Raw genomic sequence first — 136,586 nt, 5'->3', positions numbered from 1 at the left:
GGCCCCGCTGGGGAAGAGACAGAGAGGGTTAAGTGGCTGATGAGGCATTTCAGCCATTCTCAGAAGATAGCAAGTCTCCAAGGCTTTGATATAGGAAACCCAACAAAAAATACACACACACACACACACACACACACACACACAAACTACCCAACCAGACACACACACCCTACAGCAGAAGAGGAAAGAAAACCAGATAGACATCTTGGTTGCTTTTTAATTTTTTTAAAGATGTCATCCCCGCTTGGTAAGACAAGTAACCTAAAAACAAGCTAAATTCACAGTAGCCTTGAGCAGTTTGCTTCAACACCACTCCACTCCACCTTGATCCTTAAAGTGATTTTCTAGTATAATGAAAGGGGGCTTCAAAACACTCATGCAAAAATGGAATGAAAAGAGAACAGGCTTTTCCATGTACTTTTTGAAGCCCCCCACCCCGCACCCCCACTATCATAAACCTACTCAAGATGGGCACGTGGGTAGAGCAGGGGTGCCCAGCTGAGCGAGTTTGAAAGCAAATCTTGCACTGCCCCTGGAGAGAAGGTCGTTCTTTCAAAGTCAGGCCAGCGCGGCAGGTTCTTATCGTGTCCGCGGGTGTGTCTCCCTCATAAAGATCCTTTCCCGACTACGTGTTTTTAACATGCACCCTGGCTAGGTGTGCCAGGTTAGTGTCGAAGGTGAACCTCGCCTGCCTCTGGTTGAAACATGCACCTACTTATGAGAGAACGCATGAGGTGGAGTGTGCCCAGAGGCAGACGTTGTTACCACGAAGGAAGCAAGGGTGAAATGCCAGACCTGCCCCGCTCAGGCTGCTGCAGGTGCTGGGAGGGGCTGGGGAGGGGAAGCCAGTTTGCCTCAGCACGCATTTCCAAGAAGGCATTTCTGATCAGTTGCCTAAAGAGATCTCAGAAGAAAGGGATCTGAATTTCCCAGGCTCTGGTGATTCATAACTATTGCTTTTTTCCTTCCTCAAGAGATCCTAATTTTAAAAACTTAATTTTTTATATTCCCAATGCTGTACCCACGATTCCTCTTTTGCCTAAAGAGATCTCCTAAGTCTTACTATGTTGCAAGCCCACAAAACTCACGTGTAGATGCCATTATTGATCACTGGTCACTAGAAAGCAAATTGTCTTAGTCTAAGGCCTGCTCTTACCTAGTTTTACACTGTTTTTTGTACACACACCCCAAAGCCCCAACCCATCCAAACTTAAACCCATTACCATCAAGTTGATTCTGACTCACAGGACAGAAGAGAACAGAACAGCTCCATGGAGTTTCTAAGGTTGTAATTTTTAAGGAAGCCGCCTACACATCTATGTCCCTCCAATAAGCTGATTGGGGACCGGTTCAGTTTGTAGCTGAATGTAATCACTGTGACCCTAGGGTGTCTTAGGCTTGCTCACAGCAGGCTACAGACGTTTCTTGAATGAAGGTGGAAGAGTGACTCATGAGTTACCGAAAACTCAAGCGTGTGGGAGAGGCAGCGTGGAGTATGACAGGGTGTTGAAGCAAACGAACCACCTGTGCGGGGACATGAGGATAAGAAGATGACTTTTGGTGTGGGACAGGCAAGCCTAGAAGACCAGTCACGTTCCATTATCCTGTGAACCCTCAAGAATAATTCGTAGGGCTCTTCACTCCAGAGTCCCTGAGTGGTACACAAGATCAACATACTCAACTGCTAGCCAGAAGGTTAGAGGCTTGAGCCCACCCCAAGGCGTCTTGGAAGAAAGGTGTAGTGATTGCTTCCAGAAAATTGGCCACTGCAAACTGCATGCAAATAGGCAAATTGCTGTATTTGTGCGTTTTTACAACAACGAAAAGAAAACTCGATGGAGCACACCGTTCTAATTAGTCATCACTGGGGTCCCATGAGTTGGAATCAACTGGTAAAATCTCTCACTGTCAGTTTGAGCGGAAGATGAGCCCTGGACAGTGGGTGAGTCATTTTGTAGGCAAGGGTGGTTGGAAGGCACAGAGGTGTCGTGAGCCACACTGTTCTTTTCATTGGAAGAAAAACACAGCTGTCTTCTTGCAAAACAGAATCAACTCTAACCTGTTTACACAGAACAAACATTCATGATCTTTTTCTTCCAAAAAACTCTTTGGCCTTCAATGAATGCTTCTGGAACGATTCAAGATTCTTCATAGTCTGACAATTATGATTTGTATAGACCCCTTAGACATGAATTAAAAAAAATCAAACTCACTGCCATTGAGTTGAATCTATCTCATGGTGCCTCTATATAGGTGCCTCTAAATTTTTATTAAAAAAATTGGGTGAGGGGAGCAGACAGCCTCATCTTTTTCTTGAAGTGTCGCTGATGAGCTTGAACGCTCAACCTCTTGGTTAGCAGCCTACTGTCTAAGCCACTGCACCACCATGTTTCATCTGAGTGTTAAAAATTACATACCTTCACGAGGTGCCAAAGGGACCAGGTATAAGGCATCATGCAAAAAAAGAATATATATATGTATGTGTGTGTGTATATATATACCATATATATATATATATATACCATAGTGAATGAAGGTGGAAGTGCAGAGTGGAGACCTGAGGCCCAAGTGTCGACCACTGGAGATCCCCTCATAGAGGGGTTTAGGAGAGGAGATGGGTCAGTCAGGGTGCGAGGTAGTACCGATGAAGAACACAGCTTTCCCCCAGATCCTGGATGCTTCCTCCCCCCAACTACCATGATCCGAATTCTACCTTGCAGGACTGGATAGGGCAGAGGTTGTACACTGGTGCATATGGAAGCTGAAGGAACAGGGAATCCAGGGTGGACGATACCTTCAGGACCAGGGGTGTGAGGGGCGATGCTGGGAGAGTGGAGGGTGAGTGGGTTGGAAAGGGGGAACTGATTACAAGGATCCACATGTGACCTCCTCCCTGGGAGATGGACAGCAGAGAAGGGGGGGAAGGGAGACTCCGGATAGGACAAGATATGACAAAATAACAATCTGTGGATTATCAAAGGCTCATGAGGGAGGGGGGAGCGGGGAGGGAGGGGAAAAAAAAGAGGACCTGATGCAGAGGGCTTAAATGGAGAGCAAATGCTTTCAGAGTGATTAGGGCAAAGAATGTACGGATGTGCTTTATACTATTGATGTACGTATATGTGTGGATTGTGATAAGAGTTGTATGAGCCCCTAATAAAATGTAAAAAGAAGAAAAAGAAAAAAAAGAAAATGATGAGGGCAAAGGATGTACAGATGTGCTTTATACAATTGATGTATGTATATGTATGGATTGTGATAAGAGTTGTATGAGCCCCTAATAAAATGTTTTTAAAAAATTACATACCTAGCCCACCAAAACTCTTGTCTCCAAAGGCCTGGAAATTGCCACACAATGACAAAGCAAAAGCCCAGCGAGGTGTGGCAAGGGAAAAAGGGGAGAGCTCACAAGTTTCTGGGTGTCCTTGGTGTATGGAAGCAGCCTCTATGAGGGGCTTCAGAAGGCTTGTAAGAAACGGGAACTGAAAGACAAGGGAATTTTTACAGGGACTTTTGAAGTCCCTGGAATGTCAGTGTTTCCGCCAGTCCTCGGGCAGTCGGAGCAGTGGCTGCACTCAGCTGCTGATCCAGTGGGTCCGTGCAGAGGGATTTGGAAAGAAGGTCTGTCGGGCTACTTCTGGAAAAGCAGCCCATGAAAGCTGTGTGGCGGGGCACAGTTCCGTGGGCGTCCTTTCCCCAGAGTCCTCAAACACCCACGGTCAGGCCATGGCTATATTCTTCATAAAGATCCCAGGAGGTGGTGTTTCTGTTCACTCAGTAGTGGCTTTGGACAAGCCACCTGTTATTGCCTAATCTCAGTCTTCTCTTCTGCCTGCCTCTTGACAAACCTGCCCTCCAAAACCAACCAACCAACCAACCAACCAACCAACCAACCAACCAACCAACCAACCAACCAACCAATAAGCCTAACCCATTGCCATCGAGTCAATTCCATCTCACAGTGACAGAGGGATTCTGAGGCTGTACATCTTTACAGGACTTTAGAGCCTCATTTCGCCCCCATCGGGGATTTGAACTGTTAGGTTTTCGGTTACTAGTCCAATACAGCACCACCCAGAGATGTTGTGAAAGCGCTTTGGAGTGAAGAAACAAATCAGAGGGCTACCTGCTTGGTGAGATCAGATGCTCCCCGGCAGTACTTGAGGCCCATCATCTTGCAGCCTACTTGGAAAAATTTAAGTATATTTTCCAGGGTTCCTTCAAAGTCTATAGTTGGTACAAAGTCTAAAAAATAGCATAAATTATTTTATCTTAAAAACCCCTTCTGTACATTAGTTAGTAGACCGTTTGGGGGAGAATCACTTGAGATACCTGGTAACGTAGGGACATGTATAATCCTCGACGTGATACTTCCAGTCACTGCATTCCGCCCTCAGTCACCACCGTGAGTCAAGGAGCTTTCCTTCAGCTCAACCTCTAGCCTCGCAGAATTGTCCCTGAGATATGGAAGATGACACATATTCATCACCCATTCCATAGCTGACACGCATGCACAACGCTTAGAGAGGGGAGGCTGTTCCAGGTCACAGACCCAGGTCTCGCAGAGATAGGAAACGATGCAGTTAGGGACGTAGGCTGTGAGTGGGAGCAGTGATCGTGAGGATTATTGTTAGAGCCTGTTGAGTTGACCCCGTGTGGCACAGAACAAGATATTGCCCAGACCTACGTCATTGTCGTCGTGCTTGTTGGCATGTTTAAGAGTTCACTGTGTTCAAGTTGAGGTCATGTGTCAATCCATCTTGTTTACACTGACCCGCCACTTTACTGGCCATGAGTCCTTGACCTGCCACTTTACTGGCCATGAGTCTGGCTCTAGGGCTGGTCCCTCCTGATGACATGTGCAACATAAACTAGATGAAGTGCTGCCATCCTCAATCCCCAGGAGCATCCTGGCTAGCCTTCCTTAAGCCAGGCTTGTTTGCTCTTCTGGAAGTCCACGATGCAGTCAATATTCTTTGCCCAAAACGTATTTCAGATGCTTCCTTTACTCTTCCGTCTTCCTTCTCAACTTCTTCATTTTCTTGATGCACTTACTGCTGAAGGGATAAGCAACAGCCTCCGGTACGGATTCCCCCTCAACCATGAAGAAAATAAAAATCTTCGTGACTGGACCAATAAACAACACGATGGTAATTGGGCTGACCACCTCCAGAGCAGGGTCACAGGGCACACAATGTGCTTCACCTGAGGTTACGGTTTGGTGTGCACTGAAACCTCAGACGGGATGTTAACAGGATCACCTGGGTGGTCTTTCTAAATGGGTTTTCCTTTCCCATCCCAGTCGTCTCATAAGACTTTCAGGATCAAGAGATTCCTAGCCAAGAAACAGAAGCAGAATTGGCCCATTCCCCAATGGATTCGAATGAAAACCGGTAATAAAATCAGGTACAACTCCAAGAGAAGACATTGGAGAAGAACCAAGCTGGGGCTGTAAGGAGCCCCCTGAAGGGTGGCACGCATGGCTGCATTTTCCCAGGCTCAAAATTTGTCCCCATCTGATGACTTGAACTTCTATTGGCAAATAATCTGGTTTATTCCTTGGTTTTTTGCTTCCTAATCAAGTTTAACAATAAATGATGTAAGGCTGTTGGTGTGAAAAAACAAAACAAAACACGATGGTATGCGGAAAAAATAAGAATGGAAGTGGTTCAGGATTTCATCCTACTTAGATTAACGATGGATGCCCCTGACATCTGCAGGCAAGAAACCAAGCGACATATTACATCAGGCACATCTGCTGCAAAAGGCCTCTTTAAAGAATCTTTAAAACAGCGAAGATGTCACTTCGATGGGTGCTGGACCTAAGTCATGGTGTTTTTCCATTTTTTTTTCTTTCTATGTTTGAAATGAACTTGTAAGTCATTAAAGGCTCCAAGTCCACTTCAGTTGGACTTTTCCTACTTTTTGAGCCACTCAGACCAATACTGAGATTTGTGGGACAAGGAATTGAGGAGCGGCCACGGTGTTTTCAACAGCCTCACATGGGTGTGCAAGCGAGGCCTTGGAGAAGCCATGTAGATCAATAGGAACAACATTTAAAAAAATTATGAAGATGAAATAAAACTAATTTGAATCATATGGGGGAAAAAAGAAGATGCATTCTTACCCCTTCAGTGCTTTCCTTATTGATAGAAGAACATAAGCAAGAAAATTGTCCTGCTTTCTATTCAGATGTTCTGTGAGACCATGTCAGCTAAACAGCATCATAGACGCATGTTTCTTGTTCCTCACCCAGTTTCCTGGGGGCGATGGCTGGTGGCCAGATGGGTGAACGGTAGTCAAGGCACAGATGGCTCCCAGTGCTTTAGTGCGGTGGTTCTCAAAGGGTGTCCCTGAATGAGCTCAGCAGCAACAGCAGCAGCAGCAGCACATAGACCCCTCCCATCTCCTTCCAAATCAGCAGTTAAGGAGTGGGACCAGCAAATAGCAAATTGGGGTCTAACCAGCTCCCCAGGTGTTCCTGATACATGCTCAAGCTTGGGGGCCATTGCTTTGAGACACTTAGAGTTGCTCATCCCAGTGCTGAGTCAAAGGGGATTTTAGAATGGAGATGTCTGTGTTTGTACAGAGGATGGGTAGCGTAGACCCCTGGCTCAGCCCGTGTAGGTGGTATCTGATAAAAATGACTGCCCTGTCAGAACGGTTGTAAATTAGCCAGAAACCATCAAGTAGATTCTGACTGATGTGCCAGCCACAAGCTTTCAAAGCTTTTGTTTTTCAGAAATGGGTAGCAGGTCTTTTTCCCATGGTGCCTTTGGGTAGACTTGGATTGCTAACCTTTCTGTTAGTAGCAGAGTGTGTGAACCATTTGTATTACCCAGCAGCACCTGATTACCCAATACGCAAGGAAAGCACTGGCTCACTTGTGTTTCCATACTAGTCTACTGGAGCGAACAATGTCAAAATGTGCACAGCAAAGGTTGTTTTTGGGTCTGTTGACATCCATCTGTCTTTCTCAATTCCACCACAACACCTTCCTATAGAGTCAAAACTTCTTTTCAAATTTACAATCCCCAGCAGCGACAGAGTGCCTGGATTTAACTTATGCTTGCTTCCATAGCGAACAGTTCCACAGGTCTCACTAACGTGAAGTTATTCATTACAGGTTAGTAGTAAGCACAAGAAAGCCCGTGCGTACCTTACTTACTAGGTGGTCTGCCCCTGCCATCCCAGGACTTGTGCATTGTACATACCGAGACTGTATAAAAGATGACGAGAATAGAATTGGTGAAGGTGGTCAACGATAATCACTGATTTGCTAAAACTATGCAGGAGACACAGTGAATGCGATGAAAATCAGGTGCTACTATGCTTCAGAATGTGGAGTGTTTGCCCTTGTAGCATAATGAAAGACCTTTTCAATGAGAGGGGAGCCTTGCCGGGAAAAAAGGGTACGACCAACCCGAAGGAGAGCTGGGGACAGACGCCACGGAAGAGCAGCCACACACAGGCTGCCAAACTCCCCCCAAGATCTACTCCAGGCCAACGGCCAGCGTGAGGGAGAGGGCATATGGGGACCCAGATAATCTAATTACACTTTGAATTAGATATTGTGATGTGATAGCTAAGGTTCGGGGTCAACGTGGCCTGGTTTGGCACTCGTTGTTAAGTGCCATTGAGTCTGTTCTGACCCATAGCGACCCCATGTACAACAGAGCTAAATCCTGCCTGGTTCTCTGCCCTCATCACAATGATGCTTATGTTTGAGCCCGCTGCTGCAGCCACCCCCATCTTTGTGCAGGGCATTCATTTTCACTCCCGCTCCATGTTACCAGGCATGAGGTCCTTCCCCCAGAGACTGTTTTCTCCTGACGATACGGCCAAATCATGAAAGGCAAAGTCTCGCATCCTTGCCTCTAAGGAGCACTCCGGCTGCACTTCTTCCACGACAGATCTGTGTGTCCGATTGGCAGGCCATGCTACTTTCATTCTTTTGCTCCGTCCCCATAATCCAAATGTATCCATTCGTTGGACTTTCTTATTTAACGCCCAGTTTTCTGTTTCTTTTCTTTTTAAATCATTTTATTGGGGGCTCTTATCACAATCCATACAACTGCCCAGGTTTCACACGAGGCAATTGAAAATCCCATGGCTTGGGCCAGGCAGTTTCAACACTTGAAGGAGGTCTTGTGCAGTAGATTTACCCAGTGCAATGTGTCCTTTGATCTCTTGGCGGCTGCTTCCATGAGCATTGCTGGTGAGTGAGTGCAAGCAAGAGGACATCCTTGACAACATCAACCTTTTCTCCATTTATCATGATGTTACCCATTGATCCAGCTGTGAGGATTTTGGTCTTCTTGACATTGAGTCGTAATCCAAACCTCAGACGGCATCCCTGATCTTCATCGGCAAGTGCTTCAAGTCCTCCTCACTTTCAGCAAGCAGCGTTGTGTCATTATCAGGTTGTTAATAAGCCTTCTTCCAAGCCTGATGCCACATTCTTCTTCACATAAGCCAGCTTCTATGACATTTGGTCAGCATACATACTGCGTAAGTATGGCGAGAATACAACCCGGATGCACACCTTTGCTGGCTTTAAACCACGCAGCATGTCCTTGTTCTGCTTGCACAGCTGCCTCTTGACCCGTGTGCGAGTCCTGTGCGGACACAGGGAAACACTGTGGAATTCTCATTGCTCTCAAGGCTGTGCATAGTTTGCTACTATCCATGGCTTGACAGCTGAGACCTAGTAATCGTTCATGAAGACATCTCCTTAGGAGGTGTGACCTACTTTCAGTTAAGTAAATGCCCAGGAAAAAGTTTGCTTGCTAATTGCTGTGTTTGGTTTCTGTGTGTGGCTTGTTATCCAACCTCCGGTTCTATGGACTTGGGCCAACGGTCTATTGTATTCCTTGCTGATGAAGAGAATAATCAGAAGCCTGCTGTCATAGTTGATGACACCGGATTCATTTTTTGCTGGAACCAGACTCCTGCTGTCTTCCCTGTTGATCTTGAGAATTGTGAGCAGCTTGTGATCTTATCTGCTCACCTTGAATTCATTCACCTCTGCAGCCAGAAGCCTGCTGTCTGACCTACCAATGATCTTGGGTTCAGCAGCCCCTGCCGCTACACGAGTCAGGAAAAATCTCAAACCTGACATCTGACTTGGAACTTGCCAACCTTGATAAGACTGCGAGCCATTGTAGGGTTACTGGGAGTCGGAATCGACTGAATGGCAGTGCGTTTGATAAAGAGTTTCAATGCTTTTGTTTCTGTAGACAATTCAGTCGACAGCGGGTACTTACAAATTTAGATCTGGCCGTCTGCAAGGCCATGGTTTAGTCCTTAACCTGTACCAACACCACGATTCAAACACATCAGATCTTCCTTGGTCTTCCATATTCACTGTCCAGCTTTTGCATGCGTACGAGCTCATTGAAAAGTCTGGGGTGTCCCTTTGTCTTCCAGTGACACCTTTGATTTTTCACCCTTTAAAATAGGTCTTATGTAGCACATTGATTTCTTTGACTGCTCCTCGGACTGCCAGAAGAACCAACACAACTGTCTTAGAAGAAGTACAGCCAGAGTGCTCCTCAGAAATAAGGGTCTCAAACGTAACAACAGTGAGGCTGGCGCGGCACCGCTGTGTTTGGTCTGCTGTCCACAGGGTGGCTACGGGTCAGAGCCGACTCAACAGCAACAACACAGGTGGATGGAAGTGTGGCGCTACACGACAGAGAACCCAACACAATGGGGACTTAACGAAGATAAACTAAAAACCAAACCACACACACAACTCGCCACCCCCCCAGCGGAATTGCTGCCATTGATTCTGATTCATAGCGACACTGAGGGATAGAACAGGAGGGCTTCCGAGGCTGTAAAACTTGACCAGGACAGAAAGCTCTTTGGGCCACAGAGCTAAGCTAGTGGGTTTGAACTGCTGTCCTTGGGGTTAGCATCCCAAGGCACCACCTACTAAGCCAGTGGTTCTCAACCTTCCTCACGCCACCACCTTTCAAACAGTTCCTCATGTTGTGGGGACCCCCCAACCATAACATTATTTTCGCTGCTACTTCATCACTGTAATCTTGCTACTGTTATGGATCATAATGTAAACATCTGATATGCAGGATGTATTTACACTGTTACAAATTGAACATAATTAAACATAATTAAAGCATAGTGATTCATCACAAAACAATATGTGATTATGTACTGCGAAATATTTATGTGTTTTCTGATGGTCTTAGGCGACCCCTGTGAAAGGGACATACGACCTCCAAAGGGGTTGTGACCCACAGGTTGAGAACCACTGTGCTAACCTATCAGGGCTCCAGCCACAAATGAAAGACAAGGCAAAGAGAATGTTACGGAGCTCCCAATGTCTCCAGAAGAAAAGGCTTTGAAGAGAGGATTGAGCCTTTGCTGAATGAGGAGATGACGGTTTTTCTCCTCTCATCAGTGTCTTAGTCTCTCCCAGAGATATGAGTTACTCCCCTTGAGCTCACCGAGGAAGGCGCCCAGGTGGCATAGGGGTTAGGAACTGGAGTGCTAACCACAAGATCAGCAGTTTGAAACCACCAGTCACTTCACAGGAGAAAGACTGGGGCTTTCTGCTCCAGTAAAGCGTTAAGAGTCTGTTTTGAGAATGAGGATGGCAACAAATGTACCAAGGTGCTTGACATAATGGAGCTATGCATGGCTTGTGATAAGAGTTGTACGAGCCCCCAATAAAATAATTTTTTTAAAAAAGGGTCTGGGAAACTCACAGGGGCAATTCTACCTGTCCTTCCTATGACGTCACAAGTCAACATCGACTTTATGACAGTGAGGTGCTATTAAGGGTGTGTGTGGGGGGTGATGGGATGGGGTGGTGGTCACTGAGAGGCATGGAGGCACAGCAGTGAAAGCCTGGCTGCTAATGGAAAGGTCTGCTGGTGGCCCCCCACCAGCACCCCGTGGGAGAAAGCTATGACACCAGGGGTCTGTCTAGGGTACAGCAGGTGTAGCTTGGTCCCTGGGCACCACTGGGGTGGGGGTGGGGCACCAATGAGCACTTTCCATTCTCCTTTACATTTCTATCACCAGCTGGTGAGATCACCTCGTAACTGGATACTAAGGAGGCATCATCGAGCCGCCTCTGTGTGGCAGCTGGCTTCTAGGAAGACCCCTGGCCTTGGAAACTGGGCCGGGCAGTTCTACTCTGTGCGGCGGGCTCCCATGAATCAACTCAAGGTCAATGGGCTTGCAGGTCTTGCATAAGTTTGGTTTTAATTTTGAGGGGAGATAAAAAGAAAAGTAGACATGATAGATGGTCACCCACGTGTGTCATACAACTTTAAGAAGGCAGAATTCACTTCCCTGTCCACCCTCCACCTCCCACCCCCGACCCCCACCATATCATTTACACACTCAAAATTCTCCTCACTGTCATCTAGAACCCCCCACCCCCCATCATGTAGTCCTCCTCACTGTCATCTAGAACCCCCCACCCCCCACCATGTAGTCCTCCTGTCATCTAGCCCCACCCCCCCACTGTGTAGTCCTCCTCACTGTCCTCTACACCCCCACCCCCCACCATGTAGTCCTCCTCACTGTCATCTACCCCCACCATGTAGTCCTCCTCACTGTCATCTACAACCCCCACCCCATCATGTAGTCCTCCTCACTGTCATCTACAACCCCCACCCCACCATGTAGTCCTCCTCACTGTCATCTAGAACCCCCACCCCCCACCATGTAGTCCTCCTCACTGTCATCTAGAACCCCCCACCCCCCGCCATGTAGTCCTCCTCACTGTCATGGGGCCACTCCAACTCAGAAAGTTACAGTCTCAGAAACCCACAGGGGCAGTTCTAACCCAGTCCTATCCGGGCACTATGAGTCGGAATCAACTTGATGGCAGAGTTAAATCCTCCTTCTTGGTTTTCTTTGTTTTTAAACATCGCTGTGGCAATATACCAATACTGCAGGGACTGAACAATGCGGGTGTCTTGTGCTATGTGATGTCAATACTTTCATTCACTGACTTACCCTTCATCTATGAATGACCCATCAGGTGTTGGTCAGTCACAAACACACCAGCTCTCTTCCTGTATGGTGATTATTCCATGGCATGCCTGCAGAGAGCGGGGGTGCGGAGGGAGAAAGATCATGGTCAAATACATGAGCAGGACCTTTCAGGCCATGCTAAGGGATGCGACGGCCCAAGGTGGATGTGGCAGGCTGTGATTCAGAGGGAGGGGCTGCTTTAGAAGGGGACCTTTTCTTTGAGGTACCAGACATGAACTTGATACAAAGCTGTTGACAAGTGCAGTTTACAAAGTGCAAATACTACATGGGTGTGCGTTTCTAAAACAAACAAACCACTTTTAATTGTAAATGGATTTCTGTTCTACTACACAAAAGACAAAGATACAAATGTATTTAAATCAGGTATTGACAGCAACTAAGCTCCCTGCCCCACCTCTCCCTAAGCCCCGAACATCAGTTAAAGGCAACCGCTTCAGAGACACTAAAGACTTCCTGATCTGTAATGTGAAATTTACTGTGAAACAGAAAGAGCTCCCAGTTAGAGCACCTTCATAATAACATGATCCAGACACCCAAACCAAACCAAACCCACTGCCATCAAGCCACCACCAACACATGGTGACTCTACAGGAGAGGGTAGAATGCTTCATCTTTTTCCTGAGGATTGGTTGATAGTTTCAAACTGCTGACCTGTGGCTAGCAGCCCAACATGTGACAATTAAGTCACCAACAGAAAACCAATTGGCTCAATGCCATTGAGTCAATTCCAACTCATAGCAACCCTGTAGGACGGGGTAGAACTGTCTCTGTAGGTTTTTCAGATTGAAACTCTTTACAGGAGTGGAAAGCCTCATCTTTCTCCCTGGGAGTGGCTGGTGGTTTCAAACTGCTGACTTTGTGGTTAGCAGCCCAATGCATAAGTACTACACCACCAGGGCTCTTGGGCTCTTTAATTCAGGGCTCTTGCTTACTACCTTCAGGAAAGCAGGTACTTGAGGAAGTGCATTGGACAATTGCGATGTCATATAGCAGCAAACAAGCAAGAAAAGAACATGCAGGGGAATTCTGTTCTAAAAATGAATCTGTTCTCACTGTCCTTTGAAAAAAACCCGTTCTGTAATTATGATTTATGATCATGTAAAACTATGCATCTGCAGGAGGAACACAGGAGCAATGTAACTTTTACTAGGAGTTTCAGTGGCTGAAACCCCTTGCTCTCAGTGGATTTGAGTTTATAGTGACTAGTACCCCTTAGTCATTCCCGTGCTGAAATCGGCTTCCTCAGAACCATGTGTACTGCTCATCTGGTTACGTGAATCTCAAACATGACGTCAGCATGTATCCCTGAAGAACATAATCACATCACTCACTAAAGGCAACTTCGTTTGGCTCCCTTCAAAATATAGGAGAGGAAGAAGCCACACCAAGATGGTGGTGATGATCCAGAAGATGTGAGATGAATTTAGGAGCCTGGGAGCTTTTAGTAAATGGAATCATGGCACGAGGAATCAGAGTAGAATCTGAACTGAGACAGGAAATGGGGTGAAGCGTAAACAGAAGGAGGTGGGTGGAGGAATGAAAACTTTAGGGGGTGGGTGTTGGAACTTAATGGTCTCTGGGTCCCATCTGGAGCCCCTGGTTAAAGCAAGTGGCTAACACCCTCCACGGCTGGAAAGGCTGACAGTTCATGTCCATTCAGATGGTCTTTAGAAGAAAGGCCTGTTGGTCTACTGGGTTTGCTACGAGTCAGGGGAGGTAATTCACGGCAAAGGACACGGGGAACTTTTGCGGGTGTTCTACATCAGGATTGGAGTTCTGTTTATCAACATGTGTTTAAGTCTGGTCAATTACAGATGGACACTGGGTGAATTGTATTGTGTATGAAACGAAGCTGACCATCCCGCACCCCCCAAAACAAACAAACAAACAAAACAATCCAAACAGATGCGGCTTTTCAATTATTCCGTATGTCAGAAGCAAGGATGAATTTCTAAATTCAGTAAACAGGTATTTGTTATGTACCTACGAGGGTTAGGGTAATTTGTTAGGTGCTTGGAAACCGCCATGAAGAAGGCAGATGGCATCCCTACCCTTACGGAGAATACACTTTAAGCAAAGATTATACACTGATGTTTGCATTTTTAAAAGGGGGTTAATGTAGGGTGGCATGGGGAGTCTGAGTGGTTGGGCCAAGGCTTGGGAGAGTTGTATTAATATCCCCTGGTCTCTCTCTTTCTTCTGAGTTTGGTTCTGTTGTTGCTGAGAATGTACACAGCAAAACACTGACTAATTCAACACTCTACGTGTACATTCATTACATGCTTGGAGTTGTGCATGCTCACCCTTCTTTTGAGACTTTCCTCCCTCATTAAAACAAGCTCACTGCCCCTTAAGACTCTCAATGGGATTTTTTCCTGGTGAATTGCTCTTATCAACTTGATCCCACATCTCAAAAACCAAACCAAACTGACTGCCACCAATTCCGGCTCAGATAATCCCTGTCGGAAAGAGGAGAAGTGGTCCCTGTGGGTTCCAGGGCTTTACGGGAGCAGAAAGCCTTGTTTTCGTCTGTGGAGCCGCTGGTGATTTCAAACTGCCCACCATGCCGTTAGCAGCCCAACTGTAACCCACCAAGCCACCAGGGCTCTTTGTGGCCACGGAGAGACAGTTCTGCAAAGAGTATAATGCTCAAGGCAGACCCATTTTAGGTCGTTTTAAGATGGCTCCAGGAGATATTTTTTGCTTTAAGATAGAAAGATAATCTCAGAACAATAGTTTCAGAGTTCATCTACTCTCAATGGCTCCAGAAAGTCTGAAGTCCTTGATAATTTAAAGTTGTATTCTAGCCCCCTCCCCACTATGAGCTGGTTTGTTTTTTGTTTTCCTTTAAAAGAGTGTTTATTAAAGCCCTTTGCAGAGCAACATCCATGCCAGATCCAGTTGCCAAAGAGACCCTGTTAGGCAGTGGGGGCTGGCTGAGGCATGGCAGGCGGCTCTGGCTTCGGGCCCTTCTGCTCAGAGATGGGCGTGGTGGGCAGGATCTCTTCCTGGGGTTCCACCATGCTCACGTGGTCAGGCAGGGGCTTCGTAGGGCCAGTCTTACCACTTGGGTCGCAGGGCAGCATGATCTTCACTTTGATGCCCAGCACACCCTGCCTGAGCCGCACATGCGCACAGCTGTGTCCACGTGGTAGTTAACGGGGGTCCCCGTGTGGATCATGAGGCCGTCCACAACTTCATCGATTTGGCCCTCTGTCCTTGGAGTTTCCCGGACACCACGACCTTGCAGCCCGTGGCCCGCTCTCCATGATCGCAGGCCCTCCGCACGCCGCTCAGTTTGTAGCGTAGGGACTCTGCCTGGGCAGTGGTGCACAGGCCTCTGAAGGCCACCTTTTCAGCATAAATCTCCACACTGCTCCCAGGGAAGCCAAATCTCTTCTGAACGACAGCAGTCAACTCGGATCCTCCGACCCTTCTCACCAAGAACATCTGCGTCCTGGTGGCTAGGATCATGATTTCTGCCCTGGTTGCTGTAACGCAAACTTCAACTCCAGAGTCACCATCTTCAGCTAGCTCCCGGGTGAGAAATTCATTCAGTTCGGCTTTGCAGATGCCATCAGTGACAAACTTCCTCTTCCTGGAAATCTGCACTGCCATCTTGCCCGCGCGCCACTGAAAGGAAAGGCCAGCTGGATTGTTTTTAAGCGAATTTTTTAATCAAAATGTTCACCGTCCAGTTCTGGTCTCATAGCAAAGGTGGTAACTGGTATGGAGACAACTCCATATTCTCTACCTCTTCTTCCTATTCCAGGAGCTCTGGTGGTGGAGCCCTGGACTGCTAATCTCAAGGTCAGAGGTTTGAACACAACAGCTGCCCCTTGGGAGAAAGATGAAGCTATCTATTCCTGTGAAGATTAAAGTTTTGGAAACCTCAAGCAATAGTTCTCCTCTGTCTGACCCACAGGGTCACTATGAGCCAGAATGGACTGGATGGTCTGCCAGGTCAGCCCCAATCCCAACTATGTGGACCCCCACCCCCACCCAGAAGAATGCCCTTCAGAGGGCAGCACTGAAGCTACACTTTGGGGAGAGGGGCACATCTCATCAGAGCACCCAGGAGCAAAGGAAGAGGGAGGCAGAGTGAGTGGAGCACATCCTGGCCCACCAAGCCCCGAGGATGATATTCCTGCTCAGAGCAGCCAATGCACAGAGAGGACTACAGGGCTGGCCCCACTGAACCAAGTGTCCTCACTGAACCATAGCACTATGGGGGACAACAATGGAGACACTGTGCGGGAATTATGCCCAATCTGACCCCATCACACTGGGGTGAAACACGAAGGGCATGCAACAGAGCAGCAAGGGGAGCAAAGCAAGGAAGTCCCCAGGGAATACCAAAAATAGACTTTGGGGACATTGTCGCACCCTATCACACTCGACTGGAAAACACTCCTAAAGGTCAAACAACAGACCTGCAACTATTTATAGGCTTTCCCTTTTTGTTGTTGCTATTTATTTATTTATGTTGTTATTGTTGTTGGTTTTGTCTTCCTTTGTTGTTTTGTTTGACTTTGCATTGTTTTTGCACTTACTAATGTCTCTGCATGTCTATCTAGATAAGATAGGTGGGATAAACAATACAGAGAAGAAAACAACTGGACCAATGGTTCTGGAGGATAAGGGAGAAGGGGAGGTGGGAGAAAGGAAAGGGGGGTGGTGTCAACCAACTCAGGGACAAGAGAACAAGTGAACTAAAATCCATCGAGAGAAGGGCATAGAATGCCTAGTGAGGCTTAATCAAGGGCAATGTAACAGTGAGGAATTACTGAAACCTGAATGAAGGCTGAACATGATAGTGGGACAAGAGGAAAGCAAAAGGAAATAGAGGAAAGAGCTAGGAGGCAAAGGGCATTTATAGAGGTCTAAATACAGGCATGTACATATGTAAATATACTTATATATGACAATAAGAAAATCGATTTATGTACTTATATTTATATGTTAAGTATTAAGGTAGCAGATGAACACTGGGTCTCGACTCAAGTACTTCCTCAACACAAGGACTCTTTGTTCTAATAACCTGGCATTCCGTGATGTTTACTTTCCTGACATGACTGCTGAAGATAAAATGGGTGCATAAGCATACGTGGTGAAGAAAGCTGATGGTCCCCTACTATCAAAAGATACAGCATCTGGGGTTTTAAAGGCTTGAAGATAAACAAGCAGCCATCTAGCTGAGAAGCGACAAAGCCGACATGGAAGAAGCACACCAGCCTGTGTGATCATAAGGTGTCAATGGGATCAGGTATCAGGCATCTAAAACCCAGAACAAAAATCATCCCAATGTAAATAGGGGCTGGGGGAGTGACTGGGCACGGAGTGGAGAGCCAAAGTCCATCTGTAGACAACTAGACATCCCCTTACAGAAGGGTCACAAGGAAGAGATGAGCCATTCAGGGCACAGTATAGCACAGATGAAACATACAACCTTTCTCTAGTTTTTTAATGCCCCCCCCCCACTAGCATGACCCCAATTCTACCTTACAAATCCAGCTAGACCAGAGCATGTACATGGGTACAGATAAGAGCTGGAAACACAGGGAATCCAGGACAGATAAACCTCTCAGGACCAATAATGAGAGTAGTGATACCAGGAGGGTAAGGGGAAGGTGTGAGGAGAAGGGGGGAACTGATCACAATGATCTATATATAATCCCCTCCCAGGGGGATGGACAACAGAAAAGTGGGTGAAGGGAGACATCAGTCAGTGTAAGGCATGAAAAAAATTTATAAACTATCAAGGGTTCATGAGGGAGGAAGGGAGGATGGGGAAGAGAGGGGAAAAAATGAGGGGCTGATGCCAAGGGCTCAAGTAGAAAGAAAATGTTTTGAAAATAATGATGGCAACAAATGTATAAATGTGCTTGACACAATGGATGTATGTATGGATTGTGATGAGTTGTACAAGCCCCCAATAAAAGCATTAAAAAAACAGTTGTAAGAGCTCTCAGTAAAATGATTTATTTATAACTAAAAAAAGCTGTAAGAGCCCCAAATATAAGTATTTATTTTAAAAATTCCAGAAATTTATACTGCAGTGAAACAAGTATATATAAAAAGAATATAAATACGGGGGGGGGGGGGAAGAATAGGAGCTTTGGTTAGGCCAATACTTACTTTTTTGAAATTGATAATTTTTATAAAATCATTTTATTGGGGGCTTGTACAACGCTTATCCATACATACATCGTTGTGTCAAGCACATTTGCACATTTGTTGCCATCATCATTCTCAAAACAACTGCTTTCCACTCGAGCCTCTGGCATCAGCTCCTAATTTTTTCCCCTCCTTCCCCATTCCTCCTACCTCATGAACCCTTGGTAATTTACAAGTCATTATTATTTTGTCATATCTTACTCTGTCCAATGTCTCCCTTCACCACTTTTCTGTTGACCGACCTCCAGAGAGGCGGTTATATGTAGATCCTTGTAATCAGTTCCCCAACTGGACATCCCTTTACAGAAGGACCTTGGGGAGGAGATGAGCTGATCAGGGTGCAGTGTAGCAATAATGAAACATACACCTTTCCTCTAGTTCTTAAATGCTTCCTCCCCATCTTCCCCTATCATGATCCCAATTCTACCTTACAAATCCAGCTGGACCAGAGGATATATACTGGTACAGATAGGAACTGGAAACACAGGGAATCCAGGACAGATGAACCTCTCAGGTCCAGTGGTAAGAGTGGTGATACTGGGAGGATGCAGGGAAGGTGGGGTAGAAAGGCCAATACTTATTAAATAAATGTACAAAGTGTTAAAAAAAAGAATGAACTTAATGGCAGTTTTTGTGATACCCGTGGTCCTGGCTTTCCTCCTTCCTCTGTTGCTCCAGGCAGAGACCTTGCCTAGTTACTAGCAAGCTTTTCAGATCCTGTGCACTAGGCAGTGAAGGAGGAGGTGGAACAAAAAGCACTAAACATGTTAATTAGGTCCCTTAACTGGGATGTGGCAGGAAACCATTGCTCTAAACTTCCAAACCAAGGAGCCGAATCCCCTGAGGTGTTTCCTTATATAGCAATACAGCCTCCGTAGCTACTTTTCTTTCTGTTCTGTTTTCTTTTCCAAACACACCCAAGACATAACACAGCTGTCCTGTATCTGGAGACCATCAATGAAGACCATGACAGGCAGGTGGTGTAAGTGGGTGACTTGGTGACAGATGACAACCCGGTCCTCTGGTTTCACCGTCTGCAAAATATTGTGTCCACGTGGCAAGGGCAGGAGACTGGCACCGGTTCAAGGACCAGGAGGATACTTTGACCTTGGACTCGTCAGCCTCGCGGTCCCTTATTTCCAGGAGAGCCCTAGTCCTTCACTTGGTCCACAAAGTTGGGACCCTTATGGTTCCTTTTGGAGGTGCTAGGCAGGCTGGCGAAGACCCTGGCTGCTCTGTGACTCCGCCCCTAGACGACTCCACCCACGAGGACCACGCCCACACTGTGGCTCCACCCACGTGGATCCGAAGAGGGTGCCGGCTGGGGGCAGAAACGCATTCGGAGACGCTGGTTGGCTGCGCCGGCGTGGGGGCGGAGCTTAACCTGAGGGGCGTGGCTTGAGGCGGGCGGGCGGTCCGCTGGGGAAATGGATGTCTCGCCAGACCACGGGCGCCGGGGGCGGGGAGAGCGCCCGCGTAGCTGCGTGCCGGCCCCGCCTGGGACCCAGCGGGCGCCCGGGGCCGCCGCCTCCTTCCCTCCCTCGCGCTGGGCCGAGCCGCGAGCCCAGGAGCGCAGTCGGCGGTGAGCTCCCTGCCTGGCATTTGGCGGCAGCTGCCCGAGGAGGAACATGGCGCTCGTAGGCAACGGCGCGGAGCTGGAGGCGGACGAGGTACTGACCGGCGTGGTCCAGAGAGTTCGGGCCGGGGAGGGATGCGCGAGCCGGGCGGGGCGGTCCTGCCCGCTGGTGCCCAGCGGGGAGACCGGGCGGCTCGGCGGGAGTCCGAGCGGAGGCTGGTCCTCGGAGTGACCCGGGCTCGGCAGGGACCGCGTCCGAGGCCGGCTGGAGAGGTGCGCGGGGCGGGACCGTGGACCTGGCCAAAGTCTGAGCTCCCGGCTCTGGACGCCCCGGGCCATCTGAGCCCTCCCTCTGGATGCTCCCAGACGCCAGCAGGCGGGGAGCTGGGTCTGGGGACCAGAACCCAGGAAGCGGTGGTACTTCCCCAGCCCCACCCAAAGCGTCAGACGCTTGTCCTAGCGGTGTGGTTTGAGGGCTGACTCCTGCCAGTGCCCGCTGCCTTCAAGGCAAGCGCCGAGCCACTTCCTCCTGCGGCAGCGCGCGGGCAGGACCTGTTGCTTTCCTGCTGCACCCTCCTCAGCACCTGCAGGGGCGCCTAGGGCTGCTGCCATTTCATCGGATGGGGACTTTACCCGGCGCTGCTTGCCGGGGCTGTCCTGCACAGGCTGCACGAGGGGAGGTGGTTTTAGATCCCTCTTAGTGTCAGGAAACTCCCCAAGATGGATAGGTCCTAGGCTTCCAATGTGGGCCTCCACATAAGAACATACCCAAGCCCCACTAGCCCTCCAATGAGGCGAGCCTGGTTGGTTGCCCACACCCTTCGTTTACAGCCTGCCACTTCGAAAGGACACACAACCAGAGATCAACGGTCATGGACGAGGGCGGGTTCGGCTGCATCTGTTTCTGTTTCTGATCGACAATTTTAAACTACCCATAGAGGGAAATGATGACATGGTAGAGTCGCCCCTGTTTTCTTCGGTGACAACCTGTCTTTATGGCCTTAGGCTCGCTTTTTGGTTATGACCAGGAGCCAGCCCTTCATCGCGCTTGATCTAGTTCTCCAATGCCATCAAGGTAGTAATATCGTTACTCCCTTCTTCCAAAGCATTCATGGCTCCTTCAACTCCACCAACCCCACGACTATCGAGTCTATTCGAACTCACAGGGGCCCTATGTGGGATCCCCGCGGCGCACCACCAGGGTTCCTTGCTGTTTATTAAAACCGGGTTAAGCATTGGGCGGCTGACCTCAAGGTTGGTAGTTCAAACCCACCCACTGCTCTGAGGGAAAACGATGTGGTCGCTCCTCCCCTCAAGATGGAGCAGTTCTGCTCTTTCCTATAGGGTTGCTTTGACTCACAATCCACGCGAAGGCAATGGGTCACTATATTAAAGGTCCCTGGGTGGCATAAAACCCAGCGGTGTGATGGACGAAAGGCCTAACAAGCTGGTTTTTGTAAAGATTACAGCCTAGAAAACCCTGTGAAACTGTTTGACTCTTAACACGTGAGATCACTGTAAATCTGAATCTGGTAGTTGGCAACAAGTGTTAAGCACTTGGCTGTGAAAAATTTAATATCCATGTACTTTGTATTCAAGGCTAGCTACAGTAGGGTCTCAGAATGGTGGTTTAGTCTTCTCGTCACACGAGGAATTTCCCTAAATAGAACCATGTGGTGTGACTGATCCTATTATAAATGAGGGAACAAAACTGAGTACATAGTAAGTGGATCCAATTTTGAACTAGTTTGCTTGTCATAATTTTATATGCTTCCTGAAAACCAAATTTACTGCCAACGAGTCAATGCTGACTCATGGTGATGCTCTGTGGGTTTCTGAGACTGTTTATGGGAGTAGAAAACCCAGTCTTTCTCCCGAGGAGCTGCTGGTGGTTTTGAACTGTCCACCATGTGACTGTAGCCCAAGGAGTAACCACTATGTCACCAGGGTTCTATAGCATTTGCCATATCTTGTCTTTATTTATTCAGTAAGTATTAGGTTCCCAGGACCGTTTAGGAACCAGACTAGTCATTAGCGAACAAAGCAAAAAAGGAATATTTGGTTCATATCCAATTTAGTTTGGACTCTCATGGAAATAACCCTACTGGCGCTCCAATCCAGGAAGTGTGTTAGGAAGACGTAGTTTTGACTTGCTAAGCTTCTTCATCTGGACGAGAAGGTATGACACCGGAGAACGCCAGAAAGGCACTCAAGGCAGATAAGCAAGTGGGAAGTCGTGCAAGGGGGACTGGATATCCATGATGTATGCGTCTCACTTCCCTGACATGGCCTGAAGGGCCCCACCCAGGATTACACAAGGCGCTGCTCTCCATTTTTACCCAGGGTGTGAAGGAAGAATGGCTTATTTCCAGTGGGAAGCATTTCAGACACTTGAGTGTCTGGTAGTGTTTGTGGCCACTGTTTGATATTGTTGGGGAGGACGGAAGAGGTCCAAGTGGTGGTATGGAAAAGCAGGAGGTTGGGACTAAATGAACAGGCTTTCAGCTCTGTCACTGGCGTGCCCCATAGCTGTTTGTTCATTCATTCATTCATTCATGTGTGCAAATGTCTGGCTGGTTTCATAACCTAAGCCCTGGCCTAGCCTGGGGACACCACAGTGAACTAGACAGACAAGATCCTCTTCTGAGACTGTGACTGTGATTGAGCAAGTCTCTCAGCCTCTGAGGCATCTTTCAGTTTCCTCATCTGAAAAAGGCGTTGGGGCTTATGTGTCTGTTCTTCCAGCTCCAAACGCCTCTGCTTGTTTAAAGGAAGGCTGTCCCGGGAGGGAGAAGGGCTGAGAATAGGGGAATCCCCTTTCTTTCAAAGAGGCCCAGTTAGTAAGGGAGCTCCCAAAGCAGTGATGGGGTGGGATTTTGCCACAGGTAAACCTTTTCTTTTTCTTCTCAGGTGTGTGGTAGGCATACGTGAAAGCCCAGTGGTTAGGGTTTACACTTTTTAATAGTTCTTTGGGGGAGGGAGAAAATAATCTGAGATTTATAGTGGTCTGCGACCTTCCAAAATGAAATCATGAGTCTCTTTTCTTAGCATCTAACTTCCACGTAGGGTTTTCTTGGGCATTACATGAACCTTGACATTGTTCACAGAAGGCACACAGTGTGTGGTTATAAGGTTAGTTCTACAAACCATGGTTAATAGATGTCTGTGATTGGAGGACTTTTTCTTTCTTTTAAAAATTTAGTTTATGTTTATTTTTTGTTGAGAGAATTGTGTACACACCAGCTCACACATACACCAATCTGACAGGTTCTGCACGTACAATTCAGTGACACTGACGATGTTCTTCACCTTGTGCCACCCTCCAAAGCCCTCTTTTCTGAGCTGGTCCTCCCGCCAACATTAACCCCCAACCCTGATGTTTCCTGGATCATCCTTTGAGTTGCTGTGGGCCCTTTGGTCCTATCTAGATGGGTCTCAAAAGAGCATATGTTCAAGAGAGACATTCTTTACTAGTTAAGCCAAACTCTTGTTTGCTTTTAAGAAGACATCCAGTGATTATATGATTGAAGATTTAAAGATTATCTCAGAGCAATGCATTTGGCGTCTATCCAGCCTCCATGGCTCCACAAATTCTGGATTCCATGAGAATTTGAAATTGGAGGAGATTTTCATGATACCACTTGACCTTAAAGTCATATCTTGTTTGGCAATCTCCCCATCCTCATGGGCTGCCTGCCATTGGCTGTCTTGTGAGCATTGCTTTTGCTTGAGCCTCAGGGCTTTTGTGTGCAGTTTGGACTTTGTAATATGAATAGTTTGTATTAGATTCCTTTTTCCTACTAAATTTATTTAACCCACCAGTAATTATGTCTAATGATGGAAAGAGAAGATACTAACAGTATTAGTGAATGGCTAGCATCTAGGTTAATTAAAAGTAACTTTTCATATAAAACAAAAGTTATTTTCGCTACTTATAACTTAAGGAAAGACTTTTTGCCCCATTTCTTAACTTTTGATGAAGAAATAACAGCTTTGAATATTTTAAAGGAAAGCTTGATTAAGCCTGATGGCGAGGCATCGGTTCTAATTCCTGGCGATTGCGTGTGGGTGGGTCCAATTAGAACCGTGCTCCTTTGGTTTTCAGGCCGTTCTTCTGAGGTCCCTCTTGATGGACTCGAACTCCCAACCTTTGGCTGGCATCCAAGCTTGTTAACTATTTGTACCGCCATGGGACTCCAAAAAAGTCTCCTGGTGGCAGGTAGGGGGTGTGGAGAATGATAGAAAAGTTGAGGACTTACTCTTGTTAAGATGTCCATACTACTCAAAGTGATCTCTAGATGCAATGTGATCTCAATGAAAATTCCAACAGTCGTTTTATAGAAATAACTAAAAAACAATTGCAAACTCTATATGGAATGGTAAGAGGTCCCGCACGTAGCTTAAGCAGCATTGAAAGAGAGAAACAATCTATACAGCAGTAGGATTCAAAACAACCTGGTATGAGTATGACTAGAGATATACAACAGACCCATGGAATAGCATGGAGAGCCCCGAGATAAACCTCCACATCTCTGGTCAGCTGAGTTTTAAAAAGGGTGCTAAGTTCATTCAACGGGTGTAGAAGTCTCTGGGAAAATTGAATTTCCACGGACAGACACATGAGATGTGATCCAGGCGTCACACCATACAGAAAAACAAATTAAAAATGGGTAGAGGATCTAAATGTGTAAACCCAAACCATAGAATTCTTAAAAGAAAAAGCAGGGGCAATGCTGGCAGACTAGCTTTCAACAATGACTTATCTAATACAATAAAAAATAGAAAAACATAAACAGCAAAAGACTAAGTAAACAGGAGCTCATAAAAATTGAAAAACGTTTTTCACTAAAAGACGGCCAGAGAAAGCTAAAAGATAGCTACTGTCTGGGTGGGAGAGTATCTCCGGATGCTACATACCTGACAGGAATCTAATAACTAGACTATGTGGGGTGGTCAAAGAGTATGGTTCCAAGATCCATAGAAACCTTTACTGAACAAAAATTAAAATGTGAAGCTATTGTTTCTTGGCACATCTTGCATCTAGGCCTATGCACTTCTGAAGGCGGTCTCTTCACCTCTCTAACCCTTCCCCCCAAAATTATGTGCTCTTTCATTTATACCACATCAGAGTGGCAGTGTGAGCATTGTCGAGAGACTCCAATCGTGTTCTTTTTAAATGTCTTTTGAGTTTTTTGGGAAAAGTAACCATGAGATCCTCACAGGACAACTCTTGCTACCTTCAAAGAATGATCAGATACATGGCTGTAATGGAAAAAATGCCCATCAGTGCAACTTTCTTCGCCTTTATATCAATGTAATCAATATTAAAAATTCTTCCTCATCTCCCATGACTGTCCTGTGTCCGTCAAGAAATTCTATCAAGATGATACCTTCAGAATCCCAATAAACGTTTACAATAAAAGATGACCTGTCTTGAGTTTAACTGGCCCAGCAGATCCCCTCTGAAGCCACTGTTTTGATTGGATCATTTTTGGAAGACGCCCAGACAAGTGGATTACTGAGAGATGCCCACAGCCACCAGTTGATCTGAGAGATATTTGTGCACATTTGGTTTGGAATAAAATGCACCGGAAGCCTAAAAGTAATAGTTTTTTACCTGCCCTCATAGTAGTGCTTGCCATCAATAGGTTGGGCACCTGTGAAAAGCAGAACTGGCAAAAGTTACTTGAGAATGGTAAACAAGCGGCCATGTAGCTCAGAAGCAACAAAGCCCACATGGAAGAAGCACACCAGCCTGTGTGCCGAAGGGATCAGTTTTCAGGCATCAAAGAACAAAAAATCATATCATTGTGTGCTCACCTCCCCGATATGATCGCTGAAGACAAGTGGGTGCATAAGCAAATGTGGCGAAGAAAGCTGATGGTGCCCGGCTATCAAAAGATATAGCATCTGGGGTCTTCAAGGCTTGAAGGTAAACAAGTGGCCATCTAGCTCAGAAGCAACAAAGCCCACATGGAAGATGCACAACAGACTGTGTGACCACAAGGTGTCGAAGGGATGAGGTATCAGTTATCAAAGAACAAAAAAATCATATAATTGTGAATGAGGGGGAGTGAGGAGGGGGGACCCAAAGCCCATCTGTTGGCCACTGGACATCCCCTTACAGAAGGGTCACGGGGAGGAGACGAGCCAGTCAGGGTGCAGTGTAGCAATGATGAAACACATAACTTTCCTCTAGTTCCTAAATGCTTCCTCCTCCCCTACCCCCACTATCATGATCCCAATTCTGCCTTACAAATATGGCTAGACCAGAGGATGTACACTGGTACAGATAGGAACTGGAAACACAGGGAATCCAGGGTGGATGATCCCTTCAGGACCAGTGGTGAGAGCGGCTATACCGGGAGGGTGGGGTAGAGAGGGGGAACCAATTACAAGGATCTATATATAATCTCCCTGGGGGACGGACAATAGAAAAGTGGTTGAAGGGAGACGTCGGACAGTGTAAGATATGACAAAATAAAAGTTTATAAATTATCAAGGGTTCATGAAGGAAGGGGGAGTGAGGAGGGAGGGGAAAAACGAGGAGCTGATGCCAGGGGCTTATGTGGAGAACATATGTTTTGAGAATGATGAGGGTTACAATGTACAAATGTGCTTTATACAATCGATGTATGTATGGATTGTGACAAGAGTTGTATGAGCCCCTAATAAAATTATTTTAAAAAATGTTACTTGAGAACTATATTTACAACGACTTAAAAAAAAGTAGCTGCAGAGCTTACTCATGTACAATCAAACACCTCATGGGATTTCGTCTCTTGGATTGGGGACTTAGGGGCACCCTAAGTTTCATGGGACACCCTAGTTAATTGGCCTCATAATATGTTTAGTGCCTCTGTTCTGCCTCCTAGCTCAGGGTGCAGAGCCTGGGGTCTTAAAAGCTGCAAGCAGTCATCCAAAGCAGGACTGCTCTCCATTTGTAGGGAACCCCAGTGGAGGAAGGAGACGCGGAGTAGGAAGAGGAAATGAATGAGCTGTGGGGCTGGTTTCCTCCATGAGCAGCTGCCTCCCTTGCTGTGCACCTAGGAGGACTGGTGAGTGTCCAGCTACCATTACTGGACACTGTGATCAAAGTTTGCACAGAAAAATTCCATTTAGATGGACTCCGGACTTCCTTGGGCCATGGAAACTGAAATGATTGCTCTGAGATCATATTTCAGCCTTAATCTAAGGATGCCTCTGAAGTCTTAAACCCAAGCAGTAGTTTAGCTAAGCCAGTGAAGAATGGCTGCCTTGTAACATCACTATGGTACTCACCTGAAATCCACGCCAAAGTCACTGCCATTGTCTTGATTCTGACACATGACAACCTATAGGGCAGAGTAGAACTGCCCACCTGTGGATCTCAGAGGTTGTAAATCTTTATAGGAGCAGAAAGCTTCATCTTTCTCAGAATGCCTGGTGGGTTTGAACTGCTGACCTTGTGGTTAGCAACCTAATTCCTAACTCAATATGCCACCAAGCATCCTTTCAAACTGACAACAGCAACTTCAAGGATTAGATAGGCACTTTGGGGAGTAACGAGGTAAATGGGGGGGAAAAACAACTCAGAAAAGGAGGGTGAGAATTGTTATCAAGAAATATAGACAGAGACACTAAACGGTGGATGGAGAAACTATTGAATTGATGTGGGTATTCTCATTGCAACCACAAAATAAATAAAATCACATCAGATGGAAAATTTGAAGAGCACTCGGTTAAGGAAAGAAAGACGTTTCCAAGGCTTGCTTTTTGGCCCTGGAGTCCGAGCCAGTTCTGCTTTAGAAAATGCCTCTTCTGGAAGTTTAGATAAAATTGCTTGCCACATATTTTGGAATCAGATTCATTCTTTCAGCGCACGGGTGTTTACTGAGGACAGCAGGTGCTGACCCATGTCTAGATGCTGGAGATACACACTCCAGCAAGACAGAGCTATTGCCCTTGTGGAATGGCTAGCAGGAGACACAGTATACAATGAGCGAACTGTCCTTGGGTCCGACTTTAGGTATGGACTGAATTGTGTGTTGGAAACCCTTCCTTTATGCTTGTAGTTACCGTGCCATTTGGGGAGGGTCTGTCTTTGCTAATGCTCATGAGGCACGAGGTGAAATGAGCACAGTTAAGATGGGGGAGGAGAGACGCCAAACCACAAGGAGGTGGCCCAGGAGCTATAGCTCAGAAGAGACAGAGCTGGCCGGGAGAGAAAGCCTAGCCTAGAGCGAGCACACTGAATTCCCACGTCTGGCATCAACAGACATTTCGGTTTGTTCAAGCCACCCGCGGAGGTGGTTCTGTTCCTGCATCACTAGCTGCTGAGATGGACACCTGGTCCACGGCTGTGTCCCATGAGAGTCAATGGGTGCTTTTAGCAAGTACACTGGGACCGCAGTGTTTACAGGCACGGCTGGCCACTCTAGTTGAGAGGATACAAAGACTAACTGGGAGCTGGTATGTGGACTGAGTCCTCAGAAGGGGCAAGCAGCCGGATCGTGCTGGGCAGCCCAAGCGAGATTAAGCACAGGTCACACGGGAGCAGGGCTTGACATGAAGGAGAGCATGCCCTGCATTCGGCCTAGGACGCAGCCCAGGAGATGAGAGGGTTGAGGGCTGAGAATTGCAGAGGCGGGTTTCGCTCAGATGGTGCAAGGGTCTGGAAGGACATGCTAACGAGTTGTGGCTGTGGCGCCATTGAAAAGAAGGGAAAAAAAAGGGAAACAAAGGGAATCTAGAAATTTTCCAACTAGGTCAGCGTGGCAAGATTTGCTCATCTGGGTTAGTAAAATAAGCCTGCTGAAGTTGCTGCAGCTGGATTGTGGAGGTGGCAGCTGGCAGGCAAGAGGCTGCCTTTGTGGATGTGAGGAGGATGGAAGTCGGGCAGAGGTGGTGGGTGTGGGGAGAAGAGGGTGGAGTGGAGGCTCCGGAGGACAGGCCCGAGGACCTGTTCCCCAGAGTGAGGGTCTGTAGGGTGGGGAGGCGGGGGGGGGGGAGCTGCTGCATAGCCATTGCTGGGTTCCGCTCAGTGTTGGACCCTAGCGGTGGTAGGAGGAGAGGAAGGGGGTTCAGCCCTACCTGTCCAGGGGCGTGTGGAGGGCATCGAAGGCCAGAAGGAAAAACCAACTTGGGTGGCTTAGTGACTACTTATTGGCCCCTCGTTGATGAGTGCTCCTTTGTTTGCCCAGCTGGCTTAGTCATTTCTTTAGCTAGTTGGGTGAGGCTAAGGTCCGTGTCAGTGACTTGGTAATGTAGTGGGAGGAGGCAGACACAGTGTCGACTTACCATCAGCCTCCATGCCAGCTCAGACTCCCATACAGGCCGTTTTCCCAGAAACAGTCAATCTCTGAGCTCCTTTGAATCCCATCAGTTCTTGGAATTCTGCTTCCTCCATGAAACTTTCCCCTCCTTTTTCCTATTTCCCCTCCCCACCCCCAGTCCAGGTACCACTTGGCTGCTCTGGGCAGTTATCAGTGCTCCCTGCTTTAGCTGTTCGCCTCCTTTTCTGGGTTTGTCTGACACTGGGTGGGTCTGACACTGGGAATTCGGTGCGGCTCTTGGCTTCCTTCTGGCCACGTGTTGACAACCCCTTGTCCCTCAGTCTTGCATGTAGTGTCTCCTGGTGCTTGTGAGACTCTGGGGCAAGCTCTCCAGTGCCGACCTCCCTTTGTCACCAGCTCTGTATGGAATAGCCTCCTTTACCTCAGGCATGGATCCACGTGCAGATCTGCTGTGCCCGGTGGGTCCTGGCCTTGTCAGTGAGGTCAACACGCCTCTCAGGAAGTCTCCGGAAGTGGCCAGTGCCAGGCAGGTCCCAAGGCCACGATACATCTGGAGCTCTGTATTTGAAGACCCCAGCTGCGAGCTTTTTGCTGTGGCCTGTGGCCGTATGCCCCTGCCTCTGCTGACCGTACCAAGGGGGCTTCAAAAGTTGGTGGGAAAGTTCCACTGTCTTTCAGCACCCTCCTTAGCCGACATTTATGTAGGGCCTGAATGTTGTCAGATGCTGCAGTGGAGGATGCGTCATATTTGCTGGGCCCGTTCGGTTTCATGTAGTGTGTTTGCAAGGGCCCTGGATGGCTGCAGCGGTTTGTACCATCATGAACCTAAAGGTTGGTGCTTCGAACCCACCCAGCTGCACTACAGAAGACAGGACTGTTGATCGGCTTCTGTCAAGATGGCAGCTAACGTGGTGTTTCAGCTACAGCTGAATCAACGTGCTGGGTATTTGAGAGCAAACCCAGCTCCTGCCCTGGGTTGTGGTCCAGTGGGGGACAGGGACAGGTGCGGAAACCAATGGGCGCCCTAAGCTGCGTGGAGACCGTGGAGGAGAGATGCCCAGGGTGCCTCCTTGAGGGTCATGGGGTGTACAGGGCCATTTTTCTGAGTCGTGCAGGCCGAGTCATGTTAACCATGCCAAGGGACTTGGGCATGAGGGGAGCCCTCAGGGTGTGTCCCCGGGAGGGGCCCACAGACGCAGGAGCGGAGGGGAGGCAGAGCTTGTAGGTGCTCTGGAGTGGTGGGAATGAGACGGGAGCAGAAAGAAGGGCTGTCCTGAGTCTGGCATGTCAAGTCCTGGAGCCCACAGTGTGCGGGGAAGGGGGTAGGCGGGGTGAGGTCTGGCACTTCGGTGGTAACCAGGGCTCCTTGTGGGAAGACAGGTAGGTAGGTGGGCGGTGGTCTGGTGCTTTGTTGGCTGAATGAGCTGAAGGCCTACTGTGTGCAGGGGGCGCTAAGTCGGGTGGGGCGATAAAGCAGGGACAACATGGTTATAACCCTCCTGGGGCAGTCCGTCAGGCATGTGTGCACAGACAGACAGCTGACTGTTGAGAAGATGAGCCCCAGAGAGTGTGAGATGCCTGGGGGCTCTAGGAACACAAACCATGTTGGCACAAGACCTGGTTTCTAGATCACCGCCTCACTGAGTGGCATGGAGCAAGCCCCATCACGTGACCGGCCCTCGTGGGCAACATGAAGGAGTAGACACAGTTGCTCCTTCAGTGAGCTGCAGGGTGACATTGGATCTGAATGCCTGGGTGGAATTTCAGCCGCAGCACTGGTGGGACTCCTTCCCCGCGTGCCCGGGAGAGCGTTTGGGCGGCAGCCCTTGGGAGCAGGCTGCTGGCGAGCTGAAGGTCCAGGTTCCAGCAAGACTCTGAAGACCCGCTTCACCAAGGAGATCGGGCTGACTTTTTCATCGTTTCTCGGCCGTAGGGAGACGTAGGTGGCCCCTCCTCTCTGTCTGAGGAGTGCTTTTCTTCTCCCTCCACTTGTTGTCAACAAGAGAAGCCATGATGATCCAGTTTCTCTGGTTTCACTTTCCCCCTTGCAAATCCCGTTTTCGCAGTCTGGGTTTAAAGTGATGATAGCAACCTCTGGGGAGCCAGTTGAGGTCAGGCACGGAGGAGTAAATTCCATAGGCGCTGGGTGTTTCATCACATGGGCTCTTGCGCATGCTAGAGCTCCGTGGCCGAGAGGCTGGCGCTCTTTCAAGCACCATGTCCCATGGCCCCTGGGGCCCCTGGTCTGGCTCAGACCATGCATCACAGCCTTGGCTCTCAGCACCAGAGGCAACAAACCTCAGGTGCTCATGTGGATTCTCAGGCCACGTGGGCCGGCACCACCCAGGAGGACAGCGGGACAGGCCTGAGCCAAAGTGGTGGTTGGCCTTGAACCCTCCCCTAGAAGGGCTCCGTTCACATCGGAGCCTCCAGTCAAGTGCTTCTGGGTCCTGAGCAGCTACCCCGCCCCTCGTAGCAGTACCAGGCTTCCGAAGGAGCAGTCAGCTGGTCTCGAACTCAGGCTCCCCCTGTGCCGGGACCTGGGGCACACTATTTAACTCCTCTGACTCCAGATGGACAGAGTGGGGAAGCAGCTATCCCACAGCCCAACTCACTGCCAAGGTGAGGCGACTAACTCATAGCAGCCCTGCAGGGGAGTAGAGCTGAGCCTGCGTGCTTCCGTGGCGGCTGGCCGTTGGCATTGGAGCAGCCCGCCCTGGCTTTCTCCCATGGAGCGGCTTGTGAGTGCAAGCTGCTGCCCTTTTCTGTGACTAGCAGCCACACACTCAATCCCTGGTCCCCCTGTCCCCCCCCTCGAACACTCAGGTAGAGGTGGCACTCCACCAGGAAGCCTATGAGTCTATTTGGTGCAGGACGTGATGTGGTATGTGAGGTCTAGAGCCTGACAGAGGTGAGTTTGAGTGTTGGCTCCTCCATGGACAAGCTGTGTGGCCCCGGAGAGGGTGCGTCATCCTCCTACCTTTCCCTCTCCTCACCTGTGCAGTGGTGCTCATAGAACTTCTTTCCAGAGGTTCCAGTCAGGACTCAAGGGCTACAGAGGGTGCAGCTGATGGGGCTCAAAGGCTGGTGCTCTTCAGCGTGAGGATGGAGGCGTCAGTACTTGGCTCCTGGGAGTCCAATAGGGAGCCGGCATTCACGAAGACTTTCTATAGGCTCATTGCAATACTTTCTCAGGCTAAGTCCCCTGACTCCAGCTGGGAGAGCTCTCCATGTTCACAGCCCCCTCATCACCTTTGCCTCTCAGAGGAGGAGGAGGAGGGAAAACACTAAGCACAAAAGAGAGTGGTCAACGTCGGCTCAGAAGGCCATCTGTTCCCACTCTGTGTCCAACTGAAGTGTTCGTATTTGATAGCAAGGGAGGGGGCAGTGCCCAGCAGAGTACTTTCCGCCAGCATGTCAATGGGCTGTGTTGTAGCCTGGATCCCTCCCAGGATGCTGATCTCCAGACCTGATGCTCCCACCCGGTTTGCACCTAGCACCCGGATGTGAATGGGAAACCAGGACCTGTGAAACACATGGGTTGGTGTTGAGTTACCTAGTAGAGGATGCTAAAGGTGGCCAAGTGGTGGTGACAGGGGTGGGGTGGGGGTGGGGGTTGTGAGGATCATTCTGTTCTCTAGGCCCCTTCTGTCCTGACACCAGCTGCACATGTGGCACTTCTACCTGACCTAGCCACCACCCACACGTCACAAGGAAAAGGTGTTTAAGGAGAAGACCCTCAACCCGAAACACTCTAGATCACTGGTTCTCAACCTTCCTAATGCCGAGACCCTGTAGTAATACAGTTCCTCCTGTTGTGGTCCCCAACCATAAAGTTATTTTCGTTGCTACTTCATAACTGTAATTTTACTACTGTTATGAATCGTAATGTAAATATCCAATCTACAGGATGTATTAGGTGACCCCTGTGAAAGGGGTTGCGACCCACAGGTTGAGAACCACTGCTTTAGACAGACCATTGTGTTAAGCCTTGAACAGGACAGAGGCAAGACAAAGACAATCGTGTTGGAAGGAGGAAAACCTTAACTAGGTACATTGTACAGGGGCAGAAATGGAGTCTGCTGACTCACAGCCCTGGAAATGCTCATGTAGGCTTGAGGGACGAAGAATAATCACCAGATCATGATGGGAAAGTACCATGATTGGGATACATGAATGATTGCAGAATACAGACGCCTTCGGCCTGGTTCTGCACCTGGTTACACAGTGGTTGGGTTCTGACTCATGACCACGAGGCCCTGCGTCAGAGTCACCAGGACCCAGCTTTTAGATAGCATGTGGCTGTCAGGGAAATCATTAAAGGCAAGCCCAAGCAAGTGCCTTGGTTGTCCTGCAAACCTGAGAGCAAAACCACCTGCCTCTGGGCTCACCTGGGAGTTGGAATCTACTTTCAGACACGCTTTCCCCAAGGATAAGACTGCCACATTGCTGCTTAATGGCCAGAAAGAACTCAAGTGGAGTTTGCACATAGGACGCGGTCCCCAGGCTGCCACGTCTCTACCTAAGACCTCAGGCACCAGCCACAGCTTGGGGGTCTCTAGGGCACGCTCACTCCTAGCCAGCTGGTTTCAGATTTAGGAATCCCCACTACCTTCCAGACGCCAGCCTCAGGGTGCTCACTGCTCCCTCAGCTTCAGTCATTCACTGGAAAGAAGTCATGAAAAGCACTATCTTATGAGGAGCTGATACCAAGGGCTCAAGTAGACAGAAAGTGTTTTGAAAACTGTTGCCAACAACGGAATAAATGTGCTTGACACAATGGCTATATGTATGCTTTGTGATAAGAGCTGTATGAGCCCCCGATAAAAAGAAAAAAAAGCACTATTTTAGGATTACAGTTCTGTTCTAGCAAGAGGTGGATACACATGAAGAGCCCCATAGGGAGCTTTCCGAGCAGGCTCCCAACACAGAGCTTCCGTATACATCCCAGATGGAACGAGGCTCCCTTCCCCATGCACTGAAGTCTTTCATCAACCAGGAGACTCCTAGAAGCTCCGATCTCAATAGTCGACCTTCCCTGAGGTGCCTCTTCTGGCCTCGCCAGTGCCCATCCGAGCCGCCCCATTAGCATACGTCTCAGATGTGATCTGGAGGCTTATAGAGAGCAGAGGCACCTCAGTTACCCAGGATGTTCCAGGGGGTAGAGTTAGCTCTCTGGAACCAAGGACAAAGACCCAATTACTTTAGGCTGAGTTAATGTTCAACCCACTGAAAGTCACAGCCTGCTGCCCTCCTGGGCCTTGTTCTGCCCCAAAGCAGTGCCCTGTGCTGCACTGCTCTTTCTAAAATGCAAGTCCCTTCTCACCCTGCTTGAGATCTGCCCGCAGTTCCTCATTGTCTCAGAAACAAAACACAAACGCCTTCATAGAGTTGAGAAACCTCTCAGGATCTAGCTGAGTAGTCCTTACACTTTAGTGTGTGTGAGCATTACCTGGTGATCAGAGAGAGAGACTTGTGAAGAGGCACATTCCCCGGGGGAGTCTCAGGGACCTGTGGCCTCAGCCTCTGCAGTGCTGAAGCTCCCGTCCCATGCCCTGTCTCCCAATAGGCCAGTCCGTTCTCAGCCCTCAGCCTTTGCAAGTGCTCTCCGCTCTACTGACCAATTCCTTTTCATCAGTGAAGGCCTCGTTCAGGAAGTACTTTTGTGAGTGTGTGTGTGTGTGGGGAGGAGGGGAGGTGTTGGAGGGCTTATTATTTTTAAATTTTTGATCATTATTAAAAAAATTTTACTGGCTTTCTTACTGATGTTATATGTTATAACTTTTCACAGCTCAGTCCCATCAGGCAGTATTGTACCATGGCTGCCACTGTTTCAAAAACACTTTCTTCTTGCACCCCTTTTTCTCCCAGCCCCCCAGCAGCCCTGATTTATTTGTTTGTTTGTTTTTTGCCATATCTTACTCCATCTGCTATCTCCTTTCACATACCATTCTGTTGTTCACTCCCCTGAGTGGGCTTATACTGTCATCAACTCCCCCTCCCCGTACCCTCAGGACTGTAATTCTGATGTTTGGGCTTGGAAGGGGATGCGAGGAGGGCAGGCATTCGCCCTTGGTCACCTCGCTGTTTTCAGCTGAGCATGTCCCCGGAAGCTGACTCAGCTTGGTATCCACAGTCAGGAGCAGGGCTCTGCTTCCGAGTCTCCGATCTGCTCCGGATCTCCAGCTAGCAGCCAGATTCTCCCGATTTTCCAGTCTTCCGTTCTGCACTGTCCGCCATCTTCTGTCTGTCAGCACAAGCACACTAGACTCACCTCCCTGCTTTCTTATTTTGATAGAAAGCCCTGCTTGTTACAGAGCGGCCAGTGGAGAGATCGCCCAGGCGCCCGCCTGCAGCGCAGGACAGGAACTTTTTCTTATACCGATTTCCCCCCACCCCTTCAGGCAATCAGTAACGGTCTCTACAGGAAGAAGATTCATTCCCCTTGAATCTGTGGCACCAACAGCAAAGTAGGATTATAGGTGCTCTGGCATTCCAACCAAGGCTGGCCCTTCTCCACCACAGAATGCAGCCAAGGAGAGCCTTGCCATGCCATTCCCAGAGAGAAGGAAAGATGAGCATTCATCTTAAGCTGTGCTGTTAGCAACCCATGCACAATGGCATGAAACGCTGCCCGTGGTCCTGTTCCATTCCCACGGTCAAAAGTAAACCACCAGGCCTTTCTTCCTATCCTGTCTGAGTCCAGAGGCGTCACGGGAACCTATTCAACATCATAGCAACCCATGAGCCTCCACTGACAGGTGGTGGTGGCTGGACATGAGGTGCATTGTCTGAAAATGGCACTGCTCTCCGCTTTGGAAGGTGAAGAATCTCTCACTATAACACTATGGCCCCCGTAGCCATCATACAAGATGGGGGCACAGCAAAGGAGGTGCTGTACGTGTCATTGAGTGAATTTGGACTCACAGCAGCTCTGTACACCCCGGAATGAAACACTGCCCAGTCCTGCGCCTCCCTCCCAAATGCTGCCGTGTTGGAGCCCATTGTTGCAGCCATTGAGCCTTCCTCTGCTGTTGTCAATTTGATCTCATAAAGGTACTTCTTAAATCAGCATAGCGCTCCAGGCAGACTTTTTGTTTTACTAGCTAAGCTAATGTCTTTACTAGCTAAGCTAATGTCAGTTGTAAGGTAGTGACTTCAGAGAGTATTTTTGGCTTACAGCTTAAAGATGACCTCAGGGCCATAGTTTCAGCGGTTCATCGCCCTCCATCGCGCCAGGAAGTGGAGAATCCAGGAGAGTTTGAAATTCACTTCCACGTTTTCCCTTGTTTGATCTGGAGTCTTCTATGGCATCTTTGATGAGAATGTGCAGTAATGGTAGCTGGGTACCATCGAGTTCGTATTGTAGGCAGTTGTTTGGGGGTGGCAGTTAGCCACACGTTTCCCATCCTCCGAATCCTGGCTCCTCGTCTTCTTGAATAGAGGCTACCTCATTGTGCAGATGCCTTGATAGTTTCCTGGAAGCTTTATCATCCCAGGCATTCCACAGGGAACTAGAAGGTAGAACAGAAGCACCGGACACATTATTAGGACAGTTACCTGGGATGCGTCATGAAATCGTGACCCAGACCTCCAAACCACACACCAGATCCCCCAGTGTTTGGTTGTACGTAAGCAGCTTCCTGAAGGGCTTTTTTGGGGTCATTGTTGTCAATATTTCTATCACACAACTGTTGCTGATGTAACTTTTTATGGGCATGTGAATTATTGACAGTAATTACAATACTTGCCTGTGCAAATCCCACCCTTAATCAGTGTGATGTTCCCATCACTGTTAGTTCTCCCCTGGTAACTACGAATAAACCTTTGATCTTTGATCTCTGAATGTTTGCCTTTTCCTGTCTTTTTATATTTATGTGAAGTCATACAGCATTTGTCCTTTTGTGATTGGTGTATTTCAGTCAGCATAATGTCTTAGCGCTTCATCCATACTGTAGCATGAATCAAGGCTTCATTTCTCCCGTGGCTGAGTGAGTGGTGGTTCATCGTACGGATGCTAATCCATTCATCGATTGGTAGGCATGTAGGTGGTTTCTGCCCTGTGGCTATTGTGGGGAGTGCTGAATGAACTTTCCTGTACAAGTCCTGTACAAGTCTCCTGCTTTCAAGTCTTTTGAGTGTAGATAGACCTAGGAATGGAATTGTTGGCCATATGGTACTTCTATTTTCAGTTTTTGTAGGAACTGCCACTGTGTTGCACTGTGGCTGTATTATTTTGCATTCCCACCAACACTGGGAAGGGTCCTGAAACCTCACATCCTCCCCAACTTTGTTCTTCTCTGCTTTTGTTTTGTTTTTAACCGTGGGCACCCTGGTGGGGATGAAACGGTGTCTCCTTATGGCTTTGATTTGCATTCTTCTGATGGTTTCCTGTGATGAGCCTGATTTCATGTTTGGTGACCATTTGAATGTCCTCTATTCAAGTCCTGCACCCATTTTATCATTTGATTCTTTGACTTTTTGTTGTTAAGTGGTTGAAGTTTTGCTTACATTTTGGGTACTAGATTCTTGTTGGATATATGGTTTCCAAAGATATTCTCCTAGTTTCCCCCCATTCTTTTGGTAATGTCTTTTTTTTAAAAGTAATTTCAGTTTGTTTTTAATGTCATCTTTTTATTTATTTATTTATTAAATCATTTTATTGGGGGTTCATACAATGCTTATCACAATCCATCCATCCATCCATTGTATCAAGCACATTTGCACAGTTGTTGCCATCATCATTCCCCAAACACCTGTTTTCCACTTGAGCCCTTGGCATCAGCTCCCCACTCCCACCCCTCCTGACCCCCTCCTACCCCCATGAACCCTTGATAATTTATAAATTATTATTATTTTGTCATATCTTACTCTGTCTGACGTCTCCCTTCACCCACTTTTCTGTTCATCCCCCAGAGAGGAAGTTATATGTAGATCTTTGTAATTGGTTCCCCTTTTCTACCTCACCCTCACTCCACCCTCTTGGTATTGCCACTCTCAGGACTGGTCCTGAAGGGATCATCCGCCCTGGATTCCCTGTGTTTCCAGTTCCTATCTGTAACAGTGTACATCCTCTGGTCTAGCCGGATTTGTAAGGTAGAAATAGGATCTGATAGTGAGGGGAGGAAGCATTTAAGAACTACAGGAAAGTTGTATGTTTCATTTTTGCTACACTGTACCCTGACTGAGCCAGTCAGGTAATGTCTTTGGATGAAAAAAATTTCTAATTTGTATATGAGGTCCCATGTATTTATTTTGCTCTTTGTACTTTTGTTACCGTGTTAGAGATTCCATTGAAAGCTAGACCCAACAGCATTATCCCCCTTGCCTTTTCATCCAGGAATGTTGTGGCTTTAGCTCTTGTTGGTGTTAGGAGGCCTCCAATACCAGAGGGAGGGAGGCATCTTCCCTTTGATCTTCATCACTAAATGCTGCAAGCAAAAAGGGTTAGGCATCAAAACACAAGGCTGGAGACCAGAGTGAATTTGGGTCAGTGCTTGGACCTTCCCTGAGACATCCCGCAGGAGAGTGACTTGAGACCTACGTGAATTACCCCTGCCCTGCCCCATGGCAAGGAAGCTTAAGATGTAGTCTTTATGCAGGGTATAGTTATTCCTGATTTTGTACTTCATTCCCCAAGGCAGCTTGAGTTGCTGCCTCCTGGTTGGAGGGACAAGCAATTGCATTGCCAAACCTTTAACAGTTGACTCAAAGGGATTGCTGCCGTCCGGAAGGAGCTCTGTGGCGGAGTGGCTTACTTACTGTGCTGCTGACCTCAGGGTCTCGCTCTCTCCCTCTGCTCTCTCTACTGCAGATCCTCCGTCCCTGTTAGGGCAACTTGGAGGCTGTTGTCTTCTCCATAACCCTGTCGGGATCAAACACAGGTTTGCCGGGGAAAGATTTATGAGAACATTACCCACCCCCTGAAACACTTCCTAGACTTTGTCCTGAATTCTCCATGTGTGCTTCTATCTCCGTCCTCTACCCTGGCATTCCTGTCCTCCGCGTCTCTTGCTGGTCAGGTCCCCTGCTTCCACCGCCACCACCCACCGTCTGGTTTGGCCTGCGCTGCCTGCGCCCTCTCCGACCTCAGCAATCGCACCCCCACCCTCCAGTTGATGTGCATGCTGACACCGTCCAGTGACTTCTCAGAACACCTGGAATGAACGCCAGGCTCTGGCTCTCCTCCTCCAGCCCCACCCCCTTTTCCTTTGCTCCAGCCCTCACCCACCAGCCCCGTAGATTCCTTGAACAGCCATACGCTTTCCCACTGGGGCTCTCAAGTGGGGCTGGGATCACGGCACCCGGCTCTCCCTTGGACAGCTAACTCCTTCTCTGCTCTCCCAACTTCGCTTAATGGCCTGCATCAGAAGGGAGACTTTCCTTGGGCCCCATCCTCCGAGCACTCTTCCTGAGACCTGCATGCCATCTCTGCCTTATCCTGGGCAGTTTCTTCTCTGCGTCTGAGTGGTTTCCTGCGAGGGAGCAGATCCCACCCTGGGCATTTCAGGGGAATCAGTTGCTTCCACGTGACTGGCTCCGAGTGGTTCCACGTTCAGAAACTCAAACTCAAAGCCATGCCATGGAGTCCATCCTGACCATGCAGGACAGAGAAGACCATGTCCATCCATCCTGCAGGACAGAGAAGAACTGCCCCCATCAGGTTTCTGAGGCCATAAATCCATGTGGAGCAGAAAGCCTCGTCTTTACCACTCTGGAGGGCTGAAACCAGGGTTCCAGATGCCGTCGCTTCCAGAACCAGCCATCAGAGGATGCCCTTGTGCTCCGCGGCCCACCTTAGTGCTCAGCTGCCTCTTTATGTGTAGTGGCTGTGATTCAGGGATGGGGATGTGGTTCTCCCGAAGCTTCTCTTCCACTGCCTTTTCTCCACAGGAAGCTGGAGACTGGAGGGTGGGTCACTGCTGAAGCTACCCCAGTTTCCTCATCTTTCTTGGACAGCAGACAAAGTCAGAAGGGGTCAGGAAAATGGCCTTTGCCTCCTGCTGGGAGCTGGCACAGTGCCCCTGACTGGGTGGAACCTGTTCTCATGGAGCCAGTTCACAGCTCCTAGCCCTGCAAGGTTTATTGGGGCTCAAGTTTCTGCCTTGATTGACCTCATGTCTGATTCTCAGCTTAATGTCGGCAGTTCTTTATTTTTAGATTGACTGCACTAGTTTGCCTGAACTGTGAGTTAACATTCTCTGTGAAACAAACGAGTGAGACTGGGCTTTAGCTGTCTGCACCAATGCTCCTGGTCCTTTCTTCTCTCCTGCAGGCCCCAGAGCACTGAGTGGATGGGCCAACAGCCAACTCAGAAGGTCAGCCAGCTGCAATCGGGCTGACCCATCATCTTCTCTCTCTTTTTTAACCGTTTTATTAGAGGCTCATACAACTCTTATCACAATCCATACATACATCAGTTGTGTAAAACACAATTATTGCCCTCATCATTCTCAAAACATTTGCTCTCCACTTAAGCCCCTAGCATCAGGTCCTCATTTTTTCCCTTCCCTCCCTGCTACTCCTCCCTCATGAGCCCGTGATAATTTATAAATTATTATTTTGTCATATCTTTCCCTGTCTGATGTCTCCCTTCACCCCCTTTTCTGTTGTCCGTCCCCCAGGGAGGAGGTCACATGTAGATCCTTGTAATCGGTTTCCTCTTTCCATCCCACTCTCCCTGTACCCTCCCAGTATCGCCACTCACACCCCTGGTCCTGAAGGGATCATCCGCCCTGGATTCCCTGTGTTTCCAGTTCCTATCTGTACCAGTGTACATCCTCTGGTCTAGCCAGACTTGCAAGGTGGAATTCCAATCATGATAGTGGGGTGGGGGAGGAAGCATTTAGGAACTGGAGGAAAGTTGTATGTTTCATTGTTGCTACATCGTACCTTGACTGGTTCGTCTCGTCCCCTAGACCCCTCTGCAAGGGGATCTCCCGTGGCTGACAAATGGGCTTTGTGTCTCTACTCTGCATTCCCCCCCTCATTCACTGTGGTAAGATTTTTTTTTGTTCTGATGATGCCTGATACCCGATCCCTTTGACACCTCGTGATTGCACAGGCTGGTGTGCTTCTCCATGTGGGCTTTGTTGCTTCTGAACTAGATGGCCGTTTAAGACCCCAGACGCTATACCTTTTGATAGCCAGGCACCATCAGCTTTCTTTGCCACATTTGCTTATGCACCTATTTTTACATCTTCTCATTTTAACAGAGCCTGTCTCCAGTGAGTTTAGCAAACTCACCTCCCTCCGTTTTCATTTGGGGAATAGAAAAACTAATTGACTCTTACTGCTGAAGTTTAGGCATGTCTCAACACTATACAACTCCTTGGTCGGTTTACCTATAAGAACAGGTGATGGTGAGAATTTGAAGGAGGACTGGGCCAAATTTGGGGAGCATTTGAGCACCATCATAATTAAGGACTGAGTTATAGACCATTGCAAAGAGCAGAATCCCGTAAGTTCATACCTAGATAGAGAAGGGTGTGAGGGGCGAGGCAGGAGGAGATTGCGTCCAGTACAAAGCCCAGCAGGATGGAGGGGTCCTGGAGGTGTGGACAGTGATTGACAGGTAAGATCAAGGGAGGCAGGTACCATCATGGGCGCTGAACGAGGGGTGCATCTGGGCTGGAGAAAGGAGCTGTGCTGGCACCGTGCGTGCAAAGTCAGGGTGCCAACCACGTGACAGTTAGAACCTGTGAAGAGTTCCACAGGAGAAAGGTGAGGCATTCTACCTTGGAAAGGTTTACAGCCTCAGAAGCCCAAAGGGGCAGTTCTACTCTGTCTTTCAAAGGTCACTATGAGTTGGAATCAACTGAGGGCCATGTGTTTTGTGCTTGGGTCGGGAACATGCTGTTTACCTGGTCTGAGATGGTCTTACCACAGCCTGGTTATTTATTGCAAAGTTAAAAAGAGTAACTCTGCAGTGGAGACAGAGAGCACCTTCACCAGGTGCTAAAAGTTATCTCCAGTGGGGCGGGCCGATGAACACTAGGCTTCCAGTTAATTCCCCCACGCCTAGGTCGCCAGGACAGCGTGTTCCTTCGGTAGCGTTCTATCCTGATTCTAATCACAGCACCATCAGAGCCACGCTGAGAATGGAGGACCGTGCTCCTCAAACATGCCCCTGCTGTAAAGGACAAAGAGAGGCTGGGGAAATGTCCCAGGGAAAGGAAGCTCACTGCAGGAGCTGACCCTGGACAGACTCCTGTACCACGGTGGGGAGAGGGCGAGGCAGGACATGATCACGTCAGTTGACAGAATGGAAAGATGAAGAGTCCTGTCGAGTTGTTACATGTACTGAGCTGGATAACTGTAACGTCACCTAATAATTTAGGAAAAGCGCACTGAAATATTTTGAAGTAACGAACCATGGGATATGCAACTTTCAAGCGATTCAGAAGACAAATATATGTTCGCAGATACATACATACATACGTATGTGTGTTTATGGGAAGGTGGAGAAAGAATAGACTATCAAGCAGATGGGTCCAGAGCTAACTCTCGGTGTATCTGGATACAGGGTCCTCCGGTGTGCTTTGTGCTGTTCTAATTCTGGCAGCTTTTCGGTTCGTTTGCAAAGACTCCTGAATCAAATGTCCTGGCTGTCTAGCCACTGAAAGGAAGGCAGCGGTGGGCGCAAGGGATGGGAGCACAATCGTTGACGCAGACTGGGCGTGAGCGGATCAGGGTTCTGAACCGAATGTCCCTTGGCCTGACTGGGCTCGGGTCGCCCTCCAGGTGTGCTGGGTTGCGTTATCTTAAAGGAACAGCGCTTTGGCCATTCAGAGGGTGCTGCAGCTGCTAGGTGCCACTGAGATGTTTCTCTCCCAGTTACCCCGGGAGACAGAGGGGAACTGCTTCTTCAAGGCCACACTCCACCTCCTGCCGACGAATCAATGCTGGTGTTTCCTCCAGAGTGGCCTCGAGGACAGAGGAGAATTGCCCATGTGGGTTTCCGTGGCTGTAAATCTTGACGAGAGTAGAAAGCCTCCTTTTTCTTCCGGGGAGTGGCTGGTGGGTTTGAAGTGCTGACCTTGTGGCTAGCAGCCCAGCCTGTAGCCCAGTCTCTGTCCTTGGAACCGCTCCCTAGGGTTTCCAGTTACCGTAGAAGCCGACTGCGTCATCTTCCTCCCGCAGAGCCCTGGGTGGCTTTGAACCGCCAGTCTGTTGGTTTACAGCCAGGTGCTTAGCCACTGTGCCACCAGGGCTCCTTATCCGAGTCGAAGGACACACCCTGTTGAAATTGTTTAAAAATTCTAGTAAACAAGAAATGCAGAACACCATTCTTGCTGCAAAAGACTTTAGCCATTCAGAAGCTTTTCCAACCCCCCCCTTTTCCTTCTCAGAGGAAACCAGCATAGCCAATAAAACTATTTAAAACATAAATAAAATAGCATAAGAAAAGACGATGAAACCAGAATTAAGGGTTTGTTATAACCTCCTGTCTCCTCCATGTGTGTGCCACTTGTGTGTCTATGTATATGCAAGGCTGGTTTTATTGCAGTACATAACGTGCACCCTACAACTTTCCCAGAACTAGCTTTTTAATTTAACCCTTTCCTGACCACATCTTAGAGATACGTTCACTGGCAGTTTTATTTATGCATCTACCTGCTGAGGCTTCTGTAATATAATTGCCCCATTCCTTATTTAGCTGCTTCCCCACGGAAGATCACGCGGGCCACTTGTGATTGTTTCCCGTTCAGTGGGTACCACAGCAGCATCACGTCTGTCCTGGGGGTGTGGGTCCAAGCAGTGACCGTGCGGGCCAGTGCACATGTTCACATGTGTGATAGACGCTGCAAGGCTGGCTTGCGGTGAACCGTAGCGATACTTGATGTGCATCTCCTTGCATTGACGCCCACCCTGCGCATCCGCCTTTAACATTTCTGCCAATCATATGCGATGCAGCAACGCCGCTTTTCAGTGCACACCGCCAAGTTCATTGGCCGGTTGGATGTTTTCTTTAGTGCGCTGCCTCCTTACACTCTTGATTTCTTGTCAGTTTTGGTTGGTTGTCTATTTCTGACCTCTTAACTTTCCTATTGTGTTAGTCCAGGTAGACTAGAGAAACAGATTCTCAAACACGCATGTATGTATAAGGGAGAGGTTTATATACAAGAGCAATTGAACACTGAGAAAACATAACATCCCAGCCCAGTCCAGTCCAAGTCCATCAGTCTGATATTAGCCCGTATGTCCAATACCAATCTAGAAAGTCCTCTTCATATTATGTTGAACTGCATGCATTTTAGTTTTATCCTGTTAGGTACAGATATGGTTTCATTATTGTTTGTTTGAAAATGCTGTATCGTTACAGAGGTATGTGAAAGTGTCAAGTTGACAAGGGGTGGCCTGTGGTAGATATATAGTCGTTTGTCAATTTGAGGACTAAGATGTAGGGATGGAGTCTAGCTTGTCAATCAGATCATCGCCGATGAGGCCTGTGTGTGAGTATAGCCTTCTGAGAATTCTGGGAAATCTGGTACTTCCTTCTTGGAGGTGGGAGACGCTTATGTGGAGACTTCGCAGCTGACAAGACACATGGAACTACGCTAGTGCCCTAAGTTGGAGAAGCCACATGGACCTACCCTGATGCAACCAGACTCTGGAGTAGAGACCCCTGCCAGCACTGAGATGCTTACAACACCATTGGATCCAAAGACTTTCCCCCACTGGCCTGTGATCGTCCTGCATTTGGCATCATTGAATGTTTCTTGAGTCTGAAGAGGACTTTATAGATTGGTATCGGACATATGGGCTAGTATTGGATTTGTGGACTGTACTGAACTGGATTGGGATGCTTTCTCAATATTCAATTCCTCTTGTATATAAAACTCTTTCTTATACATATGCATGTTTATGAATGTGCTTCTCTAGTCTACCCAGACTAACTACCCAGACTAACACACCTGTGTTCTGAATAGATGCATTAAATATTTCCTCCTAGGTGGTTGAGGACCCTGGACGGTTTAAGTTTTAACTTTATATACCCAAACTGACTGCCTTTTTAAAAAGAAGTGACTTCTGGGTTTTGTCTTTCTCACAAAGGTTGTCTTATTTCAAGATTAGAAAAACCATTACACATACATTTAACCCTTGTATTTATATATATTTGTAGTTGTAACTTATTTTTATCAATCTAGTCTACCTGGAAGAAAGGAGCCCTGATGGTATCGTGGATTACATATTGGGCTGCCAACCACAAGGTCGGCAGTTCAAACTCATCAGGTGCAGCTTGGGAGAGAGATGAGGCTACCTACTCCTATGAAGATTTTCAGCCTGAGAAACCGTAGGGATCAGTTCTGCTCTTTCCTGTATGAGTCAGAATCGCCTCAATGGCAATGGGCTTTAGACTACTCTATCGGGAAACCTGTTTATGGGTTTCATTTGTTTTGCCCAAATCGATAGCCATTTTAAAAATAAAATAATTATCCTGATTCCCATTTAAAATCTGAGCAGAACAACCCCTTCCACCCTCAAAGATTCTTGCGAACACAAGACTGTCTGCCTCTTCCATTAGCTTGTATGTGCCTGTGCTCATTCGTAGTTCGATCTGCAGAACAAGTCCGGTAGTTTGTTTTCCCAGATCATGTCAGAACTGCTCCGTCGGGGTCCACGGTGATTCTGCTGGGATTTTGATTGCTCAGATGCTCTTTGGAAAACTTTGGCTAGGCACTCAGGCTGTGGAGTCAGATTGGCCTGGGGAAACACCATTGTCAATCTTTGGGATGATTATGGCACCCTTAGGAGCAAATCATCGTCAGCTAGATAGGTCGCTGTGTCTCAGCATGTGAAGCATACTGACTGCTGGATAGGTGAGCTGAAAATCTGTTTTACTTAGAGCTTACTAGCAAGAATAGTTTTTACATTCATTTAAGAAATGTGTATGTGTGACACACACACACACACATACATACACACACACACACACAAAACCCAAACCCACGACTGTCGTTTGGATCTCTGCTCGTAGAACCCCTATGGGGCAGAGAGGAACTATTGGGGGCTATGGATATTTTTGGGAGCAGGCTGCATCATCTTTTCCCCATGAATGAGATTTCTCTCTGAAATTATGCTTGATGTGTAAACAATTATATTATTGAATTCCAGGACCTGCCCACTCATTGGTTTCCCAATACTTCTGATGCAGCTGCTGTGTGTAGGGAGTGTTTGGGGATGGACAGGGACCCTATCTTCTACACCTTGTGACCTAGCTGAAGACAGACGGGAAGTGAATGACCACACACCTTGTTTCGTAATAGCTGACGATGTAGCCCAGAGGGAGGTGGGAGTAGCGCTGTAGCTTTTGTTTAGTTTGATGAAGTTTGTGCATATTGTTAAAAAGCTCGGGTTTGTGGATTTTTAGAACGTGTCTCCAAAAAAGTTCTTAATGGCTGTAACAGGAATGGGTGAAGGTCACCGATTCCAAAGTTGGCCTTTGTGGGTTCAGATACTGATTCTGCCCACTTGCTTTACGATGATGGACATGCACGCTCATGCACACCTGTCCTGATTTCGCACCATGCAGTGTCCCCTTGTTCTTTTTGATAGACTGCCTCTTGGCCTGAGTACCGGTTCCGCAAGAGCACAATGAAGTGTTCTGGAAGTTCCATCCTTTGCAGTGTTATTCACAGTTTGTTCTTCTCAGAGTCGAATGCATTTGCATAGTCAATAAAACACAATTAGACATCTTTCTCTGCTTTGAGCCAGGACCCATCTGATGTCAGCAAAGATGCCATTTGTTCCATGTTCTTTTCTGAATCTGGATGGAATTTCTGGCGGCTCCCTGTCATGTACTTCTGCAACTGCTTTTGAAACGGTTTTTGTACTTCAAGATAAAGCTTGAAAAAATACTTTTTGGATGATGGATGCGATGTGATTTCTCTTGACTCGTCGTCCGCTGCACATCAAACCCTATGATTTGCAGTGCGAGGTGGTTGATACCAGTCCATTTCAGCTCATTAATGCCTGACGTGCTGATCTCGATATACTCCCTTTTATTTCATTTCTGATTTTTCTAGGTTCATACTTCATTTAGTTCCCATTCCAATAATTAATAGACATGTGCGGCTATTTCTTCTCATTTTGAGTTCTGCCCCCATCAGCCGGCGAAGGTCCCAGAAGACGTAAAGGATTTCCTGGATCCACATCATTGAGCTCGACTCGACTTCAAGGAGGTAGCTCTCCCAGGCCTATTGTGAGTTTCTCCACGCCCGAGTGGCTCAGTGGCTCTCACGGTATCAACCGTGTTCTGCTGCTGTTCATACGGTGTTCAGCGGCTCGTTCCCCAGAGGTGGGCCACCTATCCCTTCTCTCTCTCTGCCGTCTGCCCTTAGTCGGGCAGCTCCGCTGACACCTGTTCACCACAGGTGCCCCTGCTGAGTGCCATCCGGGGGTGGCTTGCATGTCGCCCTGACGCTGGCTGCTGTGCTATCTCCAGTCATGGAAGCCCCTCAAGGAGTTGGCCATCGAGATTGCATACTGAGCGGCTGTTGTGCCAACTTTCTGCTGAGTGCATTGGCTAGATCAGTTACTGCTGAGATATTTGAATTTAGTACTATTAAACTTAGTGTCCTTCTTCCCTTTGTACACTTGGGAAACGAGATCAGATACGGGCTGCCGGGTAATTAAATCTCTTTAATTGTTCTTGATTTGCCATTTCCAGCATTGGATAATTAAACAGTTTCCTTATTTGGACATACTAGTCCTGCATAAGGAGTATGCAGGCTAAATGACTTGGGGATTTAGAGCAGTGATTGACAAGCATAATGCTACTTGCTGCTGTTATTATTGTTGTTAGTGTTAGGACACAGTGTAGTAGTACTCTAAATAAATAAACCACACTCAACCCCACTGCTATCTGGTTGCTACCGACTCACAGCAACTCTGCACTGGGCTTCCAGGACTGCCACTCGACAGGAGCGGGAAGCCTGGTCTTCCTCCCGTGGGGCACCGGTGGGTTTGCTCCACCAGCCTGGCTGTTAGCAGGCCAGTGCTTGTACCACCGCTTCCCCAGGCGCTTTAGAAATCCTATGGGTCGAGGAGAAATGCTCACTTTTTGTGATTGTGGTTTGGAATTACATATGTAAGTGTCCAACGTAGTGCGTGAGTGCTAATGAATGGGACCGATTATGCTTATTTATTCACAGGAAGACATTCTAATAGCTGCTCGTTCTAACTTTTAAACACCTCTACTACTAATGGTTTCTCGATGAAACACGCAGAAATGTCAAAGCTCGGTCTCGTGGGTCTCTTTTCTGTTGTCGTTACTGATACTTGTCACTAACTTAAGCTTTTGTGATTCCGGTAAAAGTTACCAGAGCAAATTGGTTTTCCATGCAGTGGTTCATAGACCTTTTGTTTTGTGACATCGATTGCATTCCTCACAGTGGGACAGCACTTCTCCCATTTCCTCCCGTGTTTCCTCCCAGTATTTTTTTTTAAGTTAACTAATTTTTTTTTTCCTCCCAGTATTTCTACTCTTCTTTCTTTCCACCTTCTGAGATTGATCCCTGAGCAAGTATTTTTCTGGTGGTAAAAGGAGCCTGGTGAATCAGTCAGATGTCCAGCCTAGCTGCCCTTGGGATCTTGGTGGGTTGTTCTAAGGTGGTGTTCATCATAGAGGTCTGCCTGTCGTTTGGTCGAGAATTGAGCCTTGGGGATGCCTTCTGTCATGTTTTTGACAATGTTTTTCTGCGGCACACTCTGATCCCTGAGGATCAGAATGGGTTGGCAGTCGATGACAGTGATGCTCGACATAGTGAGTGATTTCCAAGGTTCACTTTGCCACCGTCAAAGCAGGACCCGAGGAATATGTACCGGGAGTGAATTCATATGCTTGTTTACATTAGTCACAGCCAACCATATGCATCTGTAAAAATGCATTTTGAATACACTCTTTATGACAGCATAAACTGACGTATACATTTTATGTCAATTCATACCCATTAATAAATGGAATTATGTTAAAAACCATGTGTACTCTTACATAATGGCCATTTTAAGTATTGTCCAATGTCTATTTCAACTGGAGATTTCCCATTTAAGTACTGACCTCCGATCTGAACCCTTAAGCTACGATTCAATTCTACAATGACATGCTGAAAGGGAAGTTTTCTTCTTCTTCATAAAGGGAGCTGGAAAGTGGCTTGAAATGCTTTATCTACACGTGTGCGTGTCAGTAGAAAGATTATTTTGCACGAGCGACATCTGGTGGCCGCTGTCAGTTCTGGGGTTTCCCTGCATTTGGCTAGCTGCTGTTGGAAGATTCCGTTTGGTATACTGCGCTCACCCCAGCCAGACCCCCTGCCATCTAACTCATAGCGACCCTGTAGGACGGGAGAACTGCCCCGGTGGGTTCCAAGAGTAGAAAGTCCCGCCTCTCCCCCAAGGAGCGTCTGGTGGTTTTAGGTTGCTGACCTCGTAGTTAGCAGTCAACTTGTCTTGTGGATCCACTCAGCACCGCTGTTACTGCTCAGAACTTTTAACAGCCAGCCTCCCTAGCCATTCAGACCTCTGCTGTCAAGTTGACCCTGCCTCATAGTGACCTGCAGGACAGAATAGAACCTCCTGAGCTCCTGGAGGGGTTGAACAGCCGACCTTCTGATTAGCAACCTGAACCAAGCCACTGAACCACAGCCCTGGCAGAGTTCCCCCACTATTGATTCGGCCACCCTAAACTTCAGAGCTTGGATGTTAACCAAAAGCCCCAAGCTTGAGGATCATGTTCGTAGTCTGCTCTTTTTAAAAAATTTAAAAATAATTTTATTGGGGGCTCGTACAACTCTTACCCCAATCCATACATCCCTCCATTGTGTCAAGCACATTTGAACATTTGTTGCCCTCATCATTCTCAAAACATTTGTTTTCTACTTGAGCCCTTGGTATCAGCTCCTCATTTTTCCTCTTCCTCCCCGCTCCCTCCTCCCTCATGAAACCTTGATAATTTAGAAATTATTATTATTATTTTGATTTATGTAAGACATGTTTTATACTGTCTGATGTCTCCTTTCATCCACTTTTCTGTTGTCCGTCCCCCAGGGAGGGGGTTATATGTAGATCCTTGTCATCGGTTCTTGCTTTCTATCCCACCTTCCCTTCACCCTCTGGTATAGCCACTCTCACCACTGGTCCTGAAGGGGATCCCCTGTCCTGGGTTCCCTGTGTTTCCAGTTCCTATTTGTACCAGTGTACATCCATCCTCTGGTCTAGCTGGATTCGTAAGGTAGAATTGGGATCATGATAGTGGGGGGGGGAAGCATTTAAGAACTAGAGGGAAGTGGTCTGTTTCAGGAAGATCCCATTTTCTTCTATGTAGGGTCGAGAAACACGCCATTCCAGGTGGAGACCTGGGATGTGAGTGGTTGCTAGTGTCTAGGTTCCCTTTGCCCTTTTCTCTGCAAAGGTTCTGTGGGAGCAGTTAACCTTCCACAGAGAAATTGCTCTGGTGCAAACGGTCTACCCAGGTCAACACTGGGCTGTTAACCAAAGGGCTGCAGTTTGCACGGAGCAGCCCCACCGCAGGGGAAAGGGGTGGCAGCGTGCCTCTAGCAATTCCAGCCCTGGCACGCCTATGCCGGATTCGGTCAGTCTGTCCGTGGGGTTGCATGGAGTAATTACCCCGATGGCAGCGGGTTTGTGGGTGTTTGTGTGCCATGTTAAGGCCCCTGGGTGGTCAGTGACAAATGGGAAGACCCCCACCGAGATGGATTGACAACGGAGGCTGTCTCCAGCACTGGCTCAGACAGAACCACTGTGAGCGTGGCGCCGGACTAGTCAGGGTTTTGCTCTGTTGCACACTGGGTAGCCGGGGGCGGGAACTGCCTTGAAGGCAGAGGCAACAACTAACTTTAAAGTAGGTGGTTAGAGCTCGCTCTGTGGTCCCACAGAGGGAAGGCCTGGTGATCTGCTGTATCAAGATTAGCGCCAAGGAACCCCGTGGAGCAGGTCTACTCTGAGACACGCAGCATTGGCATTGCCTTGAGTCAGAATCAGACTCAATGAGTTTTCGAATGAGTGGTGGTAGTCCTTGGGTGCGTACTGCGTACATATGGGGCACCTCAGAAAAAAGGCATGGCAGTCTGCTTTCGAAGTCCATCCATTGAAAACCTGGTGAAGCACTGTTCTATGGGTACTCTGACACACAGGGGGTCTCCATAGGTCAGAACCCCCAAAACCAAATTCATTGCCCTTGACTCAATTCTGACTCATAGCAACCCTGTGTAGGGTTTCTAAGGCCATACATCCATCTCATCTGTGGGTTTGAGCCGCTTACCTTGTGGTTAGTAGTCCCGTGCTTACCCCAAAGGCAGTGTTGTTGTTGTTGTTTAAACATTCTGTTGTACTCTGGGTGGCGCTTGACAGAAAAAAATAGTTTCTTGGTCTATAATTTATACACATTCTGCTCTCTGACATTAATTGCTATCCCTTCAAGACAATAGCACCACCCCACTTTGTCTCCAGATTCCCTCCTTCTATCCATCCTCCTTTCCCACCCTTCCTGCCTTTGTTTCTGGGCAGACGCTGCCCTTTGGGTCTCACATGGTTATTCTGGGAAGCCCAGGCCCCATGGGGGCTATCGTTCACCTGGGAGGCCTGTCTAGTGTGGCCGGAAGGTGTCTCCATGGTCCCTCCAGTGGCTATCAGACCAGGGAGGCTGGTCCTGTTTATGATTTTGAATTGTGTCCTCCTCTGTCCAGGACCGTGTACTATTGTTCTGCTCAGAGTGGTTTTAAGTGGCAGCTAGGTACCATCTTAGTTTTTTGGTCTCAGGCCAGTGGAGGCTGTGGCTTGTGTGGTCCATTCATCCTTTTTGGCTAATTGTTCTCTTGCCTTTGGTCTTCTTCCCTGGACAGGGAGCGCCCAGTAGTTGCATGCTAGATGGCCGCTGAAAGGCTCATAAGGCTCCATTGAGTAACTTCCCAACGAAAAGCCTCGTCATTACATACTTTGTTACGCCTGTGGATGTAGATGCTCGGATGGGCCCGCCAGGACTGGGTTGGCAGTGAGTGAGAGTTGCTAGCGAACTTGAGCATCTCATAATATACTTGTCAACCACCACCTCAGTGTTCTCTGTGGTGAATTGCCTGTTTATGTCTTTTGCCATTTTTATACTGGATTGTCTGTCTGTTATTCAGGTATGAATGCTTTCTATACATTTTAGAGATTAGTCCCCGGTTGGCTATGTTGTTGCCAAATATATTTTTTCCCTTGATCTTTCGTGTATGGCTTTATGAATGATGTTTATACCCTTCAGATCCAATCATGTTGGACTTGTGTTTGCAGTTCTACAGACCCCCTCGCCTAGCTCTTAATCTCTGCTGTTGTCCAGGAAGAAGCTGGGGAATCCTCCTCATGGTCCCTCCTCCAGCTGTGCTTCGAAGCCAGGCTAGACTCGGTCACTTGTCAGAATTCGCACAGTTCTGGGGTTCCTTGAGGCATGGCGCCAGGCATTCAGTGTCATCAGCAGTAGAATGGAATGTTGGGTAGTCCCACCCCGGAAGAGGGCCTGGTGTCATTGAGAAGGGGGCTTCTCATGGAGGAGCATGTTGCCTTCAGATCCCTGTCAAGCCATGTCATCCCCTTATGAATAATGATCAAGTGAGACTATGGTAGCAGTGTCACTACACAGACTCAAAGAGTCATCCACATGGGATAGTGGGAGAAATGGAGATGGAGGAAGAGGAGCAGGAGGAGGAGGGAAGAGCAGAGAAGAGCAGAGAAGAGGAGGCTGGGCCCTACCGAAGAGATGCACCTCTTGGACTTAGGGAGGTGGTTCTGTGCCTTTGAGTCGGTTCTGACTCACAGGGACCCTATGGGACCCTTAACCACCCTATTGCCTGTCCTCGGCTGTCATTGCCAGGGGAGCAGACTACCAGTTGTTTCTTCTCCTAATGAGCAGCGTCTGGGCTCAGACCACCGACTTTGCTAGCAGCTGAGGGTGTCATGCTCCTGCAGGGCTCCTGTGCCTGTGTGGGACCCAGTTCTTTTAAATTTCATCCGATTACTTTTTACAGAGTCTTCTTCATTTTTAATTAGTTGGGATTTAATACATATAACACACCATTCATATTTCAATCATGTCAAGTCAAATTGTACAATTTTCTTTCTGCATGGACTCCTTGACATTGTCTCCCCTTTAGCCCCCCCACCCTCTAGCCCACTCCCCCCAAACCCCGTGTTCTACTTGCTGTCCCTATATGTTCATCAACCCTGGGTTTCATATACAGAAAAATGGAAAAGCACATAACACAACTGTGTTAGATTCTTCTTGATGTACTATTTGCCATGTATTCCTTTCATTGCCAAAAAGATGCATTAAAATCCATATGGGGAAGTCTGAAAAGTTTGTAAATGTATTTATTCTCTTCTAAAATTAACACAGAATTTGCAATTACTACTGTCAACAGCATATTTGTTAAAATCTTATTCTTGGTTCTTCCCACTTAGGGATACTAATGTAAAAATTTTCCTTCTTGCTTATTTTCATCCTTATTACCCTCATTACTTTGGGTTTGAAAATTAAATATTTTCTCAGAACTTATTGCTTGCATGTTCCTTTGTTTCATTGCTACCTAAAATATGACAAGTTACAGATTAAGAGCAGCCTGTTCAGCAAGGTGCTGGGAGACACCCAGGCCCTTTCCTCGCTTTGATGCCAGTTGCTGTGATCACAGGGAGGCTTCCGTCCATCTGAAGGTTCTAGGGAAGGGCTCGGCCCTGGTGCTCACAGGATAATGATCCAGCCTCTGATTCACACAGGCTGCCCGGAAACCGAAGCAGATGTGGGTCCCTGGGGAGCAGACTCTCCCCATGCTCCCCAGCTCCTAGCACAACATCCTGATTCAAAAAGACAACCCCTCTGATGCCAAGAGGTTCTTTAGACTCTTCAATTGGGAGGAGAACAAAGACTGTCTCTGATGGAAAACCATCCTGTTCTCCTCAGCTCTTTTGCCTCGCCCCCACCGCATTCCTCTTGCAGTAGCTGGCTTATGCGCTGCTGGATTTGCTTTGTAACTGATCTCTGGAGAGCGAGGCTGAGACAGAGGTGCACCAATCCTACCTCCCTTACTGGGGAAACCAAAACGGAACAGAAATATAGAAACAAACCCGAATCACTGTAGATTAGAGGGGTAAACAAAACAAAGGAGCCCCCCAGAAACCCAGCCCTGTGGTTCCGGATGTTATTGTGATCCGCTGTGGTCCTGCAAGGGAAGAGTAGAGCTACCTCACAGAACTCCAAGACTGGCGCTGCTGGAAGCCGATTGCTACCGTTCCTCCCCCTGGGCCCCAGCTGGCGGCCCTTTCAGTGCGCAGCCCAGTGCTTAACCACTGCTCCACCAGGCTGCTTCGCGTACAAGCTCGCTTTCTCTTTGAGAATTCTTACTTCTTGATTCACTCACTGTCATTTTTATCTCCCCCCCCCCCAGGATATCTTTGAAGATGCCTTGGAAGTCATCCCTACGTAAGTAGCACCGAAATAAGAAATGCACAGCACAGAAAAATGGAGGATTCCGCTACGTAAAACGTGTATATTTCATTCTTATTTTTTGAGCGTCATGCCTATTATATAAAAAAACCCGATTGCTCTGTGATTTAAGGCGTTGGGAGGTAATTAAGATTAAGGAAGCGGTCAGCTAAATTTACTATCAAATTATCTTTGTGAGTATGCTTTCTTTTAACACTAAAAAAAAGAAGAATGTTTACATCATTTATTTTTGTTTGTAGCTAACCTTCTAATCCTTAGCCATGCTTCTTGATATGATTGGCCTCCTAGGAGGGATTTTTTTGTTTTGTACAAAATTGCAAGCTTTTCTGACAAGCTTACGTAGTTTTTATTGTTACTCATTTGAACAAGTGGAACGTCACCATTTACTTACCCATTTCCTTGTTGTTGCAACCAGTTTAGAAAGTAAAAACTAAGTACTGAATATTTTCATGTGTACAGCTTTGTTATATTTTATAGTCGTTTCCAAGGGTTAATTCCATAGATGTTAAAATAGGATGAATTAAAAAACATGAATATTTTTATCACTCCTTATTAGAGTCTCAAATTGCCTTTCAAAAAAGGTCTTACCAGTTTCCAGGGCAACAGTACCTGTAAGGGAAGTGGTTTTAACTGTAGAACCACCATCCCCCAAACTCACTGCTATCGGGTCAGTTCTGACTCGTAGCGACCCTGTGTGGGACAAGGGTACACTCATCCCTGGGAGCTTCCGAGACTAAGCTCCGAGACTATAACTCTTTACACAAGTAGAAAGTCCTGTCTTGCTCCCAAGGTGCTGGTGGTGGTTTCGAATTGCTGACCTTGGTTTTAGCAGCCTAACACATAAACATTACATCACCCTGTCAGCAGCCCAACACATAAACATTACATCACCAGGGCTTCTCAGAATCACCATGACTGAGTATTTTTGGAAACGTTTTTTTTTCTACTTTAACCATTGAGTGATGCAGACTTGTTTTTCGCTTTAAATTTTTCTTTATTATTGCCATTTGATTATAAATTGCATCTCCTGTTATAAGAACTCTATTCTTTCACCTGTTTTACCCTTTTTCCCTGAAGGCTTTTGAGTGTATGTGCAAGACTTTAAATTATGTACACCATCTTCTTTTTTCATATTTGCTACAGACCTCACCCCCCAAATTTCATATTGTCCAAAAGTTTTAAGTGTTTCAGTTGTTGAATAGGATGTGATAATGATTTTTTAACCTTTGCATTTGAGAGCAGCCTTAGACTTGCAGGATGATAAAGTGCTGCCCACTCCGTGTCCCCTGCGATGATTGTCCTTCATTGCGATGGCACGTTTGTCACCGTGAACGACAGCACTGATGACGTGGTGGATCTGTTTTCCACACTCACTGCCACAATGGGAACAGCATTATTCCGTCGTGCCCACACTTAGTTCTGCTGTCGGTCGTTTTCACAGTGTCTCCCCTTTCCGTCCCGGGACCCCGTCCAGGGTCTTGTCTGGTCTGCCCAGGCTCTCCTTGTTTTTGATGACCTTGACGGCTCGGGGAGGAGTGGTCACTTATGCTGGTCAGGCCTTTTGTACACAGTCCCTCACCTTGGATCTGCCTGATGCTTTCTCACCGTCCAACAGAGGCCCTGTGATCTTAGGGCACCTGGAGGGCACACCTGATGTACAGTCAACTGCTAACCTGCAGGTGGCTGGTTTGAACCCCCTGGGGTCGGCTCCCATAAAGGAAGGTTACAGCCACAAAAATCCTTCAGAGCTCAGGGCTGCTCCGGAACACACAGGTTGCGGTGGGCTGGGGGTAGTTTTTCGAGGGAAGACCCCAGAGGTCACGGGCTGTTGGCAGCACACCGTAGGAAGGGTAACATGCGCTCAAGGGGGCTGGCTCTCACTGTAGGCCCCCTGAGGCAGGAAGTGCAGGTCAGTTTTTCCTCTCTGAAGCCACTCTTTATTTACTCTTGGAGTAAATCTGGGTATGTGAGTCCAAAAAACCACATCTTAGCAAGTGATCACCATCTGGAAATCTAGTAAGGATTTAGTTCTGCTGGCTGCTGCTGCTGTGTGCACTGGTTGGGCCTGGGCCCAGGTTGTCACCTGACTCTAAAGCCCAGGAGTTGGAACACTGATCAGCTCGGGGCTACCTGGAGCTCACCGGTGGCACTGCTGTTCCCCGGGGGGAAGCCAGGAAGCCAGAGGTTCACCAGTGGCCTGCCCCGGCCTCTCAGGTGAGGGCAGGTCTGACTGACAGAACTGATGACCAGCCTGTGTGTTTCTCTGAGCTGCCTTTGGCTGTGCCAGGGCAGCTGTGTCTGTGCCTTTGGGAGGGCTGAAAGGCGCCAACGATTCTAAAAGAAAAATCCACTGGTTTTTAAAAACTCAAATACTTGAATGAAGAAACCCTACCCAACTGAAGTGAAGTATATCCCTTACTCTCCCAGCCCAGTTGTTGGGAGCCGACTAGTCCAACACCATTTGCTCAGTCCAGGAAGATAAGAAAATTGCATATGATGCTATCATTTCCAAGTAATAAATTTGTTAACATAATTGCATTCCTCCCGCTCTGGTTCTTTGAACCCTATGTCTGTCCAGAGTGCCTGCGCGTTATAGGAAACTATGTTTCCTGCTTGTATTGCTGGCTCTCAGAACAGCAGCCTCCACACAGGAGGCCTGTGAGCCAGGAGGTGGTTTGACTGGTGACTCCCGGGAGCCCTCCGTGCGCTGTGAAAACGTGGACCGCAGAGACCCCTGCGTCTTGGCTTCTCCGTTCCACCATCAGCTGGGTTTCAGTGTTTTCATTCTGCAAGCAACAAACAGTCCTTCAGCTTGACTTTAAGTTCTGATTATCTAACCTTTTCCTTCATCACCTCACTACTGTTCGTTTTTTAAGCTGTGTTTACGTGCCGTTGACAGATTTTTCTCCTCCTTCTAAATTTAACTTCCCTGTCCAGCTAGGTCCGGTAAATCCAGAGGCTTGTTCATTCTAGGATGTCTTTGTTTTTCTGTTGAGCATTATTTCACGTGCCCCTTAGTGGGTCTCTCAAGTGCTTTGGCTTTTCCTTTTTGAGAAAGGCCAAACTCCTCTCATCTGGATTGTGTATGTTCATAAACACCTATCACCCAGAGACAGTTCTTTAATTTGTGGTTGGGTGTGAACTTTTGGTTTGTCCTAATGTCCTGGATTGCCGGTGTTTTCCCCACTTGTCCTTTCCTAGTTGAGATGCCGTGGTACTCCCTGCATGAGCCACCAACTGTGAAACTCAGTTGAGCCTTTTCCCTTGGCTCGATTAAGTCATACTTTTGGCTCTGTGTTAGGCAGGGTTCTCTAGAGAAAGAAAGCCAGACGCTTATGGTTATATAGATAGATAGTTTTATACAGTGAGAAGGAATATCACAGCTAATGAGTCCACACAGCAGGACAGAGGGCTCAGTTCAACTCACTTACGTGGAACAGTTAATATACTGGAAGTCCTTCAACTCACGTGAGCTGCCAGGTCCAAGGTCAAGGAAGCAGAGAGCGGAGTCCTCCCTCGGCAAGGCAAGCAGTCTGCCCTCAGGCAGCAAGTAACAAGGTGGTCACCAACAGCCAGTAGCTCTGGAGCAGTGGTTCTCAACCTGTGGGTCTCGACCCCTTGGGGGGGCATCAAACGACCCTTTCAGAGAGGTAGCCTGATGCACAACAGTAGCAAAATGACAGTGATGAAGTAGCAATGAAAATAATTTTATGGGTGGAGGGTCACCACAACATGAGGAATTGTATTAAAGGATCATGGCATTAGGAAGGCTGAGAACCACTGCTCGGAGCTTAGCGAAGTAGGCCTGGATGGGATATGGAACTCAAGCAATGCAAGGCGACAAGATCCACCAGCCTCAAATTCCAGCGATGTTCGTACCAGCAGCTTGATGAACCAGGCCACGGGTTGGCTTGGCCCACAGGTAGTGTAGCTTGCCGGTTGAGGCAGAGAACTCGCTAAAGCAGCAGCAGGCAGGTCTGATCACCAGGGAGTAAGAGAGATTGGTGGTGGGCCCTGCCACATGTTCCTATTGGCCAGGTTGGCTCAACCTAACTATCAGGCTGTGTGTTTTCACTGATAACGCTTCTGTTAACATCTCTGCTGTTGTCAGTCCGGCCCTCTTGCCCACCTGACGCGTCCTTGCTGCCTGCAAAGCTTCCTCTTGGCTTCCGTGGGAAGAGCGTAGACTAAGAGTTACTGAGGCCTTAAATGGTTTCCACGAAAGAAAACTGCTTCATGCTTTGCCTTTTCTGCATAATGGACTCACCACCGAGACGCTGAGTTTTCTAATTCTGGATCTTTGCGGTACCAACTGGGTTATTGTAATTGAGGAGCCGTTTTTGGAGGTAACTGGTTTTGCTGTTTGGTAGACCAACAAAAATCATGCCAGTTAGGACCAGAGGGAAAATAACAAGAGTACCTGGCCTGCTTGTTAAAATAATGGTACTTTGAACACGTCCTTCTTAAAAACATAAGCCGTTTATGAATTCTCTGGGAGCTTTACAAGGGGTAATTCTGTAGGAAGGGACTGCAAATGGTACCTGCCCCACTGTCCACAGCAGTTTGCTGTGCACACAGTACAGTTGTGGATAACGCTGACTTCCTGATTTGGACTGTTCCCTGGCTGGTTGGACGTCTTGGCTTCCAGCTCCCATGCCTGGCTATTGCTTTTCCAGGTGTTTGTGCGGTACTGTCATCTCTGACACAATCACGTCACGAGTAAATAAGGCCTATCCAGCAAGAAGCGGGACAGGACAAACCACCGTGTACCAGTTACCTCTCAGAGTGTTTGCTAGACTAGAGGTAGGCCCCGCACAGGCTTTTCAGTGCCTAGTATTTTGGAAGTAAGTTTTAGGAGGGCCTGTGGGTAGATTTGAACTGTCAACCTCCCGGTTTGCACCCCACAAGGACTAGTAAGCACTGTGTTTCTGAAGTTCCTGCCTTCTGGGTGGGATGGGTGGGTGGGGTTGCAGCTGGGGATGAGGTGGGAGTCTGCCATGTGGGGGGAGCACAGCAGGCGCAGCAGCCCCAGGTGCTGTCCAACAGCCCTGGGGACAGTGTGGCCAGAGGGCGGGGCACGGAGGCTGAGGGGCCACTAGGATGGCTGGAGCAGGCTGGCAGGAGTTTCGATCTTCCTCCTGCTCGTAAGCACTCCAGTGGTCTCATTACCTGGGTGAACTGTCTGGGTGCTGGTTACTGGCAGTCAAGACTTTCCTTTTAGTGTCGTTTAGAGCAGTTGTGCCAGCCAGAGGTCAGATTCATGTTTAAAGATGGTTAGAACAGATGTGTGCCTAATACGTTCTCAGCAGTGATCTTGTACACACTGCAGCAGCTTATTAAAGTTGTGGATTTATCCTTCCTTAGAAAATTGTGTGTGTGTGTGCCAGGCCCTTAGGCAGTGTGAATGCAGGGGGACGCGTGTGTTTGTGCACAAGACCTGCGTGGATCCACCGTCAACATTGCCGTTAAAGCAGGCAGCAGCCTGTGGCCATGGGAGGAGACGCTTCAAACGGGAATAAAGATATTTTATTGTATATCGTTTCTTAGGAGCTTTTTCCTCCCTCACATCTCTCTTTGGAGATTAAAATGTAGATTAGACCAGAGGAAGGCCTATGGGGTTGCCTCTCCATCCCCCCTCCCCCCATCACCCCATGAAATTAGATCATTTAATGGTGATGTAATCATTTGGCTTGTTTCGAAGTTAAGAGTAAAAATCAGTGATTGGTTGATGGGAAATATCTAGTTAGTACATGTCTTCATGGTGGTTAGATTACAAATAGTAAGGAGAAGCAGAATTGGATTTATTTCCATTTTTAAAATAATCTTTTCGTTTTAATCTTCTACCCCAAATACTCATGGGTTGGTTATCGTTTGCCATCCTAGGCCTGTTAAACTTTCACAGGTGAGGCCTGTATTTTCAGAATCTAAGTCACTAAAATAGTGCAATATGAAGATTCTTATTTAGATAATTCTGTATAAGTAAAAACAGTATTTGTAGCATATATCTCTAGCCTATGAAATAATGTATGTAAAAGCAATTTTTAAAACTACAGAGTATAAAGTAAATTTAAGGTAATATATATCCACCAGTCAAAGAAACCACACTCTGCATTGAGTTGCTTCTGACTCATAGCGACCCTGTGGGGCAGAGTAGAGCTGCCCCTCTGGGTTTGAGGCTGTCAATCTTTGTGGGAGAAGAAAGCCTTATTTTTTCCTGCAAGTGGCTGGTGGGTTCAACCAGTTAGCACCCCAAAGTGTAACACAGTTTGTTAGCGGGGTGCCAAGGTACAGTTACTGCAGATATCATGGTAAGAAGCGTGGCTGTTTTTGTAAAATGACTATCCTCCTATAATGCGAGGAATTATGATCTAGAGCTATTTGTATGCAGCCTCGCCTCAAGACCTAAAAGCACTTTATAAAGAATAAAAGAGAGAACATCACGTTAAGCATTACAGCTATGTAAGGAATCGTTATAACTCCCAGCCCACATAATTTCTCGACATCTGAGGCCCCTCCTGTCAGACCAGGGGTCATTTGCGCATACCTGCCTTGCATGACTCTCGCTTTTATTTATTTTTAATGCCAATTTTACGGGTTTATAGACAGTCCCAAGCTTAAAAAAGGGTTGCCCATGTTCCCCCACCAGGCATTGAGCTAGGCTGGGGTGGCAGACGTGCCACACAGGGTGTAGAGCGGAGTTTCCAGGCAGCCTCCCCTCCTTGGCTGCTCACGGTCAGGCTGTGTCTCCATTGATGTCCAGGTCTGGGCTGCAGGGCGCAGGGACATAGGTATGCCAACATGTGGCCACATATGTTGCCTGACCATGAACAGTGGGTGGTCTTGTTCAAACACTAAAAGCAAATCCAGGCAAATAATTTCATATTTTTCAGGCCCAGAAATGTGTTTTAAGCAAGAATAAAAGATGAGTGATGGTTATGACCTGTGGACAGAGCCCTATTTATACTAAGCCCAGTTATAAAAGAATTAACTGAGGGGGTAGAGGGGAGGTGAGCTCATTTGAAGGAGGATTAACATCAGAAACAGTTCCAGAAAGAGAAGAACTTTGGGAAGAAGTGGGGAAGAGGACTGGAGAGAGACAGGAAGGCCTGTAAGGCTGCCGCATTAGGCTCCTGTGGCTGCTCTGATACGTCACCGCACTCGGGCTAAAACAACACAGAACCATTCTCTCTCCGTTCTGGCGTCAGAAGTCTGAAATGGGTCTCACTGGGCCCATTCGAAGGCATTACTGTGTTCCCCTGGGCAGCTCCCGGGGAATCCATTTCCTTGCATTTTCCTAGCCTCCTGAACTGGATTCCTTGGCTCATGCCACCTCCCTCTGACTGCAAAATCCAACAGAGCATCCTCACAGTTCTCTCTGCCTCCATGGTCTCAAACCGTGGCCTTCTTGTTTAGTCTGCCTCTCTCTTAGGGAGACACACATGGGTGCATTTACAGTCCACTCAGACCATCTAGAATAATCTCCCCCTCTCAAGACCTTTACCTATAATTTAATCACATCTGTAAAGTCTCCTTGGTCATGTAAGGCAGCATTCCTAGGGTCCAGGGAGTCAGGCCTGGATATCTTTGTTGTGAATGGTTGCTGTGGAGTAGACAACCTGGCATAGGAAGAGGCCTTCAGGAAGCTTGTGGAAGAACAGAATGGGGTTTTCCATCTAACGATCTGAAGCCTGCTTGTATGCATGTGCCTGAAGCATGCACACATGCACAGTGTGTGTGGGATTGACTTACAGCCATGGGGTTCAATCACAGGATATTTATAATTTTCCACAAGTCCTTTTCATAACTTCATATTGGTAAAAATTTTAAAATACTTTACTAATGATTAGAAGAAACAAAGTTACTTTTATTTGGGAAAAGAGATTTAAAACAGAACTGTCTTTTTTAGAATAGTTTTAGATTTGTAGAGAAGTTGAGCAGACCAGTACCGAACTCCTATCCCTGACACATTAGCATTTTATTAGCATTTTATTATGCTGTTGCATTTGTTACAATGAATGGGTCAGCGTTAATGCATGGTCACTGACTAAAGTGCATACAAGGAGCACTGGTGGTGCAGTTGGTTAAGTGTTTGAGCTGCTAACTGAAAGGTCAGGAGTTCTAATCCACCTGCTAGTCCATGGGAGAGAGATGAGTCAGTCTGCTTCTGTAAAGATGTACAGCCTCAGAAGCCCCAGGGAGCAGGTGTCCTCCCTGTGCAAGGTCGCTGTAAGAATCCACTTACTGGCACTGAGCTCAGAACCCACACTCTGTTTAGATTTCCTTAGTTTTTACCTAGTATCCTTTTTGGATTCTGGGACATCATACTCATTTAGTTCACATATGAGAGGGTACCCTCACCCCCAAATGAGAGGGTACCCCCATCCCCAAAACACTTTTATAGTACACACAATTTTCCCGATAGGTCAGTATTGAGTAACGTGCTGTGAGTTAGTGCACCCAGTGGCATCACCTGGGAAAGTTCTCTCTGGTCACAGCGAACTTTTTGTAAAAGCAGTTTCACTCAAACCTCGTGTATTGTGATGGTTGATTTAAGAGAACAGCATGCCGCTGTGAAATTTTGTTTCCTGCTTGGGAAAAATGCTGGGGAAACGGTTGTGATGTTGAACAGAGATTACAAGGACAGCACTATAAGGAAATCTCTCGTTTCAGAAAAGGTGAAATCTTGATTGGCAAACCTCGTTTTGGATGTCTGTCAACTTCCTGAACAGATGAAAATGTCGACAAAATTAATGTGCTTGAGTTTAGAGAACAATGATGAACCATTGCAGAGGCAGGGAAATGATCTGGACCATCTTGGAGCTCGGTACAGTGAATGTTAATGGAAGATTTGGGAATGAGAAGGGTCGCTTTGAAATTTATGTCTCAGGTTCTGACTGACCAGCAAAAATAGAAAGAAAAATAATTAAACATGCTGTTCTTTGAAAGAATGGCTCCGAAGCGACTCAGACTTTTTCCCACGGCCATTACTGAAGATGAGACATAGTGCTATTCTTACAACCCCGAAAGCACACATCAGTCAAGCCAGTGGAAGACTCCATTGTCTCCTCACTCAAAAAAAGTCCGTCAAATGAAATAAAAGATCAAGATGATGCTCATTTGTTTTTTGATGTGAAGGGGATAGTGTATTTTAACTTTGTTCCACCAGGTCAGACTGTTAATCAAGCTTTCTATTTAGAGGTTCTGAAAAAATTGCATAACTGTGCAACAATAAAGGCCTGGTTTGTGGGAGCTGGGGGGCTGGTTTTGCCACCATGACAGTGCACCTGCTTACACAGCACCAGTTTGGGGCAAAACCCAGCATGCCTCTCTTGCCCCATGCACCTTACTCACTTGGCCTTGCTCTGTGCGACTTCGTTTTGCTTCCTTGAACGAAGAGGGACATGAAAGGACAGCGCTGTGATGACATAGAAGAGGTGAAGAAACAAATGAGGGAGGTGCTGTCCGCTATCCAAACAGATGAGTTTGAAAAATGTTTTCAAAACTGGAATCATAGTTTTGGCCAATGTATTAAGTGTAATGGAAACTACTTTGAAGGTGATAAGGTGGTTTTGTAAACAAAATGAAATGCATAGCTTGGGGTGGGGGGTGGGGATTCCAGAATTTTGGGGTGCCCCCTCGCATGTCCTTGGGTTCTTCTCACTGTGACCGTTTCACGGTCTACTTTTGTTTCATGACCTTGACAGTTTTTCTTTTTTGTTTGTTATTTTAATCATTTTATTGGGGGCTTGTACAACTCTTACCACAATCCACACATCCATCCACTGTGGACCTTGACAGGTGTGTCACAGAATGTCCCGCTGTTGACACGGGTTTGGTGTTTTTCTCACGGTGAGCATGTATCCGTGATGTGATGTACTGAGCGGAGGGGATGTGACAGTGCCATGACATCAGATCAGTGACCCAACCCTCAACATGCGTGCTCATTGTTGGTGTTGACCTTGGTCACTTGGTTGGGGTAGCGCATATCAGGTTTCCGCCTCGTGAAGCTGGTGTTCTGGTCTCCCCTTCCATACGAGAAAAGAAGCCACCATGTGCCGCTGACGTTTGCACAAGTTCGGTGACACTGGAGGAGCTATATCAGTTATTTGGATGTTTGGTGACGCCTCTTAGATTGCATCAAAATGTTCATAGGAAGCATTTTTGCCAAATTGTCATATTCCCACATTCTCAAAAGTGCCTTATTTTTAGCTTCTAAATTATTTTTAGGTTGGAGCTTGCTGAGTGGCCTACCTTTTATACTTCCCCCGAGGCTGTGTTCTAGTTAATACATTAATTAAATGCACCCCATCCTTACAAGCTAAGTGACCTGCCCTCTTCCACATTGCTGGACATAATGTTTCCTTTAATATAAGGAAAAAGAGAATGCAAGGGGGCTTCACAAACCTCATGGGATCATGGAGAGGTAGTGGAATTTCTTCTTGAACGTTTGGAAGCGCCCTTGAACACACTGGGTAAACTTTACATAGGTGTGTGCACTGTGCTGGTTATGTTGCCCTTGGCCTTGCCGCTCTCTCCATTCCTTGAGGAAGCCCGCCCTTGAGGGGCCAGGTTTCCTAGGCCTTCCCGAGCATGCTTTCCTTTCCCTGGGTAGCACGTTGGCTCTCATTAAGCGATTATCTGGCTTTCCTATTGGACTGGACCTGAGACCACGTGTGCTCTGCTCACTGTTGCGTTCCCATTGTTCCATCCACCAAGCACAGAATAGACACATCCAACATGAGCCACCGGAAGCCCTGTGGAGCACAGTCCTCCTGGGACCCACAGGGGCCACGAGGCGTCAGCTTCGACTCAGCAGCAACTGGGGTAACAGTAGGTTGCCCTTAGGGAAAGATCATTGTCATGCTGTGTAACCATAGACGGTACTGCCGAAACAATGTGGCACTCGGTTTCTTCCTGGTGAGATCTCAGCACCTGCCTGAGTGGTTACAAAAGGATGGAAGGTAACATTGACACTGACGTCAATGCTTTTGTAGCACTTCGGCTAGTTTAAAAAAGAAACCAAACACACACACAACACACAACACACACACCCCGCCCCATCCCAAATTAACAGTGGTTATTTCTGCATTATAAGTTTGTGGCTGGCTTTTATTTTCTCATTGCCTTTCCAGTTCTCTCTATGGAATTTGCTATTTTATAATAAAGAAATATCAGAATAAAAATCCTTGATATTTTTATAATCAGAAAAAAAATAGCCCCACAATAAAAACAGGCCAGTTTTAGTGTATACAGAGCACTTCAGTTAAGTCCAGAAAGTTTCCTAGTCGCTGACTGTCTTGACCTCCAGGAGCACTTCCGTCTGGTCACAGCAACCCTCTAGGACAGAGCAGAACGAGCCTTTGGGGTTACCCAGGCTGTAAGTCTTTATGGGACCAGAAAGCCTCCTCTTTAGCCTGTGGAGCAGTAGGTAGGTTTGAACTGCAGACTCTGGCATTAACAGCCCGATGTATAACTCGCTGCACCCTCAGGGCTCTTGTATAAAGGTAGTGACCTACATTCTATAGTATCAAGGTGTATTATGCTTATGTTCCATATTGGATATATTCTATTAAATGTATATTAGATAAGAACATCACTACTGCACTCACAGAGACCCTATCTAGGGCCTCCAGGGCCTGCTGCCCCATTTGTGTGCATATCTCTGTGCACATACATACACACATACACACACACGTGGACTCCACAGAGGATTTCCAAGGGTCTGCCACCGCCTTTAAAAAAATGAATGTTTTGAGAATAATGACGGCACCAAATGTACAAATGTGCTTGTACGAGCCCCCAATAAGATGATTAAAAAAAATTACTCTGCACTTTCCTGGCAATTACAAACTTCTACACTGTAGCCCATTATTCAAGATGAAGTCTAGGTGTCGGCTTCCCTCACTCCTCAGTGTTGTTGGTTTTGGAAAACACTGCTGGAAATCTGGTTGGGTGCAGGTAGCCGCATCTTTCTCCATTGAGAAGCAGCTGTTGGTTTTGAACCACTGACCTTACAGTGAGCATTTCCTAATGGGAATGTTTACCATTACAGCCACACCAGGGCTCCATATGTATGTGTGTGTGTATATATATATATTTACATGTACACACAGTTTCATCAAAGCCAGTCAAAATATTTTTTTTCTAATATTTATTATTAAAGTTCCTTTTTGGAATTGCCTGACTATATTGGTCTGACTGTCATGTCTTTTGTGTTTGATTCACTTTGGTAATTTCACTTTTCCTGCATTTAATCCGCCAGGGAAATTGCCGTTCCCTTTTTAGTGTTTTGGAAAGGTCTATGGGATATGTAATCCAAGTCTAACCAGGGAATGCCAGTCTGCTCTTAAATCTTCCTCGACACAAATGTTGCTCGTTAGAATCCCTGAGGTTAATGAAGAGATCATTCCCAGACCCAGGAGGTTTTGTAAATCCAGGTGATTTGTTTTCTACTTGCCCGCTTCCCTGGCATAATGAAGCAGTGATGGATTAGCCTGAGACTGCAGGAGAGACGGGAGGAAAATCTCCCGGCATCCCTTCCTGCTGCAGGTCTGCGCAGCACTAGCAGCCTGGGTAGCTGCCACTTTAAGTGACAGGTCTCAGACTGGAATCGGGGAAGCTCTGGGGTGCTGTCAGCTTATGCCTGCCTGATGGCCGGGAGCCTCGCTGACACCAAGGAACAAAGCAGACATTGAGAATTTTTTGTTGGCTTAAAAAAAGCTGGGAGAAGAGAGGGGACGACATCTTCACAGCGGGACCGTGTCTGCTCTTCCAAAGTTAACAGCCGCTTTGAATCTGTGAGTATGTGGTATTTATACAGCGGTTCTCCTGGGTCGGTTTATCGTGTTCTCTTGAAACCTGTGAAGATTTAACAGAAGGCACAAGCTAGGCTGATTTTTAAAATCAGCATACATTTTCATCGGGGATCTGCAGTTTTTGCTGTCTTCCTCAAAGGCTTCATTTCAGGCTTGCTAGGAAAGTACCCCCTCCCTCCTGGATTTATTTAACTTCCTACAGGCGAGTGCTGAACTCGCAGAAAACAGGTCTCTTACAGCTGCGGAGTTCCTGGTCCACCCTGATGCCACGCCGCTGCCACAGCTGCGGTGCCGCGCTGCCAGGTGTGTGGGGGGGGCGCAGGGGCTCTGCCGCAGAACAATGGCAGGATCCTGCTGGCTCACTTGGTACTTGCTGGGTCTGTCCAGGTCGTCCGCCGGCTTCCTGATAGGAACCATTGTTTTGCCAGGGGCATTAAAACCTTGCTGATTGCGTCAGGAGGCATGCTCAGAAATGCAGGTTGTTGACAGCATTGACCTTCACCTCCTGACGGCTGGGTGGGCCCCGCAGGTCTCTTTGTGGCAGAGGATGACAGTGCAGGGGCGCACAGTGACCTGGGCGTCCCCGCCCTTTTGGAATTGTGCATTTGTGATGGGGCCATTTTCTGCCTGACACACACCCTCAAGTCTCAATGTCTGCCCTTGGGCACTGTGCCCCACTTTCCCTCTTTGGGCTTCATTAGAGGCTAGAATTGTGTCCTTGCTGGATTTTTATTGAATCCACTCTGAACGTTTTGGAAAGATAGAGGTCTTTACAAAGACCTATCATAACACCCCCACTCCCATGTAGTTTCCCCCCTTTTTCCTGACAATTTAACTTTTTTACGATAAACGTACCACGTATTCGCAGCGATGGCAATAATGGGCTGTGCAGCCCCACCCTTTCTTGGTGTGACTTTCCTGCCACTCGAAGTCCTCCCACTGCCCTCTCCCCTCTTCCCTTGCTGACCGCTAATGAACTTTGGTGGCGGCACATCTGCCCTTCCCTGTCATTATATAAGGGAGGTCATACAGTAGTAGTCCTTTTGCAATTGGCTCATGGCACCCAGCACCATGTATTCAAGCTCTGCCCATATTGCCTCAAGCCTCCTGATGTCATTTCTCCCTCCGAGTGGGACTCCATGGTATGGAATGTGCATGTACACAGATACACGCGTTTGGTTTAGTCACCGCTGTTGGGTGTCTAGATTGTTCCCTTTAGCCTGGCTAATGTCAATATCAAGTCTCTATGGTCGAGTCTCTGCTTTCAACCCGTGTGAGTGTATACCCAGTCACATGGTCCCACTGATATCACGTAGATCCCGACTCATTGCGACCCTGCATGGGACAGTAAGGCTGTCAGTCTAGACAGGACAGGACAGCTTCCCGTTTCTCCTGAGGAGCAGCTGGTAGGTTTGAACTGACGACCTGTGCATAGCAGTTCACAGCGATTCCAGGGGGCTTCTGATAGTTCTGGGGTAAGTGATTTTAGGAACTGCCATGCTGCTTTTTCACAGTGGCTGTAGTTTTCCGCAGTGGGTCTGGGTTCCAGTTTCTCCACATCCTCACCAACATTTGTTATTTTCCTCTAAAATATATTTTTACTCCTGGGGGAGTACATGGTCTCTGATTCGGGTTTCGATGTCCAGTCTCTGAGAGCCAAGGATGCTGAGCAGCTTCTCCTGTGTCTGCCGGCCCCATGAGTATGCTCGTTGGTGATATGCCTCTCTGTCCAAGTCGTCTGCCCATTTTACCACAGGATCGAACTGCCCTCCCTTCGTTGTCAGGCGATCGAAATTTTAGATATATTTTGGTTATTTCTTGTAGGACAGGTCGTTTCTGAAGCGATTCCCCCAGTCAGGAGCTTGTCGCTTCACCCTTTTTGGAAAGCCTTTTGTGGAGCCGAAGTTTCCCCTTTTACTTAGGGTGCCTTCTGCTGGTTGCCCTCTCTCCGCATGTGTCCTCAGCTTGTCTGTCGATTCAAAGCCTTAGCCTTCAGCGAACTGATGCCATTGAGTTGCCGATCTCGTTCGTCCTTCATCTTAAAACCGTGTTCGCCAGAGAGAGTTCTAAAAGTTGGCGTGCTCCCACCCCTAGCGGCCCTCTTGTCGAGGCAGGGAAGTTTGATCAGGATGACTTAAACTGTGCGAGCTTTCCTGGGTGCCAGGATGATGGTTGGCTTCCCGAGTGTAAAAGAAGTCAAGGATTTTTTAAAAAGACGCTTTCTCCACCATCCGGAGACCAAACATCTGTTGCTTTTATTTTTAAAAGTATCATCATACCTAAATGCAGCAACTTTGAATTTAATGGGGAAAGATTCCTAAAAAATGTTAGAAAAATCCTGGTTTACCTTGAGTTTGTATGGAGGGCGCCAGTCACTCGTGTGTTCCATCTGGTCAGGAAAGGTTTGCGTTTGTCACCAAGCTCATGCCAGGTTTGGGGGATACGATGCGGAGCATGAGATGCTATCTGCCCTTCGGGAGACAGGATTTTAAGCAAACGAGGATGGCATTCAAAGACCAGTTGCCTGATAGCTCCGTTTGAATTGCAGTCATTTTTCAGTTCTAGGAGTAGACGCTTTTCGCTGGCAAACACGGACACATGCAGATGTGAGGAGTCCTGTTGGCATGGGGGTTACGCATTGGGTTGCTGCCTGCAGGAGCAGCAGTTTGAAACCACGAGCTGCTCCTCGGGAGAAAGACAAGGCTTTCTACTCCCGAAAAGAGTTCTAGGAAACCCGTCGAGGCAGTTCTACCCAGGTTTATAGGATCGAGACTCGATAGCAGTGAGTCTGGTTTGGTTGAGTTAATATTATCTACTATTGTGTTTTTCCCAGAGTGGGCGGGACTGCCCCCCTGGGGGATTAGGAATGATCCAGGAGATTACAAAAGCAGATGCCTACACTTTATCCTGGACGATGGGAATGTGGGTACATAAGTTTTAAATTGCCAAGGGGGTACCGAGCAGATTTTTTTCTCCCTGAACAGGAAGTGGTACACCAAATAAATTTGGGGACCCATGGTTGTGTGTGTGAGATACATGATTTAATATATGGATTTACTGTTTTCTCCCATGCATTACAACCTGTCAACTTCCTTAATAAACCCCGCAGGGCTTTGTCGTTTGACTGAGCCTATTGTGAACCTCGTTCTGCTCATCTGTAAGTGAAGAGCAGCTGACAAAGTCAGTGTAAAGAGACTGGCACGGAAGATATTTCTGTGGCTACTTATATATAGAGCCCTGGTGGCATAGTGGGCATCCTTTGGGCTTCTAACTTCAAGGGCACCAGGTTAAAAACTCCAGAAGTTTCACGGGGGAAAGACGGGGGGCTTTCAACTCCTGTGGAGATTAATCTTGGAAACTGGCAGGGTCAGTCCTACCCTGCCCTGGAGGGCTCCTGTGAGTCAGCACTGGTAACTTTTGGGTAACTTTCCCCCATATTTTTCAGATTTGAGTCCAGTGACTTGTAAGCACACTTTTGAACACAGCCGTTTTTATGTTCCATTTTTGCCTCAAATCACCCAATCTGGTTACCGAAGGCTGTGGCTGTCACGAGATAAGGCATTTTGGTGTTTGTGGAGCGAGGCGGCGAGGGAGGCATGTCTTCATTTTCATCTCTTAGTGGAGAAGACTGTGACCTATGACTTTAACAAATACCTTCTGTGCCGGTACATACACGGCCTTCTTAAAAGACAAACCACACATGAATACATGCTAGTACATTAAGACCCAGAGTTTCATTTTATTTTGTCCCTCAATTGTGGCTGTTTTCATGACCTTTAGTATCAAGCAGAAAAAGGGGGGGGTTGTGTGTGTGTATTTTAAACTAAGCTAATTATTAAGGGAGGGGCAGTGGCAAGGAAATGGCCTCTATTGGGCCTAGTTTACTGGGCCAAGGAAAGGCTCAAGTTCGCCCCCGCCCCACTTGCTAAGAAGGTAATGACTACTGACTGCCCCAACCTGTGAGAGAAATTCAAGTCTTGGCCCCCTTCTTCCTAGCTTCCTACAGCTATCACCTGCAGAGTCTTGAAACGAGATAGTCTAGAGTATAATACACTCTAAAAGAAATCCATTCATAACGCCCGAATGACCACTAAAGACCTACCACACCTGTGGGCTGATGAAATATCAAAGGAAACCATGAGTGAAATTCAAAGGAAACCAAACTCATGTTCTGTTGGGCCCTCTTCAACTGAGCACCTGCGTCTTTCTGGGCGGGTCAGGGAATGTGGGTAAAACCAAACTATCGGCCATTTCTTGCCTGGTTGAGTTATCAGAATCAAGTCTTGGTGATTGTCTTAATGTTAGTCTGGAGAAGGGTCTCTCATTATCACAGGACTGTCCTGGTCCAGCATGTTTATCAGGACACGGACACACACACACACACACACACACACGACGGTCTCTTTGATTTTCTTCTCTCTGCCTTGCTCATGATGGGCAGAGACCAACAGTTGTACCTTAGAAGGTTGCTCGTAGTTTTTAAGACCCCTGACTTGCTGAAGTTGAGTGTGTGGAACATTGTCTTAGTGGACTCTATTACTCCAGGTGAACTTGGGGTTTGAGGGGAAGAAAGAAAGAGACAGAAACATACAACTTTACCCCAACAGCGTGACTCTGCAAACCAGCATCTGCTGCATACGCTGAGCATAATGAAACCAGCCGAGGGCTGCCCGTGCGGCCTCTGTCCAGGCACTTCCAGAGATGCCCAGCAGCACTGCCGCGAAGCCTGAGGAATATAATGGTCTGTCCCAGGGCGGGTCCTGGGCTTAGTGGCTCACCTCTTGTAATAGCACCGGCATCGTGAACATTCTCTCACCTCTGTGTGGTGGCTCAGTTTCTGCAGTGACTTTATAAAACTGAGGGCACTCTTTCTTCACACGCCCTTGTTATCCGCCCCCTCCTCTCTACCCCCGTGTCTGCACAGGAAGACACCAAGAGGCGCGCGAGGTGACAGACTTATCCAGAGTCACCCTGCTCTCCAGTGAGAGGTGCCCTGGGGTGGGGGCCCAAGCATCCCTTTTAGTGTCCTCCTCAATCTAGGAGGAGTTGGGGAGGTGGAAGGGTTTTGTGTGGCCTGAGTGCCTTCCATCAGAGCGGGCAGGCCCGCGACCAGTAGCACAAAGCAGCAGCCGTCCGTCTCTGGCCATCCTCACATCCCACCGCTGGTCGGTGTAAACATTGGCTGCTCGGGCCGTGTGCTCTGGCTGCAGAGGGAACTTGAGCAGCTCTAGAGCCTGCTTTGGTTTCCCAGATCGCCAGCAGCAGGCTGCGGCGGGCCCAGGCACCGGCATCCGTTGAGGCAGTTTCTTCTGTCCTTCGTGTTATGAGAGCACTGTCAGCCTGGCCCTCCGTCTTCTTGGCAGGTGGGGTCTGAAGGTAGTCAGCAAACATGCAAGTCCATCCTTCAAGCTCTCACCTGGCACGGTAGCGCATCCCTATGGGGAGGGAAGAAACGATTGAGTTGCCAACCAGAGATGACATCATCTGCGCAAATGTCAGTCCCTACTGGGGAGACTCAGTGCCTGGTGTGTGTGCCCGCGCCCCCACTATGACTAAACCGCTCAGGCCAGTCAACTTGTAAGCTCTGCGGTGCTTACCTTCGAGCGCCCTGCTCCCCACTTCCATCTTCAACACTGCACATGCACTGTCCTCGTCCGCTCCAGCTCAGGCCAGCCCGTGTATGCCAGCGTGGAACTGTGTCATAGGGGGTTCTTGGTCCCTAGTGGCACAGTGGTTAAGCGCGCGCGGCGGGTATGGGACGGTTGGCAGGAGTAAGGCGTGGCCATCTGCACAGGTGTCTGAGAACCGGAAACCCCTCTGGGGCAAAGGGATTCTTTCCCTTGGGGATCTTTACAGGATCAGACCACTAGGTCTATTGTGGTGCCCCGGGGTGGGTCCAAACCAACGATCCAACGCTCAAAGGGCTACTGACACCCGGGACCACCCGCTCCTGTCTGTGTGGATGACCCTGTTTGGGGACGTTTCCTACCAGTGGAATCATAGAAGCTGTGGTCTTTCACGTCTGACGTTTTTCACGTGATAAAATAATGTCAGCAGACGGTCATTATCTGATACCTACCAAACAAAGTTTCACAAGTGAGCATGTAACTAACCACATGATGTAGGGCCCTCCATCAGCCCTGTCGGGCGTCGTCCATTACCATCCACCCCGTGGGTGCTGACACACAGCCCCAGCCACGTGTGCAGAGCGGAACCTCTGTGCAGCAGAGCTGCCTCCGAGGCCCCATCGGCCCAGCCTTTCAGCCATGGTTGAGCACTTCACCCTCTGAGCCACCCATGGCAGTGAAGGCATGTCCACAACGGTGTTGAAAGGGCTGCAGTCTGTCTTTTGTCTTTTTCCAAAAAGGCAACCCACTGCCATTCCACTGAGTTTGGGAATCCCATAGGGCGAGTCACTCAGTGGTGTTTGGATGAATGGCCTCTCTGTGTAGGAAACAAAGTTAGCTTCACACTGTACAAAAACAAACAGATTCCTGGTCTACATGGGTGCTTTTTTTGTTGTAGCTTCCCTGTGTGTTTGAAAAGGAGCCCTTGGTGTGACAGGGGGGGTTGAGTGGAAACAGTGGCCGCTAAACCTGAGGTTGGTAGTTCAAACTCACCAGCTGCTCTGAGGGAGAAGTTTGAGGCTGTCTGCTCTGGTAAAGATTTATTAGTTTCGGAAACTCTATGGAACGGGCTACCTTATTTTGTAGGCTTGCTCTGAATTGGAATTGACTCGCTGGTAATGAGTTTGGTGTATTTGAAACATTCATATAAAAAATTAACAGCATTTTGATAGTGGAGCCCTCCCCCGCCCCTCCTGGGGTGTTGTACTCTCATCTGCTGACTTGAGGTTGGAGGAGCCTCAGAAGAAAGAACTGGTGACCCCACCCCCCACCCAAACATAAATAGTCTCCAGGACACAGTTCCCCCAACTCAGTGGCCAACTAACTAATCGTTTTTGGTTCAGGGAAAAGAAATGAACTTGTAGAGTGATATGCACATTGTGTCCTTGTGTATATTAAGTTAGGAAGTAGCATTATGGGCTTTCTGCAATGCCATGTACAGTGTAAAGGATTTAGAAGGATGCAGCCTTTTAAGGAGCGTGTTGGCTGTGCCAAAAAAGCTTTGTCTGTCTCTCTGGCATTCCAAGGTGTATTGATGTTCTTTGCCAACACTGCAATTCAAATGCATCAGTGGGGAGGAGGCTGGCCTTTTCTGCGATACATCTTCTGGCCAAGCCTGCCAGCCCTGGTTAAAAAACAAACAAACCTGTAAGGCAGTGGTTCTCAACCTGTGGGTCGCGACCCCTTTGGGGGTCAAACGACCCTTTCACAAGACTTGCCTAAGATCATTGCAAAACACATAAATATTTCACAGTATATAGTTACATATTGTTTTGTGATTAATCGCTATGCTTTAATTATGTTCAATTTATAACAATGAAAATACATCCTGCATATCAGATATTTACACGATGATTCATAACAGTAGCAAAATGACAGTGATGAAGTAGCAATGAAAAGAATTTCATGGTTGGGGGTCACCACAACCTGGGGAACTGTGTGAAAGGGTCCAGGCATTCGGAAGGGTGAGAACCGCTGCTGCAGAGGAACTGAATGGTCTGGAAGGTAGACAGCCCCTGGACTGTGTCTTCCTCTTTCCTGCTCATAAACAGGACTGTCCGTCTTGTTTACACAAGTGCTCCTTATTTTCTCCTAAGAAAAGCTTTCTCTGACAGGAAAAAAACAAAGGCCTGCCTTTCAGCTACAAATGCCCTCTTGTCTGGGGGGCTTCCTGAGGACCCCTGGTGGCACAGTGGTGAAGCGCACTGCTGCGAACCAGCAGGCTGCTTTTTTAACCCCACCCACCAGCTGTTCTGCGAGAGAAAGGGCCTGGCGGCCTGCTTTGCGGCCCAGGAAACCCTCTGGGGGCAGTTCTGCTGTATTCTTTAGTACCAGGAGGACTTGGCAATGAGCTGCACAGCTGCGGGGGTTTCCGTGTCCCTCTCACGGCCCCGCTCTTAGTACCCTTGCCCGAAGCACCTGGATATTCTCCTACCTGATGCATCACAGTTAGGGAACTCCAGTAACTCAAGTGAAGGTAGATGCGGAATGGGTGCATATCATAGGACAGGGCACTGGGAACTCTGAAAGATGCTACAAACCACAATGATAGGTCAGAGGGCAAAGCGACTCTCGAAACACCTGTCATCAACACTTCCGAAGATGGTGTTTTCATGTCTCTGATTTTCCCCTGAAGCATTCTGTGCTTTAGACTCACTGTGAAGGTTTCCATATCCTCAGGGGACTCCAGTCGCATCCCTGTTCAATATTCCTTGAGATTTGGGAACAAAAGGGAGTCTGAAGGGGCAAGATCCAGGCTGGGGGGCGGACGGGGTGAGACCCCAGTGACATTCTCATAGGATAGTCCTCAAGGCACGAGCAGGTGCACGAAAACATTCCTCAGCTTAACTTCCCGGGCCTCTTTCTCACCAGCGCATTTACTGATATATTTTTACTACCTGCCCCCCCTTTAATTAGTTGGGATTTAATACATATATCATTCCATATTTCAATCACAAGTACAATGTATTGATTATTGCTACCACGATCAGCTTCCAAACACTCTTTTTCTACATGGACTCCTTGACGTCATCTCCCTTTTACAACCCCCCCCCACTGTACTCCCCAAATTCCTTATTCTACTTGCTGTCCCTCAAGGTTCATCAGTCCTGGGTTTAAAAACCGACGAACGGAAAAGCATAGCACACAGCTTCAAGAGGGTGACCTCCATTGACATGACACCTCTGAGATGCACCCTAGCATGAACAAACAAAGCAGAACAATACAAACCCAAAGTACCGACAGATTTGGGACCGATCTGGTCCACCTGGCACCACGGGGGAAGGGGGGGGAGTCTACTGACAAAGTGATAACTGGTCAGGTCCGATCTGTGCCTTGATCTTCCATACTCCTCTCACCCAAGCACTCTGTTTAGTGACCGCTTTCCTCTCCTCCCTCATCGTTAGAGGGGGTTCTCCAGAGGCCTGTTTCCCACCGAGTTCCTCAAAAGAATCTCGGGCTCCCGCTGTCATCCATCGTCTTCACCCGTACAGTTTTTCATGTTTCTTAAAACGTCTTTCTAATTAGCCCCTGTGATCATTCTGCGTCTTTTGAGAAGACATTTCAAGATAACCCCTTTGGCCTCCCTTCCCCCACAGCCCTCCTGACCATCTGAGCTGACCTCTCAACCTTGAGTGTAACAGGCCAGATTCCCTCAGAAGCTGCTCTTTTGATGGGGTCTTTTCTTTTTTTAAAGAGACTTAACTGTGTCATTGAGAGAATTTGGCTGCAGCCATCACTGATCACAGAGACTTGTGTAAGCACACTGTAAAACACCCTTGCGTGCGTGAGCTGGGGCCTCAGCAGTGATGCTTGCTGACTAACTTCATACCCAGTACAACTCTGGATGGCCTGATGGAGGACATGGTACCTATTGGAATTAAACACACAGAAACAAAAGAACCTCCCTAAGGGGAAAATGACTTTTGCCTCTCTCGCTTAGCCTAATGGCTTTAACTCTTTCCAGAATGTGTACTGTTTAGGTAAAAGGAAGCCAGAGAAGGCTGATGCTGAGACGGAGCTGATGGGCACTTCCTTCTACACGTGGGCCTGCTCCTGTGCTACTTGTGTGGAGGGCCCCCCACTCAATAAAGTGGCCTCAGGTTCTGAGAGCCTGATGGGTCTCCATTTTAATGTGACATCAGCACGTGAAGGGACATAAATCAGGGGAAATTAGGTAGTTTATTACAAACAGACAAACCAAATCCTTCCCTCCAAGAGCCTTCTGCCCAAATACTTACCTTTTAAGTCAAACATTTAGCCCTAGGGGATAATTTAGGTAGGTGAGTCAGGTGTCATTAGCGTATTGTCTGTAACAGCAAAGTTGGAGAGAAACAAGGATCCTCGACAAGGAGAAACATGACAAGCTATGGCCTAGCATGCAGCAGACTGTTGTGCAGATGCTGCACAGCGACCGTGCATTGTTGAGAAGAAAAGATGCATCATACAGTGTATAAAGCTCTGTGTCATTAGATCTAGAATATATAGACACTCACGAGGGAAAAGATCTAGAAGACGATTTACAAGATAAAGTACTTTTTAAAAAAAGGCTGGCGTACTGTTGGAAGAGTTCAATTCATTTCTTTGTGAGTGTGTGTGCGAAATTAAAAAGAGAAGTAAATTCATTTTGTTAGGGCTGTACTTTAGAATGTCCAACAACAGGTGACTGAGCAGATTTCTGTTACTAGGTTTTCAAAGTCAGTAACGCGATCGACGTGGGACCTTCAGAATAATTGCAGGCCTCCTGTACTCGTGGTCCTGGGGAGGCAGGCCCTGGAAACCTCATTCTGCCCTTTTCACCCACAGGCCTTCCCAGTCAGCCACGGCAACAAGCAGTCACCACCACCTTGCTGTGCTGGACTCCAGAAAGGCACCTGGCAGGCATAGGATGTCAACTTGCAGCAGGTCAGGAAGGGTACGTGGGAGTTACTGGGAGGGCCTGCGGTGGGGGGCAGGGGTGGATGGGTGGCCCCTGGGGTGCTTGGTCATGTTAATATTAGAGTGGTGCTTTGTGTCTTACAAACCTGAGCAGTGGTGAGGGTCTCAGCAGGTAAAATACTAAGGGAAGCAGGTAGGTGACTTTGTTATGTATAACACAGACAGTACTGAAGTACTGGCGACCCTCTGTCCTTGTGAGGTCGCTGAGTCAGAATTCACTCAACAGTGGGTTTGGGTTTGATACTTCTTGTTGTGCAGTTATGACATAATAGGTTTTTCATCTAATATAATATTATAATTTTTCTCCTTTGTTACATGCAGCTCATAACTGTGGCTTGGAAATACTTTTGCAGAAACCTGTAGAAGCCCCAGGAAATCTAGAAAAGCATATATATATATATATATATATATATATATTCACCACCAAACCCATTTTCTTGGGTGTATATAAGTTCTTTTTCTACCTCTGTAGAGAAACATTAATTTCCCCCCCACTTATCTGAGTTCATATTAAACATGTGCTTTCCTAATCTGCTTTTAAAATTTATTGTATGGCTACACTTTCCCTTAAATATTTTCTACCTTATGATTTAATTGTTAAGCATGACTTTTGTCCCGTGTTCCTTCTAGAATCATTTAAATCTAGTATGGCGTCACTAGGTGGTCCTTTGTATCAGTTATCAAGGCAGCTCTGTGGAAGTTCACATGAGCCGTGGTGGCAGAGTGGTTACTCGTAGGGCTGCTAACCTCAAGGTCAGCAGTTCAAAATCATCAGCGGATCCTCGGGAGGAAAATGAAGCGTTCTACTCTTGTGAAGAGGTACAGACACAGAAATCCGCAGGGGCAGTTCTACCCTGTCCTCTAGGGTCTGGCACACCCCACCCACAGCTGACTAAAAAAGTGAACAGACAGGTACCGCTAAAGCAAATTTCGTTTAATTTGTTACATGCTCGGCAGCTCTGTAAATTACTGAAGGCCTGTGGTTAGTTGCAAAACAATGAGGGTGATAGCCGTGGCAGGCACTGCTCGAAGCACAGTAGGTGCTTTTTTTACTTTAATTCCCTGCACAACGTAGGGTGTGGGTGCTTTTACTGCCGAGGGACCGAGCACCAGAAAGGAAAATCGACTTGCCAAGGTCACTCCGAGCTGGCGGTGGGGCCCGGACATGCATGAAAGGGCTGGGGTTCCAGGCCCAGATTCTTAGTCACCACATCCACGGTAGCTGTTGGCAAGCAGGTTTCTGAAGTTATCAGTGAAGGAAGGTATGGAATTGGAGGGATAATATTAGTCCAGGTGTAGTCCCAAACCTTGATCAGTCATGTGCAGCCTTGGCACAGTTTTTCCTTCTTAAGACTGAAGAACATACCAGCTCGTTCTGCCATTTGATGGACACACAGCCCATTCTGCCTTGTCACGAGTGCATCTTCTAAATTAGAAGCAGCGTCTCTGTTGAAGGGGTATTAAGAATGATACGCCGTGAAGTGGGCAGGCAGAATGGATTGCCCATTTCTAAGATGAGGCAACAGACTCAGAGAAGTGCCTTCCAGAAGGTCACGTGGCTAGAGAATGACCATGCTGACGTTTGATCCCCGATCCAGGAATCTTTTCATTGCATCCTGCGAGGCGGGAGGGAGTTGCCTTGTTGATAAGAAATTGCAAGTTGTCATTTTCCTGCCTCTCTGGTCCAGTCTGGTTTTGCAGGTGTAATGGGTGTGGATCTCCGAGGCCCCTGAAGCCAGGTGGAGGTGTGTGAACCTGGAGGGGTGGGTGTGGGACAGCCAGTGCAGGGCCTTGATCTAAGGAGGGAGTCTGAGGACTATCTGTCTTAGGAAGAGTTGTTTCCAAGTGGTGTCCAGCGGGGATTAAAGCAGCACTAGCATCACCCGTTGTTGGAGACCAAGTTCGGCTGCTAACTGCAAGGGCAGCAGTTCAAAACCACCTGAGGCCCTGCAGGAGGGAGAGGGGGCTTTCTACTCCCATGAAGAGTTACAGTCTTGGACAGTCACAGGAGCAGTTCTACCCTGTCTTATGTGGTCACTATGAGTTGGCATCGACTCAATGACAGCGAGTTTGAGTTAGAGCATCACCTGAGAATCTTGGAGTGAGGTGCATCTTTGTGTGTCCATCCAGGCCTATGGACTCAGAAACTCCAGGTGGGACCCAGCATTCTGGTTTCACAAGGCTTTCAGAAGCCTCCAGGGTACACTAAAGTTTGAGAACCACTGAACTAAAATAAGATTAGTCAGGAAAGCATTTTGGAGATGGTTTCAGAATTTAGGTAAGAGACGCAATAGTGAGAGTTTTAATGCAATAGCAGTGGAAATGGACAGGGACAAGGGACTGCAAGAAACGTCTGAGAGCAGTCCTGGTCCTGAGAGGAAGATGTTCTCCTGGTCAGCGCTACCGCTCTTAATTAACACAGGTGCCCGACATTACTTCCATGCCAGCATCTCTCTCAGCTACCCAGAAGGCTTGGATTCATCACGCTTTGAAGTGCTGAGCCCCTTTGGTTTCCCCGTAGCTGGGGCATTCAAAGCACACCCACTCAGGTGGCCAGGAGCATGCAGAGGAGGGTGGTTTGGCAAAGGGACAAGTATCTCTGCCCAGCCCATTTCCCGGTAATCAAGGACGAGCCCTACTTTTAGAATGGGTGGGAATGAAGGTTACCATTAACAGGTGAGGGGTGACACTGGGAAACCTAATCTGTTCCAGGAAAGGCTGAATAGAAGTGAATGAGTGTCAGGGGAAGCCAGCCCCCAGCACATCATCAGGGGTCCGGTAGGCGTAATTGTACAGCGATGATAAGGAAAGATTATAGTAAAGTCATAGAGAGCATGAGAGATAGAAGAGAAATGGAAATAATGGAGTCAGACACATTTCATGGTAGCAATGCTCAACTCAGCTTCACTTGGTCCACATGGAGAGAGCGATCTCACTTTTTAATGCTGACCAAGGCTTTTCTATTCTCTGGGGACATGCAAGCCCCCTAATTACAGGCGAAGACATACTTCACAGGAAAGGGTTTTGCTATAGGTAATACAGTAATGGGAGGGGGTGATCTAGGGGTGTACTTGTAATAGAGGAGGGATTGGGGGTATACATGTGACAAGAAGGGCGGATCCTAGATTCAGGATGGCAGCCTAACTTTAGATGTCACTGAGCCGGTTTGATCTGTTCTCTGGATCTCCATAGAAACCATTATCAGTAGGGTGTGAACCCCACTTACAGGAACCAAGCTAATGCTCACAAGCCTTTAGGAAGAAGTACCCCATTGTCCTTAACAAGGGGGTGTGGGGGCTACCTGTGGTCTGGCAAATGACTGCTTTCTGGGAGGTAACTTGACAATTATTTACCATTAGCTGCAAGCAGTGTCGTATTTGGGGGAGATGACTTGGGAGAAATCTTTCTGTTTCCCACAAGTGAGGAGGGGATATCTGAGCCAGGGTACATAGCCTTATTCTTAAGGCTACAGAACATGCACGCAGTGGAAAGATTTCTGCCTTTTGCCTGTGTTCTCGCTCCTGCCCCCATTTTCTTCCACTCAACATTGATGACCATCAGCCCCGCATGCACCGCCCTCCACCCACCCTGGCTCCTGACTTGATATTGATAGGATTTGGTGGCCATCATTTTGGAGATCTTTCTGTGACATCCTCATCAATATGTGCTTCAGCCCTGCTCCCGCTCCCAAACCAGCTCTGACCCAGAGCGCTCGTCCCAGTCTGAGAAGAACTCACCTGGTTATCGGTTTAGTTGTTTAGGTTAGTGTGTTAGTCCGGTTAGATCAGAGAAACAAATACTGTGAACACTCTCATATGTGTATTAAGAAAGAAATTTATATATAAGAGCAAGTGAACATTGAGAAAACATCTCAGCCGAGTTCAAATCAAGTCCGTAAGTTTGATATTAGCCTATATGTCTGATACCAATCTCTAAAGTCCTTTTCAGAGTCACGGAACACATGCATTGACGCTGAATGCCGTGGGTGGATAGTCGTGTGGCTTCAGTGATGGTGGAAGCATCTCAGCACTGGTGTGGGTGGGTCTTCACGAGGCTTCTCCAGCTCCAGGGCTCTAGCTGCGTCAGCATAGCTCTATGTGTCTTGTCAGTAGAGAGTCTCTCAGGGAGTGAGCCGAGAGGTGTCTCCTGCCTCCAAGGAGGAAATGCAGGAGTTCCCAGAATCCTCAGGAGAAGGCCATGCCCACACATAGGCCTCATTGACTATAACCTGATTGACAGACCAGGCTCCACCCCTTCACTCTTAATCCTCTCAAGTCCCAAATTGACACCAGATTATGTAACTACCACAGTGAGCATCCTTACTCACGCCAGGCCCCCCTCAACAACCCCAAACAAACTAACAAAAGGATTTAAAAAATCCCTAAGAACCCAGCAGAAGAAGCCCTGATAGCACTGCAGGAAAAGTTTGGCTGCTAACCTTGAGATCAGTGGTTCAAACCCACCTGTCACTCTGGGGAAGAAAGATGAGGCTGCCTGTCAGTCAAGATATACAGTCTCAGAAACCCTATACAGGACTTGGAGGTAGAATGGACTCAGTGGCAGTGGGTTTGGGTGGGTTTTTATGAGCCCCACACAGTGAGCTGAGTGTTGGGCTGGTAACCAAAAAGTTGCGGTTCAAACGTACTCGTTGCTCCACAGGAGTGTGCCTCTGTAAAGATTTACAGCTTTGGAAACCGGATGGAGCGGTTCTTTTCTGTAGTGAACTGACCCATTGGCAGTAGGAAGAACCCAGAATCCTGTGTGTCTTGTTCAGTGCCTCATTTACTTAGTACAATATTAATAGAACAAACTTTAGGCAAAGATTGGAGGGTGGGTAATGGGTGGAACAATGGGTCTTCGGGCACTAGGTAACAGATGCTGGCTTCCTGGGACTCGATTGGTGGTGGAGATGAATTTGGATAAATTCAGGAGGGAAAATTGCTAAAGTTTAGCGATGACTTGATATGGGAGCTATCAAGCAACTTTCCTGTGAATGGTCTTGCTGTAATGTTTGATGTCTACAAAGTTCCACACCTGGAGGAGAGGCATCTTCAAACTGTACGTGTGAAGAATTCTCTATTTCTGCCCAGAGCTGCTACCCACCTGCTCGCAGTTTTACCCACCCAACCCTACTCAGCACTGTTCAGTGAGCCTATGTTTTGTTCTCGGTACTAGCAAAGGCACTGAGAGTCCAGACGTGACCAAGACAACCGCCTCGTGTTTATGACCCGGACAGGGAGGCAGACAAACACGTCCACAGATAGAGGCATGAGGTACTCTCCGGTGGTAATGCGTTATACAGAGGAAAGAAACTTGTGAGGCTCGATGGCTCTCGGGGGGAATCAGAACAGGCTGCCATGACTTGGTGCTGTTTGAGCTGACACCTAAATAATAAAGACGTTATGCTGAAAAGACCTGGGGCACAGAGGGTTCTACTTGGGGAGGGGGTGCCCTAGAGTACCTTAGGATCCATTTCCAGGAGACAAGTCACTAGTAGGACTTTGCTTTCACGTCTTAAAGAATGAATTGGGAGAAGTTGGCGGCAAGGGAATTCATCTTTAAACACATTCCAAGATTTCTCCTGAAAAATGCCCATTCTCAGCAGCCACCCCAGTAATTTGTCCAAGCCTCCACTGCTCATCTACGCACTGCAATATTTTCTCATTAAAAACTGTAGATACAACTAACATTTTTTAGAGGTGACTCAAATTTTAAAGAGCAATTTTGCTTTCATGATAAGTGTTTGTTTGCATGATATTGTTTAGAGGTGAAACTCAGGACTCACAGAGCTAATAAATTGACATGTGTTCAAGGTTGCAGAAGGCCTATGTGGTAACATGTTCAGAGGAGTCACGCAGCACAAACGTGGCGTGAAGGAAAGTTGGAATGAACGTGCAGATGTCAAAATGAGCCTTTTCCTGTAACCATATGGGAAGGACACCAGTGATGCTCCTCCTGGACAGGGCAGCTGTCATGTTTAGGCCCACTTAGTGTGCGCTGAGTTGGGAGAGCACTCCCGGGAGTCCGCATCAGGTAGCTGGAGGGGCAGCCTCTAGTCTGGGCCAGTGTTGCCCAGCCTGGGTGATACTGACCCCTGGGGGCGCTGGCACGATCCAGGGGGACTGCAACAGCAAGTACTGACTCTTTATCCTGGATGATGGGATATAATACAAACGTTCTTAATGCTTGGGTGGCGGGGGACACTGAGTAATTTGTTTCTGAAAAGGGGGTGGTAGGACAACTATGTTTGGAGACCTATGACCTGGACAACACAGCTTTCCCCAGAAGCACTACACAGTTAATTTGCCCTACCTAACGACACCAAACCAAGATCAAATCACTCCTCCTTCCCCTTTCGTGAAATAAGGTAGGTTCTGCACACGTGGTCTTTGGAGCGACGGGAGAGGACCTGCGCTTACTTAGGGCCGTGATGTGGATTCTAGGTCAGGAGTCCATCCTCTCAACAGCCTCATGAAGGAGACAGTCGTGACGCCATTTCCAAGTTAACACAGCTAGGAATCGCGGAGTTAGAATTTTAGCCTTTCCTTATGACTCCTGTATGTGTGTACACACACACCCCCTCTCCACGTCACAATTTGAGACTAGGACAAGCTGTAAAATGCTATGTCATGTTTTCTTCTCTCTAGGTCACCGTCAGCCAAGGTAGGTCTCGAGAGTGGCCTGGAAGAATGTGCCGTGGCCTTGAACTTGTTTCTAAGCAACAGATTTTCAGACGCCTTAGAATTACTTCGGCCGTGGTAAGCATGTCGTTTCTGCTAGACAAAGTGTTTTTCTAGATGATTCTGTTTGTTGTCATGCTTGCGGGTTAATGTCTCGCCACTTTCCCCAGGATATGTGTGAGCTACTTTGGTTTAGAGGAAGATCAGTGTGGTTTTTCAGATTTAACCAAGTCTGAACTTCTTCATGCTTTCTCCAGTTTCACTGGCCATCCTCACTTGTTCAGTGATTCTTATTCCAAGTAGTTTTGTCGCCCTTGAATTTTGTTTTCTTCAGCAAGATAGTTTTGTGGCGCTTTCTCTCAAATTTAGAGGTGAAAAACGATTTTTGTGTGGCTCTTCTTCTCAAGCTGAGGGTTGAAAAACCATTTTCTTCTGTCAAGGCATCTCCGATGCTGAAATGATGCAGCCGCCCATAGGCCTTGTCTCTGATCGCTGATCTCAGTGGGCTGTGCAGCCTCCCGCTTCTGTTCTTCCCTTCTGTTTCCAGTTCCTCAGACCTCCCTCTCTTCTCTTGAACTTTCCCTTTGTCTGTCCCCTCTGCCTGCATGTCTCTTTCCATTGTCTTTACGATCTCCCCCTTTTTCTTCCTGCTGCCACTAACACCAGCTGGTCATAATCAAAAAAGAAAGTTACTTCACATCGCATTTAGTCCACTTTTATATTTTCTGATCTTTATCCACATCTCACTGTTAAAAAATCCTTCCTCCCTCCCCCTTTCTCCTTTTACCCCCTCCTAGAAGTGTTTACAGTTAAAAACATGGGGGAAAGGGTTTGTTTTTTTTTCTCCTATTTGAAACTAGGATAACACTGGGGTGCTGTTCCCATGCCTTGTGCTGTTCCCATGCCTTGTGAATAGGCAGCTAAGGGCCTTCCCGGTGCAGGACAAGCTGCCAACGACCCAAGGATTTCAGACTCTTCCCACCAGAGAAAAGAGCAGCACTGCCTTTCTTTTTAGCTTTTTTCTTCACACAAGCATTGATACTTGAAGTAAAACCCAAACCATGCATGAGATCGTTTAAAAGTTAAGAAGAACAAGTTAGGAGAATGTAAGCTTTACCAGACTGGGACTAGTCAGTGTCCTTAAGAATCGATCAGCTTGACAATCCAGAGGCTCAAAGCTTGCCTCGGGTGTCACAGATAGTGGAATTCAGAGTGCGTCAAGATTAGATTTGAGTTCTAGACTGCTTGTCAGCGCCCTGTGCTGCAGACCTAATTCATCTATTGCAAACATCTTCCTTCCTCTCGGTCCTGTGCAGGAGAGGGGAAGTGAACATTGTAACTAAATGTTACTAATAGTATTTAACAAAGAAAGACAGCAGAAACCCTCTGTCTCAAAATGTTTCTACTGGACTCTATTTTAGCTCTTAATTCAGCGAGGAAGATTGAGTGCCCTTTGTTCCATACGAGAAGACCACCTGGGGGAAATTGGTTTGGTTTCCATCTCATCTAGGATGTGAATCCACAGGGTGCCCCCTTGTGCTGAAACAGGGGAAAGCAGGTCTACATCAGCTTCCTGTTGGAGAGCTGGGTTCTGCACGTGTAGGTTTAAATTGGAGCACGGGGGTGGTGCTGGTTACAGCGCTTGCCTTTCACAGCCCACAGCCCCTCAGTGATTATCGTGGAGGAGTTAAGTGTTGCTACCTTCAAAGTCGTTTAGGTTTCCCACCTGTAAGATAATTGGAAAGTCCCTCTCAGAAGGGCCACATGGAAGGGATGAGAAATGCAGGGTGCAGTAGAGCACTGATGAAACACATAACTATCCTCGAGTTCTTTAATATTTCCTCCCCTCACTATTAGGGTTTTTATTTGTTTTAATCATTTCATTAATCATGTTAGACTTGTGTCTGTTCATTTGCAGAATTAAGATAGTTCATTACATGAAAGCCGAGATGGGTAACCCTTCAGAAACAGTAACGGGAGCAATGGTTCCCTGAGGGTGAGGGAGGGAGGGAAGCATTGATGGCTGTTTAATGTCTCTCCAGGGGAATGAACAACAGAGTTGTATGGATATACTGGATGGTGTAAGATACGGCAAAATATAAATAAAAATAAGGGTTCCTGGGGGATAAGGCAGGGGAGGGAGGAGATAAAGGGGAGTCAATACCAAGGAGTTCAGGAAGAAAGAAAATGTTTTGAAAGTGATTGTGGTAGCAATCGTACAGTACTGCTTGATGTGATTGAACTGTGGAATGTTATGATATCTGTAAGAGCTCCCAATACAATGATTAAAAATCCAAAAAGTAATGAGGGTTTCTTAGGATTAGTATCAGGCCTGCCGGGTTTCCTCACTGGACTGGAGATGCCCTAATGCCCCGTGTTCTCCCCAGGGCAAAGGACAGCATGTACCATGCCTTGGGCTATAGCACCATTGTGGTGTTGCAGGCAGTTATGACCTTCGAGCAACAAGACATCCAAAATGGCATTTCTGCAATGAAGGACGCTTTACAGACGTGCCAAAGGTAGGACTGAGTGATTAAACGCGGCTGGAGGGAGGACTTGCGCTGCTGACCTCTATGACCGAAGAGTGCCGTAGCCCATGGAGAAATCTTCACTTGAACACGGCCATGCTGACAGAAAAGCACTTTGGTTTCCTGGTGTCATGGCCCCGTGCAGTTTTATTTAATGGGGTTAAAAATTCCCAGTAGGGGCAGTGATCTCCGAGTAGCAGGCTGAACCAGTGTGGGAAGGAGAGTAGAGCGTGCTTATTTGCTGCAACCTTGTCTCTGCATACGGTGGCACATGTAGAGGGATGAGCCACCGGGCTCAGGAGCTCCAAACCATGATCACGTTGCACCAAGGTCAGCTGGCACCACATAGTCTACAAAGACAATGGTCAACATCCTCCTGTGGTGACTGACCATTTGACGTCTTCAAAGCACATGAGCGGCCCTCTCAGGTGTGACTATGGGTCCCTCTTTTTCTGGAGGAAAGAAGAGGGATGGAAACGGAAAACACATGGGAACAGGCCAGTGGACTAATGGACCACATGGAAATCAGTCTCCATAGCCCTGAGATCAGAGGCACCACATGGTGCCCAGCCATCGCCACCACGTGTCCTGAAAGGGGTCACAGTAGAAGGGGGTGGGGAGAAAGGTTATTAAAAAGATCCTTAAAAAACCCCAGGCTTGCTTCTCAGATAGACCGATGGAGTCCTTGAAATGGTGCCCAGGGTCACCCTGCAGGGCTGGACATGAACTTTCCCTCAGGGCTTCATTTTCAGCCAACAGTGGGCATATTTACAGAGGCAGTGACAATGGGGAAGTCCACACACTGTAGGCTAAGCCACCATTTGAGAGGAAAAGGCAGCATTTGCTCAAGGATGGAGCCCAGAAGGGCTAGGATGGAAGGGGGATGGGAACATGGCCCGGGGCTGGAAGCGGCAGAAGTGATGCTTCGCTGTGGAGATTGCAGTCCACAAGGAAGAAACAAAATGTGCATTGTTGAACAGAAATATTTCTGGTAACTCTCACCCAATTCACAATAAAACGTTATTGGTCTCTATCTATTAGATATAGCTGGATATCTCTCTATCTATGTATCTATATAGCTATTAGGAATAGCAGAATTCTGTGTCTATTTGGCTTAGCACTTATGCATCCCTCTGTTTTGTGTGATACCTTGGGCCTGAGCTACAGAGATGGTCTGAGGGACGTTTTAGTTCCACTAGGAACCACGTATTGCTTGCCTAGGAAAAGACGCATCCTAGTAATTTTGGTTGGTAACAACGAGAGATGGATTTTCAGTTTTACTTCAAGCTTGGCTGCGCGCGCGCGCGCGCACAAGAAGGCCCTGAGCGAAAGCTATTCTTAGCGTGGGTGACTTTTAACATTGGTGAGGTTAGGTCCTCATGTCATTGTGTTGCGAAGCCCCTCAAATGCAAGAGAGTTCTCAGCTACTGCAGCTTGATTCCTGATCTCTGGAGACTTCACCGCAGACATGCTGATGTTAGCCACATCCCCGAGGACAAAGGTCTTCGCAGGTGTAGTGTCCACTGGCTCGGGTGGGCTCAGCCACTTCATTTATTCAGAAGGCTACATGCTCCCTGGGGACCAGCCACGCTGGGTGTGTAGGACTCAGAAAGATGGTCTTTGCTTCGTCGACTTCAGGGTGTCGAGGTCCAGTTTGGTGACTCTTTGGTCTGACGATGGTGGAAATGAATGGCAGTTGGAAAGGAGATGGGCCTAACGGATTGTTCGTTCTCAATTAACCCTGGCCTTTGTGTGCATTCCATGCAGGTACAGGAAAAAATGCACCGTTATGGAGTCTGTTTCGAGTCTTCTTTCCAGAGGCTCATTTGAACAGCTGACCGAAGGTAAGAATCATTTAGGAAATTAACTTATTCTGTTCTTTTAAAAAAATTAGAGGGTGATAATGCTCATAAAACTGAATAACAGCATGCATAAAGTAGATGGAATGTCTTTTTTCCCTGCCCGCCATCTCCGCCCTCCAGAAGTGACCATTGTTAATAGCTGATTTAGAGTCCCGAGTATGTTTTGTGTGTACATAAAAAAACACATATCTAAGCGATGCCCAGGATTTTTGTGCTGTTCGTTGTATTGTGTGTGTTTTCCATACATAGAATCACACTGTGCACGTCTGCTCAATACTGCGATCTTTCAGCTCAATACAGGTAACTGTACCTGAGTCTGTACGACAGCCATTGGGGCATTCCACGGGATTGAGGCACCACAATTGACCTACAGTTTCTCTACTGAAGGACAGGTCCTTTAAAAGAGATCTCTTCATCATGATAAATAACAGGGCCCTACATTCTTGAACCGACATCACCATGTTTTTGTTTTTCAAGTATGTGGGATAGATTCTTAAAAGTGGAATTCTGAGCTCTAAAGATTTGAAAACCGAAAATACTTATATCTGCTGCCATGTTTTTTCTTTTCCAAAGAGCTAGGTCAGTTTATAGTCTTACCATTTGTTACTATGTCAGAGTTTCTGTTTCATCCCACCTTAAAACGTTTTTCCCCCAAAGTAAAATTTATCCTTCTAAAGAAAGGATTTCTTTCCCCGTGTGGAAGCAGCTTGAGTTGGGGACCTGCATGCACATTTAAGAGTCTGGGAAGGACAAGAACTCTCTGCTCAGGTGGGGGGCGGTGCGGGGAGGAAATGCCCCCACTGAGGTGACGGTTGATTGTCTGTAGCCGCCCTGAAATAGTACGCTCCGGTCAGAGTGGCTTCCACCTGAGGAAGGGGCATGTAGGTAGCCCTGCAGAAGAGGGCACGTGCTCTTGAAATGGGAGCAGTGTAGGAGGAAGCTTTTGCCCCTCAAGAGCACTGGAGATTGCACACAGTCCTACAGATACGTGTGGTGCGTCCAATTGGGGCCGTTCTGGGTACCGCCACCAGGCGTCCCTAGCAGGCCAGTGGATGTGGGACAGGGTTTGATGGTGGACGCTTGCATGTGTCATTAGGAGAGTGCTCGTCAGCTCCGAGTGACACCAGAGAGGAACATTTGCACGTTGATTAGGACAGAGGAGTACGAGGCATGCTCCTGTCTTTGGGATTCAGTCTGAAAGGGCCTGACCTTGACCTTTAGCCATCTAAACAGATGGCCCTTCCCTGTTCGCTCCAGGTAGCTGAAGCCCTTCTTTTTGTCTTCTAGAGACGCATCGCCAAGAACCCACACGCATTTATTGATTCATCTCCTTGATTTCAGAAAGACTGTGTCTCTATGCTTTCCAACTTTGGGACATCCATGCAAATTGGCCCCAGCAAGTTGTAAAGATCACTGAAGTGAGTCAGTGAGAAATCAAGTAGGAAATTCCCATAAGAAGTAGACTTTCTCCCGTGCAGTCTCCTTTCTGCAGCTCTCAGAGTGACTGCTTTTCAGTGTCTGTCCTTCCGTCCTCCCCCAGCACTTGCCCTCACTGCTACCTTTTCTTTGCAGTCGGAAGGCTGGCAGTTTAACCTTCATTTTGGGAAGAATGTTGTGATGTTTTTGGTGTGTGAATAATAATAATAAATAATAGAAATGCCTTTTAAAAAAAGCAGTCTCTATATTCTAGAAAAGGAGCCATTGTAGCAGAGTGGGCCAAGTCCTGGTTTGCTCATTGCAGGATCGGCAGTTCAAACCCACCAGCCACTCATCAGAACACGAGCCCGTCCACTGTCCAATGATAGGGCCCCGATGAGCTGGAACTGACCTGATGTCTCCGGGTTTGCATGTTGGGTTATATATAGGAACGGTCCCTGGTGCTCTTCTGAATATTATCCAACGCAACTCCGTCACCTTCTCTTTTTCAGACGAGGAGCTGACGTTCCTAGATTAAATAAACAATTAAATAAATGAATCCCAGATTAAATAAATGACCCGACTAACAGAGCAGGAATCAAAACTGATCTACCCGTTCCTTCGCCACATTCATTCCCCTGGGCAGGAGGAAAAGGGCAAAACCCCCTCATCCAGATGCGGGACGAGTTGAGCTGCCGCTGTCTGGCATGTGGAGTGCAGACGGTCCTATGAAATGGCCTTGGAACGTGGCACCTTAGGAAAGCTGGGGAAAAGGCAGAGTTTCTCTAATTATTAAAAAGTAAAGTCACTTTAGAGGCAGGGTGAACCCCTGAAACCAGAAACATCCCCGACACAGACTTGAAACCACACCGTAGTTTTGCTTACCCCGTAAGGAGTGTTGTGGTGCTTTTGAACACTTTGCTGCCTGGCTATTTTAAGCCCAATCGATCCCCTGAATCTGACTCCTAGAAAGACCTCCATTGCTTTCAGGCTCACGAAGTACATAAGCAAATGCAGGTGCCAACACATGCTAATGTGTGGCCAGCCGGCAGCCTTCAGGCGTGAAAGCACATGTGATGTCTGTGTAGCAGGTCACGTTGGCTGGGGGGAAACTCGGGGCCAGTGTTTCTATGTGAATGGAGGTGAACGTCTCGGAAAGGGAGAGCGGAAGGCGGCACAACTGAAAGAATGTCATCAGTGTCATTGAATTGCACATGGAGATGTTTTTGAACGCTGTTTCTATTCTCAACAGCGATAAAAATGAAATTACGAAAATTTTCATTTCATAATGGAGGTTGAGTGGGAGGGAAGAGACAATAAATAAAAGAAATACAGAGATACACACACAGATACACACATAGACCTCCCTGAAAAAAATCATTATCCAATAAATAAATACAACAAATAAGGGCACATATGTCTTAGAAACTGAAGTAGGAAAAGCCATGTATCTTCAGAGAAGAAGGTTGATGTAACAAATAGTAGAAGCACTAGTAGTAATAGAGCGCATGCCAAAACTCGGGGTTGACACAAGGTTGAGGGTCCACCAGAGCCACATCCCACCTCCTATGTCTTCGTAGTTTAGCTTTCGATCCTTAGATTTTATTTCTCAACAGATGATTCTACCACCAGATGATTCTACTCACATAAGAAAACAGCTTGTGACTATAGCCTGTTCGGAAATACAGGTTTATTTAGGCTTCTGTTTCTTCGGGCTGTGCTTAGCTTACCTCTCAGTTTGCCACGATGAGGCTTCCTTAAGTGGACACGGATATCTGGTCGGTCCCGCCTCCTCTGTGTGTTGCGGCTGCCGTGTACAAATCAGTCCCGGTGAAGAATGGAGACTTCTAGAAATTATGTTGCATTTGATTCGGAGTGAGTTTTTGTGTACAAGGGAGCGTGCCAAAACATTGTAGCTGGAGGATGTGGCTTGTATTTTTTTTTTATTCTGGGTCATTTCCACTTCCATCCACGAGTGGCTGCTTGTCTGCAGGAGTGAATCTAGTGAATTAAACGTGCTCTTCTTCCATGGCTGGTCTGAGTGGTTTCAGATTGCCTTTTGATAGCGGATATTGATATGCAGCGTGGAGGTGGGACACGGCTGAATGTGAAGTGTGCCTAAGTTCTGCACAGAGGCCAGCCTTTCGTGCCTTCTAGCTGCCTTCTCACTGTGTCCTTCATGCAGCTCCTGGATTTGTCCATCCTTAGTGTATTTCTGACTCTGCCCTCTGGTCAGGTGTTTGAATCAAGCCAAGACTGACATGCAGTCTTTCCTGAATGAGCCCCGATGTGATGTTCTAGCATATTGCCACCTCGTCTTCCTTACATGGCGGCCCTGCCCTGCAGGTGCCCCGTGCCTGCCTTCCTCTGGCCATAGCTCCTGCTGGTGGCCTTCCCGGCAGTGACCGTTTCTCTGCACACATTCCTTGAGCTAGCAATCTATGCCCCCGAGTAGTCATTCAAGTCAGTTACTCCTCTAACAATGCTCAGTTTTCCTGCACATTTACTTAGGAAGAGAGTATTCCAGAGACTGCAAAAAGAAAAGTGACCAGTTTTTATCTCAGTGAGCACACTGAGAAAACCTGGAGGGCGCCTTGAAGCGAAGGGGCCCCAGCTTCTCGAATGCCACCAGGCCTAACCCCTCCTTGCCTGCCTGCCATGGGTGAGGGACCACCTGTGAGGGTACTGCTGGGGACTTCAGCTGCTTCATAAATGAACCATTTGGAACACGGGTGAGACAGGAGAGCGAGAGAGCGGGCGAGCTGTTTTGTGTGGTGTTGGAGGCCCTGTGTGTGAGAGCAAGCACATACCTGTCTTGTTCAATTTAATACAACATCCCCATTGCACTGAAACACCTTCATTTTCAGACTCTGACAGCAAACAAATGGTCTGCTTCCTAAACCTGTACCAGAACGCACGAGGGGACTGCAGCTTGCGTGTCGGTGGAATGGTTTCACCGTTGCTTACTCAGTGCCAGCTCCCTCAGCAATGCAGGAGATGCCCTGTAGCCCTGGATCGTGCGGATGGAGACCAGCCGAGAGGGCTCGGGTGGCCTGCTCGCAGGCCCGCAGCTCCCCTATGGCACAGTCTGCCCTCCAGTCCCCAGAGCCTGCTCCTCAGACAGCCGACCAGTCTGTCTCTTGGAGGAAGCAGGACACTGCTGATTTTGTTCATGGAAAACAAACAAAGTTACCTCCCCCGCCCACCCTCAACCCTGCTCATCCCTGCATGTTCACGGGGCTGTTCTGGAAGGTGGTCCACACATTCTGAGACACTCCACATGTCCTTGAGCTACACACAGCTATACCTCTCTCAACAGTCCATGCAGCCTCAAACTGTAACTCAAGTCTCCTCTGCGTGAGAAGTTGGGGTGCTAGTACACACCAGGCCGGCCGCTTTCAGGGACCTGCAGGAATTGCTGCTGACTGTGTCTAGTCAGTGTCACAATGGACATGCCTTCCTGGTTCCATAGCTAGGGTTGATACCTTTCCCTTAATTTTTAAAATTATTCCCCTCAAATCCCTACACCTGGGTCAAACTCTGGTGTTTATTGGTAAGTTAAAAAAGAAAGACACGGGGTCCCTTTGGGAAACAGTTGTTTCTGACTGTCGGTGTGCCTCTGGGGAGTGCAGTGTGGGTCTCTGGCACCAAGGCCTGACCCTTTGCCGTCCTACCCGAGTGGGAGCCTCAGCCTCCGTGCATTTTGTGAAGGTCTTGCCAGAGGCAGATGCCATGGTGGCGGCACGGAAGCAGCCAGTCTCTGTTTGAGTGTCTCTCTTAAGCCCATTGATCCGGACTGCCCAGCTGAACGCCCCAGAGCAATGACCGCGGACCTGGGATTTTCTCTAATATAATTAATTCTGTTTGTTTTAATAGAGGAAATGCATGCCGAAATCTGTTTTGCCGAGTGCCTCCTGCAGAAAGCAGCGCTCACGTTTGTGCAGGTAATGAACGCCTGGCTCCTAGTGGGGTTGGCTGGGCAGACTAGCCGCTGCTGCTGAGAGAGCTGGGGCTTGCTCGCACCCCTTTCCACCCAGGGGTGCCCTGACAGCCACCTGGTAGCCTGAAAGAGACTGGATGCACCCTGCCAGAGAACCTCAACCTCGCTGCCCTTGTGTGGATCCCTCCCCACTGCTGGCAGTGCCTCAGAGGCACCACGAATCGCCCCTGGCCTTCCGCCAGCCTGTGGGTACCCGGCACCTTGTCAAGAAACCCTCTCGCCGCTGCCACACCCAACGGCCGGCTCCTCGGTGTGGGAGCGGAGCATCTGGTTTCTCTCTGCATTTGCAGCTGGCAGTGTGCTGTCCACAGGCGTGGCCGGGTGGAGGGACGCCTTCCTGCTTGGCCGGCCCTCCTCCAGCCGCCTCGCCCCAGGTGCTTCAGCAGAGCTCGGTTCTGCACGCCGTCCGTGACCCAACTGCACCTGCGCATGTCAGCCTCTCGCTCTCTTCCCACCTGCGCATGTCAGCCTCTCGCTCTCTTCCCACCTGCGCATGTCAGCCTCTCGCTCTCTTCCCACCTGCGCATGTCAGCCTCTCGCTCTCTTCCCACCTGCGCATGTCAGCCTCTCGCTCTCTTCCCACCTGCGCATGTCAGCCTCTCGCTCTCTTCCCACCTGCCCATGTCAGCCTCTCGCTCCCTTCCCACGTGCTCTTCTGGGTTTTATTTCTTCATCCAGAAGAGTAGTCTTTAAAAGGACCTGTCCCAAACAACAAATTTCTCCTCCATGGTCATGTTCACCTCAAGATTCGGAACCAGCTGCTTGCCTAGCCTTGCCTCTTCCAGTCTTTGTAAGCGACTCTCAGTGCCTGCGTCCCTGGAGGCACGGGTGTGCGCGGCGCGGCAGAGGTGGGCTGGGAACGGGGAGGAGGCAGAGGACTGTGTGCAGGGGAAAGACCTTCCTTCCTCGCTATCTTGGAAACTGAGAGCAGCCTCTCTGTCTGTCTGTCTGTATCCTGGAGGCTGGCCTCCTCAAACGGCTCCGGCCTAGTAAAATGGAGTCGGTGTGGTCGGAGACCCCGCTCTCTGAACCTCTGCCCGTTGTGAAGGCTGCTTGGAACATCCGTCTTCCTGCGCCAGTGAAGGCCACAGGGGCCCAGAATGGAAGCAGCAATCTACGAGTCAAATTTGGGACTTGAAGGCCTCTTGGACACTGGACACTTGAAATGAGACCTCGGGAGCGGTTCCTGACCAGTCTCTCCCTCCTTCCCGCAGCCTCCATAACCGGTCCACTTCGGCCATGCGCCTTTGTCCCTTACGTGTTCAGCCGCTCCATCTGCCCCCTGCCCTGCTCCATCACCGCTTTCCAAGACTGCCCGTCAACCCAGTGACCTCTGTCTCAGATCTCTCTCGCCTTCAGGCGAGTCTCCATCCTCCCTCCATGGCACACTCTGTAAAATGAGACTCTCGCCAGTCACGTCACTGCTTCTGCTCTCTGGCTCTGATGGGTAGTCTGATGGCCTGACTGTCAGATAAGGGAGAGAGTTTTTCAAAGTAAACTAGAGCTCCCCAGCTCCATGCCCCCCTCCTCTTGCAGAGGTCCACACTGACACGGTGTGTTCGGTGACAGGCAGGGCCGGATGTAGCGTTTCTTACACTCTCTTTGACGGCCGATTCTTCCGCATGGCTGAGTCACATAAAGACGTGGCCAACACCGCGAGCTTTAAGGCTTGTCGGCCTCCCCCACCCCGAGTTTCCTTTGCGTACAGAGCCCTTCTGCATTGCCTTCCTTTGCCTGGCCGGCCCTCGGCATCTTTTATGTTCTCAGTCCAGGGGCTTCCAGAAGGCTCTGCTGGCCCTGTCCATACCCTCTGAGATGCTGTGGTGCCATCCTGTGCCTGCCTCCATCCCTACCCGCCTCCATCCGTGGCACGCTGTGTTGCTTTGGCTTGTCTGTGCATTGGTGTGCCTGGCATGCCACAGGCAGTCAGCAAATGTCAGAGGAATCTTGAAATGAAGTGTATTCCCACTTGGAGCAGATTTTAATCTGATTTAAGAAGTCCTTTGCTGGTGGATATTTGTGTAATCATGGAGATTATTTGACACAAGATAATACCGACCAATGTACAGAGTAGTGCATTTCTTATTCATCGATGCTTACAATCAAACCTGTTAACTATTTAAGTAATTTGCGAAGTGAACAAGCAAATCAGCTCTTTTTTTTCTTATTTTGGCTTCAGAAGGATGCTTACGTGCACCAGAACAAGATGCCAAGCGTCTTCCCCATATCACGAGCCTGGGAATGTGCAGCAGGAGATGGCCTTCCTGGGCCCGTTTCTTAGAGCAGTTCCCTTCAAGTGGCTCCTTGACAGCATCTGTGCAGAGGCTTTCTCAGGTCCCTGAAGGCCTTGCTCTCAAATGTCCCTCTTCGGGGCCAGCTGCCTCAATTTCCTGGTGGATGACCCTCAGGAAACAGAACCGGAGGGTTTTGTTTTGTTTTAAGAACAAATCCGTCCGTTAATGACATCACGAGCTTGGCATCCAGCGTGTGTGGACGAATTAAAGCCTCACTGGCCGCTGGATGCTGCCAGCTAGAGCGCCCGGGAGAGAGCTGCTCCCCTTTCCTGGAGGACGAAAGGTTGGCCTGAGAGCCTCTTCTCCAGGTCAGCCATTTTGGGTTCTCTTGAAGCCGGAAGGTACAAAGTGTAGGAGATGCTAACGATTATTAGAGGAGGCTTAGAACAACCCATTTGGCTCCAAATTAGTGAAGATTACTTCTTTAATAGAATAATGCAATTCAGGGGTGATTAAAATGCTCTCTCCTTGTTGCTCTCTAACATGAAAGAAAAAAATCTCAGCAATAATACAACTATATCAGGTGGAAAGCAAAAAGGATGTGCTAATTTCAGAATTCTTCCCAGAAATATAGTGCTTTGTTATAGTAATTATACAAATACATAGTTGTGAGGGCAGGTTACGACTCGGCTGGCGGATGATCTAATTATGTAATTGAATTGTTTTCAGGATGAAAATATGATCAACTTCATCAGAGGTGGACTCAAAATTAGGACAAGTTACCAAATATATAAGTAAGTTAAACATTACAATCTGGGTTTTAACTGAGTCGCATGCTCTGGACCACTTTGTATTTCTAAATTCTCATAGACTAAATAGGGCTTTTTAAAAAAAAATATTGATGTTAGGAAAAATGTACTTCATTTTTGACTTTCTGGGCATGTGGTTGTCAATTCCACAGGGCAATAGAATTTAAGTTTAGATAGATACTAAAAAAGAAAAGTGCCTGGAAAGAAAACCACTGGCTTAATATCTACTTTGATCATCTTATTTTCTTCACTCATAAAAGCAATAGATAAAAATGGCAGCTGTGCTTTTGACCTAGACCCTAGAGCAGTGCAAGCTAATAGAACTTTCTGCAATGAGGGAGATGCTCTATGTTTGTGCTGATACATTATTTTGTTATTGTTGGGCGTTTGCTTAATTAAGGTGACTGTGGCTTCTATTTCCTTAATGATTAATATTTTAATGTATTCCTAGCAATCACTCAGAATGTTAACTCTCCAACTTTAATATGGAATCATCTTGTCCTCTCTACATTTCCGTGTTTTTTGCTGGATACATGTTGAATCTGGTGGCACAATGGATTATGCAAACCCACCAGCTGCTTCTCTGGAGAAAGCTGAGATTTTTGTTCCCATAAAGATTTACAGTCTCTGAAACCCTCAAGGGCAGTTTTTTTAAAATCATTTTATTGGGGGCTCATACAGCTCTTATCACAATCCATCCATCCATCCATTATGTTAAGCACCTTTGTACATTTGTTGCCATCATCATTTTCAAAACATTTGCTTTCTACTTGAGCTCTTGGTATCAGTTCCTTATTGCCTCCTCTCCTTCTCTTACCCTTGATAATTTATAAATTATTATTACTTTTCATGTCTCACACTGCCCAATGTCTCCTTTTACCCACTTTTCTGTTGTCTGTCCCCGGGGAGGGGGTTATATGTAGATCATTGTGATCGGTTCCCCCTTTCTCCTCTACCTTCCCCTTCCCCTCCTGATATCACTACTCTCATTACTGGTCCTGAGGGGCTTATCTGTCCTGGATTTTTCACGGGCTCTTTTACCCTGCCCTTTTAGGCTCAGGATAGGTTAGAATTAATTCAATGGTATTAAGGGTGGGTTCTTTTGTTTCTTTGTTTATATTTATGATTGCTTTGGTTTTCTGATTAATTAATTTATTTTTAATACTTTTATTGGGGGCTCTCATCTTGGAATTTACTTTGTCTGAACTGAATACAAGTATTCATTTTTTTATTATTAGTGTTCACATAGCTTAGAGCTTCTTTGCTTCTCACGACCTTGGAAGTTTTCAAGATGACTGGCTAGTTATTTTGAAGAACATCTTTCAGTTTGTACTTACCTAAGGATTCAATTCAAGTCATGTCTCTGTGGCACGGATCCCACAGAACTTCTTAGTGCTGGGTGTCACAACCGCAGATGTGTTGTTGTGTTGTCTGCCATCGACTGCACTCCCAACTGACAGTGATCCCCAGGGACAGCGGACCTACTCTTCCCGGTCCTGTGCCATTCCCAGGATTGGTTACAGACAGGACCAGATTCTGATTCCGAGGGCTTTTGTTGGCTGCTTCTCAGAACTAGACTACCAGACCTTTCTTCCTCTTCTTAGTCTGGAAACCCCACCAAAATACGTTCAGCTTCCTAGCAGTATGGGAGCCCCCACTGACAGATGGGTGGTGACTGCATGGGTGATTGGGTTGACTACATTTTGATGAGGGGGGTCTCAAAAAGCATGTGGAAGAATGTAGTTACCAGATACTGAGATGTCTCCACTGACCTACTGAAGCCCCCTCGTATAAGTAATACCCTTAGCAGGTTTGAAGGATACAACACATTATTTTTGTTAACATTAACTTTTAAAGTCATAGTAAACACAACTTCTTTTTTTCTTCTTCCCCAATCCAGGGAATGTCTTTCGATCTTGCAGGTAATTGAGAAGAAGAAAGTCGAGCAACAGTTCTTCTATGAGTTTGAAGGGGGTGTCAAACTTGGAATAGGAGCATTTAACTTGGTAAGGAAATAATTATAAAGAAGCCAGGGTCTATTAGAGAAGACCTGACAGTGTTCAGTTCTTTTTTTATAACCCGTGACCCTAACCTAAAACTTGACCGACAAGGGACCCTCGGGCAGTGAGGTTTCCTATGCTTTGACCCAGTGGGACTTCAGCCAGTATGCGTTGTGCCTGTCTGCACATGTGCAGACTCCCCTGGGTCGTCCGGTGTCTAGGAAACGTCCTGTAAGGGTTTAGTTAGAAGGGTCTTGGAATCCAGTTCCCTTTCAGTGTCAGAGATGTGGCTGCTTTGACAGTGGCGATGCTGGAGACATTGGTGAGGAACAATGTAATAACTTCAGAGCTGGGTTTGTAAGTCCTTGGGTGGCACAAGTAGTTGGCAACTGACTACTCACCAAAAGGTTGGAGGTTCGAATCTTCTTAGGAACACAGCTGAACAAAGATCTGGCAGCACCAGTCTCCATGGGTCAGCATTGATGCTGTGGCTACAGCTTTTAGTATATTTTGGTTTCTGGCGAAGAAGAGTCTGAGTAGAGACCTATTCAGTTGTGGTACATTAGAGATTTTGAGATTTTAATCAAGGTTTGACTTGGATTGGGGTGAAAATGACAGTGATAGACACATGACCACTAAACAAGACTCACGCTTCCTGGCAAAGGAAGATGAAAGAAACCTGTTTGGAGGCGGTGGGCTCTGAGCAGCTAGCCACCTTCCTATCTTTTCATCTCTTCACGGGAGAGGACCCAGCGTTCGTTACAGAGTCCTGGAAAAATCAGCCTATTTTTTTAGACTTAAATATCTTCGCTAAGTGAAATTAAATCTTAAATAAGTAATAACTATAGTATGTGTGATCATTGAGAATGTCTAATAGTTTTTAACTTCCAATTTTCATATTGTTGAAACACTGACATGGTACGTTGTTTGGAATTGGATGGCTATGTGTGAAAACCTACATGCATCTGTCTTTTTTTTTTTTTTTTTTAAAGATGCTGTCCCTTTTACCAGCAAGGATCATCAGACTACTAGAATTTATTGGATTTTCTGGAAACAGGGTACAGATTTAATTTTATTTTGGCTTTGACAGGGATGGACAATACAAACATGTCTTCATAACTAGCGTGATAATTTCCAGAAGTTAGCCACAGCTTTTCTGCTGAAACGAAAACACTTTTACCTTGGTTATCTAAGTTCTGAGAGTTAAAATGATCTTTTATTCACATCACTGCTTCTTATTTAGATGGTTCTAGGTCATACCTACCCTATTGTTACATATTAGTGAATTGACATTTTCATCAGAGGAGTGATTCCATGCTGCTCGGTCGAGAGCAGTGGATCTCCACCTTACTCATGCCGCGACCCTCTCATACAGTTCCTCATGTGTGGTGACCCCCCAACCACAAAATTATTTTCGTTGCTACTTCATTACTCTCATTTTGCTACTGTTATGAATCGGGCAACCTCTGTGAAAGGGTCATTTGCCCCCCAAAGGGGTCATGACCCACAGGTTGAGAACCGCTGATCTAGACTAACAATGCGAAGAACGTGTGCAATTGCCTTCTGCTAGTTACTAACGTAAATTTTCTATTGATCAACACCCAGGCCTCAGCACCATCCTAAGTTCAAGAAAAACTAAGCGCCACCTTTATGAGGGGAGAGAACACATGACCTAACTAACACTCTAGGTTCTGGAAGTGGTGTGTGACTCTCCTCTTCTTCTCCCAACGTGTGTAATCCTCACAGGAGCTGGGACTCATGCAGTTACAAGAAGGGGCAGCAGGAAGAAGCATGAGGGCTCCTCTGTGCTGCTTAACTATACTAGCCTTTCATACCTACATCTGTCTCATCCTTGGTAAGGACTGCGTTACATTTTCCTTCATTGAGAGTTGATTATCTTACGCCCCCTGAGTAAATAATAATCAAGAAAAAAATCAGTCAGAGCTAGTAGTATGTTTACTTTTTTAAAGCGAAGATTAAGAATTGTGTTTCGCCAGCCCAGGGACAAGGGAACAACAAGTGAACTAAAATCAATGGAGAGAAGGGCATGGGATGCCTAATGGGGCTTGATCACGGGCAGTGTAGTAGTGAGGAATTGCTAGACCTCAGTGAAGGCTGAATATGATGGTGGGACAAGAGGAAAGTGAAAGGAAATAGAGGAAAGAACCAGGAGGCAAAGGACATTGATACAAGTCTAGATATAGGAATGTACATATGTAAATATATTTATAGATAATGAGAGAGGAATAGATCTTGTACTTATATCTATATGTTAAGAATTAAGGTTGCAGATGGACATTGGGCCTCAACTCAAGTACTCCCTCAACACAAGAACACTTTGTTCTAATAATCTGGCACTCTGTGATTCTCACTTTCCCGACATGATCACTGAAGACAAAATGGGTGCATAAGCAAATGTAAAGAAAACGGATGGTGCCCGGCTATCAAAAGATATAGCGTCAGGGGTCTTAAAGGCTTGAAGATAAACAAGCAGCCATCTAGCTGAGAAGCAACAAACCCCACATGAAAGAATCACACCAGCCTGTGTGATGATGAGGTGTCGATGGGATCAGGTATCAGGCATGTAAGACCCAGAAAAAAATCATATCCAGTGTGAATGGTGGGTGGGGGTGGGGTGTGTGGAGTGGAGACCCAAAGCCCATTTGTAGGCAACTGCACATCCCCTCACAGAAAGGTCACAAGGAAAAGATGAGCCAGTCAGGGTGCAGGATAGGACCGATGAAACACACAACTTTCCTCTAGTTCTTTAATGCTTCCTTCCCCCCACTATCATGACCTCAGTTCTATTTTACAAATTGGATTAAACCAGAACATGCACACTGCTACAGATAAGAGCCCACAACACAGGCAATCCAGGATAGATAAAGCCCTCAGGGCCAACAATGAGCGTAGAGATACCAGGAGGAGTAGGGGAGGGTGGGGGTAGAAAGGGGTAATTGATCACAAGAATCAACATATAACCCCCTCCTAGGGGGATGAACAATGGAAAAGTGGGTGAAGGGTGACATAGGAAGATGTAAGATAGGAAAATAATGATCTATAACTTATCAAGGGTTAATGAGGGAGGGTGGGCAGGGGAGGGAAGGGGGAAAATGAGCTGATATTAAGGGTTCAAGTAGAAAGAAAATGCTTTGAAAATGATGATGACAATAATTGTACAAATCTGCTTGGCACAATGGATGTATGTATGGATTGTGATGAGTTGTACAAGCCCCCAATAAAACGATTTTAAAAAGAAGGGAAATAAAAAGAATTGTTCAGTCACCACCACAATCAATTTTAGAACATTTCCTTCACTTTGACTTATTATTAGCTTCCCATTTCCTCCACAGCCTCCCCTGCCACAGCCCTACAAAACTATTAATCTAGCTACTGTCTCTGTGGATTTATGTGTCTGAGATTTCATGTAAAGAAAATCATTACTAAGAAAACCTCCAACGATAACAAACTAAAACAGAGAAAAACCTCAATCCAAAAGAAAGAAAATAATAAAAACTAGAACAATTTTGTCAAAAGGGAAAGCAAGTGATAACGTGCTAAGGTTTAACATACCTGTGTGTGTATTAATTCCCTTCCCAGTGCACTCTCTGAAGGCATGGCTGCTTACATGCGTGGTCAATGGTCAGGGGAACTTACTGGAATCCTCGTCTGTGCAGGTTTTAGACTTTCACTGTCAGCCATTGCCCTCTGTAAACCAGCTGCTCAGAATTGAGCTCTAATTCAATTACCTACTTTCATCTTAGATTTTATTATATACAATCCTTGGATCACAAAGGTGTGCTTTCTAGAACATTTTGTTTTAATTAGATATCATCATGTTAATATTATAGCATGGAGTAGTTTTTTTATTTGATTTTAAAAATGTGTTCTCTGCTTAAAAAAAGAATTCGATAAATGATATTACTACTTTAGTATATTCTTGTTAGGTTTATTTTTTGGAAGAAAATTAACTGTTTTTTTAGGCCAAGATAAGTCATTAATTGTAGTGTTAAAACCAGAACCTCCAACCAGGAATCTAAGACAACCACATCTATTCTTAAGAATTAAAAAAAATGTTAATAAGGAAAAGAAAAATTAATCCATCTGCCATAAATTCTCTTAAGTTAAAGTTGCAGGTGAAGCGTGTATATTGAGTTCCCCTTTCCGGGATGAAGTAGTCCTTGTTATGCGTGAATGGTATTTGGGGGGCTGTTGTACGCATCTCCTTGTCTCATGAAGACTGAGCTTCTCCTATTGACTTTTTAGGGACCGGGGAAGTGAATATCGTGGAAGCCGAGAGCCTCCTTGCACCCTTCCTCCGGCAGTTTCCAAACGTATGCCTCCTATTTCCGTGTCTGTCTCAGCTCCACTGATGCAGCTGCGCAGCCCTGATTACTGAACAGTATCCTCTCTCCCCTCCCCCAGGGCTCGCTCATGCTGTTTTATCATGCCCGGATAGAGCTGCTGAAGGGGAATGTCGAAGCGGTAATTATTTTGAGGGGCTTCTGGGGGAGTCGTCCATGTTGTAGGTTCTTCATTTACCCCTTCAACTTGCAGCTAAATGGACCAGACCCAAAGAAAGTCTGGGGGAGGGGGTGGGACCATAATTCAAAGGCCAGAGTTTAATTGTGTGTATGCATTTCCGTGATGTAACTTAGATAGCGAAATACAGTCTATGTTACTAGATCACATACAGGAGGCTGTTCAAGGTCGATCATGCAAGATGACTTGTAGGACATTTACAGGAATCTTGGAAGCAGTTGATGCATCAGTTTCTGCATCACCGGTCAACTTTGGAGGCCTTCCCTCTTCTGCACTGGGCTGCACTCATCACCAGAGGCCCTCCCAGAAGGGGCTTTGGGGTCAGGTAGAAGAGTAAGGCGTGGTTCATAGAAATATATTCAGAGGCAATTTCTTCTATGGAAATGTAGTCTTTTTTGTTCCTCCCTGCAGTACATTTTGGTTATCTTTTAGGTCAGTGTATCTAAATCTCCCTTTCTTTTTCATGGCGAGGTTTCATTCCATGGGCTGGATGTATCTTACTTAACTAAACTATGAGAGCAATCTGCTGTTGCTAAGACATTTAACTACCTCTGACAACGCTGCTATTGTAAAAGTCCTTGTTGTACATCTGTGTACACAGGCTTACTTATGTCAGACAGATTGTGATAAGTCAAAGATAATGCATTTTGATAAAGCCAGCAGAATTGTCCTCTTAAGGCAGTTTCAATTTATATCCCTCCAGGGAATGAGAATGTTTATTTCCAAGTCTGTTTGCCAGAACTGAGTAAATTATCCATCTTTTAATTTTTGTCAGTTGATGGCCAACAAAAAGATAGAATTTAACATTTTAATTTATATTACCTGTTTACAGATTTCTTCATTTGTATATTTTGTTTGCATATCTTTTTTTTGCTGATTAGTTCATTCATCTTTGCTAATTTTCCCATTGAGTTATCTTTTTCCTTAAGGATTTTAAAAGATTTTTGTATGCTAAAAATGAATTCTTTGTCACTTCTGTATGGAGTGGATACTTTGGCTCAGGAATAATTTTGCTCAGCTTTAATTTTGCTTAGGAAGTCTTTCATCCTACATAGCTTTGACTTCTCAGGAGCCCAGATATCTTGGTCTTTGCTTAAAGGGCTGTGTACTTTGAGCTTTACTTGGGAAGCAACCCTGCCATGTTATAAAGTGCGAAGGCCCCATCTCAGAGCGAAATAAAAAAGTAGCACATAATGGTATCATGCCTGTATGACAATGTGTTATGTTGAATGGTTTAATGACTGATAATTTTGTTCTCTTAGTACAAAGCGTCTTATGTATTTTTCCATTAGGTTATTATCTCCTTATCTAGTATCTGGATGATCAGCTTTATGCAATTGACTTATAGGCACAAGAAATATTCCAAAAATGCATTTCAGTTCAGGAAGAATGGAAACAGTTTCACCATCTCTGTTACTGGGAGCTGATGTGGATTTACATATTCCAACAAAACTGGATGCAGGCCTATTACTATTCCGATCTGCTTTGCAAAGAGAGTAAATGGTCCAAGGTAAATGTCAATTTTCCCATTTACTTCACCTGTTTGCCAGTAAGCGACCTGCATGATCTTCCTTCAGGACAGTCGTGCAACAGTATGACGTCAGAACTAGGTTTTCAACTTAGCAACCCACCCACGCAGGCAATAGACATTAAGAGTACCTTCTGGTAACCGGCATGCTACTCAGTGCTGCTGCTTAAAAAAACATCCAAAAAAGTCTTTTAAAAGGAGTAGTTTTTCCTCCAAAGACGAGCTGCAATTAAATTTTCTTTTTTTTTTTTTTGTACTTAAATTTTCTGATGTCTTGGTGATTAGACTTTTATGATCATCACAATTACTTCTGATCTCTTTGGGAGACGTATGATCTCTTGTTCATTCTGCCCATTTTCTCGGTCATGAAAACTTGTAGTTACATACTAGAGATGTGGTCCAAGTTAAAAGGAACGTGTTATTTTCATTTAGAACAAATAATATACAACTTTTCTTGTCCCCTGATTGTTTCGATGCCTCTGGAAGGTTTATGGGTCATTGTTGATTTGCAAGGTAGAAATGCCACACCTTAGGGGTACTCCGTCACGAGATACTTTGCTTTTCCTCAAGGCGACATACGTCTTCCTGAAAGCTTCAATTCTGAGTATGCTTCCAGAGAAGGATGGAACGCCCACTCAAGAGAACGTAGTCACTTTATTCAGGTAAGCAAGACCCCGAACAAAAACCCTCCGTGTAGCGGTGAGCAGGCAGGTCCCTCCCAGTCAGCTCAGGTACAGCTCCAGAGAGGTCGCCCTGCTGGACCTTCCTGCTGCTTAGTTGACTTCATCGTTGGTACAGGAAACCTGAAAATGGGGCATTTAGCCAAGCACCCCAAATGCCATCCTTTTAGGAGGATTTTACAGATACTCGGTGTGACGGGGAATCTTGAGAACATGTTTGTGTGTGTGTGTGTCTTGGGCGTGGGGTTTTGTTTCTGGATTTGACTGCTCAGTTTTGAACAAAGTTTTCCAGAATGGTAATTATCAGAAGATGGACACTGTTGCTGTAAATAGAATGTACATTCCACGCTCAGATACATTTTAAAAACAAAGTATATCATATTCATATTTTTCAGGAGCATATAATAAATTATAGAGGCTCTGCTCTGAGGTACCCTGTTGGACTTCCTTAGACCAGTAGTCCACTGTCTGTCCATCCGTCCATAACCTTTACAAATAAGGCTTACCTCCACAGACCACCTTTTTGCTGAGCACCAGCTCTCTTGTGTTGGGTGCAGTGCGTGGGCTTTAACATTGTCGGGACCTTCAGGGACAGAGCCGAAGTGCCCAAGGGCTGTGCTTGGTCTCCATTGTGACCGAGCAGATCACCAGGCCTGTCTTGAGTGGAACCACGGGGTGGGCTCCGACCGCCAGCCTTTTGACCATCAACTGAGTTCATAGTTATTGGGCCGCCAGGGCGTTTTTGTGTGGTCCACGGAACAAATGTTTTCTTCATTCAAACTCTCATCTTTAGACCATGGATTTTCATGTCTGAGTTTTCATGTTTTTCTCTCTTCCCCCCAACGCACACACATGGCCACTGCCTGTTCTGCTGATGTGAGTGGACATTCCAAGGATGGAAATCCTGGGGCAAAATCCCTGCCCCTAAGTTGTGTCCCCAAATACCCGAACACAAGCCAGTTTTCTTAACTGGACAGGGCCCGTCCGTCTTTCTTGGCAGCCTGTTTGATTTGTTTGCAGAGTTATGCATGGGCAAACACTTTCAGGAAACACACAGTCCCTCTCTGCTAGTCTCATGTTGTGAACACCCTGCTTGGAGGGTCTGAGCATCGTAGGAGGAAATGTGTAAACAGGCTGTGTGCCCAGAGCGGGTTGTTTCCAGTGTCGCCTGTCCCGGGGAAGCAGTTGTACCGCTGATAAATCACTTGACCGCCTATTTTGAGCCACGCCATTTTATAGATCTGTGTCATACTTACAGAGCCGGATAAAGAGGAGTCCCATGGCAGTGTAGAGAAGTACTGTGGAATCTCTCCACTCCCGACCCGATTGCTGGCTGGTTCCCTGGCCCTCGTATGGTTTGGTAGCTCACTAATTGGTTTGGTAGCTTCAGACAGCCAGCCATACGCTGACTGGAGGAGAGGAGTGTGGACGCAGTGGTCCTCAAACCAGAATGCACAGCAGCATCACCTTGGCGGGCGATTGAAGTCCAGATCACAGATCACGGGCCCCACCCTTGGTTCAGTTGATGAGTGGGGCTTGGACATGAGCACTTCCCACAGGCCCAGGGGATGATGGACTTCTGATCTGGGGCATGCTCCCTAAAAACCACTGGAGACCTCGTGTGTGTCCTAACGACCTCATCTTTCCCTGGGGGTGGCGGCTGGGCACCCTCACAGACAGGTGGAGAGCTTGAAGCAGAGAATTGCTGGTAAATCGATCCCGACCGAGAAATTTGCCGTGAGGAAGTCTCGTCGGTACGCCGCCGGGCTGGCCCCCCTGGTGAAACTCACCCTCCCGGCTCTCGTATGTACTCTGACTTTTCTGTTTGTGCTCTTGAAATACACTGCGGGCTGACAGCAGCAGGGGACATATTGAACTTTTCTTGGGATGCTTGGCTCAGTTACAAGCATCTTCAGGGTTTTTTTGTAAGGTAAAAACATTTGTGAGTAAATTTTATTTGTTCAATTATTTTAAGTTTTAAAAGAGCTGACTTTTCTTAGATCGATAATTCTAGGCTATTATGATAGAGGCTATTTAAGAGTCATTTGAGGAAGCTTTGGAAAATTTTTCTGAACCTTTCTTCAAAGGACTTGAACATTTCAAAGTCCCCCTCCTTAGCAGTTAATTATCTCCCGAAATCGATGCGTCTAGTTCCCCAGAGAGGTTCAGTTGACTTAATCAAGGTCAAGTCCTAAACTTAACGTAGACCCGATTCAAGGGCAGCATTGTTCAGTACAATTAGGATGTAAATTACAAAGGTAATCTTAGGTTTTCAAGTCACCTCATTAGCAAAAGGAAACAGGTAATTAGTTGTAAAGACTATGCTTTTTCTTTACCAAATATATGCAAAATGTTGTCTTTCCAACATATCCGTAAAATATGAGCGTGCTGTTTCACCTTCCTGCCTGTTACACTGCTTCGTGGACGCCTGCGGGGCACGTTGCACTTTCTGAACATCTCGGTTCAGCGGGCTGCATCTCAGCGTCTGAAGAACCCAAGTGGCCAGCTGGTGGCTATCACCGTGGACACTGCACGCTCATCCCTGCCATTCTTACCCAGGGTCCCATTCGGTTATGCTTCTGGGAGAAGTCTTACTTCAACTTGAATTTCCTTAGTGGGCATTTCTGAGTGTACCCGACCCCTCTGCCTCTTGGGAACATTGGTTTTGCGGTAGCAGGCAGACGGCATCGGATGCTCCTGGTCTACTGCATGGGCCCCTGGGTCATTATCAAGTGGGAAATATTTTTTTTTCATTTCTCTCAAAATTTCCCTGGACTCTTTCCAGGGCATGGTAGTTCTTTCTCAGCCCTAGATGCCACTGTGCGTGACTGTGAACTGCTTTGACGTACAAAGATCTTAGGAAAGGTTGGCTGGTCCTGTTTGTGTCTCCAGGTTTATGGTTCAGGATGTGTGGAGAATGGGCTTGAACTTTCAGTCGCCACAAGTCAGACTAGACCGAACAGCAACCAACAACCAGGAGGCTTACCGCAAACTCTGATTTTTCATAAACTCTTCGGCATAAATTTAACTCCAGTTGCTGAGTCGAGTTGGTCTGGTCCCAGTCATCACACCTGGCAAAGCAGGATGTGGGACCTGCTTTGTCAGCTCTGTAAAGGAAACCTGCCTTGGCTGCCACTCCACTTGAGCCTGTGTCTTCCTGAGTTCAATGTCTCCCTACCCCAATAAGAGGCCTTTCAGGCAAAATCTCCATCACTTCATAAATTCATTTGTGCCTAAGATTTTCATCACTTTGCTTCCCGCCCCGCCCCCTCCTTCTTTCCTTTGATGTACTTCAAGATCTGAACTGCCCTCCCAGGGAATTTAGAAAAAATATTTTCAAGCAAAAATGCATTTGCTTTTGGTCCCCAAAAAACTCTCATCCACAAGACCCATTCAATGTTATCTGTGATGAGAAATCATCCAGTTACCTTTTGAGGGGCTGTCTTTGGGCCATATGGCCTTTCAATGGCCGTGTTCTCTGCATATTGGGTTATAGTCCTGGTCTGTCACACATTTTCATAGTAGAAAAGGCCCCAGGCCCAGTGACATAGCGCTCATTTCCATTTCCAGTGATGTTCTTGGAACCCCTTGATGTAAACAACCGGCACGCATTCACAATACGTCCCTCTACTTAATGCACAGTTCTGTTGATGTTTTTAAGTGGAATTGCTGCACAGCCCAGTTTAGAATGTGACATCGACTGCTTTATCTGCATTCCATCTTCTTTCCAAGAGGATTAAGTACCAGTAGATTCCCAGTACAGGCTTCCTAAATGAATGAGTGAATGAGGTTAATAAAGTACATACGTTGACTGACTGCACCCTATAAAAGGCGTAACATGAGGGAATGGGACATTGTCTCTCTAAACTCCAGGTGAGGAAAGCCTTCCCAAATGCTGTCTCCAGGTTCCCAGCCACCCAAACAAAGCCCCAAGGCCTGGCATCACCCCACACCACGACAAATGGCTTTTCACTCTTCTTTGCTAGGAAATGATGTATGTCTGGAATGGTTTTCCAGTAGTGAGCAAGAGAAAAGACCTCTCTGAAAATTTGCTGATAACTATTGAGAAGGCGGAGGAAGCTTTGCAAAACGAGAGTAAGTATGAAGAGTAAGAGCCTGGAAAGGCCAGTCTCTGCACCCCCGACACTCACCTGTGCCTTCCCTGTGCATGTCTACCTCGGTCATGTATGTGCATCAAGAGAACCGGAGTTAGAAGAACGAAAATGTTTTGCAACCGATTGTGGTAGCAGTTGCACAATACTGCTTGAGGTTTTGGAACTATAGAACAATGACATCTGTGAGAGCTCCCAATAAAAGGATTTACAAGATAAAAGATGAAGAGGGCTGAGTTGAAAGACGGCAGGGATCGATGGGGTGCAGCAACAGGAAGGAAGGGGAGATGTGTGCTGTACCCTGGAGGGGCTTCTGCAGAGTGAAAGAGAGCAGCCACCAAAGACCACGCGCCGCCTGGTTCCACTTCCATGACTTGTCCAGAGTAGGCAGAGCGGTGGAGACAGAGAGTAGCTTCGTGGTTGTGGGGAGTGGAGGATCCTGAGGGGCGATAGCCAACGGGCACGGGGTGATGAAAATGCTCGTAAGTGTAGTTGTGGAGGGGGGACACTAACATCCACTGACCTGCACACTGCAAGCAGGCTAATCGTGTGGTAGGTGCATGGTCCCTCAGGCGTGTTGCTAAAAGACGGGAGAGGGGGAAGGGGGGAAGACCGTCATTTGGGATTTAGGGCAGCACACGGAGAAGGCACGTCTGCTCTGAGCGTTCAGCTCGTCGGGTGCTCCCGTGTTTCCTGGCGCTGCCTTTGCAGGCTCCTGTGCGTTTGCAGACACAGGGAAATAAAGGTAATCTTCTCTGCATGTCAAATGGACACGGCGTGGAGATGTTCCTCTGAACACACGCATGAGGCTGAGCATCATCGTAAAGCATATCTGGAGGAGCACAGTCGTTACACAGAGGGCGCCCTGCAGCGTGGGGGAAGGATAACGGTGTCGCTCCCTGAGGGTCTGGGAGCAGGCCGTCTTCCTGAACCCATTTGCCTCAACTCTGCCTAAATGCAAACTCCGCGTGGCTGTACTGGTGCGCTCACTTCCCAGGGCGTTCGGTTCACCCCTTGGCAGAATCCAGAATGTCGAACTAACACAAACGGCTCGTAACATGCTGCCCTGAGCTTGACAGTCTGCACAAAAGTGGTAATAAAAGGTAACACCCACTGTGGACCTTCGGGGTTAGTTCTGGGGCCTGGCAGATAGTGCTTTTTGAATGTGTATGTCAACACGCCCCACGATTAGAAACAGGTATGTGCGCGCGTCTACATACGCACTGTGTGCAACAATGGTGCATAATTAAAAGTAATAGGAGAGGCTGGGAGCAGTAATACTTATGGATTTCTTGGTGGATGAACTATCGGGGTAGGATTTGCAGTGAGGATCTCCTGTTTTTAGCACCTAAAAGCCACCTTAGGAGCCTGAGCCGATTTGCCGGCAGTGCGTTTGGTTGTGGTTGGCGTCAGCGTCAGCGTTCACCTCCCACAGACAGTTCACTCACTGAAACTCAGCAGGCCCCAAGGATGGTTTCCGAGTGTTACCATCTCAATAGGAAGGCCCATGTCCTCATTAGCTCGGTTTACGGCCTCTGCCATCTGTGTTATCTCAACCTGCGGCGTAGAAATTGCTCGTCTTGGAGCAACTTCCTGAGTGAGTGTAGCTGGCGAGAAAGCAGACTTCAAGTGTGGTGGGCACATGTCCGGGCCGACAGCCCCGCTTCTGTTGCATGCACGGTGCCTTGGGCTCTCTAAGGTAAAGCAGCATTTTCAAGAGAAAAATCGTGGTGAAGGACAAGCCTGGACATTTCTCGCCAGCACTGAGGGGTGTGGGGGCGCACTTGACGCCCCGCAGACCGTTTTGTCTAATTTTATTGCACAATTTCCTCCCCAAAGAACATAACCTGGGAGACTTGATAATAAGTTGTAAACGTAATCATCTGGAGAGGGCATTTTGCTTCCTGAATTTTTAATGGGGAAGAGGCCATCTGCTTCTCCAGATGGAAGTGCTATGGCCCCACTTGGATGCCGGCGCCGCCGTAAACCACGACCACGGGCACACGCGCCGCCCTGCTCCTGGGCTTCAGTCTGTAGAGAGCTGACACCGCATCAGAGTTCAGCTTTCCTGTTGTATCTGAGGTCCCATCGCTCAGAGCTACTCGTTTGTTTTTAAGTGGCTAGGATGGAATGCTGAAACAGTAACTGCAATTCTTATAAACGGTGTTTTCCATGGAATTTTAGGTAGCAAGACATACCTCGCTGCCATCCAATCGATAACGACGCAGAGCAACCCTATCGAACAGGGCAGACCTGCCCCCTTGGGTATCCTAAAGCTATAAATCTTTATGGGAGTAGAAAGCCTCATGCTTCGCCCTTGGGAGTGGCTGGTGGTTTTGAACTGCTAACCTTGTGATTAGTAATTACTATGCCAAGGTTCGCTTGAGTTTAAAGGAGGCATGGTGGCATAATGGTTACATGTTGGGTTGCTAAAGGCGGGATCAGCAGTTTGAAACCATCAGTAGCTCCTTGGGAGAATGACTGGCTTTTCTGAAAAAAACAAAACAAAACAAAAAAAAAACAACTCTGTGAAGAGTTACGGTCTTGGAAACTGACCCGGGCAGTTCCACCCTCTCCTGTCACTATGAGTTGGCATCAACTCGGTGGCAGTGATCAACTTAGTGAACGACAGCCAATGAGCTGTTCATACTTCTTCCCTTAGATTTAAAAGAAATTTTATTGGGGGCTCGTACAGTTCTTATCATAATCCATACATCTATTCATTGCGTCAAGCACAGTTGTACATTTGTTGCCATCATCATTTTCAAAACATTTTCTTTCTACTTGAGCCCTTGGTATCAGCTCCTCATCCCACCCCGCTTTCCTCCCTCACAAATCCTTGATAATTTAGATTTTTTTTTTCATGTCTTACACCAACTGCTGTCCCTTCACCTACTTTTCTGTTGTCCGTCCCCCTGGTAGGGGGGTTATACGTCGATCATTGTGATTGGTTCCCTCTTTCTTCCCCCACCTTTCCCTTCCCCTCCTCATATCGCTACTCTCATTATTGTTCCTGAGGGGTTTTCTGCCCTGAATTCCCTGTGTTTCCAGTTCTTATCTGTACCCGTGTACATGCTCTGGTCTAGCCGGATTTGTAAGGTAGCATTGGGGTCATGATAGTGGTGGGGGGAGGGGGAGCATTCAAGAACTAGAGGGAAGTTGCATGTTTCCTCGTGCTATGCTGCACCCTGACTGGCTGGTCTCTTCCTTGCGTCCCTTCTGTAAGGGGATGTCCAACTGTCTCCAGATGGGCTTTGGGTCTCCACTCCGGCCTCCCCTCATTCACATTGCTTCCCTTAGATTTCAACACACATTTTCCTTGTCCTGTGTGTCTGCTTCTTGTAAGGTGTGAACGTCTACTCCACGGACGATGCGTGCTTGGTGAAGCTCTTGAAAGGATGCTGTCTCAAGAACCTCCAGCGGCCCCTGCAGGCGGAGTTGTGTTTCAACCACATCATTCAGAGGTAATTGCAGACAGTGGCCATGCCGCCTAACCTCCTGGTGTCTGTGCCTTGCCATGGGACACCGGACAGAAGGCCCTGCGCTCCGGCAGCTGGATCTTTGAGTTGGTGTGACAGAGGCGCTTGCCTTTGCTCTCGGTGAACAAAATGACAGCCTGAAACTGGCCCTTGCTTGGTCTGTGAGCTTCCAGTTGGTGTTCAGAGGTGACACATGAAAATGAAGTCGCTGGCAGGACTGACAGGTGCTCCAACGGACTTACAGAGGTTTACTGAGCCCCCGGGAGACTCTGTCAGCCCCTGTGCTTGCTTGTGTGTGTGCCTGCTGTGCCGGTGGGCGCTGGGGATCGGGTAAACAGATGCTGTGATGAGGGTGGCAGGGGCCTGTCCTCTGTGTCTGAGTCGGGTTCTTTACAAGTCTCCCCCCAGCACGTTACAGAACGTGGGCTGGCATCGGGGTTCTGAAGCCTGGCCCCTCGTGCAGCTCCAGTTCGCAGGGCCAGGCAGGCCCTTCCCGAGAGAAGCAGGGTTCGGGGCTGGTGGGCCTAGCGGTACGCAGCCCTGCATCCTCTTTCCGGAGTGCGGCCACGCCTCTGTCCTGTTTCCCATTTTGCAGCGTGGGCCCACCGTCCCTGTCCTTTCCCAAGAAAAGCCCGAGATCGAGGCTCCTTGTAAAGCCGCCACGTTTTCAATCCTGCACGTCGACTGAAGAAGGCTCCTTGCCGTCTGCCCGTAGTTGCCTCAACTTGTGTCTGACCGATTGCTGTGCTCAGGCTTCTGTTCTTACGAATGAAGCTGTGGGTCTGTTGTGCTTTGTACATAGTTGAGTGTATGTTTGTGGAGGTGTGTGTAGCTGGTGTAGGAGGTTCCTACCAGGGTCAAGGCTCTGTGGCCTAGTTCTTTGTTGCCAATCTCCCTGCCTGGGGGTTGTGTCACCAGCACTTTATTCCCTTTCACAGAGCGTGCTTGCTGCGGATTGGGCACCACGTTTCCTCCTAAGCTAAGCCGGCATTTGAAAGGGTGCGTGCACACACACACACACACAGACTTTGACTGCGATATTAGATAATATATAATGGCACTAGAAATAAATGTATCTCTTTCTCTATATATATATATGTCCTTCTAGTGCTTCTATATCTATTGCAGCCAAAGTCTTTTTACTATTGTTGACCAGAATCCTCAAGTGTCGACCAGAATCCTCATGCATTTTTAAGCATCATAACTAAAACTAGCTGCCAGCTTGTCAGTGCTACCCCACGGCAACCCTGTTGGACCGTGAGGAACTGCCCCTATGCGTTCCTGAGGTGATGCCTTCCTGGAATAGAAAGCTCCTTCTTTGTCCCGTTAAAAGTATAGATAAGATGCAAAAACATGCAGGCAGTTGAACATCAGTAAGAAATAACACAGCTCGTGGCAATCTCTGAGTGGAGTCGTTTCCTGGGGCCGTGCGTGTTCACGAGGACCATCTTGCCGTTCCCAGCTTTTGTCTCTGACGTTCTAACGCGAGCCCTCACCTACTTACCGGTGAGTGGACGTCACCAGTCATAGGGCTGCCTCTGGATTAAGGGATAAAACGAAACATCCATCTATTAGAAGGCTGCCATTTGTCTCCATGTTTTATTAGAGTCCGTAACTGTGATGACAGTTGTCCCTCGGGGCGGAGTGACGGCATTTCTTGCTTCGTGAAAAACTGGGTTGCTCTCCATTTGTTCTTGTAGTGAAAAGCTGTTGAAGTATGACCACTACCTGGTGCCTTTCACCCAGTTTGAGTTGGCACATTTGTACCAAAGCCAAGGAGACATCGACAAGGCCATAAAAACCCTAGAAAATGCCAGGTAAGTGACTGCTAAGGAGTCGGGAAGTCAGGTCCTGCAAAGCCCTCTGGCTCCCGGGGATAGGTTGTTGGTACCATTGATAATTGACAGTATATACTTGTGAATTAATAAATGTGTCATCAGTAACAGCATTACCCTGGTTAACTTCCCCTCAAAAACCAAACTCTGCCACTGAGTCGACTTTGACTGGTAGTGAGGCTGTAGGCAGGGTAGAACTGGCCTCTGGGTTTCTGAGAAAGCCTCAGCTTTCTCTCTCAGAGTGGCTGGTGGTTTTGAACTGCTGACTTTGAGGTTCATGGCCCAATATACAGCCACTGGCTTGGTTTATGGTCACAGCCTTGGTTGTGACCGTGCTGACTGTCGACGAGCGGGAGGGATGAGTGCCACTGTGAGGGGTAAGCTCTGGTCCCCCGTGGGCCAAGTCAGCGCTGAAGCCTGGGCCTCCCTCTGCTGCTCCACAGCACGAGTGCTCCAAGCAGGGTGCTTAGGGCGCTCCCATCACCTGTGGATTTCTGTGGCCCCATTTGTCCCTGTCACGATATGGACTGGCCGACGCACTGCTATTTGAGTGCGAGCATGAGAGTAAAAACAGTCACTGCACGTTAAGAGTCTCCAACTCAAGTACAACCTGCAGTTACAAGCCAACCCCCATAAAGCCTGTTCTGTAAAAAGTTCAAGGCCCAGGCCCCGTGGTTTCGAGTAGGCAAAGGGTGGTACTTTGTAGCACACACCAAAGCATTATTCTATTACTATTGCAATGCTATGTTAAAGATGTTTTCATGTTCCTGAAGGTGTTTCTTTACTTTTTTTAAAGCACAGAAAGGCACACCGTTTAGGAAGACAAATATTTGGCTGATGATAGATGCAAACAAACTGTGCCAACTTGCACGCGGTGCGGTTCAAAGACGGGCTCAGGATGGCATTCCCGGGGCCTCACGGTGGTTGGTTTAGTTTCGTTTGGAGGGACTGGTCAGATTCATCCTGCTTACCCGAGGCTCAGATTTTCACAAAGGGAAGCCGGACTATTTAGAAAGAGCTCACCTAACCTCCTCTCTCTCTCTCTGTAACTGGCCCGGTAATTAAGCAGAAGCAGGCTCCTCAAAAGCCCCCAACAGGAGACCTTGAGAAAGGCAGAGTGTTACGCCCACCCTCACCGCGCCCCCTGAAAGTCATCATCTGTGCTTTCCCAAGACCATTGTTTCACACGTGAACCATGACAGCACACAGAAGGGGGAGGGAGCAGGGCACTGCATTACAAAGCTGTTTTTATTATTACTAAAAGTCTGAAGTTTACATCTCTGTACAGTTTAAGTGTTAATAAAACCTTATCGTTTTACTGTCGTTGCCTTCAGAAACAACTACAAAGATTACTCCATGGAGTCTAGACTGCACTTCCGAATCCAGGCAGCTCTCCACCTCTGGAGAAACACTCCCTCCGATTGACGAGCGCCTTGCCGGCGGTCAGCACTGCCCTCTGCCATAGAGTACACCGTGTGTTCAAGTATAAAGACGGTCTTGTAAACGAGTGATGGAAAACTAACCTTTTTTGTCAATATTTTCTACCATCCGTGTGGTTTATGTTGGTCTACATCAATGTTTATTGTTTTCCTATGGAATGATGTTGAGTGCTGTCTAGAAATACTTATATTTTGCCTCTTCCCACCCCCAAAATTCATATTAGATTTGGGGAGGAAGAAGGTACAATAAGATCCAATTAAATTATTTTTTTATGTGGGAATAAATATTGTTTAAGTAGCAAATGGCTTACAGGTTGAGCCGTCTTTAGATTTGTTGGTCAGTTAGACTTCAGGTATATCTTGTTGCCTATTTTTAAATTTAAGAAGGGAAATCATAAATCACCTGAATGTAAAATAGCCGAATAGGGACCTTCTGAGGACTTTTGGAAGGCAGGCCTAAGGGGTAGGCAGGGGATGAAATAGTAAGTGGACTTTTTCTTTTTAAAAAAATTCTTCATGCTGGTTAAAAGATGGCAGCGTTTTAAAGAGACTATCCTCTTTGGGGGTGTTCCTAAATCAATTGTACTATAAACTTAAAAAAATATGTCTTCTAAAGGGAGGAAGAAAAATCATATCTTGAGAAATTATCCTTAACCTTAGCAGTGTGAGTCTAAACATATATATGTTATTTTCCCTATAAGAAGCAAAGCGAAGTTCCTGTGGCTTTCAGTGGTATATTAAATATCAATATGTTTATACTCCTGAAGTTGCTAAGATCTAATTTTGGAGCAATCTGTGATGGCTCTTTGTAAATATTTGGACTCTGCTTACTTAGTTCTTTCCTTGGGAATGGCAATCAAGGGGATGGTGTGGAAGAGCGTGTCACTCGGTGGGGTCCTGGCTCTGTTAGTGACGTAGTGCCCCCCCCCCCCGACACCTGTGAAATGGAAAAAGACCAGCTAGCTGACCCTCCAAGCCTCTTTCCGTTTCATAACTGTGAGTCTGTGTGTTAGGTGTTGATTAGCAGCCAACAAGGTCAATGTTAAATCCAAAGCCCCACTCAGGATGTGTCTTATGTTCTAGATACAATCAGCACCCCCCACCCCACACGTGGGTGCTGTGGCCGGGGACGAGCCTGGACCCAGAGGGAGGAAAAGCAAACTAGTGACCTGGGTTTGTCCTGTTCCAATGGTGAAAAAATAACGTGTTGCTGCAGGTTCCACAGTGTCCCAGCAAAGAGCCCCCGGCTGGAGGCAGATGCCCACCTGTCGGCTAACAGTTTCGTAACAAGGACCAGGCCCCTCCCTCGGGGGCTCAGTTTCTTCATCTGTATAACAGGGAAAGCAACCGAGTAGTACTTGGTTCTAATGCACACGGTAGCCCTTTACGAGCTGTGGAAGGAAGGCCATGCGAGTTGGAATGGCGTTCCCAATTGTGGTGTGCGTGCATCAACTACAGTCTCAGCACACACACACTGGCCAAGGCTGGCACCTCTGCTATAACATGGAACATGTGTGGAACTCCAAAGGCCTGCACGTTACTCCTGTGCTTGACCCTGACAGTAACCCAGTGACTGAATTTGCTCCCTGAGCCTGTGTCCAGGGCCTGTCTGGTCCTTCCACCTGAGAGTGCTGTTACCTTCCTGATCCTCTGGCAGAGGCCCATGCCCTCAGAGAACGTCTTCGTCATGATCCACCTGTGCCATTAATAAGACTCGTATAACTTGTACTTCAGATCCAGACAAAAGAAATAAAATCAGCCCCCATTACAATTCATCATGGCACATTGTCCAAAAATTATATGTAACTTTGAGAAAAAGTTTTCAGAGTCCTTAGAAGAGATTTGGTAGCTTTGTTTTTAAAAGTGTACACACCATGTCGCTTTTACGTGAAGTTGAAATTCGGGGCTGAACGTCAGTAACCGTGTCTTTCTGGTATAAAACGAAAAAAAAATTCAGCTAACAGTTTTTTCTCCTTCAACTCTGTATTACCAAACAAATATAAAGAAAGTCATATATCCCACTTACCGTATATACTCAAGTATAAGCCGACCCGAATGTCAGCCAAGGCACCTTATTTTACCACAAAAACAGCATTTAAAAATGTGCTGAAAATCTCAGCTTACACGTGAGTTTATACGGTACTTTTTTCTTTGTAAGTTTATTTTTATTTCTATTAGTACTTTGTTGTATTTGCATCTTAGGGTTGCCATACAAGCCCCTGCCAAGTGGGTGGCTTAGAACAACAGAAAGTTCCCCTTCCACAGTTCTGGAGGCAAGGAGTGTGACATCAGACCCCCTCTCTCAGGGGAGAGTCCTTCCTTGACTCTCTCTTTTCTGGTGACCACCAGCAGTTCTTGTGTTCTTTGGCACCCTGCTGCCTCGCTCCACACCGTCTGTCTGTGTCAGAGCCTCCTGCCCCTCTCATGAAGACGTTGGTCTTTGGATCTAGTACTCACCCCAACCCAGTGCGCCCGCACCTTCATTTATTTACATATTCATAGACCCATTCTCCATCAAGGTACTAAGGGTGAGGACTTGAACACATCCTTTGGGAACCCAATTCAACCCGCTGTACTTCCCATTCTGTGTATACCAGTCACCTTACAATATAGATCATCCTTAATATGGCGTACAGTATAGCTCATTTAAGGTGCTGTAATATCACTGATACTGCGAATATTTGACCCTATCAAAGGAAAGAATATGAGTGTTTTCTTTTCCCAAGCTGCTTGTAGAGGTAGCTGTGTTGTCACGTGCTGTAGCAGCACCTCTGGTAAGTGCTCATTATGACTCCCATTCTCATCACTGCTTCCCAGGTGAGTCTGTTCATCCTTTGGACAATAGAGGTTATTCCCTTTGACATTAGACTGAAAAATGGTCTTTCTGACCCACTGGAAACCTTTTTAAATTACTCTGATTGATACTTCATTGTTTTATTCCCCCTAATTATAGTCTCCAAATGTATCATAAATCCTCGTATCTGTTGTTAGAAGTCTCTCGAATCAGGACTCATGATCGTTTTGATGTCGCGAGGCTGTGTGATTGAGGGCGTTGGCACGTCCTCCCCAGCCTTACTGTCGCTGTTCTGGTGCTGCGCAGCCTGCGGCAGCCTCTCGTCCCGCGGGGCTGTTGTGCACTGGAGACGCAGCTTGCAGCACGCACTGGAACGGCGGCGCGCGTTGACGGAAGGGGACATGCACGCATTCAGTTCCAGTTCATGCTTCCTGGGATTCCTCCTTTACTGGTTGTCAACTACGATTGTCCGGTCCCCGTGGTTGTGTTGTCACTTGTGGGTCAAAGCTGTACCGAAGACATTTGCTTAAACTTAAATCTCCTCGAGCTTGTCCAAGCTTCTGCAGATCATCAACACCACCGGCTCCTTCAAACCCCGCCTGTCCTTTCTGTTACGCTGGACTGGCCTGGAGGACCTTACTTGTAAGACCGCCGTGTTCCTGTAATCTCACAGACGGCCTTTGCTTTTCAGATGTGTCATAATGAACATTTTAAGCTGGCACACAAGCTCTTCGAGTTGAAAGAGAAGCAACTCCCGCCTTTGAGATGCTAGTAGATTTTCTAAGATAACATGCTGAAAAAATGTCATTTACACATTGAATCTCCCAGCTAGCCTGATGTTAATAAAGGTTTTTAGACTCTAGCTACCTACTTAGGCCACAATTTGAAAGAAGGTTTATTTATATAAAGTTTATTTTATGCCTTTTGGAGTCTGACCATTTTTGAGTGTGTTTGATTCCATACGTGATAATGCACAGATGTAATTAAGACATCTCTTAATCGCTGAAAACATGCCGATATCAAGTACCTCGGTCTACCTACAGATTAATAGATTAAAAACAAAATAATACCCACCCTGCACTGTTACTGAGTAGATTCAGGCTAAACATCCCCCTATAGGGCAGAGTAGAACTCCTTTATAAGGTTTCTGTCTTCTCATATTTTCAAGAGAAGACAGCCTCATCTTTCTCCCATGGAGTAGCTGGTGAATTTGAACTGCCAGCCTTGCAGTTAGCAGCCCAGTGGTAACCCTTCAGCTAACCTGTCAACCAGACAGAGCTTGCTACTTCTCTTCAGGGAGAGGGCAGCATCTGGTCCAGATCCTGCCCTCTCCCCGAGCCCGGTTACTTGGATTTTTTTTCCCTTTTCCTTTCAATAATAGGCTGCTTGTTGTGGAACCCTGTTCCTGTTTCCCAGTGCGGATCACTTTGTCTCATATTTTCTGTCAGATTTGGTTACTGTAGAATGCTAAACTTGAAATCAGTGAAAAGGACAGGCCGGGATTTATCAAGAGGGCACCGAAACACCTGTGTTTTAGCAGTGGCACTCTGATGTCGGCGGGTAGACTTTTGTCTTCAGAGGAGCCTGTTAAAGGCCACTCCAGTCATTGATGATGTTGTAGCTATAGGAACGAGGGGACCGGGCAGTCTGGGGTCCCGATGTGGGGGCTGCTAGGAGTTGCATCCGGCTTGACGGCCCCTAGCGACTCTCACAGGACAGCTAGTCCTGTATCTTAGTATGGGACTGCTCAGTGCATTGAGCGGGTTCTTGTCCCGAGGGATCCGGAAAAGGGCTGCAGGGGATGCAGCCTCAGAGCGAGTCTCCCTACGTGCCTCCTTGTTTATGTGTACCTATGTCATTGCCTTTGCACAGTGACGCTGGACCATGACCTTGCCGGGGGAGACCACAGCAGCTGCCACAGTGTATTGAATGAACAAAGAGCATCTACAGACGTATACGGCTAGGATATGTAATGGGGAAACCCAAATTGCTTACAGGCCAATTTTCATGAGCTAAAACGTGTTGAATACGATTATATAATACACCTGTATGCTCATCTGCTAACCCTTAGAGACACGTACTTGAAACGACAGGTTGAAGAGATGCTGGCATTCCCATAGGAGCTTTTGCTTACTCCCACTTAATAATTTTCTAGTAAATTGGTGTTAATGGTGCTCTGTGAGGTGCCATTTGAGGAATGAGAAGAAAGATGGTCGTAGTGAAGCTGAACTGGCAGCCAGAGAAATTGGATAAAGTTAGCATATTAAAACATATCACTTACATAATTTTTATTTTGAAATGCTGGAAGTCCTTACTCGGTTTAAAGATAAGGCATTTTCTGCTTTGTAAGCCACACCCATCGTGAATTGCTTTCCTTGTTAATGGCGTCACGGGCCCACCTGACGGCTGGGATGTGCTGAATGTGTCTAAGCCAATTTCCTTAGTTCCTTCACTTTCCCCCCTGAGATGATCCTAGTCTAGACAATTTGTCTGCAATGGTTTGAGGTTTGTTTCATTAAGGAAATCATTTACAAGCAAAGAGAGATTATAGTAAGCACTTTATATCTTAGGCTGTTGGTTAGATTTAATGGATTAGGAAAACTGCTATTGGTTCTGTGTGCGGTTTGCTGACGGAGAAGACAGACATGGATTTCCCTGATATGTGCTGTCTGGCAAAATCACTTCCTTCTTAACCCTATGTTGCAATTCTCATCGTGTGTTCTGGAAGAATTTGTAATTAAGTAGTTTAATTTATTCTGATGGTCTTCTTTCTTCCCCTTTGCCGACTGTTGAGAATCCAAACACCTGAATGAACACCAGTGGATTCGTTTCTACCCTACTGCTCTGTTTATTTGAAAATGTTCATAAAACACCCAAAGTTTCAAAGGCAAGTTGCGAAAGCAAAATAACATGTTTAAAACTAGGAAGTCCTAACTTTACTCCTAGAATTTATTTCCCAAACACATTTATTTTTCAGGTGTTCCATCTGGAAAATTTTGCGTTGCCTTAAGAAAGACACACACACACACACACACGTTTTGTGATACAGTCATGGAAGAACCTTGAAGGTTTAGCATGGTGTGTAAGGGATTTTGGAAATTCCTTCACAACGTGCATTTTGCCAGTTTCATTTGGATGAACTCCAAAAGTTGGAGGCCAGAGGCATTTCGAAATCCAATTTCATAAATGCTGGAATCAAATCATTCCTAGATGTCCTTTCTAATTCAGTTCTATTAGTAAAAATTGTCAGTATGTTATCTCAGTCTCCTTCTTTTACAATTAAACTGTACTTGTTTTCCCAGTTCTTAGCGGTCATGGTTTTCCAGAGCAAAGTGTTTTAGAAATTGAAGATGTGTGAATTCTACCTAGGAGGAATGCCCGAGTAATATGCATCTGCCGATCAAATAGGAGTTGAGTCTGGAACTAGAAAGTGAAATAGAGAGTCACTATTGAAGCGGTTTATCAGTAAGATGAGAAGAAAGAAAAACAACTGTGAACGTCAGATATCTTAAATATGAAAACTGTTCCCAAAGAGTATTCTCTTCTGCTGACCTTGTTGGACGGTCTCATTTCTGATTTGTAAGCCGATGCTGGTAGGAAATCCAAATTTTCAAGGTGAAGACAGCAGTTCCCGTAGCACATTTTTTTGATGTTAAGACAGTTTCAAAAACAGATGTCAAATTAGAAATTGTATTTTTAAGCGCCAATAAATCATTTCAACTTGAAAGTTCAACATTTTAGTTTCCCTTCCTCAGCATTACTGAATCCTCTGTTACTAGATCTGTGCTGTCAGAATTCTCTATTTTCATATTGCCACAGCCGATTAACCTCTACAACATGCCACTGAATTGTTATTTAAATAAATCACACTTGATGGAAATCACAAGGTTATTCTGTTTGGTCTACAAGTGAAAAAAGTGTACATGTCTTATCTGCTAGGTGGGTCTTTAGTCTTTTATCTGATACAAAGTCCATTCTTTTTTTCCTCATCAATGTTGCTAGTGGACATGAAGTCTAATCCAACTGGCAACCAGGGAAATATATAAAAACCACTTAGCTTATGTGTTTGTACAAAATCAGGTGGTGGGCAGGGTTTGACCTCTGTGTTAGGCTGGGTGGACTAGAAAAACAAATCCAGGGCACTCGTGTGTGTGAGAAAGAGCTTTACTGACGGTGCCCGGCTATCAGAAGAGAGAGCATCGGGGGTCTTAAAGGCTTGAAGGTGAACAAGGGCCATCTAGCTCAGAAGCAAAAAAGCCCACATGGAAGAAGCACACCAGTCTGTGCGATCACGAGGTGTCAAAGGGACCAGGTTTAAGGCATCATGCAAAAAAAACCAACGATATAAGTGTGTGTATGTATGTGTATATATGTGTATATGTATATATGTATATATATACCATATTAAATGAAGGGGGAAGTGCAGAGTGGAGACCCAAGGCCCAAGTGTTGGCCAATGGAGATCCCCTCATAGAGGCGTTTAGGAGAGGAGATGAGTCAGTCAGGGTGTGATGTAGTACCGATGAAGAACACAGCTTTCCCCCAGATCCTGGATGCTTCCTCCCCCCAACTACCATGATTCGAATTCTACCTTGCAGGGCTGGATAGGGCAGAGGCTGTACACTGGTACATATGAGGGCTGGAGGTACAGGGAATCCAGGGTGGATGATACCTTCAGGACCAAGGGTGTGAGGGGCGATGCTGGGAGAGTGGAGAGTGAGTGGGTTGGAAAGGGGGAACTGATTACAAGGATCCACATGTGACCTCTTCCCTGGGAGAGGGACAGCAGAGAAGGGGGGAAGGGAGACTCCGGATAGGGCAAAATATGACAAAATAACGATGTATAAATTACCAAGGGCACGTGAGGGAGGGGGGAAAGGGGAGGGAGGGGAAAAAAAAAAGAGGACCTGATGCAAGGGGCTTAAGTGGAGAGCAAATGCCTTGAGAATGATTGGGGCAGGGAATGTATGGATGTGCCTTATACAATTGATGTATGTATATGTATGGATTGTGATAAGAGTTGTATGAGTCCCTAATAAAATGTAAAAAAAGAAAAGAGAAAAAATGATTAGGGCAAAGACTGTACAGATGTGCTTTATACAATTGATGTATGTATATGTATGAACTGTGATAAGAATTGTATGAGCCCCAATAAATTGTTAAAAAAAGAAAGAAAGAAAGAGCTTTATATCAAAGAGTAGTTGTATATTAAAACCTCCCAGCCTAGTCCAGTTCAAGTCCATAAGTCCAATATTCGCCCATATGTCTGATACCAGCCTATAAATTCCTCTTCAGACTCATGCAACACATGCAATGACACCAAATGCAGGAAGATCACAGGCCAGTGGGTGGAAACTCTTGTGGATCCAGTGGTGGCGGAAGCATCTCAGCACTGGCAGGGGTCTCTACGTGGCTCCTTTAGCTCCAGGGCTCTAGTGTAGCTCCATGTGTCTTGTCAGCAGGAAGACGAAGCAGGAAGTCTGTGTATCTGACCTCCAGTGAGATACTTATTTCCATGGCACCTCCAAATAAGGTCATCAAGCTGTGACCTGATTGGCAGGCTAGACTCCACCCCATTTGCAAGTTGATACCAGATTATGTAACTACCACAACTTCCAAGAGTTTTCTCATCCCTGGTTCATAGAACTCCAGCCAGAACGCCCAGTCTCGTCATTTGGAAACAATTGGATTCTCCTTGGAGTCTTCTTTTGCAATGGGGAAGGGCAGGGAGTTGAAGTAGTGAATGGAGAATGGGACAACTAGCTAATCAGATAGACCAGATCACCCCGCGGGTGTGTGTGTGTGTGTGTGTGTGTGTGTGAGTGAGGTGACAAATACCCCAATGCACCTAATCCAAAAGGTAGCTGGCTAACTCTGGATTTAAAAAAATCTATGTCACTTCCAACAAAGTACTGTGTATACTCGAGTATAAGCTGACCTGAATATCAGCCGAGATACCTGATTTTACCACAGTACAATCAAGGAGAATGTTAACACTTGGGTGAAAAATTGAGACTAACGGCAATCATCGTGCACAGCAATTCTCAAATACCTAGTTTACGGTGTAAACGTCTAAGAACACAATTTTTTTTGGGGGGGGGGGTTGTCTCTGCCAATCCCTGACCAAATTGTAGATTTGTGAGCAAAAGAGAGGACTGTTTTACATTTAAAGCATCCCGCCCCCCCCCTCGCGGCAGCCTCAGTGTGTGACAAAGTTGAACTCTGCTCCGCGGGCCTTTCAGAAGCTGAGCACCAGGCCTGTGTCCCGGACGACCTCAACCCCCCTACGCTTTGATTAGCAGCCAAGCACATTCCCTGTGCCACCCAGGGGCTCGGATTGTGGGTAAATAGATGTTCATTTTCCAGCCTGCACCGACGGGGACACAGCAACAACTACGAAGGTGGCGAAGGACCAGGCGGTGTTTTACTCTGTTGTGCAGCGGAGAAGCTGCGCCACACGCCTCACAGCAGCCAGCACCACCTGAACGGACACTTGGGAAGGCCCTTTTTTGGGGTGCCATGTACCTGACTGTGCATGAAGGGTTTGGTGGGGCAGCCCTGTGTCCTCGAGGGAGGAGTGCCTCGCATGTTTCAGTCTGAGTAGCTTTGGGGTACAGATGAGCTGCTCGGATGCCCATTTCCGGGACGAGGCCTTGGAGTTCAGTGTATCCCAGTAGGAAAATACTGGACACTGAGGCTGGCCCTGACTGTAGAGCCCCCCACCCCCCGCCCCAGCCATTTAGTTCTCTGACCACTGCTCACCCTCCCTGCCAAAGGGGGGGGCAATTCTACCACCTTGTGGAGCTCGGGAAGGGTCAGGGTGGGGAACCGTAGGATGGGTTGTAAAAAAATAGCCCACAAATAGCTAAGATGATAGAAACGAAGTGTGTCTACTCCTTCCCGCTAAGTGTTGGGACGAGGTCATATAGTCACCCTGTGCTTCACTTTCTAAGGAACTCCCTGATGTTCCCCCAGGGGCTGTACCATTTGCCATCCCTGCCTGCATCTCCTGAAGGTTCCGATGGCTCTCTCTCCCACCCAGGCCCTGGCTTTGTTTTGAAACCGTGGCCATGTGAGCGGGTGCAGCGTGGAACCCTGGGGGCATAGTGGGTTACGTGTTGGGCGGCTAACATGCCAGATTGGCAGTTCAAACCCACCAGCTGCTCCAAGGGAGAAAGATGAAGCTTTCTGTTCTCAGATCGATCACCCCGACAACGCAAAGGGAAAGCTCTGCTCTGTGCCCTCGGCTCCTGTGAGTTGGAACCACCTGGGATGGCAGTGGCTTGTTGGTGGATGTGAAATGAGTGCCTTGTGGGTTTCATTGCACTTCCCACGTGACTCATGACCGTGAACACCACCTTTCTGTGGTTAGTGGCCATTTGTGAATCTTCTGTGGAGAGAAACGTCTATGAGAAATCCTTTTAAAATATTGGTTATTGAGTTGTAAAGATACTTTTACAGTCGATATGAGATCCTTATCACTCAGATGCTTTTAAAATATTTTCTCGTATTTGCAGCTGCCTAGATGTTTTCAATTTTGATGAGGTTCGATCTATTTTTGTGTTGTGGGTGCATGTGCTTTGGTATCAGATATAAGAGACCGACTTCATCCAAAGTCGCACAGCTATGCTGCTTCCTCAGAGCTGGATGGTTGTTCTGTGATGGTCTTTGATGCGTTTGAGTTAATTTTGGTAGCACGGCGTGAGGCGAGGGTCTAGCTTCTCTCACTTGCAGGTAGAGATCCGGGCATCCCAGCATGATTTGTTGACAAGCACAGTTGCAGATGCATCAGTTCCACTCATTTCATGGGTCTAAGCAAGCCCAGCTCCAAGGAGGCAGGTGAAGCGAATTCGTCCCCATCGACTCCTGGTTCCTGGTACACGTGTCATGGTTCGAGTCACGGAGATGACTGGCTTCCTCGGTCATCTTGAAGGGGGACCTCTTTTTGACCTCGTTTCGGGGGAGTGCTGACCCACAAAGAGTATAAGGCACATGGTGACATCGTGTGTGACTCAATGGGCTGCGGACCTCAAAGTCAGCAGTTAGAATCTCCCCCCGGGTAGATGTTCATCTCTGTGGCTATTATAAACCAGACACACCGTCCCCAAATGTCCCCAAAGACACCATCTTTTATTTCATTTAGATGATTTGAAAACTGATCTATACATATATGTTCCTGGATTGCACCTCTGACTAACAAATAGAGTCATTGAGTTCCGACTGTCCATTGCCAGACTCTTTAAACCACTTGGGAAATACTAGTGAACAAATCAAAGATTGCAATCTTCAGGGTGTTTGTATTGCAGTGGGATGAGGTTGATAATGAACAATAGATGTGATCGGTAAATTATATTATTCAAGGGTTTGCAAATTAAAACCCACAGGCTGACTACCTGTATTTTCAAACGAAGTTGAATTGGAGCATAACCGTGCCCACTCATTTGCATATTATCTATGAATAATTGCAACCGAGACTTGATAGCATGCAAGCCTGTACTACATACTTGGCCCTACGTTTGCTGTCCGTTCAGAGACTACGTGGAAGGTAATAGTGTGGTGGAAAAGAAACCACAGAGGCAGGGAAAGGGAGCTGGGCCTGTCGGTAGGGCAGAGTGCCAGGGCAATTTTAAAAAAGATGTTCACCATCTGCTTCTTTAAGAAGGTGAATTTGGAGCCAAAGCTTGAAGCAATCAGATATCTTAGAAGAGAGTATTCACAGAGAGAGAAGAAGAAGGAAAAAAACACACACACACACAAAACAACCAAGGCCAAGGAAGGATTGTGCCAGGCATGTTTAGAAAACATGGAGAAGGCCGACCAGCCATGTGGCGGGGAGGGGCCTGCGCAGGAGATGAGCCAGGTCAGGGCTGCCTGGTGTTGCAGCTCTTGCTCCACCTTCAGGCTAACAAGTCTAGTCTGCATGATGCAATCTCCAGTGGCACGAGATGTGAAGCTCTGGAGGAAAAGGACTTTATTTTTCTGGACACAACGAGCAACGTGCACATAAGCATATTTGGGGTCAGAGCCTCTGCCCTCCTCTGCCATAGTTGATGTGCAGGGCTCCGGGGAGCCCCACATTTAGGGAATCTAAAGCTTTTATAATGGACGTCAATCAGATCTGCCTCTACAGGTTTCCCAGAGTGGACAATACTGCCCCCCACTGGGGGTGCTGGAATGATCCTCAGGGGCTAGAAAAGCAGATACCTACAATTTATCCTGAATTATGGGCGATCGTACAGCAATTTTTAATTATTGCGGGGTGGGGGAGGTGTTGAGGTTTTTTTTCCCCTGAAAATAAGTTTGGAAACCTAGGCTCTAGAAAAGGGGAGGGAAGGGCCATTTGGATATTTATAATACCATACACAGGCCATACAAAGTTATCAATGTAAAAATTAGCCTGCTCTGTACAGTCTTGGTAGCTCACAGGGGCAGTTCTACCGTGTCCTATAGGTTTGCTATGAGTAGACCTCAACTTGATGGCAGTGAGTTTGGTTTGGGGGCTTAGATTTGGTCAACCATTTAATTAACTTACCCCTAATGTGATTGCTAAAGCCCTGGTGGCCTAGAGGTGATGTGTTGGCTTGTTAACGGCAAGCAAGCTCAGTAGTTCAAAACGACCAGCCACAGGAGAAAGACAGGACTTTCTACTCCCCTGCAGAGTTAGCTCGGAGACACGGGGCAGTTCTACTGTCCTGTAAGGTTGCTCTGAGTCCGCACTGACTCGATGGCAGTAAGTTTCGTTTGGGACTGTGATGGCTGGGACTGTTGCCCTTTGGTGAGGGATGTGATGTTAGCTGGTCTCGATGACCTTGCAGACCTATAGCCCTCTGCCTGATGTTCCCTGCCCCTGCTCACCCCTGTTCTAGAAGGAGATGTTACCTTTTTTCTCTTTTACCTTGGTTGGTAAAACCTGCTGTTTGCTGTGTATGTGTGTTGGGGTAGGGAGTGGCATAGGGTTATATAGCACACCATCTTCCAAGGTTAAACAGATTTCCTTGGAAAGGTGGTCATGAACAAAGTTGGTCGGCGCCTCTGCTTACAAGAGTGCAGCAATGCAAGGGGTCCCTGGATAACTGTGTCCCAGGACGAGGTTTATAAAGCAGTTGCTACTGCATGAATGACAACTCATCATTTTCTGTGCGTTGATTTGCTCTTTCTGAAGCGAGGAATCACGGTAGAGTTTTCAGAGCTGACTTATAGTGCTAGCAGATGAGCCTGACTGCCCTGTTGAGAAGAAATGTGAAGCCAGCCAGGGTAGGAGCAGGGAGATGGGAGGGGGAATTGAAAGATGGATTCGTCAGCAACAGGGATGGGTGCGAGCTGCCGATGGAGCAAGTTGTGGGAGGAAGTGCAGCAGCTCAATCTTGGTCATGAGTTTGAGATAATAGACTTATTGATTAAGAGGGCAGTTGGATAGAGGGCTAAGATTTGAGAGCGAGAAGGCTGAGTTGAAATAAAACCTTGGGAGTCCTCAGCATACAGGGATCATATAAAGCCATCTACAGAGATGATAGAGAATCTGTATGCTGAACAAATAATCAGACAGCCTGGCTTATATGCAGAAGAGCGCAGCTTCAGGATGGGAGAAAAAACATCTCAACAGTCTGCAATATGAAGATGACACAACCTTGTTTGCTGAAAGTAAGGAGGATCGGAAGCACTTGCTGATGATCGAGGATGGAAGTCTTCAGGATGGACTGCAACGCAGTGTCAAGAAAACTCAAATCCTCACAATTGGACCAACTGGTAACCATGATGAAAGGAGAAGAGATTGAAGTTGCCAAGGATTCAGTCTTCCTGGGATCCACAATCGATGGTATTGGAAGCAGGAGTCGAGTCTGAAAGACGAGTTGTTCCACTGGGTACATCTGCTATGCTATGCAAAACCTTTTTAACGTGTTGAAGCACCAAGATGTTACTGTGAGGACTAAGGTGCGCCTGACCCGAGTATTTTCCATCGCCTCACATGCATGTGAAAGTTGGACATTGAAAAAGGAGGACAGGGAAGAACTGATGCATTTAAACAACGGTGCTGGTGTGGAAAACTGAAAGTACCACGGGCTGCCACAAGAACAAACCGATCCGCCTTGGAAGAAGTACAGCCAAAATGCTCCTTAGAGGCAGGGATGGCGAGACTTTGCCTCCTATTCTTTGGACATGTTATCAGGAGAGACCAATCTCTGGAGAAAGACATTCTGCTTTGTTAAGTAGAGGTGTAGGGAAAAGGAGGAAAGCCCTCAATTAGATGGATTGATGCAGTAATGATGGACTCAAACATAGGACACTGTGAGGATGGTGCAGGACCGGGAGGTTTTTCATTCTGTTGTACACAGGGCTGCTATGAGTCAGAGCTGACTAGATGGCATCTAAAATCTAAAGAGAAGAAGCAAGGACATTAGGGATCAGATATGTGTGGAACCAGCACAAAAGTCTTATAAGGGGAGATATATACAATTAATAAGATTGAATAACTCACTGCCATTGAGCCAATTTAGGCTCAAAGTGACCCTATATGACAGAATAGCTTTGGGTTTCTGAGACCATAAGTCTTTCCAAGAGCAGAAAGCCTCATCTTTGTCCCAAAGAGCAACTGGTGGGTTTGAACCACTGACCTCGTGGTTAGCAGCTCAATGTATAATCCACTACAGCACCAGATGAAAAACAATGCTAAACACAAACTTAAGCACCAGGAATGCCAATGGAACAATCAGGGACCGTCTATGGCTTTCTGCAGACTCCCATATATCTCAAGGGGGCAGAGTGTCATTTGGGCTTGCCAGGGGTGAAGAAGAAAAACCCAGCATAACATCTCAAATTCTAATTAAGAAAAGTTGACGATGTTCAACAAGAAGCAGCTGCGAGGGGATGATGTGCGTGCATTTTTAGCTCTGCTTTTGAAAGCCTCCGATTGTCTTTGGAGCGGCACAGAGCAAATTGTCACAGATCTTGTTTTCTGAGAAACCAGTCATACCAACATGACGCCACGCCACAGCGACAGCCAGCGTGCCAAAAGGAACATGAAAGGAAAGCACGCAAATCAATGTAGAATCGAGCCAGTAATTACTGTGTTTGTGATCACTTCCAAGAATGGTTTCTACCCAAAATTCAATGGAAAGTAAGAGCTCAATCTAGTGTGGAAATGTTTGCATTGGATTTCTCTCCCTGTCCTCATTCATGAAGTACTTATAGGAAACAGCAAATCCTTTTAAACAAGGTGCTTCGGTATGGGGAATAAAAGCAAGGTCATTTCAGAGTCATCTTGGAGACTTTGTGGTTTTCTCTATGAAAATAGGAAAGATTTCTTTTGGGGGAAGTAAAAAAACAAAGAGCAGTGGTGAATGGAGTCACTTGAAGGATGGAGCTAAAGCAATCTTCTTTCCCTAAATTGGCTGCTCGGAAATGAGGTGAAATCTTTTATAGAGTTTGAGAGAGCAGACATCTTGATAGTTGCTGATGTCATTTGTTGAGATCCTTGCCACTCTATATTCTAGGAAAAATCAATGTTTTTACTGATCACAGCATGATTATTTAAGCGGCGCCTCAATATGTGCCGCCTCCTCCTCGCACTCGCCCCATACTCCCTCTACTTCCCTATCAGCAGACCACGCACCTATTTAGATTGTCTGGCAACCTGATAGAAAACAAGGTGTCTTGGAAGATTGCCCATCCTTTCTTTCATTCTCAGAGAGATCATCTATGCATACCGTTCATTCAATTAGGAGCGGAACTCAGGAAACGTTTGTGGAAGAAAAGTAACTGACTGACTGCCAGAGAGAAGGATGTGGATCTGGTTTTTTTTCCCTGCCCCAACATTCTTATTGGAATATAATTCACATATCATGTAGTCCATGAGTTCAATCACTTCCACGAGAGTTGGGCGGTCCTCACCAGGAAGGATGCGGATCTTTAAAACAGCTGCAGGATGCTCCTTGTAAACAAAATGTGGCTCTTAGGCCTTTTATTCTGAGCCCTCCACTAAGGTTCTGGTTCTCGGCTCATTTGCAGAATAAAGAGTTACTAATGGTCTGTGCTTTTGCTCCTCTGGCCCCAAAGCACATCCACCTTATGTCCTCCATGCACCCACCGCAGGTTACTATAGTCGCCCTCAACATTGCACATCCTAAATTCTACCTCTCCCACCACCCCAACTTTTTTTCCTAGGGAAACGTCAGCAGCCACTTCACAGAGAAAGAAGAGGTGTTCTGCTCCCCTAGCCGCACACACCCACAGGGGCAGTTTTACTCTGTCCGGTAGGGTCTCTGAGTTCACTGTCGGGCGGTGAGTCTCAGTTTTTTGGGTTTGAAGCAGAACGTGAGGTTGGCACTTCTCTCTGCTCCTCGAAAGTACCCTGTCTTCATCTTTTGGTTGCTCTCCAGAGTTAATGTGCACAAACAACGCACCCGTCAAAAGTCACTGTCCAGGAGTTAGACGGAATCCATGCGGAGTAACCCTTGTTCCGAGGCATGTGGAGACCAAGCGAACACAGTCTTTGACCATGGATGTTTAAGCCATCTGGGCAGGGTCAGCCAGGAATGCCAGGGCAACAGAGAGTCTGAGCTCATGCCTCTTTCATGTCTGAGCCACAGGCAGCTCTGACTCAACACCTGTTCCAGCTCTCCTTCCAGATGAAGTCTCATTTTCCACATGCCCCATTGTGGTTTCCAGGAACATTTGGTGCTCGATTTTCCATTTCCCCTGACGTTGGCACACAGGAGTCTTCCGGTTGAGGAAGCACATTGGACATCCTCGTGGGCATTTTCACCGGTTGCCCCACAATGCTGACCTCTAGATTTCGGGAAGCGATCTTGTGCCCTCCTACAGGAGGGTCTGCACCACTTAGCCCGGAGGAAACGTGTTCCGGTTCCTGGGCCAGGCGATTCCTTTTCCAGATGGCCTGTAAGCAGTCAGCCAGTAAGCAGGAGTCCCCTCCTTCCTGCCTTTTGTTGGCTCCCTGACCAATGTTGCTAACCACCCTCCACTCTCCAGCTCTGGCCCCTTTGGTTTCAGCTCTTCTGGCATTAGCCCCTTCTTTGGGGAGGGTCTGGAGGAGCCAAGGGGGCTTCCTCCTTCTGCTGGGCCAGCGGCTACAGCGTTCACAGCATTGGGCCTCCAGGCAATTGTCTGGAATAGCCAGGAATCTGCCTCTGGCCTGTGGCCTGGGCATTTATTCCCTTAGAAACTGGCAAAGGGCCTGGACTAGACCTTGCCCTGGGGCACACACACTGACCAAAGGAAGCCATGCTCTGGTTTGTCCCCTCTGCTGACAGGTCTTGAGCTGGAGACTGTAAGGACAGACAGCTGGGAACCCACCCCCACCCTCAGGGCCTCTGATTTTAGGTCTCTGTTTGCTTCTAATGGGGGTGACTGATTGCGCAGAGACTGGTAGGGCCGTTAGGCAAACCGGCACATCCTCCCTCCTCCTCGGTATATTTGTTACACAGGAGAGTTCAGATCATGCTGCGTCTGGGGCGCCACAATAGGACCATAACCCCCTTGTTGTCCCGTTGAGTCTGACCCATTGAGACTCTCGGGTCGAGTAGACCTGCCCCACAGAGTTTCTGAGACTGCCATATCTTTCTCCTGTGGGGCACCTGGTGGCTTTGAACTGTCACAGCTCTGGCTGGAGGGCAGAGGCAGGGGGGTTGGGGTGGGGGCTTCAGCGCTGGGGTCAGGAGGCTCAGCAGTGGGGTGCATGGGAGACCTGACAGAGGGGAGGGCAGACATGGGGCAGGGGTCCAGCAACTGGGCGGCCTGCATGATGGGTCCGGCAGGAAGGGGTGTGGGGCACTGGGCTGGGCCGGGGTCGGTGGGCTCCTTGGTGCCCCACCCCTTACTGCCAGAATGCCCATGTGGGCTCGGGGTGTGTTAGTCCCGGTGGACCGGAGAAACAAATCCAGGGAGACACTCATGTATATATAAGAGAAAACTCTGTATCAAAGAATAATAGTATATTAAGAAAGCATCCCACCCCAGTCCAGTTTAAGTCTATAAGTCTGATATTAGCCCATATGCCTGATACCAGTCTATAAATTCCTCTTCGGACTCATGCAGCCATGCATTGACACAGAATGCAGGAAGCTCACAGGCCAGTGGGTGGAAAGTCTTGTGGATCCAGTGGTGGTCGAAGCATCTCAGCGCTGATGTGAGTTTCCACGTGGCTCCTCCAACTCCAGGGCTGGGGCTGGACCCAGGAACTCAGCCTAGACCTCCAGGAAGGAATCAGCTTGGTTCCATGTGACTTGTCAACAGGAATGTGTAGCAGAGTGTGTGTCAGCCTCCAGGGAGGAAGACAGGAGTTCCCAGAATTCTCAGGAGAAAGCCATGCTCACCCAGTGGCCTCATTGGCTATGACCTGATTGACAGGCTAGACTCCACCCCTTGGCAAGTTGACAGATTATGTAACGTCACAGAGGGCCATGTGGTCGTGGTGGCTGGAGAGCTCCTCGGGGAGAGCTCTGGGTGAAGCTGTGGGTGCCGCTCTCCCAGGCAGCTGGACACCCGTAGCTCAGTACCGAATTCTGCCAGCTGTTTGCAGCTGGGTCATTTTGACGGCCATGGCCCAGGTACGACCTCCGTGTCTCAATAATTTGCTGTCATGGGGACTGTCAGAACGCTCGGAGACTCAGATCTGAGGCAGGATGGACAGCCCAACGTGGCCGGCTGTCCTTTTCTGACCTCTGCTGGGTGAACCTCAGCTTGGGTAGCCTTTGGGAGAAGACGAAATCAAACCTAGAAGGCTCCCTAAGGCTCAATCACAGGAGGAGAGAGGTGGCCCATGAAGCAAGGTCCCTCAGGTCTCCCGGGCCAGGTGAAGGGCCCGAGGGCACTGGTAGAAGATGACCCCAGCTGGTGTCTTGGTGGCATCGTGGTTCCGCACTGGGCTCCTAACGGCAAGGTCAGCAGTTAGGAACCACCAGCTGCTCTGTGGGAGAAAGATTTCCCCTCTTGGAACCTCACGGGGGCAGTTCTACCCCGCCCTATAGGGTCGCTATAAGGTCAGTCTGGGTCTGATGGCAGTGAGTTTGGTCTGGGCTTGGCACCCGCCTGGGGAGCCTTTTTGGCTGCTGTTTGAAAATCAATCCCGGCTCAAGAGCTCATGCTAGATATCTTTGGTAGGAAAGGATTTAACACTGGAAATTAGATGTTTGCCAAATGATCTGAAGGGCTGGAAAAAATAGATTTCCAGGCAGGACCTCCAGGAACAAATCCAGACCATGCAGGAAATGACCCACTGAGAGCAGCAGTCAGGAAGGCAGAGGATACCTTGTGCTAAAAAACATGCCCCAAAGCCTAATCCCGGGACCAGGACGCTACCTGCTGGCTGAGGTGCTACACAGATCCTTGCTGCTTGAACACGTCATTTCTCCACACCTTGCCTGCCCACAGAAACAGCCCAGGGTTACAGGAAGACAGCGTTTGCCTCCGTTCTCCCACCCATCGCCCGTGCAGGTGTCCAACGGACAGAGCTGCGTTTGCATCTAGCTCTGTGGTGGCAAGGTGTCTGAGAAACGCAGGTGTAAAAGCTTCTACGGGCTTCCAGTTCCAGCAGGCAAGCTAGAGGACGCGGGAGAAGACAGAGCATGATAGTTGTTTAGTATCCAACCCAGCACTACCTGTGGGTGTGTGCCTCAGTTTCTCTCATGGGGGGTGGGGGTGGGGGCATGACCTCAAGGTGCCAGTTCCTGGGCAGGTGTGTGTGACATCGTGATTGT

The 136,586-nt window shown here is 47.4% G+C and overlaps 1 protein-coding gene and 1 pseudogene across 2 annotated transcripts; one reads left to right on the top strand and one right to left on the bottom strand.

Annotated features, from left to right (window-relative positions):
* Positions 1 to 14,954: 14,954 nt before the first annotated feature.
* LOC142457818 (small ribosomal subunit protein uS3-like) lies at positions 14,955 to 15,654 on the bottom strand (annotated as a pseudogene).
* A 4,010-nt stretch (positions 15,655 to 19,664) lies between these two features.
* On the top strand, positions 19,665 to 123,710 carry TTC39B (tetratricopeptide repeat domain 39B). 2 transcript variants are annotated; one of them, XM_075559933.1, is made up of 20 exons: positions 19,668 to 19,883; positions 54,501 to 54,535; positions 77,805 to 77,903; positions 84,584 to 84,694; positions 87,004 to 87,135; positions 88,912 to 88,988; positions 94,299 to 94,366; positions 97,386 to 97,450; positions 99,366 to 99,471; positions 100,458 to 100,523; positions 101,212 to 101,320; positions 103,732 to 103,799; positions 103,891 to 103,950; positions 105,356 to 105,517; positions 106,106 to 106,197; positions 107,892 to 108,018; positions 110,202 to 110,310; positions 113,674 to 113,791; positions 115,507 to 115,623; positions 116,976 to 123,710. In XM_075559933.1, exons 1-20 carry the CDS (start codon positions 19,842 to 19,844, stop codon positions 117,064 to 117,066), a joined length of 1,854 nt encoding a protein of 617 aa, XP_075416048.1. In that variant the 5' UTR covers positions 19,668 to 19,841; the 3' UTR covers positions 117,067 to 123,710. The 2 variants fall into 2 exon arrangements, with proteins under 2 accessions (XP_075416049.1, XP_075416048.1); XM_075559934.1 differs by lacking the exon at positions 97,386 to 97,450 and having other exon boundaries at positions 19,665 to 19,883; positions 99,388 to 99,471.
* Positions 123,711 to 136,586: the final 12,876 nt, after the last annotated feature.

Source organism: Tenrec ecaudatus, chromosome 10, assembly GCF_050624435.1.
Source record: "Tenrec ecaudatus isolate mTenEca1 chromosome 10, mTenEca1.hap1, whole genome shotgun sequence".
Lineage (NCBI taxonomy): Eukaryota > Metazoa > Chordata > Mammalia > Afrosoricida > Tenrecidae > Tenrec > Tenrec ecaudatus.
This window is presented reverse-complemented; position numbering and strand designations above follow the sequence as displayed.

Coding starts and splice junctions, on each gene's coding strand:
- TTC39B (XM_075559933.1), top strand. CDS start 19,842: ATGGCGCTCGTAGGCAACGGCGCGGAGCTGGAGGCGGACGAG. Junction 94,367..97,385: donor CAGCGCTCACGTTTGTGCAG/GTAATGAACGCC, acceptor AATTGTTTTCAG/GATGAAAATATGATCAACTT. Junction 103,951..105,355: donor TGAAGGGGAATGTCGAAGCG/GTAATTATTTTG, acceptor ATTGACTTATAG/GCACAAGAAATATTCCAAAA.